This window comes from Ovis canadensis, chromosome 7 (assembly GCF_042477335.2).
Source record: "Ovis canadensis isolate MfBH-ARS-UI-01 breed Bighorn chromosome 7, ARS-UI_OviCan_v2, whole genome shotgun sequence".
Lineage (NCBI taxonomy): Eukaryota > Metazoa > Chordata > Mammalia > Artiodactyla > Bovidae > Ovis > Ovis canadensis.
This window is the reverse complement of record NC_091251.1, coordinates 91,871,116-92,015,294: the sequence shown is the minus strand read 5'-3', so window position 1 is coordinate 92,015,294 and position 144,179 is coordinate 91,871,116. Positions and strand designations below refer to the sequence as shown.

The 144,179-nt window shown below is 44.6% G+C and overlaps 3 protein-coding genes, 1 long non-coding RNA gene and 1 pseudogene across 14 annotated transcripts in view; 1 reads left to right on the top strand and 4 right to left on the bottom strand.

Annotated features, from left to right (window-relative positions):
* SMOC1 (SPARC related modular calcium binding 1) overlaps positions 1-31,151 on the bottom strand; it is a 145,145-nt gene extending 113,994 nt beyond the window's left edge. For 2 of the 4 annotated variants that reach the window (XM_069596894.1, XM_069596895.1), the window contains exon 1: positions 30,734-31,096. In XM_069596894.1, the coding sequence (XP_069452995.1) occupies positions 30,734-30,832 (99 nt within the window). In that variant the 5' untranslated portion in view covers positions 30,833-31,096. Of the gene's footprint in view, positions 1-30,733 lie in introns of all 4 variants that reach the window. The other 2 variants (XM_069596896.1, XM_069596897.1) reach the window with 2 other exon arrangements.
* Positions 31,152-89,049: 57,898 nt separating this feature from the next.
* Positions 89,050-112,719, bottom strand: LOC138443187 (uncharacterized). The gene is made up of 3 exons (XR_011258008.1): positions 111,789-112,719; positions 111,335-111,540; positions 89,050-91,242 (listed from the first exon to the last, which is right to left on the bottom strand). It is a non-coding gene; the product is annotated as an uncharacterized lncRNA (long non-coding RNA).
* SLC10A1 (solute carrier family 10 member 1) lies at positions 93,888-117,521 on the top strand. Its single transcript, XM_069595150.1, has 5 exons — positions 93,888-94,947; positions 107,017-107,227; positions 113,817-113,995; positions 115,071-115,267; positions 117,055-117,521. Exons 1-5 carry the CDS (start codon positions 94,592-94,594, stop codon positions 117,222-117,224), a joined length of 1,113 nt encoding a protein of 370 aa, XP_069451251.1. The 5' UTR covers positions 93,888-94,591; the 3' UTR covers positions 117,225-117,521.
* A 2,984-nt stretch (positions 117,522-120,505) lies between these two features.
* SRSF5 (serine and arginine rich splicing factor 5) lies at positions 120,506-125,757 on the bottom strand. 8 transcript variants are annotated; one of them, XM_069595151.1, is made up of 8 exons: positions 125,458-125,757; positions 124,433-124,574; positions 124,051-124,121; positions 123,820-123,918; positions 123,460-123,529; positions 122,171-122,244; positions 121,404-121,514; positions 120,506-121,313 (listed from the first exon to the last, which is right to left on the bottom strand). In XM_069595151.1, exons 2-8 carry the CDS (start codon positions 124,556-124,558, stop codon positions 121,046-121,048), a joined length of 819 nt encoding a protein of 272 aa, XP_069451252.1. In that variant the 5' UTR covers positions 124,559-124,574; positions 125,458-125,757; the 3' UTR covers positions 120,506-121,045. The 8 variants fall into 8 exon arrangements, with proteins under 8 accessions (XP_069451252.1, XP_069451256.1, XP_069451255.1 ...); XM_069595155.1 differs by having other exon boundaries at positions 120,506-121,310; XM_069595154.1 differs by having other exon boundaries at positions 125,462-125,720.
* Positions 125,758-131,283: 5,526 nt separating this feature from the next.
* Positions 131,284-131,790, bottom strand: LOC138444196 (glycine cleavage system H protein, mitochondrial pseudogene; annotated as a pseudogene).
* Positions 131,791-144,179: the final 12,389 nt, after the last annotated feature.

The following is a 144,179-nucleotide window of genomic DNA, read 5'->3' as shown; positions in this document are numbered from 1 at the left end:
CCAATAGTTTGAATATGGCAGAAATGGGCTGTGATGCACGAGCATCTGAATTACAGCTCCAAGTCCCAGTTCTGGCCACAGCTGCTGATCAATAACACGGGGGCTGCCTGCTCCTGGTGAAGGCCCCCTCCTTCTAGTCTGCACCTGCCTAAATTGCATACCGGTAAAATCTACAGCCAGGTAGGTGAGCAAGGACAGAGCTGGCCTGAGCACTGATTGTATCGAGGATCAGCACATTAGGGTTCATTCATTCACAAAGAGTCAATCACAGCAAAGCCCTAAAGAAACCAGTCACGGAAGGAGCTTCCCATGGCAGAATATAAGGGCTCTGGACCTCACTCTGATGAGATCCCTCAAACTAAATCCATTCCAGTCACAGCCTTGGCAGCCACTCAGGAGAGAGGAAGACTACCCACACCTCCCAGGAGATGGTGGGCATGGCAGGCGCCCACTCTGGCTTTAAGGTATGATGTGTGCCCCTTACCTCCAATGCAGAAGAGAGAGAGAGACAGTGTGTGTGTGTGTCTGTGTGTGGGTTATTTGTCAATAAATAACTGAGTCCAGATGCTAATGTTAACATATTAACATAATTAATATGTTAATTCTATATTGGCTAATCCTCCAAATTCATGCTGAATAATTGTAAAATAAAAACACAGTTTTTGAAAAACCTACCTCTGGCAGGTTTCCACTGATTTCCTTGAAGTCAGGAGAGGGAGTGAAGACAGGGTCCCTGCAGGTCTTAGGCCCATCCATCCCGACAGCATTGACAATGGTGGGTTGGGAGCATGAGGTCTGAAGTCGCCATAAGGGCTTGAACCCCAGTTTCACATTCACAAGCCAAGTGACCTTGGGTTTAGGTTAAGTTTAATATCCCAGTTTCCTCTATATATGTCCATCACAGGTCTGTGAGGATAGTGCATGAGCCTGGCATCTTCCAGGTCTCAGTAAATGTTAGTAGTAATACATGTTGTGATTGAAATAATAATCATTATAATTTTTAAAGTACAGGAGGCAAAGCATTCAGGGTATGTGTGGGGAACTTCCCTGCTGGCTGGAATACAAGCTGGACAAGGGACATGGAAGACTGGGAGACAGAGTCCACATTGGGTGGAAGGGGCTGGGAGGGCCTACCAGGGGCCTGGGTGTCATTCTTCAGCCTGTGGGAACACATGGGGGTTTCTGAACACCCACTCCAGGCCAGAATAGGGTTGCTTAGTCCAGCTCTTCCCATGGGCCTGACATGGCTGTACGAGGCAGTAACAGGGTTTCCCAATGGGAAGCCAGTCCCATGAGAAAAAAGATTCATTCTACTCACTTCTACAAAAATAACCCTAAGTCAGCACTGCTCCAAACCAAGTGTGTGGACCCCAAGAAGCAGCAGCAGGAAAGGAGGTGAGGCAAGGTTTTGTCTTTTAAAGAGGACTCTGCAAGTTGCCTGGAGAAGGAAATGGCAACCCACTCCAGTATTCTTGCCTGGAGAATCCCAGGGACGGAGGAGCCTGGTGGGCTGCTGTCTATGGGGTCGCACAGAGTCGGACACAACTGAAGCAACTTAGCATCAACAGCAGCAGCAGCTGAGGTTGCCTTCCCTTCTGATTTCTGTTGTGTTCATTCAACATCTGATGTTCATTAATTGAGCATCTACTATGTTCCCAGACTTCAGAATCGTCCCTAAGAGCCCTTTGGAAAAGACATCAAATTCATTGGCCTACTGCACTTTGCTCAGTAGATTTTGTTCATGTATAAACCAGAGAAAAAATATTTCCTGTTTCAAAAGAGAGGATGAAGAAAGAGAATAAGTCATAAGAATCTAACTGTGTTAAACTATCCTTTAAACAAGCTGATATGTTATAGTCCAACTGTTAACACACAGAAGACTGCAAACACACACACTATCTCATGTTCCCCCAAGGCTTTTGCACAACACTCATAACAGGGCTCTTCCCAGGTCATCACTGTGCAATACTTAAATGTTTCTTAAATGTGTCATTCACTGATCAAGAAAATGTAGGTCTCTGTTTTCTGTTTTAATTCAGGCTTACCTGTCTGTTCACGTGAAATTCTAAAAACAAGTCAAGGTCACCACATCAGCACACGTGCACTAGGCGGAATGCACAGGCACCTATACTCAGCAAGTATTCCCTTCAAAGAGTTTGGGTCAATTGCCCAAGAACCCATGAATGTGTAACTTATCACATCATAGTAACAGCCAGCTATTGGCAGTTGAGACACTATTATAAATCTGGAGACTTCTTCCCTGATGATGGGGGTGGGGGTTGTAGTGGGTGGGAGAACAAACAGCTGTTAAATGTCGCTAGTAACTCAACTTTGTAATACATATATTTTACTATCCTCCCTTCAAACTCCAGGTCAGTTTAACTCAAAGGTATTCTGCTACTGCAAAGTATATCCAGACTTTCTCAACACTTCACAAAAAGATAACAAAAACAACATAAAAATCCAACAAATTCAAACTGATTGAGTATCAGCGATATCTGTCCTACAGATCAAAGTTCTTTCCAGATTTTTGGAGGAAGAATGATCTTGCTTTTTAAAAGTCCGACAGCCACTTTCCTATGATAACGCAGTTGAACTAAGTCTGAGACATGAGACTTCATTCATTCCACCTGCTGCCAGCACATTCTGGATCTCAGGCCCCATTCTAGGCACTGGGTCACTGCCCTCATTGCGGCTTTGCCTCCAGTGGAAGGACACAGCTAGTAGACAAGTAAATGTATAATCCAACAGGTATGAATGTTGCTAGGGACGAAAACAAAGCCCAACAAAGGATATCAGTTCTTATCAACAGGGTGGTCAGGGAAGATTCTCTGAGAAGGTGACATGTGAGCAGACGGAAGTGAATGAGCTAGCCCGGCAGTTTTCCGGGAAGAGACCCTTCTGCACAGAGGGCATGGCAAGTGCAAAGGCCCTGAAGAGGAAGTGTACTTGGAGTACTCAGGGAGAAGCCAGGAGGCCAGAGCAGCTGGGCCAGTAGGGCAGTTCAGAGAGGCAGCAGACAGAGGATCCCACGGGGCCTTGGGGGCCGCTGTAAGATGGGAAGCTAGGCAGTGACAGAGCCGATCCTGGGCACAGAAGGCTCACTCTGCTGCTATGTTGACCGAACTGAAGACTGAAGGTATAAAGACATACTGAAACAAGGTTACCAAAAGTGTATTTCTTTTTAAATATATACACTTGACAAATGAAAACTTTTTCCCATACAAAAAACAATTTACTATAACTGCTATTTACCTCTTTAAATTCTGAAAATTATAACCTCATTTGAAAGCAATACCCAAAACATTTAAATAGAAGTGCAAGTTAAAACCATGGTGAAAGGCCACGTACCTATTAGAATGCTCAAAACAGATAAACACCATGACAATACCAGGTGCTGACAGGGACAGAGAGCACCTGGAAACGTCATACATCAATGACAGAAATACAAAATGGTACAGTTAGTCTGGAAAGAAGTTTGTTTCTCACAAAGTTAGAAACACTTACCCTATGATCCAGCAATCCTACCCCTAGAAGCGGAAACTCATGTTCACACAAAACACCTGTAAACAAATGTTTCTAGCAGCTTTATTCATAACAGCCTCAAACTGGAAACAACCCAAATATCCTTCAGGTAATGAGTGGATAAACAAACTGTGACATATACTCAGCAATAAACAAGAACAAACCATTGATCATGCAATAACATGGATGAATCTCAAAAGCACTGTAACATATGGGAGACACCAGACTCAAAAGACCACATCATCCCATTTATAGGATATTCTGGAATAGGCAGGACTATAGGGAGAGAAAACAGAGCAGCAGTTGTCAGAGCCTAAACCAGGCCAGGTCGATAAAAAGACCAACGTGAGAGAATCTGGCCGGAGCCGGGGAGGTGATAGCACCGCTCTGTACCTTTAGGGTGGTGGGGACACAACTCTGCGCAATTGCCAGAAGTCACAGAACTGCACACCAGGAAGCGTTTCATTTACTGTATGTAAATTAAAAGCCAAATTTTAAAAAAGTGCAAATGAAGGCCCTTCAGGAAAATAGACCTGGGCGACACGGCCATCCTGAGATGCCCCCCTTAGCCCCAGCCTCAGTGTCTGCCCCAATCTATTCTATCCCCAGCCCCCAGCCCCAGACACTGTCTGGACAAATCCCCAGAATCTAATATAGTGGTAGGCAGAGAGGATTCTCTGCCAAATCCTGGATACATTTTAACACCAGCCACTAGCTGGCACCCCTGAAATGCAGAACAATAGCCATATTGTATGTGGCTCCGTACAAGCCACTGCATAAACATCAGCAACAAGTTCCATGGCGACTCCCTGTTACTGGCCTTTGCAGCTGCCCAGCTCCCAGGACTTGAGGGTCTGCCCAGGGTAACACGGAGCCTGGATACTGTTCAACGTGTCAGTTAAATCTATAGCTCATAACAGTCTCAGTCCTTGAAAAACCCCTGGTAATAATACAGACAACGGACCCACTTCCACCGAAGTCCCCCAGTTTCAGGCTTCCTAACCGTTTTCCCTGATGACCTGCCAGAGGACACCGTACCCTAAAAATTTGCATGTCCAAGCTTAATTCGTGAGACTCAAGCCACGAAAAATCCATCAGCCTCAGGAGGGATTCTGACCAGGGGCAAACTCGGTTAGACACCTCCTCTGCATAAACACAATGTGTCTCTCTTGACCTTAGGCAGCTACTAAGCCTGGTTTATTAAAAACAGAGTATCCAAGACTTATTGCAAAAGGGGTACTTTTGTCGACAAAAAAAAAAAATGCTTCGAACATAAATCATTTAAGGCACCCTCCACATTAGCTGGCATGAAATAAACAGAGCTTGTCTTGTGGGCAGAAGGTGCCAGAGTCACTCTGCCAGCTTCAGGCCTCCTGCCTGGCCATCATAAACTCCACCCTACATGCTTGAACTACAGTAAAAACCTTCACAGGAAGGTTTCTTCCCAACTGTTTCTTTCCACCCACCTGTGCTTGGTAACCTAAAGCCTGCTCTCACGGGCTGTGAAGGCAGCATCGTGCATTGGAAAACACAAGGACTTGGTGATAGAGAGACTTGGGATTCACGTCCAGTCTCTTCCTAGGTGCCTGAGCACTCTTCTCAAACCTCAGCTTGCTCATTTACCAGTGGGGATAATAGGTGTCCCCCTCTGCAGGGCAGGCTTCCTCCCTGGTGGCTCAGACAGTAAAGAATCTGCTTGGCAATGCAGGAGATGCAGGTTCAATCCCTGAGTTGGGAAGATCCCTAGAGGAGGAAATGGCAACCCACTGAAGTATTTTTACCTAGGAAATCCCACAGACAGAGGAGACTGCGAGGCTACAGTCCATGGGGTCTCAAAGAGTCAGACACAACTGAGTGGCTGAGTGCACACGTGTACATATTGTTTTCCACCGCAGCTGCACCAATTTACCTTCCCACCAACAGTGCAGGAGGGTTCCCTTTTCTCCATATCCTCTCCAGCACTCATTATTTTTATAGACTTTTTAATGTTGACCATTCTGACTGACCTCATTGTAGTTTTGATTTGCATTTCTCTAATAATTAGCAAAGCATCACCTTGACTAATAATCACATGGGTTCCCTTCCTAGGGAGTGTTATACCAATAAGCCTCTGGTCTCTCACTCCCCTCGTCTGCACTCATGCCCAGGTGGAATTCTTTCTGGCCCAAGAATCAATGAAAAACAAGTTAAATGGCCAAGGTCCATCAGAACACAGATTTTTTTTTTTAAGTATTTAACTGTTCCTACTCCCTAGGGTGCTCTTGGAAAATGCCCTGACATTTTCTGGGAGCCTTTTACACAGCCTAACTTAAAACCCAAGATTATTTTCCAATAGAAAATAGCTCTTTGCAAAAATAAGAAACTGAACATTCATGAAAGATACAGTCACAATTCTGAATAACTTTTACATAAACCCTTGCCAGAAATCAGGCTACCCCAACCCAGTTACACTCTGAACTGAAAGCTGTCTCCCACCCCAGGCTAACTTTACACCATCTAGACGCTGCAGGGGGAACTTTGTAAGTCAGAATTCAATGTATCAGTCTATAAAATCAACATGAAGTCCATCAGAGACGTGTATTTGCTTAGAGAAGTTTCCAACAAATAGAGAAGGGCATAAGCTAATCTCTGCTATTGGATGGAGTTTATCACCTGTTCGGATCATAAGATCATATTCACATGTTAAATCACACAGCATATACAGTAAACATGTACTATGACTCAGAGATGCAGGAAACACCCCCACTTATGATGAAATGCTGGCTGGTACCATTATCAAGAGGTTGTTATTTAGCATCTGACGCAATATGGTCCTAGAAATATAGAGACTGAAGACAGATCTCTTGTCTTCTGAGTTCTTTTGACGTAGTTAGTAATGAGGTTCCTGCCCTCAAGGAGCCCACACTGTACTGGAGCAAAAAGAGAAATTACAGTGAACAAACCAACCCATCAGCATCAAGGACTTCGGCAGAGATGAGTATAAAATGCTGAGGGACAGGCAGAAAGAGGAGAAAGCGAGAGTGAAAGTCATTCAGTCGTCGCTGACTCTTTGCAACCCCGTGGACTATACAGTCCAGGGAACTGTCTAAGCCAGAATACTGGAGTGGGTAGACTTTCCCTTCTCCAGGGGATCTTCCCAACCTAGGGACTGAACACAGCTCTCCCTCATTGCAGCAGATTCTTTACCAGCTGAGCCACAAGGGAAGCCCAAGAATACTGGAGTGGGTAGCCTATCCCTTCTCCAGCGGACCCAGGAATCAAACCAGGGTCTCCTACATTGCAGGCGGATTCTTTACCAACTGAGCTATCAGGGAAGCCCACAGGAAGAGCAGTTGGATCTGGAGAGTTGAATTCTCCCAAATAAAATTCTGCCACAAATAAAGACACACATACAGACACCCCAACACCTCAGATCAACAGGAAAGGGGGGAAGGAAAGAGAATGAAAACATTCCCTGCCCTGTTTCAAGTCAGCACACCCCCCGTCCTAACTGTACCTGAGGAGGATACCACAATAGACCAAAGTTTGGTCCTTCCTCTTCCATCCTCCAGCACTCACAGGAAGGACGTCGCAGGGCACCGGAAGGCCAGCACACCACAAGCAGAACCCAAGGCACCACCAGAGCTAGAGAAGCAGCCAAAATATACATATTTTTCAAAGAAACAGGACGGAGGCCAGATGAGGCAGAGGGGCAGAAAGGCTGCAGAGGCCCAGGCCCTCTCAGTCTGGCTAGCAGACTCTTGGGGGTCTAGCAGTGTTCCTTCCTTTTCAGAACTTAAACACAGCCGGTCCTGTGGCCAGTCTGTCCCAGTTCCCACCATCCTCTGGGCAGCAGCCAGCATGAAGGTGCAACATGGTTTCCCATAAGGGGGCAAAATATCAGGAAAGGCAACAGCCAGGCCTTACCTTCTTCCAGTAGATATCTGTTCTATCCTACCGCTCAACGTTCACACTGGCAGTGAACAGACATTCAGGTTCAGTGGTGGTTCCATTTTTACTAATTGGATTTATACACACAAGAACCACATCTTCCTTTTACACGAGAAAAATGAATATCTTCATAACCCCACCACCCACAGGAAACTATTAACATTTTAATGTGTACTCTTTTTCTGTGTATATTTATCATTTACAAAATGGGAGTTCAGAATACAATATATAATGTTTGGACCTCCCTTTTCTCCACTTTAAATTCACTGTGAACATATTCATGTCAAAAACGCAGCACCATTTTTATGGAGTGTGCCATAGGTCTATGCCATATCTTACTCTCCTACTTTCTACTTAGGTTCATTCTTAATTCTTCTCTTCCAGTTCTGTCTTATCCAGCCTCATTTTTGCTGAGTGTGACTGAATTAGAGGCACATTGCCTTTACCAGCACATTCTGTGTCTGGTAAGGACCCAACTCCCACTTCATAGATGGCATCTTCTCACTATGTTCTCACAGCAGAGAGGGGCAAGAGAGCTCACTGGGTCTCTTTTATCAGGGCACTAATCCCATTCATGAGGGCTCCACCCTCATGACCTAATCACCTCCCAAAACACCCCCCACACACACAATACCATCACATTGAGGGGTTAGGAGTTCAACATACAAACAGACATGGGAACACAACCATTCAATCTGTAACCCTTTAAAGCTCAGCAACTTAAAGCAACGATTTTTCCATGCTCACAGATTCTGTGGGTCAGAAATTCAGAAATGCCACAGTGGGAATGGTTTTTCTCTGCTCCTTGAAAAACTCAAAGAGTTGTTGAGTGGTCTCCCCTCAGGTGTGTGTGCTAGAGAAATCAGCCCTTTTGAAGACAGTGGTGGTGGTGGTTTAATTGCTAAGTCATATCTGATTCTTGTGACCCCATGGATTGTAGCCCACCAAGCTCCTCTATCCATGGGATTTCCCAGGCAAGAATACTGGAGTGGGCTGTATTTCCTTCTCCAGGGGATCTTCCCAACCTAGGAGCCAAACCCACATCTCCTGCATTGAAGACAGTATCTTGAATAGAAGGCGGATTCTTGACCAACAGAGGCACCAGGGAAGGGCCTTTTGAGGACACTGGGACTTATCATTCAGGTAAGTTACACTAACATGAGCGAGAAATGGATTCCATCAACAAGTGAGTTCATGTACACACCCAACAAGTGAAGATCTATACGTAGATAGCTGATTTTACCACCTTGAAGGCAGAGGTGGGAAGAAGTTCCACAAAGGTCCATTTCTGGTCAAGCTTAGTTTATTACATAACTACATTGATCAGAACTATTGCAAATCAGTCTCATCTGCAATGATAGCAAATAACATCAAACTGACTTTGTATGAGCCGTTACCGATGTAAAACAAAACTTCAAGATTTAGCGGCTTAAAATAACAACTTTCGAGTCTGTGGGCTGACGGGGAGCTTCCTCTGATGGTTTCACTCATGCAGATGCTTTTAGCTGCTCATTAGGCTGGAAGGTCCATTAGGCTGTCAGGCCCTCCCTGACAAGGTGGGCAAGCCTGGTAGGTTGCAGTGCATGAGGTCACTAAGAGTCGGACACGACTGAGCAACTTCACTTTCACTTTTCACTTTCATGCACTGGAGAAGGAAATGGCAACCCACTCCAGTGTTCTTGCCTGGAGAATCCCAGGGACTGGGGAGCCTGGTGGACTGCCGTCTATGGGGTCGCACAGAGTCGGACACAACTGAAGGGACTTAGCAGCAACTTCAGTTCTCCTATGCATGGCCACTCATCCTCCAGTAGGTTAGGCTGACTTTCTTACTTGGTGGCTTCAGGGCAGAAGTCCCAGAGGGTGAAGGCAGAAGCTACAAGGCCCCATTGAGGCCTAGTCTCCAGACCTCACAAAGAGTTGCTCCCAACACATTCTACGAGTCAAAGCAAGTCACAGGCCAGCCCAGATTCAAGAGACAGGGACATAGACTCTACCTCCTGTGGAAGGAGCCACAAAGAAACTGTGGCCATGCTTTATCTATCACAGGAAGTTACTGACATATATAAATGGGAGAAAACAGGGGCTCATTAAGCATAGCTGTATTCAGATGCTCACAACATACTATCAGAAACCTGTCTCTTTCCTCTCTCTGCTTTGCTTTGCTCTGTGCTGGCTTTATTCTCCAGCAAACTGTTCACTCATAAGGACCAAGTGACCACCAACCACTCTAGGCCTATATCCTCACAGTGTTCCAGCCCAACCAGAACTTCCATCCCCCAACAGTTGTACCTAAGCCTTAGAATCAAATTCATGGGTCCAAGTTGGGTCTCATGACCATCCCTGACCTAAGAGAGAGCACATACTCATTGATCAAGTCCAGGTCACACCTGTAGCCCGCAACTAGGAGGAGGAATCAGTGCACTTTGATGACGGGCACTGAGAGTAAAAAGAAGACAGAGATTCTATCACCAGGGAAGAGAAAATAGATATTAGGCAGACCAAAACCACAGATGTTTATTACAATAGGCTTCTCAATAGGTCATAGGACAGAGTCCCCACAGAATGCAAGGAAAAGCTCTCTCCCAATACATCATGCTACTCTGCCAGCTGAAATGTCGCAGCTTCCCAGTGGGGTAGTATGTGCACCATTGAAGGATTTGTTGTGCATTTGAAAAACAAAGGCGTCAGACAAAGCTCTAGTGACATGCACTTGCACAATGCTTCCGTCTGGCAAAAGACATTCTTTCTCAGGTATTTGTCACATTGCTCCCAAAGATGGCTCTCCCCAGTGGGAAGCAGAATGCTTTGTCTTTTAACTCAGTGGTTTTTCCAGATCAGAGGCAAATACAATTTTCTCCTTACCTGCCAAGGACCCATCAAGGGGCAACTTGAATAAATGAATGAGAGAATGAATCAAGATGCCCTTCCCTAATCAAAGTTGCTCAGATCCAAAGCTCCCAGGTCCAGGAAGCAAAGATGGTCATAGAGAAACCCAACCAGTCCGTCTCTTTGGAACCTCTTGGAGTCTGCTATGCTAATCTACATTGGAGCTCTCATCTTTTCATCTTCATGGACATTCCCTGAGTATGGGATAAGGAGCTGGAAAAAGAAATCTTTGTTTTAAATTTTACCACATCTGAGAGTTGGACTGTGAAGAAAGCTGAGCACCGAAGAATTGATGCTTTTGAACTGTGGTGTTGGAGAAGACTCTTGAGAGTCCCTTGGACTGCAGGGAGATCCAACCAGTCCATCCTAAAGGAGATCAGTCCTGGGTGTTCTTCGGAAGGACTGATGCTGAAATTGAAACTCCAGTACTTTGGCCACCTCATGCGAAGAGTTGACTCATTGGAAAAGACTCTAATGCTGGGAGGGATTAGGGGCAGGAGGAGAAGGCGATGACAGAGGATGAGATGGCTGGATGGCATCACTGACTCGATGGACGTGAGTCTGAGTGAACTCCGGGAGTTGGCGATGGACAGGAAGGCCTGGCGTGCTGTGATTCATGGGGTCGCAAAGAGTCAGACACGACTGAACGACTGAACTGAACTGAACTGATAGCAGTTGCACATGGCCCTTACGACTTGCCTTCCACAGAATTGGACACCACCCTTTTAAAACTGCTACCCAGCTAAGATCCTCAGTTTCATGCCAGTACAGGAATGGCTCCCATCCCAAAACAAGATGTTCCTCTACCCTCAAACATGAATATAACACTTGGAAGAGCAGAGGCCAGAGACTTCAAGAAGCTCACTTCTTTCCAGGGAGCTTGTCTTAATATATGTAAGTGAAAATGAAAGTTGTGTCTGACTCTTTGCAACCCCATGTCCATGGAATTCTCCAGGCCAGAATACTGGAGTGGGTAGCCTTTCCCTTCTCCAAGGGATGTTTGCAACCCAAGAATCAAACCAAGGTCTCCTGCATTGCAGGCTGATTCTTAACCAACTGAGCTATCAGGGAAGCCCTAAATATATGTAAGTAATTATCAGCAAAAGCAAATGGAGGAATTCCCTGGTGGTCCAGTGGTTAAGAATCTGCCTTGCGATGCATGGAACATGAGTTCGATCCCTGGTTAGGGAACTAAGATCCCATATGCCTTGGAGCACATATGCCGTGTGGCACAAATACTGAGCCTGCGCACCACAACTAGAGAGTCCAGGCGCCACAGCAGAGGGTCCCGCATGACGCAACAAAGACCCCACGTGCTGAATTAAGACTCAGTGTAACGAAATGGAATTTGCATTTGTTTATGTTCTTTTGGCTTCCCTGGTGGCTCACTCAATAAAGAATCTGCCTGCCATGCGGGAGACCCAGGCTCAACCTCTGGGTTGGGAAGATCCCCTGGAGGAGGGCATGGCGACCCACTCCAGTATTGTTGCCTGGAGAATCCCCATGGACAGAGAAGCCTGGCAGGCTGCAGGCCATAGCGTTGCAAAGAGTCAGACACGACTGAGCAACTAAGCACAGCACACATGTTCTTTTAAGTCACAGGTTCCATAAGTCATGGGTTCCAGTCCCTGTCTGACAGATTTTATTCCTTTCTATAGTTTTAGCCTAAAGAAGCCTCAAGCTAGAGTAAGCATGAGAATCATCTGAGCCACTTTTCAGAAATACAGATTCCTGGACCTTGCAGCATCTGAGGTGAGCTACAGACTCTGCTTTAGGAAATATGGGTCTACAGGATGTAACAAGATTCCTGTCTGCTGGGTCTCAGCTCCTCAGAGCTGGCATGACTTAAGGGTCCACGAACCGGGCCAGACTTCTGTGATTTTATGGTCATGAGCCCAACCAACCTCGGTTAACACAGGGATGGGCAAGCAATCTACCCTGTGATGCACAGCTGACCTGCTCTAGCTCTGAGAAATACCTGATTAGCAGGTTTTCCACAGCTGACACAACACCCTTGGGTGCTGGGGATAGGCAAGAACATGTACCAGGGTCTCACAACAACTATCAGGGAGGAATCCCTTCATGCTTCCTGCACAGAGAGGGAAAAGCAGCCTTTTTGAAATAGCCGGAACATTTTGTTCATGCTATTAATAATGCCCACTCTCAAGAGAAACTGTTTTACCTGGGTCTAGCTTATTAGGGTTTTATCAGAGCTTAACTGACCTGGGGGAAGAGAAATACCCCCATCCCAGCCCCCTTCAGCCATCCGGTCCCACCTAAGGAAAGGAAAAGACTGAGAACATTTGGAAGGTTCCCCGTGCAGAGGCCCAAGTCTACTCAAAGACTGACCCTAATCACAGGCCTACAAAACACTTCCTGCCCCTACACCTTCCCACTACACCACTAAAGGTCTATTTATTTGCAGCCACTTTTACCCAGTATATCATGTCTGACTTTCAATTAAAAATTACAAGGCTTACTAAAATGAAAAAAAAAAAACCACATAATTTGAAGAATTAGAGCAACCACTGGAGTCAGACTCAGATATGGCAGAGACATACCAGGTCAAGAACTTTTAAAAAACTATGATTAGTATGCTAAAGGCTCCAATGGAAGAAGCAAACAACATGCAAGAATGGGTCATGTAAGGAGAGAGATGGAACTTCTAAGAAAGAATCCCAAAGAAATGCGAGAGATAAACACTGTAACAGAAGTGAAGAATGCTTTTGATGGGATTATTCGTGGACTGGACACAGCTGAGGAAAGAATCCCTGAGCCTGAGGATACAGCAACAGAAATTTTTCAAATAGAATATTGAAAAGCAAAGAAGAAAGACTAAAACAAAACAGAACATTATAACCAAGAATTATTGGACAACTACAAAAGGCATGTAACATGCATGTAATAGTAATATCAGAATGAGAAAAAAGAGAAATGGAATAGCAGAAATATTTCAAGAAATGATAACTGAGAATTTCCCCCCAAGTAAATGTCAGACAACAAACCCACGGGTCTAGGAAGCTCAGAGAACACCAGAAAAGATAAATTCCAAAAAACTACACCTAAACATTTTATATCCAAACCACAATCAAGATAAAGAAAGAAATGTTCTAAAAAGTCAGAGGAAACAAACACCTCATCTATAAGAAAGCTAAGATAACAATTACATTGGGGTTCTCCTCAGAAACCATCCAAATGAGAAGACAATGAAAAAAAGTGTTAAATTAAAAAAAAAAAAAAAAAACAACTCATCAACCTAGAAGTCTGTATCCTGCAAACTTGGAGAAAGTGAAGGAGAAATAAAGATTTTCTCAGACAAAAACTGAGGGAATTTGTTGCCTTATAAGAAATGTTAAAAGAAGATTTTCAGAATGAAGGAAAAGTATGTAAGTCAGGAACTTGGATCTACATAAAGAAAGGAACAGCATTAAAGAAGTAATAAAAACTGTCACATTTCTTATTCTTATTTGATCTAACGATAACAGTTTGCTCAAAACAATAATAGCACCAATGTATTCAATGACGATAGCATATGTATAACTGAAATGAGTGATACAAGGAACAGAAGGAAGGAATTTGGAGCATTTTGTTATTATAAGGTACTTGCCCCACCCAAGAAATAGTATAGAGTTATATGAAAGCGGACTTGAATTAGTCATAAATGTATATCGCAAATTTGGAGAAACCCACAAAAAAAGTTTTAAATAAAGTATAGTGGATATGCTAAGAAAGGAGGGAAAATTAAATCATGTAAAACACTCAATTAAAAACACAACACCAGAAAAAGAGTGGTAGACAAAAAAAAAATAGGAACAAAGAACATGAACAACAAATAGAAAACTGTCAAATATGGGAGGTATTAATTCAACAGCACCACTGGTCACTTTAAACGTCAGTGGTCTAAATGCACCAAATAAAAGTATTGGTGCTCAGTTGCTCAGCCGGGTCCAACTTTTTGCAACTCTTTGGACTGCAGCCCACCGGGGTCCTCTGTCCATAGGATTTTTCAGGCAAGAATACTGGAGTGGGTTGCCATTTCCTCCTCCAGGGGATCTTCCCGACCCAGGGATCAAATCTGAGTCTCCTGTGTCTCCTGCACGGCAGGTGGATTCTTTACTGCTGAGCCATCATGGAGGAAAAAAAAGTGGGTATGGCTGGCACAAGCCATCCTATCTGGAAATAGCCCTCCAGGAAGTCATGCTAACAGCAAGGATTTTTGTTTCTGAAATGCTCTAAAAGCAGCCTTGAGATCAGGTGCAGGCCCACCCACAGGCTCACTGGGACTGGCTTTCCAATTCCAGATAAGGGAATGCTCAGCATCCAGTGAGAGGAGGTGGCCGGGCAAAACCAGGCGCTGCTCCTCTGGCTCCACAGACTTTGCCTGGGGACCAGATCTGGACATGTACTGGGCAGTCACCAGCCTGACCCCTAGCTCAGAAATAAGGAGGACATGTCAGCAGGGCCTTCTGGTTACCTCTTACCAGCAACCTACCACGCCAGGAAAAGAGAAAATGAAACAAGACTTCAGGAAGGAGAGAGAGTACAGTCCCTCAGAGCAGACATAGCCACATGGCACACGGAGGAAGATCTCACCAAAGAGCATCTTTCCTCCTCCACCCATTTCCATGAGTGGCTTCTCCTGACCTATGGCGAAAGGAACGGGGGATGGGGATATTTGATTTATTGCACACAAAAACTAACTTTGTTTTAAACAAAGGAAATAGAACCACAGATGAGAGGCTCTTCCATATATATTGATGAGCTTTTTAGCTTTAATTCGAGAGGGGAAAACTATAGGAAAAAAAAAATACTGGGTTCTCATATGAATCATCTTTTCTTGTTACATCTGTTCTTTTTATAAGTAGGTAATGCCAAAGCCTTTGACTGTGTGGATCACAATAAACTGCGGAAAATTCTGAAAGAGATAAGAATACCAGACCACCTGACCTGCCTCTTGAGAAACCTATATGCAGGTCAGGAAGCAATAGTTAGAACTGGACATGGAACAACGGACTGGTTCCAAATAGGAAAAGGAGTCCATCAAGGCTGTATATTGTCACCCTGCTTATTTAACTTCTATGCAGAGTACATCATGAGAAATGCTGGGCTGGAAGAAGCACAAGCTGGAATCAAGATTGCCGGGAGAAATATCAATAACCTCAGATATGCAGATGACACCACCCTTATGGCAGAAAGTGAAGAGGAACTAAAAAGCCTCTTGATAAAAGTGAAAGAGGAGAGTGAAAAAGTTGGCTTAAAGCTCAACATTCAGAAAACGAAGATAATGGCATCTGGTCCCATCACTTCATGGCAAATAGATGAGGAAACAGTGGAAACAGTGTCAGACTTTATTTTTTTGAGCTCCAAAATCACTGCAGATGGTGACTGCAGCCATGAAATTAAAAGACGCTTACTCCTTGGAAGGAAAGTTATGACCAACTTGGATAGCATATTCAAAAGCAGAGACATTACTTTGCCAACAAAGGTCCATCTAGTCAAGGCTATGGTTTTTCCAGTGGTCATGCATGGATGTGAGAGTTGGACTGTGAAGAAGGCTGAGCGCCAAAGAATTGATGCTTTTGAACTGTGGTGTTGGAGAAGACTCTTGAGAGTCCCTTGGACTGCAAGGAGATCCAACCAGTCCATTCAGAAGGAGATCAGTCCTGGGTGTCCTTTGGAAGGACTGATGCTGAAGCTGAAACTGTAATACTTTGGCTACCTCACACGAAGAGTTGACTTATTGGAAAAGACCCTGATGCTGGGAGGGATTGGGGACAGGAGGAGAAGGAGATGACAGAGGATGAGATGGCTGGATGGCATCACCAGCTCGACAGACATGGGTTTGGGTGGACTCCGGGAGTTGGTGATGGACAGGGAGGCCTGGCATGCTGTGATTCATGGGGTCACAAAGAGTCAGACGCGACTGAGTGACTGAACTGAACTGAACTGAATATTTACTGAGCATCCTGCCATTACTTCATTTAAGCTCCACAATGACCCAACGAGATACATAATATCTTCAAATTACAGATGAGGAAGTTGAAGCTTTGAGGTTAGCTACTTTGCCAAAGGACACACAGCTAGAAAGCAGTAAAGCCAGGGCTTACTCTTAGGCCTCTTTAGACCCCAATCACTACACTACACTACCTTCTGGATGGGCAAAAAAGCTGGAATGGTAATATCTCAGGCTTCTGTTGCTCAGCAGTGAGATGGGGGATGTATTTCATTCTCAAGGTAAAGGCAGCTTTAATGAAAGAAAAGGTACAAACTGGGAATCCACAACAGATTTGGGCCCGGTCTTTTTCTAAGCCTCTCCCTTGATGGGAGAATAAAACACAATAACACACCATCAGGAGAGGGCACCTGGTCCTCAGGGCAAAGGAGAAGAGAGAAGGATGGAAATGATGCATCTTATCCTCTGGGCAGCTCCTGACTTCAGGCTACCTGGGGCCAGTGCAGCTGTGAACCTGCCCCAAGAGATAGGAAGCATCCACAGGAGGAGGGCCGTGGACACTTTCAGACACTCTTCAACAAACACAAAGGGTTTCCACTTCAACCCTCAAATTGAGTATTGATTTTAAAAGGTCTCCCAGGAAAACACTGTGCCAACCGAAAAACACGCCCTCTGTGCTCTGGCCCGTTTGCCATTTAACTTGGACTGATGTGCACCGACTGCATAGCTACCGACAAGCATGAAGAGTCTTACACCAGACCTACCCTTACTTCAAACTGCATCCGTCACTGGCTCCGTGTTCTATTTGCTTTGCTGCACATTTAACTGAAACCGTTAGAATTTGCAGAAACCAGAAATCCATGGCTTTTGGGGACTAAGAAACCAGAACCCTAGGAAATGGAAGGTATAATAACGAGGATGGTTGAAGACTCTGCATGTCCTGAGTTTGTGGCCACATGTTCCAACCACTTTATGCTGGTGAACTGGCCAAAGGCAACTCAGAAATATAATCCTCTCCTAAAATTCAGGCTATTTCCTCCCCTTGGCCAGACTTTTGACACTTTCTTAAGTTCTCCAGGATATCTTTGAATGGAAAAGTCAGGGACAGAGCAATAGAGATGGAGGTCTGGGTTCTGGCTCCAGCTCTGCCAAGGTTTAGCTGTGTGGACTCCAGACAGTCCACACAGCTAACTCACGGAGGAAACAAAGGCGCCTCTGATGTTCCTTCCATCTGTGGGCCCATGATGTCACGTTCTCTTCATGTTGGGGGCCCTCATGAAGATGGGGAATCATCTTCATGTGGCCTACTCTACTCTTAAAGTGTCCAAACTTTCCCTGCACTCCCTTTTTCCCATCAGCTCCTCACCTGGGAATGTCACCTTGGAGGTCATTTATTCTCCTGTGATGGTAAAGTAGTTGGTCACACAGCAACAGGAGATCGCCCTCTCTGGGCTCTGACCAGGAGTGTTCTCACACTTCCCACCCCACATACCACCCACCGCTCTGCTGGGCTACAAATACCCAGATGGATATTGTGCTTGTTGCCCCAACATCCTTTCCACCCTCCCACCTTACACAGCCATGTGGGCAGGAGGAAGGAGGAAAAATAACCTGACCCTCCGTGCCAGAAATGGGTATTCCCCCTCTCTCGCTGCACAGGGATGGTCTAAGGAATCCAGGCCTACATCACTCACAGCACGGCACTTTCCTGGCCAAAGGGATTGGTTAAAAGAGTGGGCATTTGATTCCATTTAGATCAATAATCTAAAAGCCAAAGTTATCTGAGAGTACCCAGGAAAGTGTGTCTGGAGGCCAATTCTCTCTTCCCTCCCCTGGAAAGTGTGATGTTTAGATATGAAGCGTGGAACCACTGCAGCAATCCTGCCACCAGGAAAAGCTAGGCTTTGGGTTAAAGGCACCACAAAAAGGCAGAGGGGAGAACATAAATGCACCGAATGTTTGATGACACCATCAAGCTGCTGAATCAAACCAGTCTTGAAATCTACTTTGTATCTGTACCTTCTATTACTTGAGCCCATGAATCCCCTTCATTGGATAAGCCAGTTCAAAACATGGTATCTGCTTCTTATAAGATAAATTCCCAACTGATATACACGATACCAAAGATCACACACCAAGCTGATCTACAGTCACACTTCAAAGGCCTAGGGATTAGCACCACAGAGTAAAACCAGCTCCCTTGTGCTCTTACCACTTCCACCAGACACCAAGGAAACTCCCTTCCTAGGCCACCAACCAAGAAATCAGGCAGAGTTTCTCTCACAGCGCTGGGGTCACATGCAGTCTCAGCCATCGGGAGGCCACCGCTGAGAAGGGAACACAGCCCCTTCCTCTGTAGCCCTCCATGCCAACTCAGAGACAAGAAAGATGGTCCTGCCACACGGAAGGTAGAAGTGCTTTTCAGTATCACTTGCTACTTGTTTAAAAATCAGTGGTGATGCCTATCAAATCAATGGGTCCCAAAATGACCACCACTGCAGTCACATCACTTGATGGTATGTGCCTCCTGACGGAAGCACACCCATGAAATATGCTTACTGGAAAACAACATCAGATCTGCATCTGAGCAAGCCTCTGGATCTATCATTTCCCAGGAAATATAAAAGATAGAGGAATATGTCACACAGCTCTATGGGAATATAATCCCAAAAAAGCTAGCATGAAAAACCCTGGAAAACCCTGTTTATTCAACAAATAAATTACAAAGTGAAAAGGAGATGGAGAGGAAACTAGCAGATTAAAAGAGGATTTAGAGAGAAGGCATGATGTGGACCTTAACTGGATCATGATCTGAGACATAATCAAGGAGATTTGAATGTTGATTGAATTCTGTTATATTAAGGGATTGTTGTTAATATTCTTTGGTTATGATGTGGTTTTGTGGTTAGGTGCCTTTTAATGAGTCTTTATCTTTAGAGATAGATGAAAATATTTATGGATAATAAGATATAATGTCTGAACTTGGTACAAAATAATATGATCAAAGGACTAGAGGAACAGGTGAAAAAATCAAGTTTGGCCAGGAGTTGTTCATTGGAATTCACTATACTGGTCTTTGCTTTTGTATATTTGGAAGTTTTCTTAATGAATGGAAAAGACCCAGAGATGAAGCAGAGTCTAAGCTCTTTGCCAAAGTCTTACCGTCATTCCCAAGAAAGCCTGCTTACTCAAAGTAACGCTTTCTATATAAACTTCCCCTAAGTAATAACCTTGACAGAATATTTCTGGTTGACATATCTTCTTTCTAAATGTTATTGGGGATTTCTGAAATACAGGACAAGTGCTCCTTCCATAGGGGCTGCTTAAGAAGTTCCACCAGGGAAGCCCATTTCCCACACAAATGCATGTCAAACATTAAATCAATGGATGACCCGTATACTGCATTTCTAAGAGCCTTTAGAAACTTATTCACCCTAATTTCTATAAACTTAGGAGGAAGAGACCTTTCTCATCCTGACAGCAAAGAGAGAAATCATAATGACAGATGGGTTACACAAAGGTGTAAAATTTAGAAGACTGAAACTAGTATTTTTTCATAATGAAAGGCATTTGCCAGACATGATAGCAAAACAGACTGATATTCTTAGTATTAAAAAAAAAAAAAACTCTTCCCAAGTCAGTCTGTGAGGTGAAGAAGAAAAAAATAAAAACTAACACTCCTATTTTAAAAACTAGCAAAAATACTTGAGAGATGACTCCTGGAAGAAAAGGAACTAATGTAGGATTGCCAGATACAATACTGGACACCCAGTTAAATTTGAATTTCAGACAAATAACAAAGAATTATTATAGCAATTTATTATATTTAGTATAATAAGTATACTAAAACATCTGTTGCTTATATAAATTTCAACTTATGCAATTTACATTATTTTACATTATATTATTCAAGTTTATGCAATTTACAATTTAGGCAACCTTATATTAGTATTTTTATTTGCCAATTCTGGTGACCCTAACCAATGGCCAATAAATTCGAGAAAATGATCAACCTCATCTCTAACTATCAAGGGACAGCAAGTACAACAAGAGCAGAGGGCCCACCAGGCAGGGATGGGAAAAGGCCACTGCACCTGTACCCACCTGGCCCACCTGGAGCTCAGGGGAGGAGGCATGGCCTCAGGGCCTCACAAGGGCAGGAGGGAAGTGGCCAGCACTCGGGTGCTCGATGGGGATCACAAGTGTGGTTGAACGACCCTGAGCATGGCCTTCAGGGGAAAGGAAAAACATGATCAGACTCTTGGAGCAGAGTACACTGTACAGAAACAGCACTTCTATGTCCTACTCTTAGAACTGTGCTGCGATCTATCCAAATGCCTTTTTATCTCTCAATGACAATGTTGCGATATAGTATGTAATACATGTAAAAAGGAATTTAAATATCCACGTACTCACCTTCCCCTTTAAAAACACGAAAGTCCCAACCAGTGTTTCTTTCTCTTCTGCCCTCGCACCCTAGGTAACCACCATAATCTGAGCTTCAGAGTTATCATTACCCTTAATTTTCATATATTTATTTGTTTACTGGCGATGATGCATGGTATGTGGGATCTTAGTTCCCAGACCAGGGATGGAACCCATGCCCCTGCAATGGAAGCACAAAGTCCTAACCACTGGACCACCAGGGAAGTCCACCATACATTTTTTTTTATGTATGTGCTGCTGCTGCTGCTGCTGCTAAGTCACTTCAGTTGTGTCCGACTCTGTGCGACCCCATAGACAGCAGCCTACCAGGCTCCCCCGTCCCTGGGATTCTCCAGGCAAGAACACTGGAGTGGGTTGCCATTTCCTTCTCCAATGCATGAAAGTGAAAAGTGAAAGTGAAGTCGCTCAGTCATGTCTGACTCTTAGCGACCCCATGGACTGCGGCCCACCAGGCTCCTCCATTCATGGGATTTTCCAGGCAAGAATACTGGAGTGGGGTGCCATTGCCTTCTCCGTTTTATGCATGTATGTACCCTTAAATCAAATACATGTAATTTTCACATGCTTTCAACCATCATATAAATAATAGCATCATGATGTATGCATTCTACAATTTGCCTTTCTTCACCGCATATTTTGATTATGAATTTGATCCATAATAATAAGTGATGCTTTATGTTAGTTTCAGCACTGTGTAATATTCCACTATTTGGATATATCAAAATTTCCATTTGTAGTTTCCTGTTGATGGACAGTTAGCTGGTTTACAATTTTTCCAACCAAAAATTGCTCCTGTGAACATCCTTAAATACATCTCTTAATACTGATTTCAGCCCATTTCTCTGGGGTATATGCCAGAGTGGAATTACAAGCTCAAAGGGTGTGTGCAGCTTCAACTATAATTCTACAAAGTGGTTATACTAATTTATATTCCCACCAGCAGCAATAAATATACTTTTTACAGTTATGTCCTGCTGAGGTTAATTGAAAACTCTCCTTTAAAGAAGACTGAGTTCAAAGCATGCAGAAATTGATTCAGAGGCTGATATTGATAGTTACCAACTTAAAAATCAACTCCACGTGAGCATAGGACTGACTGTGTCTGATGTAGAAGGGGGCTTATCTGGATTAAGACAGCTTCAGGTATTTCTTTGAATCATGCCTGTTTTAATCTACATTACTTTCATCTGAGACTAAAAACGCTCATTGTAAAAAAAAATTGTTTTAATAATTGCTAAGATACATCTCATAGAAATGGAATATCCCCATAATGACCACTATTAACAGCATAACATATACCCCACCTCATTTTTCTAAACGTGTCAACTTTTTTTTTTTCACAAAGGGGATTACATATTTTGGTTTACATTTTACTTCTTTCTACTGTGTAATATTTCTTTAAAAGTAAAGAGACAATCTACATTCATCAAAAATTCTGTTATTCAGTAATTATATACTAAGCACAGAATGAAGTCTATAAAGATAATTAAGCAATGCTGCCATTAAGAGACTTCCATTCTAAAAGGAAAGAAACTCACAGCTGTAGGTCACAGTAATGGCCCCCACTTATCAAGTATCCTCTGTAACCTAGGCACTGTATTAGACCTTCAGTGAGTGTGGTAGGCAGAATAATGCTCAGTTGCTAAATCATGTCCAACTCTTGAGAGTACCCAGACTGTAGCCCACCAGGCTCAGACTCTGTCCATGGGATTTCCTAGGCAAGAATACTGGAGAGGGTTGCCATTTCCTTCTCCAAAGCAGAATAATGCCCCATGTCCTAATCCTAATACTGCTATTAACTGCCATGCTATTCGTACTAATAACTAATACATGCTAATAACTGCCAAGTTATATGGCAAGGAGGAATTAAGGTTGCTAATCAGCCAACCTTAAAATAAGGAGAATGGTTTGGGCCCTCCTGGTGGGCCCAATGTCAGCAATCACAAGGGTCTTTAAGTGGGGAAGAGGGAAGCAGAGAGTCAGAACCAGACAGACGGCAGCATGAAAAAGACCTAACCTGACTTTGAAGGTAGAAAGGGGCTACAAGCCAAGGAATGCAGGCAGCTTCTAAAGCTAAGAAAATGGATTCTCCTCTAGAGCTTCCAGAAGGGAACTCAGCTCTGATGATTATTCAACCCACTGAGACCTGCGTCAGGCTTCAGACCCCCCAAAATTTGTATTGCTTAAGCCTCTGGGTTTGTATTATTTGTTATAACAGGAAAAGGTATAGGAGTAGGAACCAGAATAGGAGGCTAAGACTTCCCACTTCATCCTCTTGCCACCCTAAAACGTAGATGCTATGATTTCCACTAGACAAACTGGGGAACCAAGGACCCATGAGGTTACATGACCAGCCCAGGCTCACAGTGGCAGAGCCAGACTCAAACTTGGGTGTGTCTACCCCTGAAGGTTGTGCCCCATTGCCCTCCCTCTCCGGTCAGCCTAGAATACAGGGCAGATGGGGGCACACACTGCCCTGGGGGTAAGCAAAGCACAGGGGTCTGAGAGAACCCTCCTGGGCCAAGGCTGGGAGGACTGTGTGAAGGCTTTCAAATAATGGGTGGGATTTGGACAGAGATGAGGAGGGAAGGAGAGGTCAGGAAATACAGCTCAGCTCAGGGCAACCAAAGTCTGTATATCCTCACGTGGGGGCAGGGATATACGGTGAGAGGTAAGTTGGGGTACCTTGGAGAGGGATTAATGCCATCCAATAAATACAATAGCCACTAGCCACCTGTGGCTATTGATATTTACACTTAAATTCATTACGCTCAAGTTAAAAAGCCACTTCACCACAGTTTTATGCACCACATTTAACACTTCAATAGCAAAGAAACAAACAAACAACACAAAACTCCCTTCAATAGCCACGTGTCTAATACTGGACAGTACAGATATAGGACATATTCATCCCGGCCAAAAGGGCTACTGCACAGCAACACTGACAAAGGGAAGTCGTTGGAGTCCTCGTTTCTGGGCCCCTCGGGAGCACTGAACACCTGAAGGTGGGCTCAGGTATATAACACTGTCCACCTCACCATCTCACTTGTTACTACTGCTGTGTCCTCTCCCCTGGGGCTTTGCAGAATTTTTCGAGAGGCATAATTAATATGCCCCATATTTTGAACTCCCAGTGCTGTCTAATAGATGCTCTGTAGTCCTAAAAATGAACAATTCTGGAAAAGTAAGTCCAGTTTTTCTCCACTGCCAACACTTAAAAAAAAAAAAAAAATTTGGCCTTTATCTGCTAGAATCAGATCGATGCTGCAGTGAGAAATAGTTTTTTAATGGGAAGGGGCACAGTTGCTGACACTTATAGAGTATTTTTCAGGTTTCAAAACACCTGCCACATTGTCTCGCAGAACCTCACTCTGTCTCCATTCTCCCTGATGGTGGCGGGGTTTCTTCTGAGACGCCAGACTTTCTGAGTGGCTTTGTAGAGGCCACCCAGCTCCAGCTCCAGAAGGAAGAGGCTGAAATCAACCGAGGGGACGGCCAAAGTACACAGAGCTCCACACCTAACATGTCCGCCCAAGTTAAGATTAATTCGTGATCTAGCAATTGAGTTTAGAATGACATCAGGTGCAAAAGGAAATCCAACTAATTGTTCTACTGACCTATGTCACTTGGGGTCCTTATGAGGCTGTTGGGAGTGTTGGAGGAGGTCCAGTTCTCTTACCCCCTCAGGGACTCAGGGTTCGCGCACTGCACATTTGTACAACGCTAACCCTGTTTGGCAGCCTCACAAGCAGCTCTGATCGATTTCCCATCCGCAGCTCAACCCTTGTCCTCTCCCAAACTGCTTCACGGTGACAAATGCAGCAGGAGGGGGCCTCCACACTGACATCAACCCCCACCAGCAGCAGCGATGCCAAGAACTTGGCTGCTTAAACAATAGAACTCTATGTAGTCAGGAGAGAAAGGGTGCCCTGTACCTGCTAAGCGGGGGCCATGCTCCCCTCCCCAGCCTCTGCCATCGGGAGTGAAGGAAGAGGCCGGAATGAAGGCAGGGATCAGCCAGAAACATGCCTCCCCCACCACCACGGGCAAGTAAGGCTTCTGGCCCAAGCGTCAGCTAGTGAACCTTTCTGCTCCGCAGGGCTAGGGACTCAGATGTACAAGGTTGATCCCCCTGAGCGAGGAAGGTGCACGATGGCCCACAAAGGGTTCAGTTTTACAAACGAGCCCGTTGGCCAGGTGATGTAGATATTTATGCCAGAGCCTCATCTGGCTCAGGGTCTAACCAGACAAGAATTCAAACAAAAACCAATAATCACTCTCCAGCATGGTATTTCGGGTAGTTTCTAAGACACACATCTGGAAAGGGTGACAGGAGGGAGCAGAAGGAGACAAGAAAGGAGTCCCTACTCAGGGAATTTGTGTTCATCTGATCTCGGGTGCAAAGAACTGAATTAATCATAATCTTTGGCTGTGGTTTTCCAGTAGTCATGTACGGATGTGAGAGTTGGACTATAAAGAAAGCTGAGTGCTGAAGAATTGATGCTTTTGAACTGTGGTGTTGGAAAAGACTCTTGAGAGTCCCTTGGACTGCAAGGAGATCCAACCAGTCCATCCTACAGGAGATCAGTCCTGGGCGTTCATTGGAAGGACTGATGTTGAAGCTGAAACTCCAATAATTTGGCCACCTGATGTGAAGAGCTGACTCATTTGAAAAGACCTTGATGCTGGGAAAGATTGAGGGCAGGAGGAGAAGGGGACGACAGAGGATAAGATGGTTGGATGGCATCACCGACTCAATGGACATGAGTTTGGGTAAACTCCGGGAGTTGGTGATGGACAGGGAAGCCTGGCATGCTGCAGTCCATGGGGTCGCAAAGAGTCGGACACGACTGAGCGACTGAACTGGACTGAACCTGGTTCATGACACACTCAATATTGGCCTATGCAGGAGCCACACTTATTTTTTATACACCAGCTATTTTGATCTTTGCCAATGGACAAATAACTTCAGACTCACCTCATCTCCCTTCTCCTCTGAAAAGGTAAAGTATTGATACTAACTTACACTAATCCAATCTCAATCCAATCTCAGCCTCACCCTAACCTCCCCTGATCCTGTATACCTTGTTTTTCTTTTCATATAGTTTTCTTGCAGCTATATGTATTCCTTAAAGTTTTTTCTTTGATTTTAGCTGTTTATAAATTTATAAAAGATGTCACATTGCATCTTTCATTGTATTTCTTTTACTTAATATCGTATTACTCAGAGGCATCCATATTTTTGCATGTCACTGTTGATCATGTGTTTTGACTGACTATAATTCTCCACCCTCCAACTGATGGCTTATTTGGCTCTTTCCAGGTTTGCAGTAGTGTGAATTCAGTTGCATATGTCTCCTTCTGGACACGAGTTTTTCTTGGGCGTATACATCTAGAAATGGAATCACAGGCCATAAGAAATGTGAACATTTGGGACATTCGCTTATAGTCCAATGGTTAAGACTCCAAGCTTTCACTGCCAAGGGGTCGGGTTCAGTCCCTGGATGGGGAACTAAAATCCCTCAAGACAAGTGGGGTGGCCAAAAAAAATGTGTACCTTCAACTTTAGGACATAATATCAAAGTGTTTTCCATTTGCTTGGATTTCCTAGAGTTTCTAAGATGATTGCTTCCTCTTCCTGTCTTCCTCAATTGTGCCAGCTCCATCAGAAGGTTTAAATCAGATTCTTGGCCTAACACCAGAGTAGCCTCTCAGCTAAATCCACCACGTGGAAAAAAGGGGGGGAAAGGGCTCTTGTTCTGAACACAGATAATAAGAAGGGCATCTCTACAGACACAAGGCCCCACCCTCATCCAGACACTGAGACAGGTTAGTCAAAGAGAAGGGAGCTGTCTACAAGCTGCTTCACATTTGGCAAATGCAAGATTTTTTTTAAAGGGTTTATGTGGAGCCAAAGCTTGTTCCCCTATTCACGTTTTGTTTGCTCAGTCTCTCCACCCCCACACCTCCCATAACCACCCCACACACTTTAGGAACAAAAGCCTAAAATGGGAAAAAATAATAAATTGTTAAGTAACCAACTTCATTTAAATGAGAGCAGGGAGTCCAGCATGGATGTCACAGTACAGTCAAATTCATTTCAATAAATATTTACAGTACACTTTGCAGTGTGACCAGCACACTGACAAATAACATCTTTACTCTGCCCTCAAGAGGTTGTAAACTTGTTCATTTAACAAGACAAGATCATGGATGGAGTGCCAAAGGGGCAAGTTAATGCTAAGAGGATGAAGATGCTGGTCTGATCTCAAGATGCTCACTGTAAAATTAGCGAAAGTTAAGAACACAAGTGAATCAGATATTGAAGCTGTGCAAAGGTAGAGAGTGATCAATTCTAACCAACTTGGAGAGTGATGCTAGAGCTAGGTTTCAAAGGAGGAGTACTCGAGAGGAGAGAGGATAAAGAATACAGCTAAAAAAATTAAGAAATCAAATTTTTCTTCTATTTCTCAAACTTCTTAAAATCTATTCCCTGCCTCCAGTCCTGTACCAAGAAAGTGGAACCTGTGAATCACTGATAAACATGCATCATCTGGGGACTTGCCTGGTGGCCCAGTGCTTAAGACTCTGTGCTCCCAGTACAGGGAGCAAGGATTCAATCCTGATTGGGGAACGAAGATTCGGCATGCCACTCAGTGAGGCTGACATAAATAAATAAGTACAATGTTAAAGCATCCATCATCTGCATTTATTTGTTCATTCCACAGGTGCCAGACCCTGTGTGAGCTCTGGGGGATACACTGATGGACAAGCTGGGCACGAACCTGCCTTCAGCCAGCTCCCAGTCTGTAGAACAGATGGAGGTTTAGACAAAGACAGGCAGTGGCTTGGCGTGGCCATCAGACTCCATGGGCCTGAGAGATCCCCTCCCCCATTAACCCTCCCCAGAAACATTTTCAGTAAATTGTGCAGGATTAAACAAATGGCTGCCTCCTCCGTAATTAAAAAGCTCCTGACCAGCATCCCAGATAGCCATGTGGCCACTCAGCCGAGAGACCAAGAAATCAGGTGCTTCCTACATAATAGCCTCCAATCTGATACCTGATAGCTGCTGAGAGCCAGAGTCAAACAAATGTCAGGCATTTTATGAAGGCAGGAAGCAAATAAGGGGGCAAGGATTGGAGTCTAGGCCTCAAGGGAGCTCAATTAGTGAGCCAGATAAAGTTAAACCAAAAGGGCATGCTCTGGGTTTCCTAGAAAGCCAGCTGGAAAAGATGCCAATCCCTAAGCCTCTGTCACTCAAAAGATTAACAGAAGAGACCCAGGGATGCCCAAGGGAACACTGCAACAGCCAGATGTTTCTGCTCCTCTCATGACACTGCTGCCCACAACCAGGACCGCATTTCTGACGCCACCAAGAAGCCACAGAAGAGAACTGCAGGCTTCCGGAATAGGTTGAAACTCAAAGGCATCACCCTTTAGAGATGCAGACACCAAAAAATCTTGTTAATAGTGCTTTCTTATAGACAAACTCGCCTGATGCCCATTTAACAGGAATGGCATCGCTAGTCGGACGAACACTTCCTGCAGCTGCTTGGTGGTGTGAAAAGCACACAAGCTCACAACCTGCACAACCATATATACTGGGATGTGGCTCCCACCGCTATGCATGCACCATGTTGCAAGCAAGGCTTTTACCCTCCTGAGTCTCACTTTCAAAATGACGCTAAAAAGACCCACCTTCTTGCTCTTATAAATGTAAGTGATCATGGAAAGTGCCCGGCCCAAGAATTCATAAATGCGGGCTCTTACTGGGGTCTATAAATGCATCCAGCAGCTTTCCCTTGATACTTTCTAAATGTGTGTGTGTGTGTGTGTGTGCGGTGTGTGTGTCTGCATGAGAAAGAGAGAGACAGAGAAAGGGAGAAAAAGAGAGAAAAAAATCCAGCTGGAACCCACAGAAGCCTATTTACACTTCCTATTTGTGTTCTACCATTTCTATCAAATTAATAAACTAAAGAAGCCCAAGGGAAAACTAACCCATGTCTCTATTTTCCCTTGAAGTCCCTTGCTTACCCCTAAGAGCTGCTTCCTCCAGTTGCAGGAGGCAAGGAAGGAGAGCCATATGGCTTGAGACCCTAGACTCGCCCAGCAACAAACGAGCCCCCTACCATTTGTCTCCGGGCCTCTCATGTGGGCGGGCATCCAGCTTTCAGTCGGGTGCTCTGGTCTGCGTCTCTGTCTTGACTGTTCCTAATTATTGGAGGGAACGCCGTGGCTCTCCTGACCTCGGAGTTTAAAAGCTGCGAGTCCTAATATCAAACCAAGCAGCTTCATTTAAAAGGCATCCTCATCTGCATCCATAAAAGTCACTCCCGGAGCCCTAGCTTGCCCCAGCTTCGGGAATGCCTGCTGTCGAGGATTTATGACACGCCCTGGCTCTAATCGGCCACACTTTAACTGCTGCTGTTGCACATCTGGTCGTAAAAGCAAGGGCCGGCCCAACATGGGGACAAACACTTTTCTTTCCTAAGTGGCTGCAAATCTGATCTTACAGTGATAGCCAGGCTCAGATGTAATCAGCCAGCATCTGGGCAGTCATTAAGGCTCGTCAAGCTTTGCGAGGCTTTTCCCACACACACGACAGTTATAAAGACGATTCTCACGGAGCAAGCGCTAGGAAGAAAGAACCTGCGATCTGAACAGGTGGCAATGGGCTAGGCCAAACAATATCCAGGAAAGCACAAGCTGGTTAAGGAGCCAATCTTTTCACAAAGATACTAGCTACTTCCACATGGACTCTCCTGTTGCCTGGAGAAGGCAGGCAGTTGTCTGTCGAGATAGTTGTCAACAGACAACTGCCCTGACATAAAGTAATTCTTGGCCAGAGATCGTTGTTGTTTAGTCACTAAGCCATGTCTGACTCTTTTGTGACCCCATGGACTGTAGCCAGCCAGGCTCCTCTGTCCATGGGATTATCCTGGCAAGAATCCTGGAGTGGTTGCCATTTCCTTCTCCTGGGGATCTTCCCACCCCAGGGATAGAACTCATGCCTCCTGCCTGGCAGGCGGAGTCTTTACCACTGAACCACCTGGGAAGCCCCATCCTCTGGATCAGTTTGGTCAAATGAATCAGTGGGTGGTTTAAGAGTACACTTTTTAAGGTAGTGGAATCCTTCATTAGACTAACTGGGTTATACGAGAGCAAGAATCTAGCCCAGAAAGGAACACAATGCTGTCGGTTCCGGAGGTTTTACAATGCCTTGAACAGCCTGCCCTGTGCGCAGAATTGGCACGTTTCACATCGTTCAGGAACTCCAATCAGACCAAGGTTCAACAAGTAGTGCACCCTCCCAGGCGGAACGCAAGGAAAGAGCTCCTCGAACACTGCCAGCTCCTCTCCACCAGCTCTCCACAGCCCCCCATCTCTACCCCTCCTCTGCGGCTGTGCCCAGCAGGAGGGAGCATTAAAATTATCTGCTGTGGGCTTTACGAGCAGCGATCGCTTTTTAAAACAACAACAACACAAGGTCCTTGTGTGGCTCTCCGGTAACCTAAAACCCTGGAGGCAGAGCTGCTCTCCCCCGAACCGCCCCCCGCCCCTGCCGCCGCCGCCGCCTGCCAAGAACGCCAGCGCTCTAGGACCGCGCGCGGGGTGAGCCCACCGAGCAGCCCCGCTTGAGCGGAGAGCCAGGAGGCACCTCGGATGCAGGAGGCACCTCTAAGGGTTTTGGAGCAAAATGCCCCGAGAGGAGAGATGGGGAAAGAGAACTCACCAGTGACAGTAGGGGGAGAGGGGGAGGAGGGGGAAGGCAGAGTCGGTGCTGCAAGAAAGAAGGGGTGGGGCGGGGGGGAACAATGGGAGAAATTTTAATTTCAGCAACTTCGCCAAGAAGCCCACCGGCGACGGGGTAGTAGGTGAGCGGCGGGGGGGCACAGGTTCTGATACCTCCCTCTCCGGTCCCCAAGGGATGAAGGCCAGCGACCTGCGGTCTCCTTCCGCGGGTGGGCGCGCGGCTGGGGGCGCACTTACCCTGGGGCCGGTGGTGCGGTGGCCGCGAGCCGGGGACAGCTGCACTAACACCAGGAGCAAGTGGGGCGTGAGCAGGCGGGCGCAGCGCGCGGGCAGCATGGTGCCAGGCCGGTCCGGGCAGCGGGCTGCGGACAGGGGTGGCGGGCTTCACGGAGCGCACGGCCGCGCCGGCCTTCCTGCCTTCCTTCCCACCCCGGGGGACCCTGGCGACGGCGGGCGGCGGCAGCGCGGGATCGCGGAGGCTGCAGTCGGAGCGCGCGCTCATGAACCGCCCCGGGAGCGGAGCTGAGCGCGAGCGTGTGTGCTCTGCGCGCCGCGCTCTCCGCTCGGCTGGGCCGCGGCGGCAGCAGGTTGGATGCCAGAGCCCGGGCCATGGGAATTCCCGTTATAAACCCCCGGGAGGGGCGGGGCGGAGCCCGGCGGCCCTGGCTGACTGGCCGAGAGGCCCGTGGCAGCCGCCCCTCGGGCAGGTGAGAGCCAATGGGAGGGAGGAAAGAGGGGCGGCTCGCGACCGACCCCACCGAGGAGCGACACTTGGTGGCTCGGCCGAGTGGGCTCTAGGAGAGACCGGCATAACGAGGAGCTTTATCTTGGCCCTTCGGTCCAGAAAAGCGTCCGAGAGCTCCAGCAGCCTGAACGTCCCAGAATGCCCGCCCGTAAATGGTCACACCTTAAGCATGTTTAGGTTACAGTAAGTGAGTTGTCACGTCAGCCGGATGAAATAGGTAGGGAAAACACTCCTAGCCCCGTTTTCTCAGATGAGGGTACTAGGGCACAGGAGGGGCTGACAAATCTGCTTCCCGGCTGCACCAACACCGAGAATAACTGGGGAGTCGCCAGGTCACCTGCACGCGGAGTACAGGCTGCAACCAGCGTTAGGAGTGGGACTTGGGCGCGTTCGCTGCTTGCAGACAAGGTAACACATTAAGTCCTACAGCGGCGGCCCGGGAGCAGTGTCAGGGGGAGAGAGGAAGCTCCTGCTGGGCATCTCCTTGCTAGGGAGGGCCCCTGTGGGTATGAGATGATGCCAACCCACGGCCTGGTGGTGGATACAGGATTAGAACTCAGGGGTCCTGGCTCCCTGCCTGGAACTAGAAGGCCAACAGGCAGCTTCTCTGTGGCCCAGGAGCCCTGGCAGGAGAGGTCAGAGGGGACCTGGTCTCCTGACTGGGGGAAGAAAAGAGGAAAAAGCACTGATAGGAGGGGTAATCTGTGGATGAAGAGACCCCAGGGATGGGTCAGAGAAGTCAGGGAGACCTCTCCTGAGTGCCGGTAGGATGTTAGAAGGCTCTGCCCAGGACGATCCCCAGGAGTTCATCTTGGGAATGGTCACAGACACATCACACCAGCCCTTCAAAGGAGCGAAAAGGTCCACTGCATTCAACCTAAGAGAACCATGGTTTACCTTCTTAAGTGGAACACAACCCTTAGTGTTTATTTTCTTTGGTATGGACCACTCACTTGAAGGTGAGGGATTCTTTACTCCAACCAGGCTGGAAGCAGCGCCAGGGCTTAACTCCTCTCCCTGTGAGCTTAAGCGGTCCTGACAAAGGTTAACTCTGCTCCCTCACAGCTTCTCTCCTGGGTTGCATAAACAAGCTTCCCCACCCAATTCCTGCATTCAGTTTTGCTCACCCGGCTTGCCTGCCACCTAGCCTCTACCCAGCAGCCAGTCACCCTTCTAAAACGCAAACCTGAATCGTCACTCTCTGCTTAAAAGGCTTCAACTCTCCCCAGCGGCATCAGATCAAAAAGCCCTGACTGGATGTTAGAACAATTACAAAGTACTGATGGTTCTTCAAACAAAAATGAGAAACTGCTCTAAGAGAATTGTCTGTCTTCCTCTGCTGGGAAATAGCAGGAAACAGTTAATGTTCTCTGGAGCCCATCAGCATGGGTTCAAATCCTGGGTCTGCCACCTAGTGGTATAACCTTGCATAAGTCACTTTACTTATCTGGGGTGCTGCTTTCCCTTCTGTAAAATGGGAATAAAAATAGTGTCCACCTCAAGAGTAGTTGTCAGGATTGAAGGAGATGGAATATATAAGTCCCTTAGAATGACTGTGTTAGAAACATCACAACCTGGCATCTGAAGAGGGCAGTACAAATGCCTCATCTCATTTTACCCTCTGAATGATCCTGTGAAGTCGACAGAGAGATCCAGCTTTACAGGTAAGTAAACCAGATACCCCATGCACCTGGGACTTGCCTGGCCTCATTTGGCTGGCAAATGACAGCAAACATTCAAGTACAGGTTTTCAGAGTCTAATTCTGCCTCCATCATCTGATAACTGCGATGTCCAATCGCACAGAGTTTGACAGTTCCTGTGTGCTTCCTGGGAATTTTTTCAGTGGCCTGCAAGGGAGCTGAGATTCTGAGCTTCACTGAGTTTCAGTGAAAAGCATGGAAACAGCAAGGGTCAGCCTTTCCTGGAAACAGCCCTTGTGATCTGGCATCCTGGGAATTTGCCCAGCTGGACTTGTCTGCTTCTCCCATGCCTCATGAAGCACTTACATCAATTTCCCTGTGCCTGCCTGAGTGCTCCTCCATCAGGGGCTCCCCAGGATGAAAATGTCACCCTCAGGCTCAGCAGTGTGGTAGGTTTGTTCTGACTCTACCACCTTACCACATGCACCCATCAAGCTGGTCAACTTCTTTCTGTTGCTGGAATTATTGAGAAATCTCCTGGAGTAAGTAAGTATGCTTGAGATGGCCCCCTAGTATCTGGCAGCACAAAGTGCTGAGGGAAAAGACACTGCAATAGTCCTTTCCATCCGTAACACCACAGGCTGCTCTCCAGCCAGAAAGCTTGTTTCCAAGTGGTCGCTGGTCCAAAAGTCTACATTATTCTGGATTTCAACCATATAGCTTAGTTTAAAATATGAGCAACTGCTTTCCAGTTACTTTGCTCAGCAAAGTAATTTTGCTTTCCCTCCGGTTGGCATGGGAGGCCTTTCGTAACCATGGCTATCATTCAAACGATGCATTTTCTTCTCCCGACTCCTCCCAAGCCCAGAGAAGGTTAGAAATTCCAGAGAACTACTAGTCCCAAACATCGTCTCTCTGCCAGGCTCAATCGTCTGATCCAAGCAAAAAGTGAAATTGACAAGTTCCTTCTTTCCCTGGAGGCCAAGCTTACGGTCCAAAAATAAATCTAGCTCTCCTGGCATCTGGTCTGTCCAGTTTCAGCCTTGCTCCTTGTCCTGTGGGACTTCTGTTTGCAAGGGGATATTTCAGTGAGGAAAAATAATACTTTATACCCCATGTTGAGGTCTGAGAGCTTCAAATATTTATTAGCAACTAGGAACGCCCATTTCAAATATATGTTTCTGTATAGGCCAGGAGTCTTGTCTCATATTCAGAACAGACTCTTTCTGTTCATTTTCACAAGCACTTTGATGCATCTCCTTCTATGCCTAACACAATGCTCATTATAATAAAGGATCTTGGAATGCATACCCTGCCCTCTGAGAGGTTATAATCTAAGAAACGGCAGACAGAGACCTGGAGAATATATTTAAGAATAAAGACTGCAGTGTGTTTTGGGGACTCAGAGAGCAGAGACCTACTAAAAACCTAATGGCAGGGAAGGTTTCAGAAATGTAGGTCTTTAATGGTGCTTTGGAGAAAGGTGCTTCTGTAATATAAATACTCCTTGGTTTATACTTGCTTCACCACTACCAACAGAGAAAGGTGAGTGGTGTCTAAGGTTCAGGGCTCTTTTCAAATATACGACTGAGATCAGAAACCTGGAACATCAAGAATCCTGGGCTCTGTTTCTGGATTTGTGACAAACTTGCTGAAAAATCTAGCATTGGGCTGAGATAGTTATTATTATTTCCATTATGCAGGTGAGATTGATCCACAGAAGTTAATCTTACCAAGGTCAGCCCTTACACTTTAAATACACATGACAACTGATAACACACACAAAAGTAAATAGGTGAGGTGATAGATGTGTTAATTAACTCGATGGGCAGAATCCTTTCATAAAATGTATATATTACATTGTACACTTTAAATATCTTACAATTTTATTTGTCATTTATACCTTAATAAAACTGAAAAGTATATATACATGACAAAAATAATTTAGAATGACAAAAATGTAGATTATCTCTTTTGGACACAAACTCCCTTCAAGGTCTAGGGCAGCTCTCTCTAACCCAGGCTTCTTCTATTTGTCTCCTATTTGTCAGTTTGTCTATTTGTAACAAGCAACTTCTCCCTCATAATTCAAAATGTCTGCTCAATCTCCATACATCACATTTGTCTTCCAGCCCACAGGGAGGAAAAAGAGGGAAAGAAGAGCATGCCCCTCTCTTTAAAGATAACTCCCAGAAGCCACAGTCACCGTATCTCATCGGTTAAAACCTAGTGACCTGACCACACTTAGCCACAAATAAGGCTAAAAAAAATTGTGTTATTAATTCAAGGTGGCCACACGTGTCCAGTTGAAAATCAGAGTTTATGTTACCAAGGAAGGAGAAAACCCTGGGACAAAAATAGAAGTAGACGCCATCATCATTATCATATCTCGAGTTGCCAAACGAAAGAACCACGGACAACGCAGCGCAGTCCAGAGTGTTTAGCTGTGGCTTTCCTCTAGCTCTGCACATCTAGCTCCCTCATGCTCAAAACATTACTGGCCTTAGGGCCAGACACCCAGACTCTTGATGCCACAAAAATTTACTTCTGGTATTTCCCTCTCTTAGGCACCTTCAAGTGGGAGGATCTGAGAACATACTTGGATGAGGCTCAAGCCACACAGTGCCAGAGTGGCAAGAAAGAAGCCCCCTGATGAGACGAGCAGTCAATTAGGACCACTGGGAAGAATGCCATCTTTGTGAAAATATTCTGGGCGATCGCCTGTATTCTTGTTTCTGTTTCCTTCCCTCCTGCATCCACCTATAGGGAAATCTCTTTTCACCTGGTTACTTTTCTGTGACCTGGTTTCAAAATGACTAAGACAGCAATAACATGAAGACTTTAATACATACTCTCACATTTACTCTACAAGGTAGGTACCATCATTTCCCCTGTTTTACTAATGAAGAAGCAGAAACTTGGGAAGGTTATATAACTCAGCCAGAAACAAATAGCAGAATCAGAACTTGAGCCCAGTCCATCAAGAGCTGAACTTTTTGCTAAGCACTTTCACTGCTGCTGCTGCTAAGTCATTTCAGTCGTGTCCAACTCTGTGCGACCCCAAAAACAGCAGCCCATCAGGCTCCCCTGTCCCTGGGATTCTCCAGGCAAGAACACTGGAGTGGGTTGCCATTTCCTTCTCCAATGCATGAAAGTGAAAAGTGAAAGTGAAGTCGTTCAGTCGTGTCCGACTCTTAGTGACTTCATGGACTGCAACCTACCAGGCTCCTCCATCAGTGGGATTTTCCAGGCAAGAGTACTGGAGTGGGCTGCCATTGCCTTCTCCGAGCACTTTCAATGCATGATCTTATATCCTCAGACCGAGCATATGAGGTCAGTATTATTAGTCCCATTGTTCAGATGAAGAACTGAGGCTTAACCAACAAAGATTACCATACCAAGGCACACCAAAAGTTTTGGCATCCTCTGGTTCTAGAGGTTGTCATACTGAGTGAAATAAGTCAGAGAAAGACAAATATTTTATGGCATCACTTACATGCAGAATTGAAAAAGAAATGATACAAATGAGTTTATTAACAAAATAGAAACAGACTCACAGACTTAGAGAACAAACTTATTACAGTTACCAGAGGAGAAGGATGGGGACGGAGGGGAGGGATGGTTAGGGAGTCTGGGATTGAAGTATACACACTACTATATTTAAAACTGATAACCAACAAAGACCTACTTTATAGCACAGGGAACTCTGCTCAATATTACATAACAACCTAAATGGGGAAAGAATTTGAAAAGGAATAGATAAATGTGTATGTATAACTGAATCAACTATACATCGATATGAAGTAAAAGTTTTTTTTTTATAAAAAATAAAGCTTTCACATCATCTTTAATCTCTCAGTCCTAGGAGTCAGAGCACATGCTGTATTTGCACATGCTCTTTTGTGTATTACTGAAAGTTAACTCCTATTTCCATGTGTATGAATTCTCCCGACTTACTTGCTTTATCTTTCATTTGCCTGCTTTATTGGTCTGTATTGTTCACATGGGATCCCATTAGACAAGGAGCCTTTCCCATCTATAGGCTCACAATCACCATGCTTGGGCGCTCCAGAGAAAGCATTGTCAAGAGGATACCACTGAGACTGGGGTTGAAGACTCCATTGCAAATCATCACTGTTTGTTCTTGATTCATTGGCACAGAGACAGACCAATCAAATTTTATTGCATCCCCTACTATGTGTCAGGCACCGAACTAGGCACTGGTATACAGTGAGCACAAAGAAAGAAGGCAACTGACCTCAAGGACGTTATACTTTAGTGGGAAGACAGACACTAAACAACAAATTATCAGTAATTAACTCACTAGTTACAAGTGCCCAGGGTACCTGCAAAGATGTACAGGGTATTTGCTACTGCTGCTGCTAAGTCATTTCAGTCATGTCTGACTTGGTGCAACACCACAGATGGCAGGCCACCAGGCTCTGCCATCTCTGGGATTCTCCAGGGTATTTGAGGAGTTATTAAAAAGGGCACCTAACTCAATCTTGAGAGTCAACTTTTCTGAGAATGTGATGTTTAAGTTTAGATTTAAAGGATGTCTGGTTTAATCAGTACAAAGATTGGGGGAGGGGAGCATTCTGGGCATAGCAAACAGTATGTGCAAAGGCACTGAGGCAGGAGAAACATAGCAATAAATTTTCAATCAGCTGGATCACTCATCCTTTTAACTCTCAGTATCCCAGTAAAAATAGTTGTCATCAGTCACTATCTGGCTGGTGGATTCATTTTATATTTTTAAGTCATTTTACAAACAGTTTACAAAAGTAGGAATAAAGGAATAGTGTATAAGCTATTTATTCCATAAGCTATTTATTGCTATGTAACAACTTACTCTTTGAACAGTTTAAAGCAACAAAGACTATCTCATAGTTTCTATCGTCAGGTGATTAGGAGGGGCTCAGCTGGGCGGTTCTGGCTCAGGGTCTCTGAGGTCACAGTCAGGTCCAGGGTCATAGACGTGCAAGCTGTGCAGTCATGAAAAGTCCCACATTTAGCTTCAGTTCAGTTCAGTTCAGTCACTCAGTCGTGTCCGACTCTTTGCGACCCCATGAATCACAGCATGCCAGGCCTCCCTGTCCATCACCAACTCCCAGAGTTCACTCAGACTCACGTCCATCAAGTCCGTGATGCCATCCAGTCATCTCATCCTCGGTCATCCCCTTCTCCTCCTGCCCCCAATCCCTCCCAGCATCAGAGTCTTTTCCAATGAGTCAACTCTTCGCATGAGGTGGCCAAAGTTCTAGAGTTTCAGCTTTAGCACCATTCCTTCCAAGGAAATCCCAGGGCTGATCTCCTTCAGAATGGACTGGTTGGATCTCCTTGCAGTCCAAGGGACTCTCAGGAGTCTTCTCCAACACCACAGTTCAAAAGCATCAATTCCGCGGCGCTCAGCCTTCTTCACAGTCCAACTCTCACATCCATACATGACCACAGGAAAAACCATAGCCTTGACTAGACGGACCTTAGTCGGCAAAGTAATGTCTCTGCTTTTGAATATGCTATCTAGGTTGGTCATAACTTTTCTTCCAAAGAGTAAGCGTCTTTTAATTTCATGGCTGCAGTCACCATCTGCAGTGATTTTGGAGCCCAAAAAAATAAAGTCTGACACTGTTTCCACTGTTTCCCCATCTATTTCCCATGAAGTGATGGGACCGGATGCCATGATCTTCGTTTTCTGAATGTTGAGCTTTAGGCCAACTTTTTCACTCTCACATTTAGCTTAAGACTCTGCAATGGCTGAATTTAAATTTATAAAAATTTTTGAAAACAGAACCATCCATTTTCAGTTTACACTGGACCCCAGCAATTATGTAGCTCGTTCTCACTGCAGTTGACCTAGCAGCCAGGGTTACAGTCATCTAAGGCTGAAGGACCCACCTCCAAGTTCACTCCCATGGTTGTTAGTAGGCCTCATTTGTCATTGGTTGTTGGCAGGATATCTCCATTTTTCTCCACATGAGTCTTCACAAGATAGCTGGCTTCTCCTGAGAGCAAGTGATCAGTGAAAGAGCCCAGGATGGAAGCCACAGTCTTTGGCTAATAACCTTTTCCTGGGCTCCAAAATCACTGTGACTGCAACCATAAAATTAAAAGACACTTGCTCCTTGGAAGAAAAGCAATGACAAACCTAGATAGCATATTAAAAAGCAGAGATAATACTTTGCCTACAAACATCTGTATAGTCAAAGCTATGTTTTTTCCAGTAGTCATGTATGGATATGAGGGGTGGACAATAAATAAAGGCTGAGTGCCAAAGAACTGATAGTTTCAAACTGTAGTGCTGGAGAAGACTCTTGAGAGTCCCTTGGACAGCAAGATCAAACCAATCCTAAAGGAAATAAACCCTGAATATTCATTGGAAGGACTGATGCTGAAGCTGAAGCTTCACTACTTTGGCCACCTGATGTGAAGAGCCAATGCATTGGAAAAGATCGTGATGCTGGGCAAGATTGAAGGCAGGAGGAGAAGGGAATGACAGAGGACGAGATGGTTGGATGGTATCACCGACTCAACGGACACGAGTCTGAGCAAGCTCTGGAAGATGGTGAAGGACAGGGAAGCCTAGCATGCTACAGTCCACGGGGTTGCAAAAAGACGACTGAGAAACTGAACAGCAAATCTCAGGAGTGACACATCACTACTTCTGCCATATTCTATTGGCCACACAGACCAACCTGGTACAATGCGGAAGGGACTTTAAGGGTGCAAATGCCTGGAGGCGAGTGTCAGAGGGAGCCACCTTGAAGGCTAATGACCACAGATAGTGAAAAGCAACTCTGTCAGAACTATTAATAAGAATTTAAATATGATAAACCCAGGGCTTCCCTGGTGGTCTAGTGGGTAAGAATCCACCTGCCAATGCAAGGGACACGGGTTCGATCCCTGGTCCAGGAAGATCCCACATCCCTCGTCCGGGAAGATCCCACAAGCTCCCACATGGAAGCAAATAAGTCCAGACGCCACGACTACCAAGCCTGCTCTCTAAAGCCCGCGCTGCAACTGCTGGAGCCCATGAGCCCTAGCTCCTGCGCTCCACAACAAAAGAAGCCACTGCGAAGGAGGCCTACGCTCCCCAATGAAGAGTGGCTCCCCCCTGCTGCACTAGAGAAAGCCCACGCAGCAGCAAAGGACCCCGCGGAGACAAAACTACACTACTCAAATCAATAAATAAAATTTTTAAAAGACTACAAAAAATAAATATAATAAACCCAAATTTGGGGAGTGCCAATGGTCCAATGGTTAGCACTGTGCCCTTTCACTGCCAAAGGCTAGATTCAGTCCATGGTCTGGGAAGTAAAATGCCACATGATGCAAGGGACAGCCAAAAAATAAAAATTAAATTAAAATTAAAAATAAACCCCAAACCGTAACATACTTGACATAGACAACAAACTTTGAGGAAACCATCCACTGATCAAATGTCATGATCCTGGAACTTATTCACCTGGAATACTGATTCCAGAACTCAAATCTATTTCTAATTGGTATAGTTTATCAATCCTTATGGGTCTTCTGTTTACATTTGCACCATCAAGACAGAACTTTTGAAAGTTTGGTGGCTTATAATTTTGTTGAAGAGAGTATGGCCATCTTCTTCGCTCTGTAATTGCAAAACATTTCTACCTGTAGATTTATAAACATAATTAAAAATCTTCAATCCAGTTAATATTTTCATTTCTACGTCATCTATTTCCTCTTTTCGAGCACATCTGCCTTCAAAATTTGTCTGTCTACAAACCACTCCAAGTAAATTTTGGTGCACAAAAATCTAAAAGATTAATGAATATTACCATATGTCTTTTTTGCAAAATAGGAAAGTTCAGCTTCTTGTCATAAAATATTGTGTAATTAAGTCTTTCTTGTTGAGCAATAACTGGATGAAAATATCACATTTCCTTTTTGTCCTTAAAAGTTTGAGAAAAACCATCTAGATTTTTGAGTTTGAGAAAATTCAATTGAATTTGAGAAAAAACATCTAGGATATCATCTAAAGAGTCATAGGCTAAGATTTCTCTTACATAATCAATTTCACTATCATCATTTGCTTATATTCTAGAATGCTACTCCCTCTTTGTATTTGTCTTCTGATTTATGTAATAATTTGAAACTTCTTCCTCTATCAATTTTTTTCTTGTTGCCTATATAAGTAGAAAATGAAAAATTCAGAATATCCAACTGTATCCAATGAAAGCTAAACATAGACCACAAAGATGGTGTCCCCCGTTTTCTTTTATGTCTTCTTGGAAAATGACATAACACTTCAGGTAGTGAATTAAGAACCCTGAAGGATGATGAAATTTGGATGGTTTATGACATTATTCCATCATTCTTCTAGATAATTCTGTGGTTCTTCAGTTTTCGTACTATTTTTTAGTCTTTTTCAGCATAGTTGGGAATAATTGGTGAGTAATGGTAAAATAATTCCTAGGATGACAAAATAACACAATGTTTCAAGACATAAGAAAAAATAAGATCATTAAGATCTCATAAAGTATCTTACATTTACAAAACAATACACCCATACCCATATCATAACTGTGAGGTTGAATGAGTTTTATTCTATCTTTAAAAAATAAGTCAATTTATTTTGTGCCTTGGAAGATACCTTAAAAAGAATAAAAGTCGAGAAATATCTTTAAATATTTGTTTATTTTTGGCTGTTAGGTTGCAGCACATGGGCCCTCCAGCTCGAGGCGCTAAAGGGCTCAGTAGTTACAGCACGCATGCTTAGTTGCTCTGTGGCATATGAGATCTTAGTTCCCTGACCAGGGATCAAAGCCCTATCCCCTGCATTGGAAGGCAGATTCTTAACCACTGGACCACCAGAAAAGTCCCTCAAGAAATATCTTTATAAGAAAGCTATTTACAAGAAATGCTTTTTAAAAGATACAAGTGCTTTAAACAAAATCAACAAAATTAGGTCCAATGGAGCCTGGATGGTATTAACACAAGTAACCTAGCAGATCTGGGAGAAGTGGCACCAGGGAGAGGACCTGTAGCAGACACTATTCATGCCCCATCCACAACCCCCAGATTTCTGCCCGAGGGTTTCCTCTGGCTATGGGTGCTAGCTCATTCTTTGCAGAGAGCAGCTGGAAGCTTCTGGAAAACAATACCCCTACCTCCCGACCAAGTGAAACTCTCAACCAATTCGGAACCAGGATTAGTGAGTAAATTTCCCAACTTCCTCACCCCCCAGCAAGACAATTCTGAGGTGTGTTCCATAGCCTCTCAGTGGGCCCCCAACAGGATTAAGCCCCAGTTGCTTTCTCATTAATGAATCATTAGTTGGCATTCTTCCTTTCCCTATTGTACTCCCCCACTCCCTTACTGTGCTTCCTTGGATCACCTCCAAATAAACTATGTGCACTGAAATTCCTTGTTTTAGAATCTGCCATTGAGGGGAGGACAAAAAAAAAGAATATGCTGTCGGGAGACTCTAAACCAAGACACAAGTTGAAGCCACATCACGATAAAGCAGCGGCAGCTCCGAACATCAATCATAGGGGCTCTTCTTATTCTACCTGGAAGCCTCACTCACAACAGGGCAGAGTGAGCAGATGCAATCAAGCCAAACAGAGAGGAGACTAGCTAATGATGGTAGAGCACAGTTTAGGAGAAAGAATGCTTTTAGAGGTCATTAGAATAAGGAGCTGTCTAAAATCATCAGAAATGCTTTCTCCATTTAACAAAACTTTGGAATGGGTTCCCAGGGTGGCAGATGGACAGTCTGATCTCATTTAAGAAACTGCCTGAGGCACTGGAACCATCCTGAGTGTGGAGATGGAGGACTTGGATTCCAATCCAGGCCTCTCTGAATTCAATTGCAGTCTCTACTGAAGAGGGACCACAAACTCTTCATAAAGTTGCTGAGAGTAATAAATAAAACCATGCATTGTAGAAGAATGGTCTGTGTTTTTAATTTTCTTTAGCAAGGTATTTAATAATCTGCCAGCTAGCTTGGGGTGCAGGCAGGGACAGACACCCATCTCAAAACAGATAGCCTTGTTCCAGAAAAGTCACTCCAGTCCCTTTGAAAGTGAAAGTAAAGTGAAAGTGTTAGTCGCTCAGTCGTGTCTGACTCTTTGTGACCCCGTGGACTGTAGACTGCCAGGCTCCTCTGTCCATGGAATTCTCCAGGCAAGACTACTGGAGTGGGTTGCCATGCCTTTCTCCAGGGGATCTTCCTGACCCAGGGATGGAACCTGCGTCTACTGCATTGCAGGCAGATTCTTTACCATCTGAACCACCAGGGAAGTCATGTAAATGAGGGGTCAGTAGGCTTTGGCGTCCTGGGGAAAAAAGAGCACAGCAAGCTCCTTTTTTGTGCTATAAACAGTTTTGCTCCTTTAGAGGAATCTGGCCACTGGAGAGGCAGAGGGACCCTGGTTCTACATCTGAGCAGTGGCATGGCTGGGGCCTTCCTAACTCACTACCTTCCTGGAGATGCTCCCACCCTGGGAGGGCTGTGTAAGAAAATTAGGACATGTGTAGAGCTGGGCCCCGGGGCTCAGGTTTCAGAGGAGGCCTGTGGATCCCATGCGGCTAGGGTGGGGAGAAGCCACCAGCCCATCTGAGCATCTGCACCAGCGGCAAGATCAGGACGCAATTCAGGGACTTGCCTCGTGGCCCAGTGGCTAAGACCCCGTGCTTCCAGTGCAGGGGGCCCAGGTTTGATCCCTAGTCAGGGAACTAGATCCCACATGCCTCAACTAAGAGTTCACATGCTGCAACTAAAGATCCCACATGTTGCAACTAAGACCTGGCAAAGCCAAATAAGTAAGTACATAAATATAAAAACTTTTTTAAAAAGCAGACTGTTCATCCTCCAGCCTCACCTAGATTATCTTCTCTCTTCTTCCGCAAGTCAGTTGACCTCTTCCTTCCACTGAGGTTAACTGCGATGATGTAGCTAGAGTGACAAAACTGTCCAACCACAAGAAGAAATAAGCATCAACCTAGTGGGTTTTTCCACTTTACATGTATGTGCATTTTTTTCCTTATTATCCATTTTTGGCTGCACTGGCTCTTTGTTGTTGCACTCGGACTTCTCATTGCCACGGCTTCTCTTGTTACAGAGCATGGGCCCTAGGGCTCGTGGGCTTCAGCAGTTTCAGTTCACAGGCTCTAGAGAGTGGGCTCAGCAGTTGTGGCACATGGGCTTAGTTGCCGCACAGCATGTGGAATCTTCCTGGACCAGGGATCAAACCCATGTCCCCTGCCTTGGTAGGTGGATTCTTAACCATTGAGTCCCATATATGCATTTTAATGGCTTCTATTTATTATTTGCCATATACCAAGCACTTTACAAATATCTTATTTCATCTTCATGCAACCTTACTACCCCTGATATAATTCCCACATTTCAGAAGACGGAACTGAAACTCAGAGGCTGAGACACTTTCCTGCTACAGCCTCAGTAGAACTGCTTTCCAACCTGACCACCTCTGACCCCAAAGCCTGTGTTCATCACCACTAGCCTGTGTTGGAAGAACTGGACAGCCAGGTGGAGCTTTTCCTACAAGGCAGTCTAAAGGCTGGGCTGGTACCAGAGACAGGAACCTTGTGATCTCCATGGGACCTGGGTCCAAAGCTAATGGTGCAATCAGGGGCGGTGGCCTCTGCACAAAGTGGCACTCAGAAAGGGTCTGGAGAGCTACCACAGCCTCCTCTATCATGAACTGCCTGGAATTACACCAGGCCTTGCACCCAGCCATGGAGGCAGCCTGCCCTTCGGCCAGGAACACTCCCTGACTGTCCACAAGGTCACCGCAATCGGCCTCAGTCTTCCGAATTTCATCCTCCCAGGAGCCCACCACATCCTGTGGTCCTGCGTCTCTGCTGCTGCAGAATGCCTCTCAGGTGGGCACATCTCTCTGATATTTTATTTTGGTAGACCACAAATATCTCGAGGTTAGGGTCCACACTTCCATTTTCTGGCTTCTCCACCCTTCCGCCTAAGGTCAAAATCCATGCTCACTCACACCATTAAATAGATCATTTAAATGGTCAGATAACATTGAGGTAAAGGGCTATGGGTCAGCCAACTTGAAAAAATTATTTGAAAATTAACTGGGATGAAATGTAGATTAAGGAGAAATTATTTGCTATTACTGTTTTCCCATATGAGAGGTGTATTTTCATTAAGAACCTATAAAAACTCCTTGGACATAGTTAATTCCTAGTCTTGTGCCTTTACCAGATGTCTTGCACAATTAGACATCTGTGCAAAGACAGAAAAACTTGTATTTGACGGCACATATTAGAGGCAGGAAATATAACAGTTAAGAGTCCCAATTTGAGAGTTAGACAAACCTTGGTTCAAATTCCATCTCTGTGACTTGCTGGCTGACCACGGAGAAGTCATTCCACCTGTCTGAGTTTCAGATTCCTCATTTGTGAAATTGTAATTAAAAGTGCCTTCCTTGTTCACAGCCATTAGGATGGCCATTATTCTAAAAAAAATAAAAATACATTAAAAACAGAAAATAAGCATCGGCAAAAAATGTGGAGAAATCATCGCTGCTAGAAAGGCACAAGGATGCAAATGTACTGTTTACACAGTGGTGTAAAACAGGATGGCGGTTCCTTAAAAAGCTAAACACAGAATTACCATATGACCCAGCCATTGCCCTTCTGGGCATATACCCCAAAAAATTGAAAGCAAGGACTTGAACACATATTTGTACACCTATGTTCAGAGTAGCCTTATTCACAGTAGTCAGAAGATGTGAGCAGCCCACGGCCCATCAACAGATGAATGGAAAAACAAAATGTGGTACGTACATACAATGGAAGATTATTCTACTCTAAAAAGGTGAGATTCTGACACAAGCTACAACACAGGCAAATCTTGCAGACATTGTACTAAGTGAAATGAGCTGGACACAAAAGGACACATACCAGATGACTCCACTCACATGAGGTACCGAGACTGGTCAAATTCATGGACGGAAAATGGAACCACTGTTGCCAGGGACTGGAGGAAGGGAAAAAACGGGGAATTATTGTTAAATGAGTGCAGAGTTTCAGTTTGAGGAGATGAAAACGTTTTGGAGATGAGTAATGGTAATGGGTGTACAACAAAATGAATATACTTAAATGCAACTGAACTGTAGGCCTAAAAATGGTCAAAGGGGCAAATTTTATATATAAAGCAATATTATACAGTCATAGAAAAGAATGAAATCTTGGGACTTCCCTGGTGGTCCAGTGGTTAAGAATCTGCCTGCCAATGCAAGAGACACAGGTTCAATCCCTGGTCCAGAGATTGGACCAGGGCAATGGTCCACATGCCACAGGGCAACTAAACCCCGAGACTGTGCTCGAGGGCCCACGAGCCATAACTACTGAGCTCCCATGCTGCAACTACTGAAGCCTACTCTCCCTGGAGCCCCGTGCTCCACAACAAGAGAAGCCACCGCAATGAGAGGCCCAAGTGCAGCAACGAAGACCCAGAGCAGTCAAAAATAAATAAATAAAGGATTTAAAAAAAAAAAAGAAGAATGAAATCTTGATATATGGGGACAACCTGGAAGGACTTTGAGGGCTTTATGCTAAGTGAAATAAGTCAGGCAGAAAAAAGACAAAATATCATATGATTTCACTTATATGCAGAATCTAAAAGAAAACAATAACAACAACAAAGCCAAGCTTATAGATACAGAGAATACGCTGGTGGTTGCCAAGAATGTGGGGTTGGGAATGAGTACCTGGGTCCTGGGCTATGCTATACTTAGTCGCTCAGTCATGTCTGACTCTTGCTACTCCATGGACTGTAGCCCACCAGGCTCCTCTGTCCATGGATTCTCCAGGCAAGAATAATGGAGTGTGTTGCCATGCCCTCCTCCAGGGCACCTTCCCAACCCAGGGATCAGACCCAGGTATCCCACACTGCAGGCAGATTCTTTACTGTCTGAGCCACCAGGGAAGCGCAAGAATACTGGAGTGGGTAGCCTATCCCTTCTCCGGGGGATCTTCCTGACCCAGGAATCGAACTGGGGTCTCCTGCATTGCAGGTGGACTCTTCACCAGCTGAACTACCAGGGAAGCCCAGAGTAAATGGGTCAGTGGAGTCAAAAGATTAAAAACCTCCAGATATAAAAAAATTAATGTTATGAGGATATAATGTACAGCATGGTGACTATAGTTAATATTCATGTATTATATATTGTTAATATAATATGTTAATGTACTGTATATTCAAAAGTTACTAAGAGAGTTAAAAGTTCTCATAAGAAAAATGTTAATTAGACTTGCAGTGTGATCATTTCATAATATATACAAATATCAAATCAATATGCTGTGCACCTGAAACCATTATAATACTGTAGATCAATTATATCTTGATTTCTTTTAAAAGGTAAATTTTATGATATATATGAGTGCTAAGTTGACTCAGTTGTGTCCCACTCTTTGAGACTCCATGGACTGCAGCCCGCCAGACTCCTCTGTCCCTGGGATTCTCCCAGCAAGAATATTGGAGTGGGTTGCCATGCCCTCCTCCAGGGGAGGAGGAAAGTATATATATATATATGTATGTATGTATGTATGTATTTTTTGTTCCCCACGCAAACGCCTTCCTTCAGTTTTACTGTGAGGCTAAATGAGTTAATGTTGGTAAACCAGTTGACAGTGCCTGGTGCATAGTACAGGATTACTAAATTACAGCTATCACCATTATTGGCTTTAGTCCTCAAACCAGCGGCTGAATCTTGACCAACCCAACAAGTAGGACTGAAAAAGGAGGAGGTGAATGAGGGAATTGCAACCCGACACAAAGGTAGAAAGACAAGAGGGTCCTGCCCCAGGGGGACCTAAGTCCCCAAAGGACCAGGGGATGAAAGGAAGAGGTCTTAGAAAAGACCAGGAGAAAGAAAGCTTTTCAGGGCTTCATGCAAAAGAAGACCAGAGCAGGGTTCCCAGAAAACTATAGGCTGCCCTGTTAAATGGACATCAGACAAAATACAAATAATTTTTTATAAGTTATGTTCCAAATACTGTACAACCCTATTTTATTGCAAGGGACATCCTAATACTAAAAATGTATTCATTTACCTGACATTCAAATTCAGCTGGGCTTCCTGTGTTTTTAGTTGTTAAATCTAGCCACCCTAGGCCAGCGGTACCACTCATCCGTCACTACTTTGCACTGTCAGTTTACCGTGATTATAGACCCTAGAATATCCTGGTATCTAAAAATCTGGACAGCCCAGCGGGTGCCAGAGCAGAGAATGGAACAGGATTCTTCACTTTACAAATATACTCTTTCACAGCTGAGGTCCTATAAATAGCAAACTCTTAACAGTCTTATCACAGAAACTCATTTTTAAAACTTAAATGTAACAGCCCCACTTTTGAAGCAGCCCACCTGTCAAAACTGAAGGCAACTGCCAGGCACAGTCCCCAAAGCTGTGGTTCTCCTGGTTTCGGAGATCAGGAGAGGGGATAACACCGTACCAGGGGCCACTGCAGAAGAGGGGCCCCCACGATAAAGGCTAAAGCGCCACCCTGGGCCCCAGGGTCTGGCCTCTTCCCCGAAGGCCCAGCTTGGATCAGCCCCAGCACCTCCTGCCCAGGCTGCTGCAACCACTTGCAGAAAGGGCTGTCGAAGATCCTCTGACATTTCAGCAGAGACGTAAAAACGGGCTCTCTATGTCCAACCAAACGCAATTCCCCAACCTCAGCCCTAAACTGATTAAAAGCTGGAGGCCATTCGTTTTGTTTTGAGAAGTGCCAGGGTTTTAAGCCGGCGGTCCCCCTCTTCCCTCCTCACTAGTTCCAGCTGCAGGGGCCCTTCAGTGTGAAAGACCACACACCAGCAGGCTCGGCGGTGTGGAGGCCTGGCGGAGATTAAACCCCAGGCGGCCGCGAGGGGCGGGGTGGGGGGGCGCCCCCACCCCCACCTCCAAGAAGGCGAGCGGAGCCTGGAGCCGGGAGTTCAAGAAGAGCCCACCCGGCCAACCCGGATCGCGCTCATCCCAGCCACGCCCCTGCTCCATCCCCGCACCGCCCCGCCCATCAGACCCAGGAGGGCGCAGGCCGGGAAGGTGACCAGATGTCACTTTTTTTTAATTTACCAAATTTATTTATCATGCAACAAGCTTACTTTGGAAGGAAATCCGGGATCGGAGGCGGAACCGAAAGGAGGCAAGTCTGTTTTCATCCGGCTCTACCAGCTCACCAGACAGACCTGGGACCACTGCCCGGCTTGGTCCTGCCTGCTCTCCAACCAGGGAGGCTGCGAACCAAGACTAGAAGTTCTTTCCTTGGTCCTGCGCAGGACAATCCGTGTCTTCTCACTGGGTCCTTGTCTGTCTCACCCAGCAGGATGCTACAAGCTCAGGGCTGGAGCCGGACAAGCTAGCAGGAGACCAGGCATCAGGTATAGCCTGGACACAGTTTTTTAGTCGCCTGGAAAAAGTATGGAAGGGACACTGATGAGGGAAGGGAGAGCTGCCTTTCCCACGTGAGGGAACCTTCCCTGTTTCCTGTGATGCTATCCCAGGATCAGAAGGGACGTTTTTGAGTGCTTGGGGTTCCTGAGTTACTCTTGTTGCACCAAATTCTGAAGCACATGGAAGTTCCACGTATGGACTCAGGCATTGGTATCTTAGTCCTTTCTCCTTTGCATTTGGGACCCAGTGTCCTCGCTGGTAATGCCAATACCCTGTCTGCCAAGCACTCTACCTGGAAAATGGGGTGGTCAGAAAATAAACAGGAAATAAAAAGAATGCAGAAAGTGGACTTCCCTCGTGGTCCAGTGGTTAAGAGTCCACCTGCCAATGCAGGAGACACGGGTTTGATCCCTCTTTCTGGAAGATTCCACATGCCTCAGAGCAATGAAGCTGGAGTGCCACAATTACTGGAGCCTGCGCCTCCTAGAGCCCTTCTTGGGAAACTAGAGAGTAGTCCCCACTCATGGCAACTAGAGAAAGCCCACACAGGATAACAAAGACCCAGCACAGCCAAAGATAAATAAATTATATTAAAAAAAAAAAGAGGGCAGAAGGTACTTGAGGGAGGAGGATAGAGTTTCCAATGCTCCCCAGAGCAGAAGCCAGCATAGACCCAGTGTCACACAAGCATGTGTGTCCTGGAGAAGATGGACGAGGGGACCTCCCATTCCCACAGGATGACTTTTGCTGCTTCCTACTCCCCTCCTCCATACATTCCCTCCCATGACATAATGAAAAATTCATGTTAAAAGCTTCCCATGTGATCTGATTTTTCAACACTTTAATTGGATTAATAGAAGCAGGGAGTGTAGTCAAGCCCAGGGCCCTTCCACCCCGGGGTCCCCCTCCCCATACCTCCCCCTCCGTCTCCACCTTGCTCCTTCTCCTGCTTAGCTCTTTCTCCCTAGACACACTCTTCTGACTTCCTCCACAATTTGCTCCCATCCAGACCTCCCTTTCTTCCTTTCCTTCCAGCTCACTCCCAGCAGCCTCTTCCTCTCAGCACCCAGCACCTTTTTGAGAGCTCAGATTTTCTCTTTCTTCCCTAAAGGAGGGAAGAGAGCAGTCCCATCACTCAAAACCTTGATGAATGGACTATATCCAAATACTTGGTGAATGGAATGCAGCTAAAGAAATTTGATTTTATTGCATTCTAAAATATACGCTATCCACCAAGAGTTCCAGGAAAACAGCACTCAAAGTTTTTAATAGATGCAAATTAAATATAATTGGTATATTGGTTATGAGTGCGCAAGGGTTACTGTTAAAGGTCCTGATTCTTGAGGTGACAGACATTCTCTGGACACAATCTGGGCAGTGGTACCACCACCTCATGTTTTATAGATAAAGCTGGACTACAGAGAGGGAAAAACACCCTACAGTGTTTCCCATGATTGCATAGTTGTTCAGGTGCTAAATCCTTAGCAACAACAACAACAATCCAAACAGCTAAAATGTTCTACACAGGCACTCACCTGAGTCCCAGTACCTGCATGGTGCCAAGACTACTCACTTTGAACACATGGCTTGACTTCTTTCCCCTCAATTACCTCATCTATACAACCAGAAGGGCAGTCTGGACAGGTGAGATTCAAACTCTTTTATTGTATACCTCTACCAGTAAAAACATTTTGAGCATTCATTCTCACTGCACGTATGTCTGAAGTGAAGTGAAGTCGCTCAGTCGTGTCCAACTCTTTGTGACCCCATGGACTGTAGCCTACCAGGCTCCATCCATGGGATTTTCCAGGCAAGAATACTGGAGTGGGTTGCCATTTCCTTCTCCAGAGGATCTTCCCAACCCAGGGATCGAACCCGGTCTCCCGCATTGCAGGCAGACGCTTTACTGTCATGCTGTATTATTTGTGCTGATATGTTCTGAATGCAACATATAGAAATTATTTTAAGGATAAAATAAACATGAAATCAGAGGGGGTTTTTTGTTTTATTAACCATGATGGCTTCAATTTATCACTCACTAATATTTCAAGGCCAAATATTTACTTAGGATAAGACTCTTCATGGAGTGTTGCCGTAAATCCATTTTTCCAGTAGACTTAAGATAATTTCCATTTGTTTTTGTCGCTGATTTCTTGCCAGACCATTGTTTTTAACCTCATAATGTGGTTGAAAGGGGGAATTTATAAGAAAAACTAGAGAAGTCTCAACTCAGCCATTGTCATTGTTTGCCTTTGCTTGCAAAACAATGTTGGATTAATAATATTATCTTTAAAATAGGTTTTTGTTTTTTTTTTTTGCAGGAATCTTCTATGGCTGCCTGTCTACTTTGTGAGGGTAGATATTAGTTCAAGCTAAATGATACACTTTGTACATGATTGTTAACAGGCGCAAGTATACTATAATATATCCCAGTATGCTGGAAATACAGAATAGGGTGAGGGCACCCCCTCCTAATGCACAGATTTCCTCTCACACAGTCGGCATGGCACACAGCATCTGATGGATGGACCGATGGAGGGAATAAGAGCCACTCTGTGAGTAAACATTAATGAGGACTTGTGTTTCTTGTTTTTAGGAAGACTGCAAATAGAAGTTCTATTCTTCTCCTCCGGCTGTCCAGAGGACAGTGTGGGGGCCCCCCCTTTGTCAACCACTGCAATTCTCTTATCAATACAGTTCTTTGACTCTCTGGTGTCTCCATAGACAGAGTCTTTCTCTGCTCTGCACTCCACTTGCTGCCGGTGAGCACACCCTGCTCGAGAGCTCAGCCCAGGTAATGCCATGCCCTGGGGTCTGCACACCTTGAAGGGCCGTGCTGTCTCGTGTGGGTAGCACTGAGTGCCCATTGGCCCCTGACCCCAGCCTCATGGGGTGGGCCATAACACGGGGGTTTTGCTCAGGGGAGTGATTCTTCACTTTTGCCCCCACTCTCCATGCCCAGTAGTTCTCTATTTATCCCCTTTCCCTCCCCTTTTGTTCTCCCTGGGAACCCTTAGTCAACCCCACCTCTCCTGCCAGGAGAAATAAGGAGAGCTCCTTTGGATGTATAAAGTGTTCACACAGGTGGAACTACATTCCACTTCTAGGGAACCCAGGTCTTTTGCTCTGGGTCACAAAGCTACTACATGGCAAAGCTAGTACTTGATGTTGAGGTCTAGATAATTCCAAAACCCATGCTATTTCCAAGTCTCCAAAAGCAGGGAGTGACTACTGTTTGTATATGGAGTGTGTGTTTCCCTGTGTGCATGTAAAAAGACGTATCTCGCCACACAGTGCAGCTGAACACAGGGTGAATGGCTAAATAAGGGACTGAGTAGGGAGATGCTGCCACATCCCACAAAAGCCACTCAGTCCAAATGCGGACTGACAGGCTGAGTGCCCGGAACAGGCCATCTCCTCGGCCCACACCTGAGACCAGCGCTTGGTGGTCGGTAAGGAATGAGGGTGTGTCCACTCATCACCTCCCAAGGACACTGAAAAATAGCCCAGATTTGTCTGCTTCTGACTCATCCATTTGGCTTCTTTGAAGGGATGGCATTTACCCTGGCTTTGCACAGAAATGTGTTCTGGTTTGAAGAGGAATCAGATTTATTGTCAAGGTGATAATGACCCAAATACCACTCAGGACCTTCTGCCCCATCCGTCCAAACTTGAGGGAACAAACGCAGTGTGGAATTTGGGGTCCTTCTGCATCTTCATAACTGTGTGACTGGCAACCAAGTGCAAGTTTTAAAAGTAAGTGAGGAGAGACATAGAGGCAACAACACAGGGCTTGGCTCACCCCTCCTTACGTGTGATTAGTGGGGGGAAAGTATTTTGCAATAGAAGTCTGCACTCTCATCACTCACCCCCATGGTACTGCCAAGCCTTAGACCAGCCCCAGTCCCAATTAGGAAGGGTTTCAGCATCAGGATAATGATGATGGCTGAGACCACGATGACAGTGGTGCACCATTTGTTGTACATGTTGAAAATACTTTTCCAATGTTATGTCGATTCACCCCATAGTCCTATGGGGCTACTATAACCATCTTCAGAAAAGGAAACTGAGGCTCAGAGGTGCTGGGTGATTGCCTCAAGTTTGCATTACTCTTGAGGGGTGGAGCCAAGATTTGAAATCAGATCCATCTGGCTCCAAAGGCCGTAATCTTACCTCTGCTCTAGGAGCCCCCAAATTGGAAACCAAAGAGAGACTCACCAACTTCTTACAATGGGTTTCTCTTGAAATAATTTGATCCAACAAATATTTAGGGCCAGGTACTCAATCTTCACTGAGTGCCAAAGAATTGATGCTTTTGAACTGTGGTGCTGGAGAAGACTCTTGAGAGTCCCTTGGACTGCAAGGAGATCAAACCAGTCAATCCTAAAGGAAATCAACCCTGAATATTCATTGGAAAGACTGATGCTGCAGCTGAAACTCCAATACTTAGGCCACCTGATGTGAAGAGCCGACTCACTGGAAAAGACCCTGATGCTGGAAAAGATTGAGGGCAAGAGGAAAAGGGGGCGACAGAGGATGAGGTGGTTGGATGGCATCACCGACTCGATGGACATGGGTTTGGGTGAACTCCGGGAGTTGGTGATGGACAGGGAGGCCTGGGGTGCTGCGGTTCATGGGGTCACAAAGAGTCGGACACGACTGAGCAACTGAACTGAACCGATACAGCATGAACAAAACAGACAAATTCCTATTCTCATAAAACTTAGTATGTAATAAGAGAACACTGATAACAAACAAAACAATTAATATGTAATATGACAGAGGTGGTAAGCACCACAAGGAAGAACAAAGCAGGTAAGGGAGCTAGAGAGTGATGGTGGTGGGGGTGGGGAGTGCTGTTTTGGGTAGGGTGCTGGAAGAAGACCTCTCCAAATGGGTGACATTTGGGAAAAGGCCTGAAGGACTGAGGGCCTGAGCCCTGCAGAGATCTGGGGGAAGAGCATTCCAGACACAGGGAACAGCAAATACAAAGAACTAGTGGCGAGAGCAAGCCTGGAGACCAGGTTGGCCTACCTTTCAGGTTCTTAAGCCTGCTTTCCATTTTGCTAATATGTAGGACCATGTCATTATCCTTATTTTGCAATGAGGCCATCAGAGGCCTCAGTTCAGAAGGTTCTTCCCCTGGCTGGCTTCACAGAGAGAGGAAAAGGAAGTCATTTTTGTTGTGTTTACTTACCTGTGCTTATTTGTCCTTAGAATGGCTTGAAAAGTAGAGGTTTTAAAGTTATAGTCTGCTGGCTCCAAAGCCTATGCCCTTTCCATCGTACCATTTGAAAGTAAACCAAGTGATTTCAGATTGATGTAATTCCTTCCTTCTTAAGAGCCCAGAGCACCAGGAAACCGGACTTCAGGTCTTCATCCATCCATCCAGTGTGAGCTGAGAGCCTCCTGTGTGCTGGGCTCCTGCTGGCCATTGTAGGGATACGGCGCTGAACTTGACAGACACAGCTCCTCCTTCCAAGGATGGTTCCCATCACTCAGCAGGGCCACTGCCAAGACACACCCCGCCAGGGTGTCATGTGGACTCTCACCCACCCTCTAGCGCCAGGCCAGAACCCCAGGGGAATGCCTCCCATTCTAGTTCTGGCAGAAGGAGAATGAGTCCCAATTTTCTGATACTCAGCAGAATTTGAACTGCCAGCTGGAGCTCAGTACCCTCCCCTCCTTGCCCTCCACTTCATTGTGTGAAGTCCTCCCTGATAAGAGAGAGCTGGTTTTCCAACCAAATTTTCCTGCCCTTGCCCACAGACTGAGGTACAGTGAACGAGGTAACAAAGATTCTGTCTCTTTCCAAGGAATGGAATTTGAGAAACTCCATCGGGTGGGCCAAGCCATAAGGAGCATCCAAGATGGGTATGGGGATTCAGACAAAGGTCTAGCCAGTTCTCATTTGATCCAAACAGTATGCCTGACAAAAAGTCCACCACATCCCCTGCCTCCAAAGGGAATTCAGCCCCATAGAGTGTTACCAGGAACCCATTGCTCAGTTCTCCCAGAGCAAGGTGTAACTTCTAAACCCAGTGGATCAACAAACGGATCCAGGGACAGCCGACAAAGGAGACAGGAGTGTGCCTGGAGACTGGCAAAGCCTATTCAACACAGGCTGGGCAGCCCACTGCTTCCCTCCATCCAGAAAAACTCAGTGCCCGCCAGGGTGGTTGGAGATCAGACCCGGAGGAAGGGCAGAGGGGAAGAGTGTTAAATTGCAGCTGAAACCCACCTCCCCCAACCTCAAGGCCTGCTCCTTTAGTGTCAACAAATATGCAACCAATTAATGTAATTGCAGAGTTATTTACGGTGCCCAGCAAAGTGCAGCTGGATCCTAACAGACAAGGGTAGAAGCAGAGAAAAAAAGCTCTTTCTCGGGTTTGGCTGTGCGATTGTGTTGGTTGAGTTTTTTCTTTTTTTCCCCCTCTTCTTTCAGATGTTTCAATCAACTTGTGGTATCCATGTGTCTGGTGGTCACGGCCCCTTCCAGTCAGTATGCAGGTGTTCCTGCCTGGGGGGCAGAGCGGGGGAGGGAAAGGAGGGGGAAGCCAGAGGGAAAAGCTAAAGGTCTTCGGATTTCCAACTGTGGCCTGACAGAGAAGACTTTTTCAAGGTTCCCCGCTCCAACTGCACCCTGGTCTTAATCCTCTCCCACTGACCCTTTCCATAACAACCACCACCCAAAATTGCATCAAGAGCCTTTTTTTTTTTTTTTTTCATAGCTCTGTTATGGGATTGTCTGGAATGACAGCTGTGTGGCCATTCAGCTCCCCACACAAGACAGGTTTTAATTAGAGTTATTGAGGGGGTTGAATTGGCACAATTAGGCCCCACATTAATGGGGTCTCCATGTGTTCTTTTGAACAGTTTGGCCTTATTTTTTGTCCCAGGGAAGGAGGGGGTTGCAACTAATGAAGTTGGATAGTGCAGATAATCTCAGCAAAACAGCACCAGTGTGAACCACCCAGGGAAGGGGGAACATGCAGAGAAAAGCAGCAGTTCCATATGGTGGAGGCACACAGATACATATCTTCCTGTCTTCCTTCTGGTAACATGGTCCTCTAGGATTTCCCTGGCGGTCCAGCGGTTAAGACTTCACGTTTCTGCTGCAGAGGGTGCGGGTTTGATCCCTGGTCAGGGAACTAAGATCTCACATGTCTCATGGGCCGCCAAAAAAATAAAACAAAACAAACGGTCCTTTTAGAAGGAAGTTGTGGCCACCAAATATGTATCATTGGCTAAGAAGGGAAACCGAAAAAGTGTATGTCTTGGACCAAACTAAACTAAGGCTATGTGTGTGTGGGGTGTATACACACTCAGCCTCATCTGTTACCCATGGTTTCTGCCATATCTATGGATTCCACCAACTGCAGTTCAAAAGAGAAAAAAAATAAAATTTAATTACAGAAAGTTCCAAAAAGCAAAACTTGAATTTGCTTCACTGGCAACTATTTACATAGCATTTACATTGTATTAGGTATTGTAGGTCTTCCCTTTAAATTTAAAGTATAAGGGAAGACCTGAATAGTTCATATGCAAATAGTATACCATTTTATATAGGGGACTTGAGCATCAGTGGATTTGGGTATGGGGGAAGGTCCTGGAACCAATCCGGAGGGACAGCTATACACGTTTTTGTGCTTAACCCAAATGCTTACGGGTATATTAGAGAAAGAGCAAGACACAAACTTCAGTTATCAAAAGTCCTAACCTTTTGTTATCTGAGATGTAGATTGCTCTTTACTATCCCAGTCTCCCATTTCCTTTCTTTCCAGAGGTCTGTTCCTCTCTTTAATTCCTTGGAGTCCTTATCCTCTATGCTCTCTTAACGGGGCACCATTAGAAAAGATAAGCTCCATCTCCAAGTCTCTGAGGCCCCCATCCCCATCCACTGCAGCTCGCAAGGGTACTGGGGACAAGAGGAAAGCCTGGTAGGCCCTGGTGTCTCTGACTTCCTCAGGGACATGTCACTCCTTCCAGAGGGCCTTCTGTAAATGGCATTTCCCATAAAAAGTCAACACAGCCATTTGGATAGTAGGAGGGTCAGCACTGGAAAAACAAATATGAGATTGCCCAGTTATCAATCAACTTTAAGTGAGAAAGAGGCAGCTGGACGGACACAGGCCTCAGTTCAGTGGGGCCCTAGAGCCTGCGGTTGGCTTTTGAGTGACCCGAGCAGCTCTGGGGACTGGGGAGTGGAACCACTGAGGAAGCTAAAGCAGCAGCAGGCCCACAGCAGGACGAGGAGGTGGAAGAAAGGTCACACGCAAGTTGCAGCTAAAAATGCTGTGAGCACTTATGAAAGTCAGGCTCAAGCCCCTTCCCATCATCGTGGGCCCACAGGGCAGCTGACTGCCTGCAACAAGGTCCCCTTATTCCACAGTGAGGCTCAGTCTCTCTTAAGGGTGACGTCACCTTCCTTCATACTGCCTTCACTGGCTGCGATCCCCAAAACTTCAGCCCTTCCAGTGGAGAAGGCTACATTTTCTGTTTGGCAGAGTGAATGGAGGCAGGAGGTTGGCTCACCCTTTGCAGGACCGTCTTGGCAGAGAGAAATGGGGAGAGCAGCTGAAGGGTTTGAGGGCCACCCCAGACAGACAGACAGACACCCAATTCAAAATGCCCCCCAGTGCTCAGCATAGCTTTGGGTTCTGGTGTCCAGACAGTCTGACCTTGTCTTTTTCAGCCGACTCTCCTACCACACCCTCGACAAACCACAGGGCTGATCTTTATGAAAAGAATTCCACATTGCTGTTCCAATTGGTTTCCCCAAAAGATGAAATACTGAGCCCAGTGCAAACCAGCATACCAGGACATGCAGCATGCCGGGCTTGTTTGAAAACACTGCCTCTCAGCAGAGGGTGAATTTGCCCCCCACAAGAGATATTTGGCAATATCTAGAGACATTTTGGTCGCCATGACCAAAAAGGGGTGTTATCACTCATCTGCAAGGCTCTGGACAGTCCTCAGCAAAGAATTATTGAGGCTAGAATGTCAATAGCTCCCAGGTTAAGAAACTTAAGTCAACAGCCCTGGGTTCAGATTCCAGCTTGGCCATTTCCTAATGGCAATTTTAGCAAGTCAATAACCTCTCGGTTCTCACATCTGTAAACCCAGGACAGTAAATACCTCACTCCTAGATAAAGCATTGTACTCATTCTTTCCTTTTTTTTTCTTTTTTATAAAGAATGTTCTGAGCTATCTTTATTAGAATCGCTAAAAGAATGTAGCATTTGGTAATCTCTACTGAAGTCTTCCCGCCCTGAAACTGTCTACACTGGCAACTGTCACCAGCCCCCTTCCCGAGATGTATTGATATTTCTCCCACAGAAACTAGAAGGCATGGCGCCCCAGCCCTGGGGTAGACACCCTCTGGACACCTGATCTTCCGATCAAAGCAACACTGGGAATAGGATTCTGCTGGGCGCGCGTTTCCCCGCGCAGCCTGTGGCCAGCTGCACTGTGGTCCCCCGGCTGCGCCCCCAGAGACTGACCCCCGGGGGAGGGGTGGGGGAGGGCGGCCTCATTTCCGGTGGAAGTGGACTTGAGTTCGGCCTTTTCTTTTGAACCTACAGCGACCAAACGTCAATTAGCCGAGACCTGAAAAATGAGCGCGCTCTGGGCTCTCCGCAGGGAGGGCAGGGCGCCCCGGGCCGGGCCTGGGGTTGCTGCCCCGTTCCCCCTATTGTGCCGCCAACAAGAGCGTTTTATTGAAAAGAGCTGAGTGCGTCTAATGCAGTTATCCGTGTCCACCCCGTCGGGCCGTGGGCTGGGGGCAAGGCGCGCAGCTGCCGCCGCCTCACACGCTCGCAACAAAGGAGCGCGCCGTGAAGAATGTGCTCTCCTTTGAACGGTTCATCTGGTTTCCATTTTTTGAAAGGTTCCCCCATCTTCGCTTGCAGTCAGCCCCCTCCCATCGTCTCCCCACCTGCCTCCTCCTCGCCTGTACTCCAGCCGTGCCCCGTGGAGGGGGGCGCCCCACGCGATCCCCCTATCCAGAGAGTGGGAGTTCTGGGCTGACCTCCTCCGGGCAGGGTCCTGGGGCAAAGGAGCCTGCCGGCCTCTGCCGCTTTCCCAGGCCTGGACCTCAGTTTCCCCACCTTTAAAATGCCATGGTTGGATACCACCTGGATGCCTTTCAACGCCAATGGTCTCTGAGTTAAGGAACTGATTTGTAAAATATGTGGCAAGTATGTAAGAGTATAGTTTAAAAAAAATTTTTTTTAATTGCTATTAGTTTCACAGCCTGGAGAGAACTGCTATCAACATTCCAGAGTCTTTTCTTCAGGCCTTTTTGTATGTGTAATAAGTCATTTATAAATTTATCATTGTTTAATGAGGTATGTCATAGAAAGTTTTTATCTCCTGCTTTTACTTTATCTGGGGCATCTTCCTATGTTAATAGTCTTGGAAAATATTTTTAAATGGCTGCAAAAATACACCATCGAGGCCTTGTACCATAGTTGAGTTAATGGGTTCCTCTATTGTTGACCATTTAAATTGTTTTCCTGTTTGGTTGGGATTTGTCTTTTGGTTTCTTTTCCGCAGCTCCCACCCCCACTGTTATAAATTACAACGCAATTTTCTTTTAATAGAATCTTCAAGTGGCTCCTAAGTTGATAGCGGGAACTAAATCCCATGCCCCTGCTATAAATCAAGGCATAAGAACACACTTCCACCTCTTCTGAGGGCTGGCGTGAAGGGAAAAGGTCATCACTGGCCTCTCCTCCCCTCCTTGACACCTCCAGGCACCTGCAAGTTGGAAATTCACTTGTGAAATCATGCCTCCGGCAAGCTCTATAAACTGCAGAGTTCTCAACTACACAATAAAGATACAAACCTAGCGACTCCGGGCTAGTGGGGCTGGGAGGGGAAGGTGGGCGGTGGGCCTTCCCAGAGCTTTACCCTGCTGCTCACAGACCAGAGCGTGCAGCTGGCACACAGCTGCCAGGCCGTCGCATTTACTAAGTGTGTAACTTTGGGCAGGTTTCCTAATTCTTTTGTGCCTCAGTTTCTCCACCAATAAAATTGAGTTTTGATCATTAAATGAAGTAATACCCCCAAAATACATAATACCTCACATTTGGGACGTCCCTGGTGGTTCAGGGGCTGAGACTCCATGCTCCCAATGCAGGGGGCCCCAGTTCAGTCCCTGGTCGGGGCTCTAGATCCCACATGCTGCAACTAAGACCCAGCATAGCCAAATAAATAAAATATATTTTAATAATACCTCACTTCTGTGAGAATGGCTGCTATCAAAAGGGCAAATGGTAACACATGCCGGCGAGGATGTGGAGAAAAGGGAACGCTTGTGCACTCTTGGTGGGAATGTAAATTGGTGCAGCTGCTATGGAGAACAGTGTGCAGAGTCCTCAAAACATTAAAAAACAGAATTAACCTATGACTCAGCCTTCCCACTTTAGGGAATATACCCAAAGGAAGGAAAAAACAGGATAATGAGGATAAATAATATATGTTCTCCCGTGTTTATTGCAGCACCATTTACAATAGCCAAGACATGGAAACAGCCTGGATCAGCAGTCCCCAATCTTTTTGGCCCCAGGGACCGGTTTCATAGAAGACAATTTTTCCATGGACTGGGGCAGGAGGGATGGTTTCAGGATAATTCAAATGCATTACATTTTTTGTGCTCTTTATTTCTATTATTATTACATCAACTCCACCTGAGATCATCAGGCCTTAGAATCCAGGAGGTGGGGACCCCTGGGCTATACTCTGGAATGTTAGTCAGCCATGAGAAAGAATGAAATCTTGTCATTTTCAACATGAGTGGCCCTTGAGGGCGTTATGTTACTCAAAATAAGTCAGGCTGAGCAAGACAAATACGATATGATTCACACTTATTTCTGGAATCTAAAAGCAAACAGGGACTTCCTGGTGGTCCAGTGGTTAAGAAACTGCCATCTTCCAATGCAGGGGATGTGGGTTCGATCTCTGGTCGGGGAACTGAGATCCCATATGCTGTGATTAAGACCCGACTCAGCCACATAAATAAATTTTAAAATAAAATTTAAAAATAAAAACAAACTCATAGATACAGAGAAGAGATTGGTGGTTGCCAGAAGCAGAGAGTGGGGAAAGTGGGTGGAAGGAATCAAAAGATAATAACTCCAGTTATAAGATAAATAATATTCTGGGGATGTGATGCACAGCATATGACTATACTTAACAATGCTGTGTTGTATATTTGAAAGTTCCTAAGAGAGTACATATTAAAAGTTCTCATCACAAGAAAAAAAAAAGTAACTGTGAGGTGATGGGTGTTAGCTAAACTTCTTGCAGTGCTCATTTTAAAATATATACAATTATCAAATCATTATGTGGTATAGCTTGGACTAGTACAATATTATGTCAATTATATCACAATAAAACTGGAAGATAAAAGTGCTTAAAACAATGTCTGGCACATACTAAGTGCTCAATAAATTTAGCTTTCATTATTGTGTATGTGGGGCTTCCCAGGTGGCTCAGTGGTTAAGAATATGCCCGCCAGTGTTGGAGATGAAAGAGACAAAGAGACACAGGTTCGATCCCTGGGTCAGGAAGATCCCCTGGAGGAGGGCGTGGCAACCCACTCCAATATTCTTGCCTGGAAAATTCCATGCACAGAGGAGCCTAGCAAGCTACAGTCCCTGAGGTCGAAAAGAGTCGATCACAGCTGATCACTGCTCATGGACTCCACACACATGTAAGCCAGGCATAGAATTTACATTTAAGACTTCCCTGGTGGCTCAGACGGTAAAGCATCTGTCTACAATGCGGGAGACCCGGGTTTGATCCCTGGGTTGGGAAGATCCCCTAGAGAAGGAAATGTCAATCCACTCCAGGACTATTGCCTAGAAAATCCCATGAACAGAGAGCCTGGTAGGCTACAGTCCATGGGGTCGCAAAGAGTCGGACACGACTGAGCGACTTCACTTCATTGTGTATGTACCTGCCCTGTTTATGATAGGAAAAGTCAGCTTTCCCAAGGAACCAGTTTCCTCTTTTGTCCACAAGGATGTGTTTTAGTTGCTTAGTCATGTCTGATTCATGTCAACCCCATGGACTGTAGCCTGCCAGGTTCCTCTGTCTATGAGATTTCCCAGGCAAGAATACTGGAGTGGGTAGCCATTCCCTTCTCCAAGGGATCTTCCCAACCCAGGGATTGAACCCATGTCTCTTGCATTAGCAGGCAGATTCTTTACTACTGAGCCACCTGGGAAGCCCCCCACCAAGGACTAGCACCTTGCAAACCCTATCAATCAGGCTCCTGCCTTCAGCCTCCAGGCCCAGCTCCACCTGGAGGATCCCAAGTCCTTAGAAAACTGGACAGTGAGGGGATGCAGAGCTCCAGCCCAGAGCACAGGCCTCAGAGAAGTTCTCACAGAGCAGCCTCACCCCATCCTCACCTCCAGCCTCTGCATCTGGGATTTGGGCTGCGCTCTGGCTCAGAAAAGGGGATAGGTTGGGAATGAGGAGGCTGATTTGCCATGACCTTGAATCTCCTCTCTTGCCTTCACAGGACTTGCTGTTTGCTTGTCCAGATAAGAGTATCATCGATAGCAGCCACTGTTGACTGGGTGCCCACTAGATATTGGACCATTTAATCCACAAAGAAACCCTCTAAAGTGTTATAAGGGCATCTATGAATTAACAACCCTTTGCACGATGGAGTGTGGAAACTGAACTCAGAATTATCAAGCAACTGGCCAAAAATGGCAGGGAAGTGAGATCTGAACCCATGAGAGTCTGACAAAGTCCATCTCCAGGACACCACATGGCTCAAGCTATGGGTCAGGTTGAAGTTGCAAAGTCACCTTTCCTGGAGTTCCTGCCCTGAGGAGCCTAAACACAGGAGGGCATTTGAGCAGGGGCACCAGGATGCCCATTTAACTTTGAATTTTAGATAAACAACAAATAACTTTTTAAGTATAAGCATACACTCGTGTCTTGATGAGGGTGAAAGAGGAGAGTGAAAAAGCTGCCTTAAAATTCAATGTTCAGAAAACTAAGATCATGGCATCCTGTCCCATCATTTCATGGCAAATAGATGGGGAGAAAGTGGAAACAGTGCCAGATTTTTATTTTCTTGGGCTCCAAAATCACTGTGGAGCGAGTGACTGCTGCCACGAAATTGAAAGACGCTTCCTCCTTGGAAGAAAAGCTATGACAAACCTAGAGAGCATATTAAAAAGCAAAGACATCATTTTGCTGACAAAAGTCAATATAGTCAAAGCTGTGGTTTTTCTAGTAGTCATGTATGGATGTGAGAGAACATAAAAAAGTCTGATTGCTGAAGAATTGATGCTTTCAAACTATGGTGCTGGAGAAGACTCTTGAGAGTCCCTTGGACAGCAAGAAGATCAAACTAGTCAATCCTAAAGGAAATCAATCCTGGATACTCATTGGAAGGACTGATGCTGAAGCTGAAGCTCCAATCCTTTGGCCACCTGATTTGAAGAGCCAACTCATTGGAAAAGACCCTGATGCTGAGAAAGATTGAAGGCAGGAGGAGAAAGGGACAACAGAGGATGAGATGGCTGGATGGCATTACCAACTCAATGGACATGCGTTTGAGCAAACTCTGGGAAATGGTGATGGACAGGGAGGCCTGGCATGCTGCAGTCCATGGGGTCACAGAGTCGAACATGACTTAGCGACTGAACAACAACTACAATATTTGGGACATACATATACTAAAAATTCCTCAATACTCATCTGAAATTCACAGTTGGTTGCATGTCCTGTGTTTTATCTGGGAGCCTAGTTTGGGGGGCCTCATTCACTTTCTGCAGCAGCCAGTTCAGCAGATGAGGGGCTCAGCAGATGAGGGGCACAGGATTGGACACAACGTGGCGTCACTTAATCCCCTCTCATCTCTGTGCCCTTTTACTAACTCAGAGGCTGGTTACATGACTTGTCTGTCCCCCACCCCCCCCACCATCACCCACCCCCGTCTCCCAAGCCTCCGGCTGTTTCCACAGGGCTCAGCAAAGTGCTCGCCGCAGCCCAAGAGAGGATTGGTTCTTTCCAGGGTAAAATGGTCAGTCAGCTGCATTGACATAAGAGAAATATTGGCAACATGTGAAGTGTTCAACAAGTATTGCAACCTACATACTCCCTGAAGAGCTGTTAAGAATCCTGTGGTTACAAATGATAGAAACCCTCACTTAAACTGACTTAGACTAAAAAGGAATTGATAGCTTGTGTCACTGAAAAGCCAAGGTGACCACAACGATGGTAGCCAACTGATGGACAACCACCTCCCACCCGCCAGTACTCAAAGTTGGAACAGTCTGAGCAACAAAATCAATAAAGTAGCATTGGATTATATCCCAAAGTATAAAATAAATATGCAGGAGTCCATACTTACATAAATAAATGATTGAATACATAAATGAGAAGAAAAATCTCCCATGCAGAAGAATTCCAAATAATTTATGTAGAACACTCCATCCTTAAAGGGAAGCAACATAAATCCCTGCTCCTTAAGCATGGGCTGCACGTACTGAATTCTTTCCAAAAAGAACAGTATGGAAAGGACAATAAGAAATAACTTGACAGGGCTTCCCTGGTGGCTCAGTTGTAAGGAATCCGCCTGCCAGTGCAGGAGACGTGGGTTCGATCCCTGATCGGGAAAGATCCCACATGCCTCGGAGCAACTAAGCCCGTGCATCACAGCTATTCAGCTTGTGCTCTAGAGCCTGGAAGCCACAACTACCGAGGCCCTCACAGCCTGGAGCCTGTGTTCCGCAATAAGAGAGCTACTGCAATGAGAAGCCATCACACCACAACTAGAGAGTAGCCCCTGCGCTCCGCAGCTAGAGAAAGCCAGAGCAGCAATGAAGACCCAGCCCAGCCAGAAGTAAATAATTAAGAAAGAAAAAGACAGCATCCAGCAACCATTGTCAAGTGAGGCATTCTTAAGATTTTTGAAAGAATATTTAAATAATAAACATAACCATTCCTTGAATAAATAAATAACTTGGCAGTGGAGAAACCTGAAGACCCCACCTCAGTTAGGTGATCAAGGTCAACATCAACCGTGATGTCCTGTTGACCAGGTGACTGGCACCCTTGATATGATGTGATGAGAACCACACTTCACTTCTGTGGTCTTCCTCCCAAAACATACAACGCCAACCTAATCACAACAAAAACATCAGACGAATACCTATTAAGGGACATTTCATAGGATATCTGACCAGTATTTATCAAAAGTGTCAATGTCACCCAAAACAAGGAAAGTCTGAGAAACTGTCACAGCCAAGAAGAAGTCTGCATAGAATGTGGTGTCCAGGGTGGGCCCCTGAAATAGAAAAGGGCATTGGCGAAGACTAAGAATGCATGAATAAAATATAGACCTTGTTTAATAATAACATACCAGGAACTTCCCTGGTGGTCCAGTGGCTAAGACTCCAAGCTCTCAGTGCAGGGGGCCCAGGTTCAGTCCCTCATCAGGGAACTGGATCCCACATGCCACAACTAAACATCCCATGTGCCGCAAAATAAGACCCAGCACAGGCGGATAAATAAATAAATATTTTAAAATAATAATGCTCCAAAATCACTGCAGATGGTGACTGCAGCCATGAAATTAAAAGACGCTTACTCCTTGGAAGAAAAGTTATGACCAACCTAGATAGCATATTCAAAAAGCAGAGACATTACTTTGCTAGCAAAGGTCCATCTAGTCAAGGCTATGGTTTTTCCCGTGGTCATGTATGGATGTGAGAGTTAGACTGTGAAGAAAGCTGAGCACCGAAGAACTGATGCTTTTGAACTGTGGTGTTGGAGAAGACTCTTGAGAGTCCCTTGGGCTGCAAGGAGATCCAACCAGTCCATCCTGAAGGAGATCAGCCCTGGGATTTCTTGGAAGGAATGGTGCTAAAGCTGAAACTCCAGCACTTTGGCCACCTCATGTGAAGAGTTGACTCATTGGAAAAGACTCTGATGCTTGGAGGGATTGGGGGCAGGAGAAGAAGGGAACAACAGAGGATGAGATGGCTGGATGGCATCACGGACTCGATGGACGTGAGTCTGAGTGAACTCCGGGAGTTGGTGATGGACAGGGAGGCCTAGTGTGCTGAGATTCATGGGGTCGCAAAGAGTCGGACACGACTGAGCGACTGAACTGAACGGAACTGAATAATGCACCAATACCAGTTCATTCATTGAGATACATGTGCCACAATAATGTAAGTTGTAAATAATAGGAGCAATGGGGTATAGGGTCTATGGGAATTCTCTATACTATTTTCACAATGTTTCTGTAAATCTAAAACTGTTTTAAATAAAAAGGTTATATTAAAAAAAATCTAGAGGCTTCAGGCATTGCTGGACTTGGAACTCAAAAATCTTCTTCATCTTTTGATTCAGCCTTCCTCCTTGTTGGCCTCAGGCTCCCCGCTGCTAGGAATATGACAGCACCACCTCCAGGCTATGTGCTCTCAGGTCCCAGCTCATCAGAAAGGACCAGCTGCTTTTTCCACGGAATTCCAACCAGTCTCAGCATCTGGTTGAGCTTCATTGCTGGGCCCGGAGGAATGAGGAGCCCTGACTGACTTACACTTGTCCCCAGGCTTCAGCTCTGAGTCAGGGGCTGGTTGTTGGGGAGAGATGGACACAGCAAAACAGGGGCTGTTGGCTAAAGCAGGTGAATGGATGCTTGGTAGTCAAAATGCATCAATGTCCAATGTTCCCTTTCAACATTTTTGGTGCTAGAATGTCCCTACATGAAATAATGATGGTTCTTTCTTTAATATTCCCACTTCCCCAGTAGTCTGTATCTATCAGTTTCATTTTTAAATCTAATTCAAGAAATCCCAACATGGAAGAACCACCATTCAAATCTGGCCCACAGGGCTAAATCATCTTTGATGAGAATATGAATGATGACTTCCTTGTAGGACTCCATCTTGAGGGCCCCAAAAGCTGATGCACAGTTTGTATAGGGACCAATGAAGCAGAAAAGCCAGAGGGCTCCCCAAGAAGAGCATTTCTTGGGCTGAAGCAGGAAAAGTTGAGAAACTCCCAGGATCACAATATTTACTGATACTTAGGATGAGCCAGACACATTCCTCAGCAAGTAGATGCATGAACACCTGTGGTCCTCATGGTAGTGCCATGCAGTAAGTATTGTGTGCTGTGCTTAGTCACCCAGTTGTGTCCAACTCTTTGGCACCCCATGGACTGCAGCCCACCAGGCTCCTCTGTCCATGGAGAGTCTCCAAGCAAGAATACTGAAGTGGGTTGCCATGCCCTCCTGCAAGGGATCTTCCCAACCCAGGGACCAAACCGAGGTCTCCTGCATTGTAAGCGGATTCTTTGCCGTCTAAGCCACCAGCGAAGCCTGCAGCAGGTATGACTATCCTCGTTTTATAGATGGAGAAACTAAGGCAGAGAGTGCTTAAGTATTGCCCAAAATCACACAGCTGGCAAGTGACAGAGCTGAGATCTGATTTCAGGCTCTGACTCCATAACCACTGTACCAAAAACCATTATTTAGAAATTCAAATAGGAAAATGATGCAAAAATACAGATAGTACTCAATATCTAGCTTATCACTCCCAGTGTTTTAGATCTGGGTTACCATTGACCTTCCCTGCAGTTGGAAAGTCACTTCACTTCAAGTGCCAGGACCTTGCAAGGAAAAAACTATATAATTCATCTCGCTGAAAAAGGAAATAAAAACAAACAGGTGGCGGAGGGAGAACAGTGTACCTGAAAAATCACAAGTTCAAGATCTCAAATGCAATTCACATCTGTGTGCTGTTTTCACTTCAGTTATACATGAGATATTTTAGGGCCAACTTGATTTCTTTTCCTCTTCTGAGCCTGTTATCAATTTGTATCAGCAATTCACTCTGCTCTGGATCCCTAGCTCCAGACTGGCACCCCAGAAAGGTGTTCAGAATGAGGCTGGCATTCCTCAGCAGGAACACTTCCTGCTGGTGACTCAGCCTGGTCCCTCAAGCGAAAGGAGATGCGGGGACCTGGCATGCTGACCCTCTTCCAGGAAATACCCTTGGCACTCTTTTTTGGCTCTCAGATCATGGTTACCAACCTTAAGTCCATAGTAATAATCAGAAAGAAAGTCACCCCAAACCCAATTCATTATTTTGTACTATGAACCTGCCCCTTAATCTGTACTCCCTGCCAGTCATTCAAACCAGAATCCTGGGCTGTCGCACCCCATAGCCAGCCAGCCCTAAATTCTTTTTCAGTTTCTTTTCCCTTATCGGTTATTACAAAATGTTGAGTATAATTCCCTGTGCTATACAGTAGGTCCTTGTTGGTTATCTATGTAATAGTGTGTGTATTTTAATCCCAAACTCCTAATTTATCCCTCCCCCATCTTTTCCCCTTAAGCAACCATAAATCTGTTTCTATGTCTCTGGGTATGTTTCATTTTTCTAAATAAGTTCATTTATCTCATTTGGGAGGAGAGGGTGTTCCACATATAAGACATATGATATTTGTCTTTCTCTGTCTGACTTCACTCAGTATGACAATCTCTAGGTCTTCCATGTTGCTGCAAATGGCATTACTTCACTCTTTTCGATGGCTGAGTAATATTTCATCACACATATGTATCACATTTTCTTCATCCATTTATCTGTCAATGGACATTTAGGTTGCTTCCGTGTCTTGGCTATTGTTAATAATGCTGCAATGAACACTGGGATGCATGCATCTTCTCAAATTAGTTTTCTCCAGATAGGCACTCTTGTGGGGGTTGCAGAAGCTTCCTGTAGAACTGGGCCTGCAGTTACTTCACAAAATAATTGTTGCAACTCCTTCAAACCCATCTACTTCCAAGTCATTCCTCCATCCTCAGCCATCACGGTGGCCAGTGGCATCAGAAACCCGATGACTTCTACCGAAATGGCAGAAGGCAATACCAGAAGGCAATGGATCTCCACTGCCTACTGGATAAAGGCTGAAGAACTCTTAGGATTCCTGAGGGTCCAGCTCAGTTCTAAGAATTGTGGGAGAGGCAAGAGGAATGGGGGGCATTGCCTTTGTCTCCAGAAAGTCACAACAGAATTGAGAAGACAAGAGACACATGGGAAGCTAGACGTGAAGCAGACCTGGTGGGTCACGTAAGTACAGTGTTTAGCAGAGGGCCTGGCACAAAGATATACTCACTAAGTAGAATCCATAATAGTAATAAATAAATAGCATGATTAGTATTACAGGACATAATAAGTCAAAATCTTGGGGTGCTTGCTCTAAGTAGAGCAGGGAGATTTCAGGAGCCGGGTGTGACCTGGCAGGGAACCCTGTACACTCTGGGAACTTACATTTTTTTACATGTCAGGCAGAGACAGCTTTGGAAATGAGCTTTGGAATCCAAAGATGAAAGATGTTTGAATATCAAGGCTTTCCTGTACTTGTTTCTCAGTAACTCCCCAGTTCCACACCACCACCACACTCTCCCACCCAGATCAGCTGGGCCCGTTCATGCTGGCTGAGAAAGGCCCAGCCACTCCAGGGTCCGAGACACCTCCAGGGTCTGAGATCCTGGGACCTCAAGACTTCAGGGAGCCCTCTCCAGCCTCTCAGGCTCGACATAAAGCAGACCCCAGTCCTGCCCCCGTGCTGCCCAGGCTCTGATGCCCTTAGCTGTTCTTCAAGACTTGGCCTTGCTTTCCAGAGAGTTGGTTGCTTGGCTGGGGGCAGGCCAGAAGTAGGCAGGCGCACACACCCACCCACCCCTACGCCCACCCAACCCCACCCCGGCCGGGTCTCCCGAGGCGTCTGCCCTCCCTGTCCCTTCCCCCGCCCCGCCCCTTCTGCTCTCAGCCCCTTGCTCCGTGCCAAACTCCAGCACTCTCAACGGTCCCCAACTGCTGCCACTAATCCGGTTTGGGGGAGCAGGTCAGCAGTGAGGGAGCCTCAGCTCGTGTGAAAACAGCCCCGCCGGACCCAGCAGCTCACACCTGCACTCTCCATTCATCCCCACTGTTTACACATTGTCATCCGCAATTAATGCTTTCCCAGGAACCGCAGCGGGCTGATTGCCCCACCGCCACACAGGGACCCCATTCTGAGCCCTTGTGTCTGTTAAATTGAGCATGGGGCCCTGTGATTAAATTAGGGTTTGTGGATCTGCCATTCTGGCCCCTCCCCCCTTCCCTTCCCTCCTCTTCTTCATCCCTCTCTCCCCCGCCCTCCCGTCTCCCTCCCTCCCTCCCCTTCCGCTTTCCTTTCCCATTCATCACAGAGCCTCTTGGCAGCTTGGTGGGGGGGAGGTGGGCAAGGAGCAAATGGTCCTGCCCCTGGGTAGGAGGAAGAGTGGTCTTCCTTCATAAAGCAAGGACAGGAGAGGAGACATGGCCCCTGGATGAGGACACAGTGGGGAGAGGACACAAGGCTGGAACAGGAAGCGGAAAGAAGAGAAAGGTGTGGAAAGCGAAAGTGAAAGTCGCTCAGTCCAGTCCGACTCTACGCGACCCTGTATAGGTCTGTATGGTCCGTGGAATTCTCCAGGCCAGAATACTGGAGTGGGTAGCCTTTCCCTTCTCCAGGGGATCTTCCCAACCAGGAATCGAATTGAGGTCTCCTGCACTGCAGGCGGATTCTTTACCAACTGGGATATGAGGGAAGTGGTGTGGAGCCTATGCTAAATCAGTGATTTAATTCTTAGAACCAACATGGCAGAGTGGTTAAGAGTTCAGGCTCCAAGGTAAAGCAGGCTGAGTTTGGGTTGTATCCCTGGCTTCTGTCACTTCCTACCTTTGGAATCTTATTCAGATTGAATCAGTCTTATTTTCTCTGAGCTGGACAGAGGAGTCAGAAACAAGAAGACAGAGGCTGTCTGTGCACTTGCTACAATGGGAAGAGAAGGGCATGATACTTCTGGGCTCTTCCTCCCCAAACCCATGAAGTGAAGTGAAAGTTGCTCAGTCATGTCTGACTCTTTGCTACCCCATGGACTATACAGTCCATGGAATTCTCCAGGCCAGAATACTGGAGTGGGTAGCCTTTCCTTTCTCCAAGGGATCTTCCCAACCCAGGGATTAAACCCAAGGTCTCCCGCATTGCAGGCGGATTCTTTACCAGCTGAGCCACAAGGGAAGCACTCCCCAAACCTATAAACCCAATCTAATCATGAGAAAAACATCAGACAAATCTCAGCTGGGGGACATTCTATAAAATATCTGGCCAGTCCTCCTCAAAAACAAGGAAAGCGCCATGGCCAAGGGAGGCACAGGGAGGCATGGTGGTGTCCTAGAAGGGGTTCTGAGACAGGAGAAGATGTTAGTAAAAAGTGAGGAAATCTGAATAAAATATGGACTTCAGTTAATAATAAAGTATTAATATTGGTCCATTTATTACAGTGAAGGTACTGTACTAAAGGAAGATGTTAATAAAAGGAAAAACCCAGAGGCAGAGTATATGGGATCTTTCTGTACTGCCTTTGTAATATTCTTATAAATCTAAAGCTGTCAGAAAATTTAAAGGTTATTATTAAAATGTAGGGGTAAGAGTGGATTCAGAGAAAATGGTGGCAAGGGCACAGCTTTTTAATCCCCTATAGCTCCACCAAACACAGATGAAGTCATCAGGATAGCAAAATCAGAGGCCTCGGACAACAGTATTAGGTAACAGGGCACCCCCAATCTACTAAGTATCCCCAAACCCCCAAAATTCATCAAAAAACACAGCAAGTTAATCTGAGAAGAAAACCCAGAAGGTGCTGAAAATAGCATCCAAGTGGAACAGGACTGGACAATAGGAGCAAAGGATAAAAAATGTGAAGCAGAGGAAATGAACGTCAGAAAATGCCACACCATATTTTTTATCTCTGCAAAAACAACAGGAGTTCTAGAACCAAGAGTCTAAAAAACTCTTAACTCTTTTCTCCAAAAATACTCAATTCACCTTTTTAAAATAAAAAAAGCAGTAATAGAAAAGAGAAAAGGATTGTTTGGGAATTCCTTGATGGTCCAGTGCTTAATGTCACTGCCAAGGGCTCGGGTTCAATCTTTGGTTGGGGAACTAAGATCCCATAAACTGTAGAGTGCAGCCAAAGAAAGAAAGAAAAGAACTGACATCCAAGCAAAAAGACTGATCACTTACAAGGGAAAAAAAATGAGGTTGTCCTCGGTCTCTCTGACAGCAATGCTTTTTGACAAAATACAATCAATTACTCAAGAAAAGGAAAGTGTGAGCTGCAGGTTTTATATCCAGCCAAATTGACCTTCAAGTATAAAGGCCACAAGTAAAACTTGATAAGATGTGAGAACTCTGGAACATCTTTCCATGATCTTTTCCTAAGGAATCCATTAGAAAATTAGTTTCAGAAAACAAACAAACAAACAAAAAAATGACTGGAAAGATACCTGCATAAGCACTGGTGGTAGACATTAAATACATATTTACCTGTAAAATTAAGACTGAATTATGGTTGTGAGACAGGATAGCATGTAGTGCTTACATTTCTGATAATGTAAATAAAATGCAACTATCATAATAAAGTGGATAAGAATGGAGGGTGTGGATGAAAAGTAGAATAAGCATGCTGATTGCCTTATAAGTATTTTTTGGAAATATGACAGTACTACTTTAAATACTGGTGTAAAAGGAGGAGGCAGGAAAAAGATGTCACTACCTGATTTTAACATTGTTTAGTATAATGGCACCAAAAGACAATGGGCCACCTTCAAAGAAGAGAGGGTACTTTGGGTATTATATAAAGGTATGAATATAAAGATGACCATTAGAACAAAACTTAAAACCTTCCCAAATACCAAAAGATGTATCAAGAGAGAAAGAACATAAAAGTCCACGTAGTGAGAGATACACAGTAAGAAGTATGAGAGATAAGAGATATGTGCCATGTCATAATAATATGACAGAAATGAGCCAAACATATTGACGGCACCACTTTCCTTTTAACTCACCTATTAAAGAGAAAAGATTTGGGGGACTTCCCTGGTGGTCCAGTGGCTAAGAGTCTGCGCGCCCAATACTGTAGGCCATCCGATCCCAGGTCAGGGAGCTAGATCCCAACTAAGAGTTCACATGCCCCAACTAAAAGATCCCATGTAACACGACTAAGACCTGGCACAGCCAAATAAATAAATGTTTTTCCAAAAAAGGAAAAGATTCTTAGGCTGGCCAGCAAAACAAAACAAAGACCTACGCAATGTACAAGGGACACACTCAAAAGACAAAGAAATTCAGATAGCATAATAATTTTTAAATGGACAAAGGTATGCTCAGTTCAGTTCAGTTCAGTCGTTCAGTCATGTCCGACTCTTTGCTACCCCATGAATCACAGCACGCCAGGCCTTCCTGTCCATCACCAACTCCCGGAGTTCACTCAGATTCACGTCCATTGAATCAGTGATGCCATCCAGCCATCTCATCCTCTGTCGTCCCCTTCTCCTCCTGCCCCCAGTCCCTCCCAGCATCAGAGTCTTTTCCAATGAGTCAACTCTTCGCATCAGGTGGCCAAAGTACTGGATTTTCAGCTCTAGCATCATTCCTTCCAAAGAAATCCCAGGGCTGATCTCCTTCAGAATGGACTGGTTGGATCTCCTTGCAGTCCAAGGGACTCCCAAGAGTCTTCTCCAACACCACAGTTCAAAAGCATCAATTCTTCAGCGCTCAGCCTTCTTCATAGTCCAACTCTCACATCCATACATGACCACAGGAAAAACCATAGCCTTGACTAGATGGACCTTAGTCGGCAAAGTAATGTCTCTGCTTTTGAATATGCTATCTAGGTTGGTCATAGCTTTTCTTCCAAAAAGTATGCTGGGAATATGTAAATATAAGAATCAACAAGAGGAGTGACATTAAAAGAGACCAGGAAGAGCATTTTATAATGATAAAGCCTGTAATTCACCATGAAGATATAAAATTATTAATATACAGCAACCGTGTTCATAAAGAAGCAGCTATAGCAATTGCAAGAAAAAATATAAAGAAACATTGGTAAAAGTTCATGGCATTTTTATGAACCAGCCTCCGATCGCATATAGTATCATTTCCACCATACTCCGATGGCTGTGGTAGTTACAAAGGCCGCTGCACAGAATTCTTCTGTTGACTTATGTGTAGGTAGAGCTCTAGATACAACACGTGAAGATGAGGCAACAGGTATAACTGAGACCTCATGACCTGAGTCCTGGGTTCCAGTCCTCACCCTTGTGGATCATTTTGCTTCTGTGGCAGCTCTCTGTTGCTTGATTCCACTTGAAACTTTTCACTCTGTTTTCTATGACCAGAAGTTTTGCTGTCGTTATTTATTTCCACAGTACAGTGACATCACTGGCAACTCTCTGAATGCTTAACTTAATTAGCACACTCTATCTATCAGAAACTTTAAGTTAAATTATTAATAAAGAAAAGACACAACTGAAAAAGAGAGCAAGTGAGGGGGCAGGAGAGAGAAGGAAGGATGTGTGAGACCAGCAGGTGGAGGAGCCGTCGGCACGCACTCTGAGGCTGCTCCAGGAGGAGGATGACAGGGAAAACTGAACCAGCCTGTCCAAGCATAATCGAGAGTGTCTTCCAGGATCAGTCTCCTGCCCAGATTCAGGCCCCCAGTACCACTGGAACATCAGCATCAGATACTGTCTTGGTCCATCTGGGCTACGACTAGAAGCTTATAAGCAACAGAAATGTATTTCTCACAGTTCTGGAGGCTGGATGTCTGAGATCATGGTTGAGTTCTGCTGGCTTGCAGACTGCTATCTTCTTGTTGCATCTTCACACAGAGGAAGGCAGAGACAGGAAGCATCTCTCTCATGACTCTTAAAGGGCACTAATCCCCATTTATGAGGCTCCATCCTCATGACTGCACCTAATTCTAACCACTTCCTAATACCATCACTTTTGGGGGTAGGGTTTCAGCACAGGAATTTGGGAGCAACATGGACATTCAGTCTGTAACAGATACCAAACCCCAAGGCAGGGGCTCAGAGCATGCAGGGTTTCCACACACTCACTAAAGGTCACACATCTCCTGGCACTACGGGGATCCACTGGGAGCTGACTCTTCACATGTGAGCCGACTTCACCACATACCTCATTTCTGCTACATGTAACTAACTCAGTCCCACAATCCCAGTTGTGGCTACATGTGAAGAGAGCAACATAAGATGAAGGTGGAGGCCAATGGAGTTGGGCTTCTAGTCCTCCCAACAGAAACTCAATAAAATACATTGTCTTAATATCTTCAGCCTAGCACAGGAAGTGGCACCCAGATCAACACACACACACACACACACACACACACACACCCCAACACTGGCTCAGTGATGAATGGAAAATGGAATAGAAAACAGACTCACAATGACAGTAAAACCACTGGAAAGCTTTTCCTGTTTTATTTGCATCATTATAAACTTTCTAAAGAATGAGAAATTTAAGAATAAATTTCAGCTTATACAAATAATATGAGACACCATGCAAATATCCCTGAGTCTTGACAATCACAGATGAACAGGCTTCCCAGGCGTTTGCCCTCACTCCCAGCCCTCAACTTCCACCAAACCCCCAGGGTTTCTTGACCAGCCTGGCAGCACGTGGCTTGGCTCCAGCTGGGCGGAAGCACCAATTATCCTTGGCAGCAAGACCTAGGCTTGTGACTGACCAAAGGAAGTCTGAGGGCCATTCCAGTGTGAATCTCTTGAACTGTTTATTTTCAAGCAGGCTTAGAATGGGTGTAGAGATGTGTCTAAGACTTGGAGAAACCTTAGACCCATTTCATTTTCCGACACAGCTCATCCTAAAACATGTGTCCTGTCCCAGGCTTTCCTTGGAGACTCCCAGGAATTTGAGGCAGTAGTCATAAGAGGAGACGAAGCAGGTCAGCAGGGCCCCAGCTTTATCTTGGGAGTGGGGAGGGCCAGCTGCAAGGAGGGAAGACTGGAATCCCAGTGAGATTCTGTAATGAAAAAAAAAATTTCCGCATCTGCGGGGCTTCCCACAATTTAGAAGACAAGAAGATCCACAGCCTAGCTCATCACAACACCATCACGACCACCTCCATCAGGTGGCACTGCCACATGGCCTGATGACTTCCATGGGAGGGTTTCATAACCCCAGTTCCTGATAATCAATTAAAAAATAATAATATGGTTTTTGGAAAATAACAGCTTAATGGGCAAGGGGGTTGATTTCAGGATGATTAAATGTTTTGGAACTAAACAGAAGCAAGGGTTGCATAACACTGTAAATGTGCTAACTGTTACTGAATTGCTCACTTTAAAATGGCTAATTTTATGTTATGTGAATTTCACCTCAAATTTAAACATAAGATGGTTTAATACAGTGGTTGAATAGAAAATTAACACCCAAGAATCAGTTACCTTGACATAGAACAGAAATGCCCAGTTAGAAAAGGAAACTGGAAAGTTCATTTTAAAGCAGTGACAGAAACCATGAAGTACCTGGGATTCAACTGAACAGGAAAGATGTGAGGTCTATGCATTTTAAATTATCACACTTAATTTAAGGGTAAGGCAGAAATAACTTGAATCTGTATGGGAAAATCAGCCAAAATACTAGATAGGAATTCTGACTATTACGTACGGTAATTCTACCCACAGTATTCTCTAAGTTAAATGCAATTTTAATCAAAATCTCAAATTTCTTTCTGGAACTTGACAAATTTATTATATAATTCAGTTAAATATATAGAAAGTAGTATAATCTGCAATTTACCCATAATCCTAACAGCACAGATTACTTCTTTTGACAGTTTTACTGGATTGCCTTATATGTGTATATTTTTGGAAAAGATATACAGCACAGTTGCAGATATTTTAGGCTCTTTAGTCAGAGTTGATCCCAGCTCTGCAGTTTAAGATTGTACGGATGAACTTACCTATGTTACCTAAACTTCTAAGGCCTCAACTATCTCTTTTGCAAAATAGATAGGATATACACTCCTTGTAGATATGAGCATTATGTGTGATTATCATGTCTGAGTGCTTAGCCTAATTCAGGCATAATGGGTCCCAGCATTCAGTAAATGGTTATTATTACCATTATACCAATACACGATAGCATATATGTGATTTTATTACACACTGTGAGCTAGAATTTTTTAATTTAATAATGTATTATGGACATCTTTGCAAGTCAAAACATGTATTTCTTTATTAGTCAGCACCTTAACCTGCCACCTACACATGCTATGTGCCCAGAATATATTTGTTACATGAGTGAAAGAAGAAACGAATCTTAGCTCGTCTTTTTAAGTTTGCTGCTGGTTGTAACGGTTGTGTTGGGTTCCAGCATATGGATGTACTATGAATGAATAATCAGTCCTCTCCTGACAGACGTGTATTATTTATAATGTTCAAAAAACTGAAAACAGCTCATAGATATAGAGAACAGTCTGCTGCTTGCCAGAGCTGAGGAGGTTGGAGGTGGGAAAAATTGGTGGAAGGGGTCAAAGGGTAGAAGGTTGTGGGGATGTAATATACAGCATGGTGATCATAGTAATAACCCTGTATTGCATGTTTGAAACTTGTTGATAAAAGCAATCTTAAAAGCTCTCATCACAAGAAAAAAAAATTCTATATATATGGTGACAGATGTTAGCTAGACTTATTGTGGTGAACTTTTCACAATATATATAAATATCGTGTTTTATGCCTGAAACTATAATGTCTCTCAATTATACCACAATAAAAAAAATTAACTGGGAAAAACATTATAATGATCCATTAATGAGGATTATGGGTAGACTTTTGCTTTGAGTGATTCTAAATGTGTTAAAACAGTCCCACCCCATACTGGTTGTGATCAAGTATATCCAGAGGTCATCTCAATGTGATTCCCTCAAGTAAAAATGGTAAAGATAGCTCCATTTGTGGGGGATGAGGTTGGGGGGTGCCATTATCTCTCTTCTGCAAAGCTGACTGTACCCCCTCCAGAAGGCTGCTGCGGGTGAGGACCCCCCGGCTGGTGACAGAGCCTGGCTGAGCCCCACCTCTCAGTGTGTCTTTAGTTCCTTGACTCCTTTCTGCTTTTCCAGAAGAAAAAAAAAAATGCTGTTTCTTGGTGAGAAATGACCACCAAGTGAGAAACACAGTGACAATTTCTCTAGAAAAAATGTGGATTTCAGGAGAAAACCTGGAGCCCTAAGAGGCTTTTTCTGTTGGCAAATATGGTGACTCTGAGGTCTTCACATGGATGGGTCAAAACTGTGTGAGCTACGACCACACCAGCAGTCAGGGTCTGGAGAGGCCACCCGCATACCTGCGGGCTGAGTCAAGATTCCAGGGAGGCCTGCCGATGGTCTGCCATCCTTTCCTTCCCACCTCCACCACCATCCTTCATAGGGGGAGCCCTGCGTGCGTGTTTGCGTCCAAAACGCATAGTTCGCATGTTTAGCATGCCTCCCTCCCCACTCAGCAGACACACTGAGCCACCCCTCCGGAGCAGACGCTCCAACAGCCAGGAGAACTGGCAGTGAGTCCTCGCAGGCCCTGGAAAACAGAACGTGGTCCAGTGGGTGGGGTTGTTCCAGGTGGGCACGTCTCCTCAGTTCCACGGACTCCTTGGCCTGTGGGGAGAGCAGCAGCTGGAAGGCAGCTGGAGCAGGACTTCAAATAGCCAGCACCTCGCAGAGCCCTGTCTCTCTGATCTAAGGCGGCACCCAGAAGCCCAGGCAAAGCTTCCAATACATCAGTGGTTCTCAACTGGTCATGGTTTTGCCTCCCAGAGGTCATCTGGCAATGTCGGCAGACTTTTGGTTGGCACAAGTCAGGAGATGTTGCTGGCATCTCGTGGGCAGAGGCCAGCGATGCTGTTAAACATCCTGCCGTAACCAGGATAACACCTGCACCTCCCCCTCTCCCCACTGCCCACCCCGCCAACAGAGAAGTATCCAGCCCGAAGTGTTAACAGTGATGACACCGAAAAACCTTGTAAGATATGCATGAGTGTGGAGGAGCTTCAGACCTGACTCTGCCACTGACTTGTTATGGGGCCAGTTTTCTAAGTCTCCCTGGGCCTCAGTTTTCTCGTTTGTATCATGAGGTTAATGGTAAATATTTCACGGCACGGTTGTGAAAAATGAAAGGGATTTGATACATAAAATGCCTCACACTACATAGGTCTTCAATAAAGGTCACAGGTGCTCCTAAAGGAAGCCAGTTTTTAATTCTTAAAGGTCTTTTTATGAATTAATTAGAAGTGTTGGAGTTTGGAAGAGAACATTTAAACCATGAAAGCAAGAGGAGTTTACATTTCACAACTACTGTATAAAAGATGAAGAGGAAATATGAATGTATAGAAAAATAGTCTTAAATTAGGCTAATCAACAAAAAAAAAGTTGTTTATACACAGTACTGTAAGACACAGTGAATTGTGTAAAGCTTAGTTATACTCCTAACAGGTTTTTCCCCTTTTCCACTGCGAATTTTCTAAATCAAAACGCCATCCCAGGAATTCCCTAGAGGTCCAATGGTTAGGACTCAGCACTCTCATTGCTGAGGGCCGGGATTTGATCCCTTGTCAGGAAACTAAGATCCCACAAGCATCACCTGTTTGCTTCGAAGATCCCCAAGACAACATAAGCCCAGAAGCAAAAAGCAGGGGTTAACCTTCTATAATCAGAAATTTTCTTGATATAAAGGAAATCAAGGCTCTTCCTGAAATGGAGCTTTCCCTGGGCAGAAATTAGGGGCCACGTGGAGACATGGCTCAGAACCAGTGACACCTGAGTGGATGAGCTTCATGAGGGCTCGGGGAGTTTCCAACGTGTCTCAAGAAACTGGTAGCCAATAACTGTAGGAATGTCACACATTAAAGCTATGACTTTAAAAATGCCTCTCGAGATTATCTTATGAAGTGAATTCAGAAACAGAAAGACAAACACCATATAATATCACTTGTGTGAGGAATCTACAATAAGACGCAAATGAACATATCAGCAAAACAGAGACAGACTCCCAGATGTAGAGAACAGATTGCGGTTGCCCAGGGGGAGAATGGGTGAGGGATGGATGAACTGAGAGCTTGGGATTGGTTGGCAGATGCAAATTAGTATATACAGAATGGTCCGCCAGTATAGTGCGGGGAACTGTAGTCAGTATTCTGTGATAAACCATAATGGAAAACAATATTAAAAATGAGTATATATATATTTTTATATGGGCTTCCCTGATAGCTCAGTTGGTAAAGAATCCACCTGCAATGCAGAAGACCTGGTTCAATTCCTGGGTTGGGAAGATCTCCTGAAGAAGGAATAGGCTGCCCACTCCAGTATCCTTGGGTTTCCCTTGTAGTTCAGCTCGTTAAGAATCCACCCGCAATGCGGGAGACCTGGGTTTGATTCCTGGATTGGGAAGATCGCCTGGAGAAGGGAAAGGCTACCCACTCCAGTATTCTGGCCTGGAGAATTCCATGGACTCTGTAGTCCATGGGGTCACAAAGAGTCGGACACGACTGAGCGACTTTCACTTTTGTTTGGGCTTCCCTTGTGGCTCAGATGGTAAAGAATCTGCCTGCAGTGTGGGAGACCTAGGTTCAACCCCTGGGTTGGGAAGACTGGCTGGAGGATAGCATAGCCATCCACTCCAGTATTCTTACCTGGAGAATCCCATGGACACAGGAGGCTGGCAGGCTACAGTCCATGGGGTCACAGGAATCAGACAAAACTGAAGGGACTTAGCACACACACACACACACACACACACACACACATATAACAATTCTCCTGACAAGAATACTGGAGTGGGTTGCCATTCCCTTCTCCAGGGGATCTTCCCTACCCAGAGATTGGTCCAGGGTCTCCTGCATTGCAGGCTGATTCTTTACTGTCTGAGCCACCAGGGAAGCCCAATATATATAAGAATATGTGTTATATATATTCTCATACATACATAAAATATATATATATTCATATATATATATATGGCTTTCCAGGTGGCACAGTGGTAAAGAATCCACCTAACAATGAAGGAGATGCAAGAGGCATGGGTTTGATCCCTGGGTCAGGAAGATCCTCTGGAGTAGGAAATGGCAACCCACTCCCGTTATTCTTGTCTGGAAAATTCCATGGACAGAGGAGCTTGGCAGGCTAAGGTCCATGGGGGTCACAAAGAGTCAAACACGACTGAGCATGCATGCACACACGTATATAACTGAATCACTTAGCTGTACAGCAGGAACTAACACAGCTTGTAAATCAACTGTACATCAATTAAAAATTTTCCAAAAAAATTTCCAAAACAGATCCCGCAAGTCATGCGGCATGGCCAAAACCAAAAGCAAACAAAAAACAAACAAACATGCCATTCCTACCCTTTTCGTGGCCTTTCCACACACCCCTGTTTACTTTCTGGTCCCCAAGCCCCAGCTGGCCTGGGTGTAGGGCAATCCCACCAGAGGTGACTTGCTGCCATCTGGTGGTAGAATTGGCAAGGGCAGCTAAAATTTTGTATTCATTTTTATTTTTTCTGGTAAAAATAACAGAAGGAGATCTAGCACGCACAAAGCATTTTTTTCTAAATTCAGATATGATTGGCATGTAACATTCTGGAAGTTTAACACGCGCATGTTGAGTTGATACATTTATACATTGCAATATGATCGCCACTGCAGCAAACGTTTATCTCACAGTGCTCTAGGAGCTGCGGGGAATGTAAAGATGGACCAACATGCCCACCCTCCTCCCAGCATCAGATGGAGGCATTTGGGCTCCTGGCAGCTGATGATAACTTGCCACCCCTTCAACCTGTTTTAACATATGTTTAGTTGGAGTACGGATTCTCTATTTAATAGAAACAGAAATTATATCATTCCTTGTGCTCACATAAGAACTCATATAAAGTTCTAATCATTCACACTTAACCAAAGAAAGAGATCATTTACAAGCACACAGATATAAAAGAAAATCCAAAAGTGCTTGAAAATTTTCCTTCTGACTTTGTAAACAACATATTTCCAACTTTCTTGTATTTCTTCTCTCTTCTGCTTTCTTTTGCAATTTGCCTAGTTGGGCAACATTCTGAGAGGCAAATTTAAAGATTTAAAGTGGAGGTAATAAATGACCCCATTGGATAACACTATGTCATGATTATTTGATTTCAGAATTTTAGCTGATTTCAAATGGCAGTCAGAGCTGGCAGTGCACCCTAGCATTGCACTGAAGAGGTTGCATTGCCGGGACACAAAATTACCTACTAGATCCAGTTTGGAGCTACAAAGGACTTTTTTTTTTAAGGACTTTCTTATTCCTAATTTAGAGCACAAAATCAATGAAAACAGGACCAGCTTACTTTTTCCCTGATTCAAACAGAGTGTCATATGGAAACCTGAGTAAACAGGCATGAGATTTCCATTCATTCCAATGATTCTTCAAATGTTCATATTTATTACAAAATATTCTCTATGTCCAAATAGTGCATATATATAATGAATAATAAAATACAGACTTCAGAGTGGATCCCCCAGACCAAGAAATAAAACCTGACAATGACTTCTAAGGCCCTGTATGCTGTATCTCTATGCCCCAGCCCCCACCATGGCAAGGGGAATCCAATATAATAATGTTTTTGCATCTTGTGTGGGCCAGAGTGCCTGATTGAAAACCACAGGGAAAAACAACTTTAATGGTCTTAAACAAAAGGAGGGATGTTAAAAGAAAAACGGGTTTTCACAGAATTCATAGGAGGTTGGAAGGTCAGATCAGACTAGAAATAGACAAGAAGCAGTAGGGTTTAGGGCTGGCCTGCCACCCTCAAAAAGGGTACAGGGCCCCTCTGCATCCTTTCTTCACAGTTTCTTTTCTAAACCTGGATCCTGCGTCCATAGCAGGTAGGGGGCTGGCTAGATCTCAATGGTTCCTTCAGGCCCCACCCAGGAAAGATCACAGGTCCTCTTTGCTCGCAGAGCCCCCAGATTTATTCAGGTGACCATCCCCAGGCTGGAGTCATGACCCTGAGTGGGATGCGGGGACAGAGTGCAACACCTTTCCAATGGGCTTCATTTCTCTCTGGCTTCCTCTCTGATTCTCTTTCCTCCCACTCCCGAATCCTCTGAGACTGTTGTTCAGACCTTGGTCTTGAAAGCGATCAAGACTCCTCTCTGTTTTAAGTTTTTAATAAAAAACCTGCATATTCCCCTGCTTCTTTCTCTCTGCATTTCTGAAATCCTCCTCTGAAGGCCAGAGAACTCACCAGACATTCAGCGGAGGGACCTCAGGATGAAGGTTCATGTGGGTTTAGGGACGGGAAAGGTTAATATTCACCGTTATCATCCTGCCACTTATTAAAAGTTATTTCTTTTCAAAGATATTTACCATGCTTCAGTAATAAACACAAAAGACAGATGCTAAAATGATCCATCATGTGATCATGAAGAGAGAAGAACAGCACCACAGTGTGTTACAAATTCACCTCTTGCTGCGCAAGCTATGACTCCCCTGTAAGGTCAATGTCCACGTGCAAAAGGGAAGGCCCTAAGCCTGGGAGCCTCGAATCCAGACCTGCACCATGAGCCGCCTGGGACCCTTGCGATTTCTCACAAGTGCACCTTCCCATGAGGCTGCAGCCTGCCGACCAAGACACGTCTTGACCCGTGCGCGCAAATGCCCAGAGCCAGCAGAGACACACATCCTCCTGTGTTGGAGGTCCCCACAGGTTACTGCTCAGTCAAGCTCACCTGTATGTTTGTTTACTGCAGCTTTTACATGGTTTTTCCCTACTTCTTTAATTAAATTCTAACTCTCATTTTTGGAATCCTAAAAGCACCTTCAGCTCCTCCAAGAACCCAGTTGGAAACCACCAGGCTGAAATATTAACCATGCTCGCTGCTGGTGGTGAGACTTTGTTTTCTTCTTTGTGCTTATCTTCCCTTTCTGCCTACTCTACCTGTTTCCCTTGTGTAATTCTGTTTAAGCTGAACAGAAATCAATGTTAAAAAGGACTGCTGACCCTCTGGGTTTACAACTCTCTGTCCCCAGGGACTTTAGTCTGCTATGCCCTTTGCTCTCTCCTGACCATGGAATATTTGCTTACACATGGGTAAGAAGTTGCTGCAGGAGGGGAAGCTAAACTCTGCTCCACCAGCCTCAGCATTTTCCAGGCTGAGTGGAGTAGGAACCACAGTGAGCATGGCAGTAATCACAGCCCAGGAGATACTGGGAGAACCATTGAAGAACTTCTTCACTAATAGTGAAGAACTGTCTTCCGCATCCCCCAGTTCAAGTTCATAAATGTCAGGTCAATCCTGGTCTGTCAAAGGCCTAATGCCCTCCACCCACCACTGCCTTCGCTCCAGGGAATCCTCCAGGCCTCTGAGTTCACAGAGGTGGGCCAGGTTCTTGATAATCAGTATCACTGATCACCTGAAAGTTGGCTGTGGCCCCAGCAACTGAAGCCCCCAAATCAGACAATTACTGATGTGTTTTGTGGACTAGAAAAAGTCCAGACATACTCCAGGAGTGGTATCATTATGTCTAGCCATAGAAAGCACAAGGATCAGATAGTTGTTCTTTCCACACCCCGCATGGACCTTTCAGCACTTTTCATATTTACTTTGTAGGAGATCAATCCTCTGAGAGTGTTTGAAAGACCATGTTTGCTGTCTTGTATACGTATTTCCCAACCACGTGTTACAACAGAGAGGATGCCATTTTGCTTTAACTACAAGAGACTTGCAACTAACAGGCAGTGCTTAGGATGGAAAAAACCCCTTCTAACGTATCCCCTCCTTCAACCAGGGTAACCCTAGAACCTCTGTTTGGATAGTTATTTTGATACTTTGGCTACCTGATGTGAAGAGCTGACTCATTGGAAAAGACTCTGATGCTGGGAAAGATTGAGGACAAGAGAATAAGGGGGTGACAGAGGATGAGATGGTTGGATGGCACCATCGACTCAATGGACATGAGTTTGAGTAAACTCTGGGAGATAGTGAAAGACAGGGAAGCTTGGCGTGCTGCAGTTGATGGGGTCACGAAGAGTCAGACACGACTTAGCGCCTGAATAACAAAAATTGAGTCTCATGAAAAAGGGTCATCTTTGCCTGAATCTCATCCACCCCACCTCCAGCAGTGACAGGCACTTCAAGGTACTTCATCCTTTTTTAGAGTTACAGGTTAAAGGTTTTTCCTATGTGAAATTGAAACCAAGCCCAGAAGAACCAGTTTCCCTTACTGCATTCATACTTACTCTCTCCATCCCAGACTTTATTCCCTGGCTTTTCTTGTCTGACCACAATCCCTTTCTTGTCTCTTCTGACCTCAGTCCTTTGGTAGCTGGACACTAAGCAAGCAGTCAGATGACTGAGATTGGTGTGGTTGATAGCATCGTTAATGTGCTAAAATTACTATTATAGAGATCACCATTAACTTACAGACTCAGGTGGTTTCTCCAGGACAAGATGAGCTCACAGACCACCACCTCCCCTCCACGCCAAGCCATGGACTACCTTCCCAGAGAATTGTAAACGAAAAACTTCCTAAACCACAATCAGGAAAAAATCAAAGAAATGTCGCAAAACAATGACGAATCTCGGTTTCTTTGTTATTCCTCTTTAAATCATTCCTAACTCAAAGACAAAACTGGAAGGGGTCTGACACTTATCTCCCACTCATTGCTTGAGGCCCCGCAAACAAAAAGCCTTCCTTTGCGGCAACACCTGCTGTCAGACTTTGGCTTTCTGAGCCTCAAGCTCACTCTGTTGCAGAATCAGAAACAGATTCACCTCTCAACTCTTCAATTCCTAAACCAAAATGTTCTGAAATCTGAAAGTTTTTTTCTTTTTTTCTGTAGTTCCTTTGACAGCAAACCCTGTGATGAACTGGTATGAGGCTATCTGTAGTCCTTATTTATCCCATCATAATGACTTACAGCAGAAATATCAGTGTGTTTGATTATGGTACTGCCCCAAGCCCCAAATTCATATATATTATATATCATCCCAAATACCAATTGGGATGATATATAATATATGTTTATGATACTTTTGAACTGTGGTGTTGGAGAAGACTCTTGAGAGTCCCATGGACTGCAAGGATATCCAACCAGTCCATCCTAAAGGGAACTCCAATACATTGGCCACCTGATGCAGAGAGCTGGCTCATTTGAAAAGACCCTGATGCTGAGAAAAATTGAGGCCAGGAGGAGAAGGGGACGACAGAGGATGAGATGCTTGGATGGCATCACTGACACAATGGACATGGGTTTGGGTGGACTCCAGGAGTTGGTGATGGACAGAGCGGCCTGGCGTGCTGCAGTTCATGGAGTCGCAAAGAGTCAGACATGACTGAACGGCTGAACTGAACTGATATGTACCATATCACCTTTTCAAACTTTGGAAAATTACAGAGGGTTTTGGATAAGGAATTGTGGTCTACTACATCCAATTTATTTTTTCTACTATTCAAGGTCATTGATTGAAAAGAGGTGAATTGAAGTCTCCCACTATTTGTTTGCTTGTCTATTTTTTCCGTATCTCCTGTAATTTTAGCTTTATGAATATTGTTCCTTGTTTCTTGGTAGACAGGCATTCATAACTGTTATATCCTCATTGTGAATTGCATTTTTGAATGTTACAAAGTGCCTTTCTTCATCGTCACCTGATGTGATATTGAGATTACGACTCGTGCTTTCTTTTCTTTGCATTTGCCTCATGCATCATTATACATGTATTTTCAGCCTTCTGGGAAACACTTTATCTTAGATGAGTCATTTGCTTGACAACAGCATAAGGTCAGTTTTGCTGAGAAATATAATCTGAATTTCTTTTTCTTTAAATAGGTGAGTTAAGCCTATTTAGACATTTATTGTGATAGAACATTTATTGTGATAGAACATTGTGATACACATTTATTGTGATAGAACCTTAGTTCTGGTTCTATCACACTAATACCATATTATACTTTTCAATTTTATAGGTTTTCATAATCTCTTACCATGTAGCCTGTGGACTTGTTGAAAGCTTTTAGAAGTTACTTTTATAATAAAAACTTTAATACCTCCAGCTTTCTGTTATCTGTTTTCAAATATCTATTACTTCCTTGCTGTGAACAATGGCAGAAAAAGTCAGCATATTTCCTCTTCTTTTCTTTTGTCTCCTCTCTTGGCCAGTTTTAGTCAGTAATATACTTCTCAGAATTTACCTTTGTATTTAAAAGTGCTTATTTTATCACCTGGTATGTCAGCTTTGATGAATATTTTTTGACTCCCAGTTATTAAAGGTATAGCAATCAGTAAACTTATTCTGCTTCTCACTTACTCTCTCACTTCCTCTGCAAATATCCATTAGAGACGTTGTTTATATATTCTCAGGACATATCATTTTTACATACTTTCAATCACCCTAATGTGTAGAATTACTTTAGCTTTCACACTCATTCGCTCAGTTGTGTCTGACTCTGTGTGACCCTGTGGACCGTAGCCTGGCAGGCTCCTCTGTCTAGGGGATTCTCCAGGCAAGAATACTGGAGCGGGTTCACAATACATGTATTCAAAACTTGCTGTCAATCTTTTTTCCCATAATTTCCTCAATTATCTCTTAGTTGGCTAACATTCATTCTCTGGTTATTTCCTTAAGAAAGGTTCATAGAATTGATATTCTCTGAATTCTTCCATGTTTGAGACCCTCTCGTCACATGGTTCGAGACCATGTCTTCACAGCTGAAGGGAAATTTGGCTGTTGAGAAAGCCCCTGGGTAACACTTTCCCTTGGTCATTTTCCTTGATGGATCATCCTTGTAATCTAACTTTACCAGGATAGTATCTCTAAGTTAACTCTTCTGGGATAACCTCCCATGATACAGGGTATAAATTAAAGTCTTCTGTATTTCAAAAACATACGTTCCTCTGTGAAATGTTCCACTGTTTTGGTTTTCTTCTAAAGAGACTCCAATTATATATGTATTAAATTTTCCTTTTCCTATATTCTATTTCTATCATGTTCTCTCTACCCTCTCCTTACATCTTTATTTCCTCTCTATTTTGTTTGCCATTCTTATTTCTTTCCTCTATGCCCCTTTATTTATTTATTACTGTGTCAGCTCTCTCTCTGTTGTGGCATGCAGGAGTTTTCTGTGAGTTTTCCCCTCCATTTTTCTTATGATCATTGAATGATTTCCAAGAAAAGAAAGGAAAATTCTAATTTCTCCTGCCACTTTCATAGCATAAATCACCAGCATATTTTTTTAATGGCTACATTCATTTAAATGCACCATAACCAGTCACCTATTAATAGACATTAAGGTTGTCTGCAACAGGCTTTCCTGGTGGCTCAGTGATAAATAATCTGCCTGTCAATGCAGGAGACACGGGTTTGATCCCTGAGTCAGGAAGTTTCTCTGGACAAGGAAATAGCAAACCATTCCCAGTATTCCTGCCTGGGAAATCCCATGGACAGAGGAGCTTGGAGGGCTACAGTCCATGGGGTCACAAAACAGTCAGACACAACTTCACGACGAAACAACTGCAACAAGATTGTTCCTAACATTTCACTGCTACCAACAGTGCTGCAGTGAAAATCCTTGTATGTATAACCTCACACTCAAATATTTCTGTAGGATCGTTTTCTCTAAGTAGAATTTGGGAGTTAAGGGCAATAGCTGATTGAAGACTTTCTATGACATTTCAGAATATGGGAAAACAATTCATTTTGCTAGAGCTGAAGCTGCAGTGCCCTTTAATTAAATTCCCTCGACTACTACTATCCTTATTAAAGCATTTGGATGTTGTGTCACTTGGCATATCCAGTCCATGAAAAAAACCAGTCCAGTCCAATTTGGGAAGAAACATGTAATTACAAGGACTTTTCCAGTCAAAGGTTCCAGGTCTTAAAAGCAGGGTGAGTAGAAGGTAGGATGGGGCAGAAGAAGGAACACAACGAAACAACTCAGCATCACGGCCAGGGGCACAGAGCCAGGCTGGGTGTCCATACCCAGGCTCTCAGACATGCGTGTGAATATCAGTTCCACCAATCAACAGCAGTGCAAACTGGGCAGATTGCTTACCCTCTCTGAACCTTACTTTCCTAATCTGTAAAATAATAGTAATAGTACCTACTTCGTGAGGCTTTTGTGAGGACTGAGTAAGAAATGTAACTGAAACCACCGTGTCTGTCACATAGCATGTGCTTAATAGCTGCCAGTTATTATTAATGTAACACAAAATACACCTGCCTGCCTTCCAAATTTCATGGCATTAGAGTAGGTGCAGAGGAGATATGGAGAAAAGGATGAAGACTGTCAGCTTCCTAGAAGAGATTTTTCCATTCTTTGCAAAGGAACAAACCAAATGGATAAGGGAAGAGTCAGGAAGGAAGCGAGATGAGAGCAAGAAGATGTGTTTTCAAAAGGAAAAGATTCACAGTTGGAGGTAGAACTTTGGTTTTCTGAAAAGGGGAAAGGACAAAGAGTCGACAGAAATTAAATGGCTTAGTATCCAGTTTCAGTTCAGTTCAGTCGCTCAGTCGTGTCCGATTCTTTGTGACCCCATGAACTGCAGCACTCCAGGCCTCCCTGTCCATCACCAACTCCCAGAGGCTACCCAAACCCATGTCCATTGAGTTGGTGATGCCATCCAAACATCTCATCCTCTGTCATCCCCTTCTCCTCCTGCCCCCAATCTTTCCCAGAATCAGGGTCTTTTCCAATAAGTCAGCTCTTCGCATCAGGTGGCCAGAGTACTGGAGTTTCAGCTTCAACATCAGCCCTTCCAGTGAACACCCAGGACTGATCTCCTTTAGGATGGACTGGTTGGATCACAGTCCAAGAGACTCTCAAGAGTCTTCTCCAACACCACAGTTCAAAAGCATCAATTCTTTGGTACTCAGCTTTCTTTATAGTCCAACTCTCACATCCATACATGACTATTGGAAAAACCATAGCCTTGACTAGATGGACCTTTGTTGGCAAAGTAATGTCTCTGGTTTTTAATATGCTGTCTAGGTTGGTCATAACTTTCCTTCCAAGGAGTAAGCGTCTTTTAATTTCATGGCTGCAATCACCATCTGGTGATTTTGGAACCCAAAAAATAAAGTCTGACACTGTTTCCACTGTTTCCCCATCTATTTCCCATGAAGTGATGGGACCAGATGCCATTATCTTCGTTTTCTGAATGTTGAGCTTTAAGCCAACTTTTTCACTCTCCTCTTTCACTTTCATCAAGAGGCTTTTTAGTGCCTCTTCACTTTCTGCCTTAAGGGTGGTGTCATCTGCATATCTGAGGTGATTGATATTTCTCCCGGCAATCTTGATTCCAGCTTGTGCTTCTTCCAGCCCAGCATTTCTCATGATGTACTCTGCACAGAAGTTAAATAAGCAGGGTGACAATATACAGCCTTGATGTACTCCTTTTCCTATTTGGAACCAGCCTGTTGTTCCATGTCCAGTTCTAACTGTTGCTTCCTGACCTGCATACATGTTTCTCGAGAGGCAGGTCAGGTGGTCTGGTATTCTTATCTCTTTCAGAATTTCCCACAGTTTATTGTGATCCACACAGTCAAAGGCTTTGGCATAGTCAATAAAGCAGAAATAGATGTTTTTCTGGAACTCTCTTGCTTTTTCGATGATCCAGCAGATGTTCGCAATTTGATCTCTGGTTCCTCTGTCTTTTCTAAAACCAGCTTGAACATCTGGAAGTTCACAGTTCACGTATTGCTGAAGCCTAGCTTGGAGAATTTTGAGCATTACTTTACTAGCATGTGAGATGAGTGCAATTGTGTGGTAGTTTGAGCATTCTTTGGCATTGCCTTTCTTTGGGATTGGAATGAAAACTGACCCTTTCCAGTCCTGTGGCCACTGCTGAGTTTTCCAAATTTGCTGGCATATTGAGTGCAGCACTTTCACAGCATCATCTTTCAGGATTTGAAATAGCTCAACTGGAATTCCATCACCTCCAGTAACTTTGTTCGTAGTGATGCTTTCTAAGGCCCACTTGACTTCACATTCCAGGATGGGGAATTCACATTTTTACCTACAGGAAATGTATTGAAAAGTTACATTATTAAAGGGTTTTTAAATATATATGCATGTATTTTTCCAAGGGTGAAAGATTTCCACTGGGCTTGAAATACTATCTTTATCTATAACTTTAACCAATCTGGGGTTTCTATCCAAATAAACGACAATAATACAGTTTGAGGTAGTTATTTGACTTTCATTTATACTTTTCATCTCATATATTTTGGGGTGCTCTTTTACTACCTTAATTCTTTTTTCTTTAGGATGCTCTTTTGAAGCAATATTTTAAATTCTTTTCATTTCTTAATGTGAAAAACTATATACATTTTAAAATCAGTGTCAACTGTCCAATGTATATGCTCAGTAGCTCAGTCATGTCCAACTGTTTGTGACCCCCTGGGCACTAGCCCGCCAGGCTCCTCTGTTCATGGAATTTTACCAGCAGGAATACTAGAATGGGTTGCCATTTCCTCCTCCAGGGGATCCTCCCAACCCAGGGACTGAAACTGTGTCTCTTACACCTCTTGATGAAGAATCTCCAGATTCTTCACCACTGCACCACCTGAGAAGCCCCAACTGTCCAATAAAAATGAAAAAAGAACAAAGAGAAGGCAAAGCATTCAGAGACAGGTGTTTAAAAGAGACTCTTTCTAAAGTCTAAGAAACGTCTGTGCCATTTTCTTTCGTACAATTCCACACTCAGACCAAGAGCAGAAAGGTGATGACAAAGGCACGCATCACAGTCACTCTTTCGACCACCATCTGGTGAACACTGGCCACTGGGCCAGGCTCAGTGAAGATCCCCAACCTGGCACTACTGGATTCTAACCACCAAGTAATACAAAGCAAAAAACAGGCAATACTAAGGTGAAACAAGATAACAGTCTTAAGCCAGAACAAAACAAGTAGCATCTTGACTCACAAAATCAAATTCCTATATGTTCCTAAAAGCCGATCTCGTCTCATATTCCTGCTGGTTTCCAGTAGGGTCCCTCACTGAAAACTCTTCTGGGAAGTAAATGAGGTTCTTGAAACTCCTGCTGAAGCCAGGAGGATCACTACATGTGCCTCCCCTCTAAAGAGCTCCCAGAAGATGAACTCTTAATAAGACAAAGGCAATGGTGGCAGGCAAAGCTGCCTGAGGCCAGACCAGGAATACTAGTAAAACCAAAGCATTCCGCAGGATATCAAGGGCATCTGAAGTCCGAAAACCTTCACTGCACTAAAACTCCTTGGAAATATTTCTTCATGCTTGAAACCTGGGAATGCTCTCTGCTAGCTCTGCCATCACACCGTTCATCTGATGCACCGTGGAGTCCATGGTGCCCAGAAATGGACCACAAGGAGGGACTTGGCTCTAAAGCACAACAGCTCCTCAAATTGCCTGGCTGAGCCTACATCCACCAAGGCCGCCGCCGCCTCAGCAGCCCCTGCCGCCATGCTGTCAACCAGACAGCATGAAACCCTTCTAACAGATACTGATTGATTACTCCTCACCTCCCTGGGCATAAGGCAGATGTGTAAACACCTGTGGTAGCACAGGGTGTCCGAGTGTGTGGCGTCCCTAGCATTATGCAGTGCACAGCCTGGACTCTGCCCTTGATTACTCTTTGCTTTGCATTGTGAATCGTCATGTGGACGGCAAGTCTCCTGAGGGCAGGAACGTGGATTATATAGTTTTTAATGCTCCCACAGTGCCTAGTACTCAGTTGATGATCAGTAATTCTCCCCTAGCATTCCATTAGGGGTCTCTTCTGACCAGCTTTAGAGAACGAAAGCAGCCTTTTTTGGGCCTACGCCGACTCTCCAGGCACATTCAGTCCACACCCCACCCACCCAATGAGCATCTAAACATTCCCACTTGTCCTGTCCCTTTCCTTGAGGCCAGACCAACTCAAGCACCAGGAAATCATTAGTGTCAGAGACTCTCAGAGGGAAAAGGACTTCAATTTCATGTCACTGAGGTCACAGTGTGTAGCTCTGTGACCTGCAAAACTCCAGAGAGCAGCCTTCTTGAGCGCACAATGTGCAGATCCTATCCCTCAACCCTTATCTATGCAGGATTCAGGAGGCCCTGGGGCCATTAGTGGAGAGCTGGAATTTTTGGGTGGTTCCTCACATCAAGACAAAATCTATCTCCACCTTCCCTACAGAGTGGTTCACATTCTGGTCCCTGTCCTATCCTCTGGAGCCTCACACTGAACTCCTTATCTTGTGTTTCAGCAAAGATGAAGACATGAGATCCCATATAGGCCCCTTGGATTCCAGCCCAAGCTAGAGGCAATTCTTTTGATGCTGCTCCTTGTCCCTCGCTGAAGATGCTTGACTTTCCAAGGCTGCGATGGGAGGAGAGAGACCAGCAGGTGTGCCTGCCTCTGTCCACTGCCACCACCATGCAGAACCTGGCTCCCGGATAGGTGCAGAGCAAAAGTAGAGCAGTCAGGAAATCAGGAAAAACCTGCATTCCTGCTTCCTTCTAGGCAAGTCTCCCAAGCAGCAGGGCTCCTCCGGCTGTTGACTGCAACACATCTCCCCAGCCAGGGTTCCCTCAGAGCAGCCCTTTGGGCAAAGTGCCCCCAGGCTTCCTTCCAGCCCCTGGGTCATCCCATCAGGCTCCTCCCTGGTGGTAAGCCTGCTTGGGGGCATGTTCCTCCCCCAGAACTTGTGTGGCCAGGTTTGGGGTTAAGACAAGAGTTTCCCAGCCTGAGTGGGAAGGACACAGGCACTTCTCCTCTTTCAGGAGAAGGGTCATGGACACATCTAGAAGCCAGTAATTCGCCTGTCCTCTGTCCCACAACCTCCTTTCCAAGAAGGAAAGGTAAAATTCAACTCTTGTTACTTCCTTGGGTCTGGACAAGGGGAGGCACCTTCCCCTGAATGAGAAACTGTGGCCTCTGGGACGGAGCAGAGAAAGAGGGGCTGGACCCAGATAGGTCCTCAGGACACAGTGCCTGTGGGCGTGCTCGGAGGTGGGAGTGGGGGAGCGGTGGGGGGATGTGGAGAAGAAATATAAGGCCTCTTGTTCCAGAAGCAGCCAGGAGGTGAGAAGAGGTGTGAGTGGCATCCGGGAAGGCAGAAGAGGCTGAGGAATTCAGGAGGGGCAAGAACAGCCCTACAGAAAAGGCTCTGGGCACACTCTCTCTCTTTTGCGGCCAAAGCCAGAGAAAGAACAGCCAGTTGCATAATCCTTCTATTTGCTCAGATCTACATTTTGCCCTGAAGCTCCCTGCCCTGGGAAGTGATTGAGGAAGGCACCCAGCAAGGACTGGGCAGGGCAGGGAGTTGGCAGGGCAGGGAGTCAGTAGACCAACCAGGGGTGCACGGGGTCTTCAGCCTTTCTTCCACCGCTGCCTTCCAGGAGGATGGAGGCCTTCAATGAGTCTTCCCCGTTCAACTTCTCCCTCCCGCACAACTTCGGCAAGCGGCCCACCGACCGGGCGCTGAGCATCATTCTGGTGATCATGCTATTAACCATCATGCTCTCGCTGGGCTGCACCATGGAGTTCAGCAAGATCAAGGCGCACTTCTGGAGGCCCAAGGGGCTGGCCGTCGCCCTGGTGGCGCAGTTTGGCATCATGCCCCTCACTGCCTTTGGACTGGGCAAGTTCTTCCAGCTGAACAACGTCGAGGCCCTAGCCATCCTGATCTGCGGCTGCTCGCCGGGGGGGAACCTCTCCAACATCTTCACCTTGGCCATAAAGGGGGACATGAACCTGAGGTAGGAATGGGGGTGAGGAGGGAGCAACTTGGGGGGAGATTGCAGTCAAGGCGAAGAGCTGGGAGGGGAGTGAATGGGGGCTGGGAGGCTGCTAGGGCAGGGGGTGTCAGCCATTTATGGTCAAAAGCTAACACTGGGCTGGGGGCAGGGGCTGGGGTATATCTTGGCTTAGGCTCCAAGCCAATGGGGCTCAGCTGGTCCAGGGACATCCTGGAGAGATCCCGCCCCTACTCCCAGGGTTGTCGCAAATGGGGCGCAAGGACGGTCTTGAAGGAATACTGTACTGATTTAAAGCAAAGGGACCTCTGATGAACTTTCACCCATCAGCCAGGGTGGGCAGAATTCTGCTTCAAGGCCAGAGATATGAAAGGGAGTGCAGATTAGTCCCAAAGATCTCCAAGGAGATCAAGGCGGCTCAGAACCTCCAGTTCCTGCAGAGCAGGAAGGAATTGCCAAAGATCCCCCCAACTAACTGTCTGTGCAAGTGGGCTGTCCTCTCCGAACCTCCCCTCTCCACCCACCAGAGGCAAGAACCCTTCAACGCAAAGACACAGCCAGGTAGATCCTGGAGTCCCCCAGCACCAGGTCAGGGTCCCATGTCAGGACAAGCCTCACCTCAGCCAAACTGGGAGGAGGCAACAGCAGCATCCCCACACCCAAATCATTACAGCACAAGTCAGTAAGGGCAGAATCCTGCAGGGGGTGGCGGAATATCTGTCCTTCCAAAGAGGTGGGACTCGTCTGGAATGCTTCCCAGGGCAAGGCCACGTCAGACCAGCTCCAGCTCCAGCAGCAGCTTCTGCTGGCTGAAGAAAACTCACCAGCACAAGAGCTCTGGTTCTTACTTAACTGCCCATCTCAAGCCTGTCTCCTATGGTTCAGTCCTCAGTGGAGAGGCTGTTCCATGCCAGGCAGGGCAGTAAATCCAAGACAGCCCATCTGCTTGTGCCTGCCCCTACCCTGCCCCTGACTGAACTGCACTAAGGAAACCAGCCAAGTAGGGAATCCTCTTCCTGGTGATGCCAAGTGATGCTGGAGCTGATTCTCAAATGAAAAAATGATAGTGATCATGCGGAGTTACCTGGACCTGCTGCCTGAGAAGCTCTGGACTCTCCACCCATATAATTCAACCCTCACTGAGGTGTTTGATGGAGAGAGAGCCTGGCTTGTACAGTCTCTCATGGGAACATGTCCAGTATTCAGCCACCTCACTGTGAGGAAGTTCTTCTCCTTATCTGATCCAGGTCCTTCCTGCAGCAAAACAAGCCCCTGACCTGATCTAGACCAGGCCCAATGCGGCCTCTGTGTCCCATACAGAGAAACCTGAACCATATCTTAATTCTGATGTAGAAGGGTTGCAAGCTTGCCTGGTGGCTTAGCTGGTAAAGAATCCACCTGCAATGCGGGAGACCTGGGTTCGATCCCTAGGTTGGGAAGATCTCCTGGAGGAGAGCATGGCAACCCACTCCAGTATTCTTGCCTGAAGAATCCCCATGGACAGAGGAGCCTGGCAGAGTACTCAGGGCCTTATGGCTCGGTATCAGCAGAGCTGCATGGGGAGGTGGGAGGCAGTGTAAAGCATAGTAGGGGAGTCTCTAAGTGTGAGTGACCAGATGTCCTAATCTCTTGAGCCAATGGGTGCCAATCAGGTCCCTTTGGCAATGCCTGCTTTCCAGAGGCTCTAGGCCTCCACCAGTGGCGCCTCCAGTGACTCATGCTCTCTTGCTCAGGCTCCTGGTCTGGGCACCTGGGTGACAGCTGTCACTTCCACCTAGGCCCCTCAAGAGATAATACTTTGCAGGACAGCTACCTTCTGCCATAAAGCCCCTTCCCACAGACCAACCTCCCATACACATGAAACCAGGCCTTTGACCCCATTCACCCTCCACCATCACAAGCTGCCAGAAACTTCAAATTCCAGATTGAGTTCACCTGGGACAACTTGTTACAGGTATTATAGTAACAATAATGATGCTGATAATAAAAGACAGCCTGACAACGGGCCAAAGACTCTACATGGGATCCTGATACTGCTTCCATGAGGAGGTGCTATAAGGAGCTCCATTCTAGAGACGAGGAAACTGAGCCTTAGAGAGGTTAATACATTTATCTGAGGTCTGGGGACTCCAAAGCCTGTGCTTTCACTCAAATATCTTCAATGCCTGGTGTGGCCAGAGTGACCGCCAGCCTCTGAGGCGTGGGCCTCCCTGCACAGGGCATATGCCATCCATCTCTGCCGTGGATGTTGTGGGATTAGGAACTCATAGCTGGCATAGCTTCCTGCTTTTCAGGAGAAGACAGAATCTCCCTTTGAAGGTGAAATCTCCAAATTTTTAATTGTTGGCAATGATTTCAAATTTTTTAAAACACTGTGCAAGCCAAACTGTACATGTCAGAGGCCCAGATGCCGCCCAGATGCCACCCAGAGGCTACGGGTTTGAGGCCTGTGTACAATACCATGCTATTCCCATCTGGACTAGAAAGGAATGTTGAGACCAATTCCACTTTACACGTGAGGAAGCTGAAGTCCAGAGACTTGCTAGAGGCTTCCTGAGAATCTGTGGGCAAGCTGTGTCTGGAGCCAGTCCCAGGGTCTCTCTTGCCAGTCATTCTGCTTCAGGGTTGGAGTGAGGCTGAGGGAGACCCTCATGGGTGGAAGGGGGAGAAGGCATATTCCAGAAGGCTGGGCGCCCCCCCGCACCGGGTGGACCTTCAAGGCAGTCAGGCACAGCAGCTCTTTCCTCCAGGATGCCGAGTCATGCTTCAAAAAAGACAGTGGACCCACAGGCAAGAGAAATTTCCCTCCCTGTGGGACAGAGGAGAGAGGGCCAGGGAGAACTGAGCCCCTTTGACGACCACCTATGCCACTCCTCAGTTTCACCTGCTCCACCCTGACCCCTCATCCAGCCTACAGCACAGCCAATGGCTGTGGAGAGAACCCAAGGATTCTCCCAGCTCTCCCCACCACGAAAGACTAGGCAGGAGGAGACAGAAGCTACTCAGGTTCCCCGAAGTCTCCCACTTCACCAGAGGCTGACCGGTTCCCTCACAGCTCCCTCAGCTTCTGCTGCCAATGCCTTTGTTAACAGGAGCTTAAAACCTGTCCCTCAAGCAGGGTATATACAGTTGCCCCAAAGCAGGCTGTGTGGAGTGCTCTGAGAATTTAAGCAGGAAGGTTTTAAAAAAAAAAAGTCCTCATTCCCCCTGGTCCCTGGACCCCTAAACAAGGTCCATAGCAGACTCTGGGTCCTGTAGAGAGAAACCTGGACCATATCTTAATTCTGTTGCAGAAGGGTTGCCAGCTTCCCTGGCAGCTTAGCTGGTAAAGAATCCGCCTGCAACCCAGATTCACAATGTTACCACACGACAGGTTCGTTTCAGAGCTACAACAGGACTGTCCTTCCAACACTGCCCTTCAGGATAACAGGATCACAACCGTTACAGATACCATAAATTGAGGCCAAGAGCCCAGCCCTTGCACATGTGGAGGAGGTATCAGGAGGTCTGGGAGCACGGCTCCCACACACACACCCCAGTACACAAGGCACACCAAGTCCCAGAGCAAATTCCAAAGCTCCTGACATGCCAAGCCAAAGTAAGCATGACCCCTGTTCAAGGTCATCAAAACAAGCCCACAAGTTTCGTGTGTGGCCTTTCTCCCAGGCAGAGATCAATAGCTAGCACTATAGCCCACCGATTGCCCTTCCCAATCTCATTCCCCTCTCCCTACGCTCACGGGAGCACCTCCCAGGATTTGACTTTCAGCACTTCCACAAACCCTTTTATATTTTATATTACTATATATGTATATATCCATCAGCAAGATACACTCCTGCATTTGTATGTTTTTAAACTTTACATGAACTGTACCATACTACCCATATCATTTGACAGCTTGCTTTCTTTGAGATGATAGGTTTAAAAATAAAAGAGTGATTTTGTGCATTTGAACTGCAGTATAGTTTGTACCAGGCTTCCCTGGTAGCTCAGTCAGTTAAGAATCTGCCTGGAGTGCAGGAGACCCGGGTTCGATCCGCGGTCAGGAACATCCCCTGGAGAAGGAAATGGCAACCCACTCCAGTATTCTTGCCTGGAAAATTCTATGGACAGAGGAGCCTGGCAGGCCACAGCCCGCGGGGTTTCAAGAGTCGGACATGGCTTAGCGTCTAAACCGCAACGACCATAGTTTGCTTGCATTGTCCTGTCGTCAGACATTCGTGTGGATTTCCTGTTTAAGCAAGTCTTCTGCCTGCTGCCCCTATGCTCATTGTGAGAGCATACACAAGCGCAGGACTGCTGGGTCTTGAGGGTCGCACATCTTCATCTAACATCTATCCAGAGTAGTTGTTCTTCTCACTTCCCAGGGCAGTGTATGAAGGTCCCTGTTTCTCCGTGTCGTCATCTGTATTCGGAATTGTCAGATTTTTCAATTTTTCTATTTGGTCAAAGTGAAATGTCATGGTGGTTTTAAATTTAATTCATCATAGGCTTCCCTGGTAGCTCAGCTGGTAAAGAATTCACCTACAATGCGGGAGACCCGGGTTAGATTCCTGAGTCAGGAAGATTCCCTGGGGAAGGGAAAGGCTACCCACTCCAGTATCTGGCCTGGAGAATTCCATGGAAGTCCATGGAGTCGCAGAATCGGACACAACTGAGCAACTTTCACTTTCACAGGAGGTCTAGCACCTATTCAAATCTCTTTGGCCATTCGGGTGTCCTTTCTGAAAATAATGCCCTTTGCCTATTTTTCTATGGGATGGGCTTCCTTCTTATTAATTGGTAGTCATTTGTTGTTTTTACATATTTCAAGTCTACTTCCAGTTTGGGGCTTATCCTTACGTTTTGATAATGATATAAAACAGTGCGTATTATAATTTAACCAACTGTATTAATATTTTCCCTTGACATTTTATATTTGGGGGATTATCTAAGAAACACTTAACTGCCTTCAAGGTCATATATACAGTCACCTGTTTGAGAAGTTTTAAAGCTTTGCATCTCACATGAAGATCTTTAATTTATTAATATGTATTCTGTGATCTAATTGTATCTTTTCCATGTGAATAGAAAAAATTCCTAGGATCAGTGAATTTTTTTCCAGCAACTTGTAACACCACCTCTTGTTGATCAGATGCTCAAATAAGCATGGGTTTATGTCTGAGATCTCTCTTCTATTCTATGTGGCTATTCTTGCATCCGTATCACATTTTCTTAATTAGAACTCCATGATAAATCTTGATAATTGAAAGGAGTTGCCCTACCTTGTTATTCTTGGAAATTATGTTAATTATTTTTGACCCTTTACTCATTCATTTGAATTCTGAGACTAACTCTCAAGTCGACAAGTTATTTCTGAAAGTTTGGTTAAGTTTGCATTAAATTTACAAATCAATACTGAATCTTCCCATCCACAAAACTGGTACAGGTTTCCTTTTATTCAATCATTTCATATTAGGAAGTTCTTCCATATAATTAAAAATTCATTTACTAATAACTGTTCATAGTATAATTTTTAATTGATTTTTTATTGCTAATGTATTCAGAATTCCATGGATTCTATCTACTAGTTATAATAGAAATTCACTTGAATTTCCTCTGTGGACAGTTCTATCATCGGCATATTTTAGTTTCTTCCTTTCCCATCTGTATAGTTTTCCTATCTCTCGTTTTGCAATGCTAGCAAAGACGTACAGACTGTAATTTACAGCAGGTGATGTGATGAGAACAGGCACCCTTCCTTTATTCCTCTAATTTTTCACCATTAGGTTTTCTATTTCCTGTAGGTTTTTTGACAGATAACCCTTTTCAGGTTAAGGGAATCCATTCTGTTGCTAGTGTGCTGATTTTTGCCATGCATGAACACTGGATTTTGTTGAATGACACTTTCCTACATCTATGATACCATTTTTTTCTTTAATCCAATACTGCAGTGATACATATCAGTAAACTGCCTAATATTAAACCATTTTTATATGCTGGGATAAACCCATTTTGTTCACTGTACTATTTTATAAAGGCATGGCTAGATTCACTAGGTAACATTTTATTTGTGACTTTTGCTTCTGTGTTCATAAATGAGAATGGTCCCTAATTTTTCTTTCTCGTAATGTGACTTTTTTACCTTTGGTTCTAAAATCATATTAATCATATATAATTTGGGGCATGTTTCCCCTTTCTTTACTCTGTATAAGACTGAGATGATTTATACTTTGAATGTTTAGCAGAACTCTACTGTAAAATTATATACATTAATGTGAGGTTTGGATAATAGGTTTCAAAGTGTTTATTAAATGTCTTTAGTGAGTCTAAATTGATTCAGGTTTTCAACTTCATTTTGTTTTTGTAGATTATATTTCCCAGGAAATTGTCCATTCAGTCTGAATACAAAAATGAAAATATAAGACTAGCCTTGATTTCTTCTATGGTCCTCTAAAATCTCTACTGTATCAGAAATTATATTTCTTTTTGCATTCATACTAACATCAATTTGTGCCCATTCTCCTCTTTCTTGGCTAGTCTTGCCGCAAGTATTTATATTATCGGACTTTGTAAAGAACTTGCTCTTGGTGTAATTGATCCTCAATTAAATTATATTGCTTATTCTCTCATCTCTAATATTTTCTCTTACTTCCATTAGGTTTAGTTTCTCTTTCCAACTCTTGAGTAAAAAGCTTAGCTCATTAATTATATAAATTATTAATTTTACATAATTATATTAATTACCTTTCTTCTTTTCCTTCATAAACATTTCAAGCTATAAATTTTCCTAAGGATGAATATATTTGTCCTCTAGATTTTTAATTTTTTTAAGATACAATTCACACACCATAAAATTCACCTTTTTAAAGTGTACAAGTCAGTAGTTTATAGTATACTCACAATGTACAACTATCACCACTAATTCCAGGATATTTTAATCATCCCCCAAAGAAACTTAAACACATTAGCAGTCACTCCCCATTCTCTCTCTCCAGCCCCCAGCAACCACAGATCTATTTTCTGTCCCTATAGATTTCATGCAAATGGAATCATATAATACCTAGCCTTTTGTTTTCGATTCCTTCTCTTGCCATGTTTTCAAGATTCATCTATGTGATAGTTGATATATAGTGGTACTTCATTGCTTTTTATGGCTGAAGAATATTCAATTACATGAATATACCACAATTTGCTTATCCATCAATATTTTATTTTCCACTTTTCAGCTATAACTAATGTTGCTATGAACACTTGTATGTACTTGTGTAAACATATGCTTTCCTTATGGGTATATACCAAGAAGCAGTAGATAACTCTGTTTAATTTTTTTAGAGCTGTCAAAACTTTTCCAGAGCAGTTATATTATTTTAACATGCCCATCAAAAACATAAGAGGATTCCAGTTTCTCCACATTCTCACTGAGACTTATCCATCATTTTTATTGTTTAGCTCTACTAGGGGATGTGAAGTGGTATCTCATTACCACTTTATCATTTCATTATCCATTTTAATTTGTATTTCTTTTATAACTAATGGTGTTGAGCATCTTTTCATGTGCTTGTTGTCCAACTGTGTATCTTTGGAGAAATGCCTATTCAAGTCCTTTGCCCATTTTAAAATTGAGTTATTTGGAGTTTTTTAGCTGTTGAATTATAAGAGTTCTTTATATATTCTGGACACTGGACACTTACATGATTTGCAAATATTTTCTCCCATTATGTGGGAGACTTATTTTGAGTATCCTTTGAAACAGTTTTACCACTTTATCATTTCATTATCCATTTTAATTTGTATTTCTTTTATAACTAACGGTGTTGAGCATCTTTTCATGTGCTTGTTGTCCAACTGTGTATCTTTGGAGAAATGCCTATTCAAGTCCTTTGCCCATTTTAAAATTGAGTTATTTGGAGTTTTTTAGCTGTTGAATTATAAGAGTTCTTTATATATTCTGGACACTGGACACTTACATGATTTGCAAATATTTTCTCCCATTATGTGGGAGACTTATTTTGAGTATCCTTTGAAACAGTTTTTTAAGTTTTGAAGTCAAAGTTTTTCCTTTGGTTTCCTGTGATTTAGGTATCACATCTAAGAAATCATTATCTAATCCAAAGTCAGTTCAGTTGCTCAGTCATGTCAAACTCTTTGCGACCCCATGGATTGCAGCACATCAGCCTTTCCTGTCCATCACCAACTCCCAGAGCTTGCTCAAACTCATGTCCGAGTTGGTGATGCCATCCAACCATCTCATCCTGTCATCTCCCCATATTTTAAAATACTATATTCTTCTATTCCTTTTTTCCATTATGATTTCATTTTCAACCCATAAGAGAATTAGATGTTCTATTTTTCCAATAGTCCTTTTGGAGTATTGATGTATTAAAACCTAAACACCAGATTACCAAGACTAACACCCTACCACCTACTCCACATGCTGCAGCTTCAGCACAAGCCTACCTACTAATTGCTCAACATTGTTTCTAGTGCCTGGAAACCTCCCTCAGTTTCTTACAAGCTGGAGTATGTGCTTAAGTGTTTTAGGTGTTCATGAGTATGTTGTGGGGAGGTTCCCATTATTCAGCCCACAGTATCTTTTGAGGGTCTCTCCTCAGCTTCTGACTCCTTGTGATACATCCACCAATTATGTTCTTGATGGCTATACGCCAGACCCTTTGGACTAGGATGTAGTTGATGGTCATTTGAGTCATATTTGATCTCTATAAAAACAATGAATGTGTCGATAGTGAATAGGGCTATGGAGAGGAGGAACACACACTTCATGCAGCTTTCCTGGGGTCCTATCAACCCCTCATCCCCAACCTTCTCACTAGAATGGAAGCCAAAACATATATTGTGAAGTAAATGTCTACAAATCCAAGAATGTTCCCTAGCAGCTTCCTCTCTCCATTGGTCTTCCTGAAGGGCCTCTTCTTACAGTGTTCTGAGATTAACAAGGATGAGATTCCAAATGCAGAGAGCAATAGGACAGTTAGGATACAAATGAGAACTGGGAAGATACATTATTATTCAAGATCTGAAACTCACACTCAATTTATCTTAAATAATGTTAAAGATAAGCCAAAACATAAAGGACATGAGATTATCAATGCTGGGTGTGTGTACGTGTGCATGCTGCTTCAGACCAGAATGTAGCCTGCCAGGCTCCATGGGAATGTCCAGGCAAGAATACTGGAGTGGGCTGCCATGCCCTCCTCCAGGGGATCTTCCCAACCTAGGGCTCAAACCCACATCTCTTACATCTCCGTTTTTGGCAGGCAGGTTCTTTACCACTAGCACCACCTAAGAAGTCCTCAAGTGCTGGGGACTAGAATATTATTCAAGATATAAAACAGGTCTGATGACCAGATTATCTAGTCACTTAACAGTGGGTAACTATTGCTGCCTTCTCTAATATTCCACTATTGTGCTCCTTCAATTAACTTTTTCTTTTTTTTTACACAGTCCTCTTAATCATATGTGCTTCCCTTGTGGCTCAGCTGGTAAAGAATCCACCTGCAATGCAGGAGACCTGGGTTCAATCCCTGGGTTGGGAAGATCCCCTGGAGAAGGGAAAGGCTATCCACTCCAGTATTCTGGCCTGGAGAATTCCATGGACTATGGGTTGTAAAGAGTCAGATAAGACTGAGTGACTTTCACACTTAATCATAACCTCTGTTTACTGCTTTTTCTTTGCATGTTTTTTGGTTTTTGCCTGAAATCCCTCCCATGCCACCCACTCTCAAAGACCAAGTGCTCTGTAATTGTGTATGCATTCAAACTCCCTGAGAGAAAATGTTCTTGATGTGCTTGATCTTTGTTATTTTAGTCACAGAACCACTATGTCCAGCCATGCCGTAGGCTCTAAAGGCAGGCACTTAGCCACTGTAGGTCAGGTGTTATTCTACGATCCAATGGGCTACAGTCAGTGATGGGATCGCACAGCTTTTTTCAAAACGGGCTGTGCATATGTACAAGTATAGAGAGCAAAGAGTTCTATTATGGAGGAGATCAAAATGGCTCCTTTCACAGTGAAGTGTACAGGGACGTGGGTTCAAATCCTGCCTCAGCCTTCCCACCTTTGTGATCCTAGGCAAGTCACAACCCTTCAAGTCCCCAGCTTCCTCCTCATCAGTAAAAAGGAGATCGTATGCTTACCTCCTCCAACTACTGGGAAGAGGAAACAAAGCAACGTATGTAAGATTCTTCACGCCATGCCTGGCACATAGCAGGCACACCACAAATAGTACAGGCATGCCCTGGGGATACTGCAAGTCCATTTCCCAACCACTACCATAAAGCAGGATATCACAATATTGTAAGTCATGTGGATTTTTCAGTTTCCTGGTGCATATACATGTTATGTTTAAACTATACTGTAACTTATTAAAGGTGCAATAGCATTGTGTCTAAAAAAATATACATACCTTAATTTTAAAATACTTTATTGCTAAAAAATGCTAACCATCATCTGAGCCTTCAGCAAGCTGTAATGTTTCTGCCAGTAGAGGGTGTTGCCTCAATGTTGACAGCTACTGACTGATCAGGATGGTGGCTCCTGAAGGTGAGGGTGACTGTGGCAATTTCTTAAAATAAGACAGTGAAGTTTGCCCCATCGATTGACTCTTCCCTTCTCTTTCTTCACAAATGATTTCGCTGTTTGATGGCATTTTATGCACAGTAGGACTTCTATCAAAATTGAAGTCAATCATTTCAAACCCTGCCACTGCTTTATCAACTAAGTTTACATAAAATTCTAAATGCTCTGTTGTCATTCCAACAATCTTCACTGCATCTTCACAAGTTGTAGATTCCACCCCAAGAAACCACTTTCTTTGCTCATCTGTAAGAAGCAACTCCTTATCCATTCAAGTTTCACCATGAGTTGCAGCAATTCAGTCACATTTTCAGGCTCCACTTCTAGTTCTCTTGCTATTTTCACCAGTCACATCTGTAGTTGCTTCCTCCACTAGTCTTGAATTGCTCAAAGTCATCCACGAGGGTTGCAATTAGCTTCTTTTAAACTCCTGTAACATTGATATTTTGACCTCTTTCAGGAATCATGAATGGCCATCTAGAATAGTGAATCCTTTCCTGAAGATTTTCTGTTAACTTTGCACAGATCCGTCAGAGGAGTTACTATCTATGGGAGCTGTAGATTCATCTTTTGTTTCACCTGCACTGAAAATCTGTTTAGCATGGCCATCTTCACTGATGATCTTAGGAAGACCTTCTGGATAACTTGCAGCTTCTACATGAGAACTTGCTGCTTCACCCTGCACTTGCATATATGCATATGTCAAGAAACATGCATGTTTCTTCTGCAGATTCCTCCTCTCTCTCAGCCTTCCTAGAACTGAAGAGAGTTCAGGCCTTGATCTGGATCAAGCTTTGGCTTAAGGGACTGTTGTGGCTGGTTTGATTGTCTCTTTAGATTACTACAACTTTCTCCATAAGGCTGTTTTGCTTTCTTCTCATTTGTGAGTTCACTAGGGTAGCACTTATAATTTTCTTCAAGAACTTTTCCCTTGTACTTACAACTTGGCTGTTAGGTTCAAGAGGCCTGGCCTTCAGCCTGCCTGGGATTTCCACAGAATTTCCTAAGAGTAAACATTTCTACCTTTTAACTTAACAACATAAGAGACATCTGACTCTACCTTTCACGTGAACACTTAAGAGACGAGTGTAGGGTTCGTAATCGGCCTAATTTCAGTATTGTGTCTCAAGGAACAAGGAGGCTCGAGGAGAGAGAAAAGGGGGAGCAGTCAAAACACACACAATATTTATATCCTTGAAGTTCGACATCTTACATGAGCATGACTCGCAGTGCCCCTAAACAATTACAATAGTAATATCAAAAATCACTGTAACAAATACAATGAAAAAGCGTGAAATACTGCGAGACTTACTAAAACATGACGAGACACTAAATGAGCAAATGCTCTTGGAAAAACAGCACCAACAGACTTGCTTGATGCAGGATTGCCATGAACGCTCATTTTGTAAAACCACAACTGTGAACTGCAATGAAATGAGGTAGGCCTGAATTAATGAGCACGCTCTCTCTCTGCATTTTTCCTGTCTCCCTCTCAGCATCGTGATGACCACCTGCTCCACCTTCTTTGCCCTGGGCATGATGCCCCTCCTCCTGTACCTTTACTCCAGGGGCATCTACGACGGGTCCCTGAAGGACAAGGTGCCCTACGGCGGCATCGTGATATCACTGTTCCTGATTCTCATCCCTTGCACCATAGGCATCATCCTCAAATCCAAACGGCCAAAATACGTACCCTATGTCACCAAGGTAAGAAGCTGGGGGTCTGGGCAGGGAGTGAGAACCCCACCATCATAGCAGTGAATGGCTTGAACCAAGTCATTTGGGCTTTTTCTGTGTCAGTTTTCTTTCCTTGCTTAAAAAAAAAAGTCTGCTATTGATACAACCTACTTCATCAGATGGTAATGCACATCAGTATTTCTGAAGCGTTAGCAGGAAAAAAAGGAAAACACTGCACACAATCTACAATCATTTTGATAATTAAGCTTTTATCATGTGCCTACTAGATGTTAAGTTTTATGCTACTCTCTAAGGATTCACTGTTCTCAAAGAGTTTACTCGCAGAAAATCAGTACACGTGAGAAACAAGACCCAGCAGTGTATAGTCAGGCATTGGCAGAATGCATGAAGGTAAGGTCAGTAAGGGCCAGGTAGTCAAGAAAGGTTTCTCTGGAGGATGGAAGGAGGGGTGGTCCTGAGCCAAACCATGAAGAAAGGGTCAGATTTGGGTAAGCCTAAGGAAACGCCTGAATAGAGGAGTTCAGAGGGAGACCAAAGGCAGACATGGCTGACTAGATGAGAAGGTGGAAGGGAAGAGACCAGAGAGCTGGTAGGCACACTCCTAGCACTTTGGGAATGGGATGGGAGGAAAGTGGAGAGTTGGTCCCAAAGGGTGTGGGGGAATGCTATGAGGGCATCATGCCACTGTCTTGCCTTTGGAAAAAACAGACCCTTAAGAGTTCCCTCTGCCAACTCTTATGACCTTGGAGCTCAGTCCCCATCAGTCTCTCCTCTGGTTCACTGCTCATCCCTGGGATACAAGTGCCAACCTTGTCCTCAGTATAAACTCTGCTTCCTGAAGGCCTGTTTTTTGTTCCTGCCCCTGGGTCTACGCCTTTGAGCCGGTCTACAGGGTACACTACTTGGAAGCGCAAAGCTTGGCAGCAGCTTTAGGCCTGGAACAGAGGTTTGGTCGGGTTTCCAGGGTCTTTCAATTTTCACAGTACCATCGTCAAAGGTAGATTTTTGCACTTGCCCTGGTGCAGTCCTAACACCACGGCCAGTTCCCCTCCCGACCTGTTGGAAGATGTGAAGTCTCCTGCCAAATGGCTGATCACCCCACTCTGCTCTGGACGGCATCTTCTGCTTTCACCCTTGCTTCTCAGTAATCTCCTTTTATTCATCATATCCTCTATCCCCATAGCCTCCTCCTCACTCTCATTTCTAGAATGACACCACATTAATTCTTCCCAATCAACGTCGGTTCTGGTTTACATCTCTCCTTTTTTTAGTAAGTAGTCACTGGACTGTACTTCCTGTTTCAGCCAACATGTCTTTCCTCCCCTTCCTAGCCATGTCCCAGGAGACACCCATTGCCCCCACCTACCTTCCACGCGCACCCAGCCCCCAGGGCTGTTCTCCAGTGACCACCCTCATGGATCACTGTCTACTCCTCGGTCTCCCATCCACTCACATTTTGATGACCACCTGCTCCACTTCCTTCACCAAATCCAACAGACTTGACTCAACTCTTCCTTTAGCAGTTTTTGATATGGCTGACCACTGCCTCCACCTCAGAAATCTTTCTCCTCAGCTTCAGTGACAGGGCACCTGCTTTCCTACCACCTCTCTGGCATTTCTTTTCAAACTCCCTTTTGAGTTCCTCTGGCAAAGGTTACTTCTCTGCATTCAGCCCAAGGTTTCTGCTTTTCTTACCTAAGCCCGGGACCTTCCCACCATGAGATCTGGCCCAACTCAACAGCTATCTACAAGCTAATGACCACCAGAACAGTATCTTCAGCTCTCACGTCTCTCCTGACTCCAGCATCCATGTATTAACTACCAAATCTTTCTACTGAATATGTCTCAGGCATTTAAAACTCAGTATGTTTTAAATTTAAACCATTTCCTCAAAACTTGCTCTTCCCTCCTCCCTGTGTGATCACCTCACTGAAGCATTTAATGTGCCCAACTGCCTGAGCCAGAAACCAGAAAGCCATTCTCCGCGTCCTCCCTCCCTCCCCACCCACACTGATCACCGATTGCCAGTTCTGCCGTCTCTTGCTTGAGCCCATGTCTCTCCATCCCTGCATCCACTGTCTTCACTCAGGCCACTCTCCTCACTCACTGAGCTACTCAGTCTTCTAACCTGGTTCCCTTACCTAATTTTAACCTGAGTGTGGAAAGAACAAACTATCATGTCACTCGACTCTTAAAGCCCCTCATTGGTTCCTTATTCTACCCCAGGAGTGATGAGGCTCCTCAGTCCTTTCTTGATTTGGTCTCAACCAACCTCTCCAGGGTCAGCTCTTTTCTTTGCACATGCCCTTCCCTCTGCCTGGAATACTCCTCTCTCCAAAATCCCACCTCCTTCACCACCACCTTTCACTGGACACGTCCTTCAAGTCTCAACACAATTAGCACCTCCTCTAGGAAGCTGTTCTTAACCCACAAGCTTGGACAGAATGTGTGTCCTATTTGCTCCCTTATCACCCAACATCCTTGTAGCACTGATCGTACTGTATTAAAAATACCACTCATTTTTATTCCCCACCCACCTGCAAGAAGCAAGATCTCAAGGCTGTGTGTTAACACTGAATTCTCAACACTCACATCTAATGCCTGAGAATAAACAAAGGAATAAAGAACAAATCCTGTCTCTCCTACACATTAGTAGAAAAACAGAAAACCAGAAACATGAACCTATCATCTCACTTACTAAAGAGCTTGTGGAATGTAGGAACAAAAGAAAATACATATCACAGAAGATAAAAATATGAAATGACCCCTGATATCACTTAAAGCAACTCTGCCCTCCTCCACTTTATAGGTGAAACCAGAGACTAGAATCCCAAAAGCAACTGATATAAGAACATGTCTCCTGATCTAAGTATTCTTCTGAGAATAACAAATACTGTAAGACATCACTTATATGTGGAATCTAAAATATAACATGAATGAACTTAACTGTGAAACAGAAACAGACTCACAGACATAGAGAACAGACTTGTTGCCAAGAGGGAGAGGGGCAGTAGAGAAGGGATGGAATGGCGGTTTGGGGTTAGTAAACTGATATATACATAATGGATGGACAAGGGCCTACTGCATAGCACAGTGAACTATATTCAATATCCTGTGATGAAATGTAAAAGAATGCGAAATATGAGTCACTTTGCTGTACAGCAGAAATTAACACAACACTGTAAATCAAGTACACTTCAATTTTTTTTTTAAAGTGTTCTGAGGGTGGAAAAAAGAATCTCAGATCTTAAAGCTAGAGAGGGCTTCAAGATGAAGTAGTCTCCTGCCTTATTCCCATTTTATATACAGAATAACTGAGGCCCAGGGAGTGTCTCTCATTCCTGTTTTGTTATACATTCATGACTCAATTCTACAGCAAATGACCCCAGAGAACATTAAAAGGGCTGAGATACGCCTGGACTGGAAAGACAGGAGCCAGTAACAAAGAACCACATAAAAATCACATCAACTGCTCAACCAGTTGCATTCCCTAGTGAGAGGTCACGTTTAAACACACCAAGATACAATTTTAAGGATGCTCTATTTGGGCTTCCCTGGTAGCTCAGATGGTAAAGCATCTGCCTGCAATGTGGGAGACCTGGGTCTGGAATCCCCCTGGAGAAGGAATTGGCAACCCACTCCAGTATTCTTGCCTGGAAGATTCCATGAACAGAGGAGACTGGCAGGCTACAGGGGGTCACAAAGAGTCAGACACAACTGAGCAACTAACACTTTCACCATGTGGAAAGGTGATTCAAGTAATACTGTAACTCACCCATGCAGGAGTTCATTCAAGCCCATGAGGTTACAAAGTCGGTGAGCCTGAGCATGACACAGGCCAGGTGTCACTCTTCACATAAGCCTCACTATTCTCACTACAATAAAGATCCCACCCTGACACTGATTCAACCACGCTACCTACGCTTTCCCCACACCTGCTGCTACTGATCAATGACCTGACTTTCCTTTGTCTCAGTTTATGCCACCTTGTGACTTCTGCAGCCTGCAGGCCTCCGTGTCCAAATTTTCACACTTGTCTCTGCTCTTGCCTCCCCCTCTCTGTAACTCTACAAACTCCCTAAATGAGAGGACTGACTTCCTCACTGGGTCACTCACCTACCAGGTCACCTACATGGGAAGAGTTAGGCCAGGTTATCTCCTGGATCACTGGCAAGCTGAGCTGGCTGCCCATCAATGGACGCACACTCATCACAGCTTCAGTCAGCACTGACAGGGCAATGCAGGTGACAGAAAACATGGTGCCCTATGAAACGATGATGACTGCGGCCTCTCTTCTCAGCAAGAGGTCATGGGCAGGAGATCTGAGAGCGACAAGAAGCCGGGATGTTAAGCTCCACTCCCTTCCCTACAAGCTACAACGCAGTCAGTCGTTCTAAGATGCTAGGTGCTGTGCTGTCAACCTCATTCAAAAAGCTGAATGACTCACCAGTTTACACACCCTGAGGAGGGCTAAGCCAGTTTTCACACCAGGGTCACATCCATGTCTATGCTCACCGCCACTCTAAAGGCCCCAAGAATGGGAGAATGAGAATGAGGGCTTAATACTCACGCAGAGAAAGAGGGCTTCCAGATTCACAGACAATCCTTGTAGCCCAATACCTCCTACATTCTTCCTTACACTCTTCAGAACAAAATCTGGACATCAGGTAGGGGACAAACCCAAGAGGCAAAAGTCCAAAAGGAGAAATTAATTCAAAACCCAAAGGTGAACTAAGCAGTTAATCAGTTAATTTTTGTTCAGTCACTCAGTTGTGTTCGACTTCTTGCAACCCCATGGACTGCAGCACTCCAGGCTTCCCTGTCAGTTACATCAGTTAATAGTCTCTTGATAAAACTTAAACCACGCTGTTACTAGCGAGATTCCTTCCTATCCTGGGACAGGACCACCAACAGTACAGGTGTTGTTTTATATGATTATCAGTTGCAACACGGTTTAGAAACACAGGCTGAACTGCGCAGTTGCAATTAGAGCAATATAAATAAACCTTAAACTGTCACTAGGACAACACTGAATGTAATTAATGCCACTGAATTATACTCAAAAATGGGTAAAATGGCAACTTTTGTGTTCTACATATTTCACCACATTTTTTTTTTAAATCGCATTAAAGTGAAAGCGAAGTCACTCAGTCGTGTCCAACTCTTTGCAACCCCATGGACTGTAGCCTACGAGGCACCTCCGCCCATGGGATATTCCAGGCAAGAGTACTGGGGTGGGGTGCCATTTCCTTCTCCAGGGGATCTTCCCGACCCAGAGATCGAACCTGGGTCCTCCCCCATTGTAGGCAGACGCTTTACCATCTGAGCCTTAGGAAATAACCAAACACAGGTGTGAAATGAGCTGGAAATGGAACCATAACCATTACAGAACACAGTAAGTTCAAGCAAAGTTTGCAGCACACACTTTTACTGAGAAGACGAGGCTTCTCTGATGGCTCGGTGGTAAAGAATCCGCCTGTCAGCACAGGAGATGAGGGTTCAATCCCTGGGTCAGGAAGATCGCCTGGAGAAGGAAATGGCAACCCACTCCAGTATTCTTGCCTGGGAAATCCCATGGACAGAGGAGGCTGGTGGTTACAGTCCATGGGGTTGCAAAGAGTCGGACACAAGTTAGTGACTAAACACCTCAACTCAGAAGATGAGAGCTTAAGTTTATGCAAGTATTTCATCAGTTTAGATGTCACTCTCTAAAATGCAGACATATAACACACTTTGAAACCCTGAATCCTTGTTAGTAGAGAAAATTCTTAACATTCTAATTTCATGATAAATTGCCTACTGAAAATTCTAAGTGGTGTGTTAAGATCCAACTATAAAATCATAATTTTAAAATAAAAACATACCATTGTTCCTGATGACAGCTGCTTTCACAGCTCTTATATGGGGTAGGGTGGACCTGCACTGTTTCTAAAGATGCCATTATTACCTGAGCTATTTGAAACTCCTTTTAGGAACTTTCCTATCATCCCAATTTGCAAGTCACTCAAGAAAAGCACTCATCCCTATACATCATTTAGATCTAAAACCACATTATCTGACTTCATTACCTGCTTTAACCAGCGTTGCTTCAAATGACTTTTGGCAACTTCCAGAAATCAGATTCATCCTAAAATAGATGAAGTCCCTACCCATAAAAGAGGTATTTAAGACAAGTATGACAGGTTCTAAGAACAGCTTCTACTCAGTTCCAAAATATCCAGAGCATCCGAAGTATTGTTGGGATGTGTAAAGAGAACTTTTGTTTACAATATCCACTTTGCCAGAGGGCTGAATAGTCTCATCCTTCAGAGTCACAGCACTTCACTGAAAACCCGCTACTCAGAGATGTCTATCAGAAACTATGTCTGGCTGAGCTTTCAGTAACATGGTAATCAGATCTATGACCTCCAGGAAGCTGCCCAGCTAAAGATAAGAAATCCAAGATGATGATAAAGGTCTTGCGTATTCCCGTCCACTTCAAATACGTTTATTAAAATGTTTTCCACCTTCCATATCCACCAGTGTTCCCCTAGCCCTCTGTGCTCCTCCGTATCCCCACAGCCTTCTAACTGCCTTTTCTTCTCGTCCTTCTTTGCAGGGAGGGATCATCCTCCTGCTTTTGTGCAGTGTGGCTGTTGTAGTGCTCTCCGCCCTCAACGTGGGCAAGAGCATCTTGTTTGTCATGACACCACACTTGCTGGCCACCTCCTCCCTGATGCCTTTCATCGGCTTCCTGCTAGGCTACCTTCTCTCTGCTCTTTTTTGCCTCAATGGACGGTAGGTATTATTGTTTTAGGTCCCACTGTCCCACACCTCTCAGGATAAAGATAAGATCCACAACCTGGGGAAGATAATTTTTAAGCAATATATTCAAATGCAAAAACGGAACAAGGAAATTTGGACTGAGGAACAGTGAGGAGTAAAGGTACTGGATGAATAACACAAAGAAACAAAATCCAAAGGTATCTAATCATGCAAAGAGGAACAGTTCATGGCAAAGTGCTCCCTAGCAGAGCCTAGATGCCACCACCTGCCCAACTCCCTGGTAGTAAAGGGCAGCGGAGTAGCTCCATGTCTTCATGACAAGCCTAGATGAGGAAACGGATCCCTTCCCCTTTGCCTCCTTTTCTGTCTAGGTTTTAGTTGTAACATACCACCTTGGGGCGGCAACTTTATAATAAATGTGCAGAGACAGTGCTCACAATTTTTTAGCAAAGAACTATTTTAATCACTAACTGCAATTCAGTAAATAAAATGTTGTATTAAACATAACAGTACAAAATAAATAAATAAATAAATGTAACAGTATATTCTTTAGCCCATAAGTGTAAAGCAAGAGAATGTGTTCTAAAGGCTGATCATGGAACCAAACTTTCAGTTGTGTTTTGAAGACATCCAAGCCAGAGATTGGACCACAGGACAAGGTTCCCAGACATTTAGACAATTTTTTACTTTACGCTGAAATCCTGATTGTCCTATATGTAACCAACATGTGCCAATGAATGATACTGGCTCATATCTTTTCTCCCCGGAAGCAGACATTTTCTCCAAAATTCATTTTGGTAATTCCACAAGTGACAAATTGTAGATTTCTAAGCTAATCAAAAATTCCCTGATTAAAAACTCCCCAACATGGACCTACTAGTCACCATCTTCCACAAGGCTGGATTAGTGACCTAAGAGAGGCGTCGATTTGACTTTTCTCAAAACCCTGTGCACATGGCTCAGTTCCATCTTTCTGTGTTGGACTGTCAGTCTGTCTTATAAAGTACTTGGGAGAAAGATGAACAAGTGAAGTTGCACCCTTACGTCCCTTCTCTGAAGGTATTTGGTTATTTTTTAATCAACACAGATCCAAACGCACTGTCAGCATGGAGACTGGATGCCAAAATATTCAACTCTGCTCCACCATCCTCAATGTGACCTTCCCCCCTGAAGTCATCGGACCACTTTTCTTCTTTCCTCTCCTCTATATGATTTTCCAGGTTGGAGAAGGGCTTCTCCTTGTTGCCATCTTTAGGTGCTATGAGAAATGCAAGCATTCCAGCGGTAAGTACTGAATCATTCCCCTTTGAGCTCTACTCTCACCTGGGACATGATTTAGCCAGCAACTGTCTCTGGCAAGGACCTTTCAGGAGGGGCTGTAACCCATAAAGTCATTAGGAACCACACAGCACCAATGTGCAGGAAGGAATTCCAAAGAATCAAACTACTGATAATAAGTGCATCTCATTTTCACTGGGACTTTGCCTCATGGTGGGATTTGGGCTGCTTTAACTGGGGAAGACCATGCAGGATTTAGGATTAATCAGACAGAACTGTCTTAAGCATTACATGGTTATGGCATCAGTAAGATTCTGTGTTAAGTGTAGGTTCTCAAGCCATGAAACCAGGTCAGAGCCCCCACCACTGGCATTGCTTTATGAGGGAAAACATGAAAGCAATGTAGTCTAATAAAACAAAATCAAAAAATGAGGATTCCAACTCTGGTTACACACTAACAAAAAGTCAACTATTAATCTGGATTTAATCATTACTACTGGATTCACATTAATCTAGATTTAATCTAATTACTACTGGATTCACAAATTCCTAGCCTACAGCATCTTTTTTAAGATGCTCAAGAGTATTCATTCTCTTCAAGATACAAACTTCAAGAAAGCGCACTGACTCCTTTCCTCAAAGCAAACATCAAATATTCGTCTTTCTTCAGTATCTTTTTTCAAACCCAGAAAACTCAATCTCATTTGGCAACATATTTCAATATTTTATAACTCTAAACATTAGTAGTATATTCATCTTAACCACTCATTCTTAACCGACTCAACTTCCCATGAACTTGAGGATGTCTTGAAGACCTCCTCAAGACCCAGAGACTGATTCACACCCTAGAAGATACAACTTACCCTGGTAGAATTTATCTTACAGTAACAAATGAAGACTTACAGTAACTTAAAAGATGTAATCTTGGTTATCAAGCAGTCAAAAAGGAACCAATAAATAACTGATCATTACTTATGAACCATTTTTATACTCAGCTCTGCTTGAAAACTACAGAGCTATGGGTAAGTATACAGTCTGATACTTCTCCAAAAGCAACTCAAGCTATTTGTTACCATTCAAGATTTCCACCCTCAATTCCAGACCCCCAGGCTTGCGGTTTTAGTACCAGAAAGGGCTGAAATGCCAAAAGGCCATTTTCTACAGCCTCTGGTTCTAGACATCAATATATGTAGGAAGATCCTTGTGAGAAAACTAAGTGAAAATTACTCATCTCACATACTGTCTGGGCCCAAGTGGTGTTCAAGTTTAAGAATCTGTCAGTTTTTGTGCTTTGGACTCTTATACCCTTCTAGAAAGATGGGAAAACGGAAGAGTGAACCCTAAGCATATCTCCTTGCTACCACCATGTATGCAGAAGTAAACCCAACACCACAGCAGGCGTATGGAAACCCTCTGGGAAGACTTCCCACTTACAGCGCTGTGCTCCCTGCCCCTACTGGCTCCCTGAATGCAAGTCAAGCACTGCTTACATGAACTCAACTCCCCAACTGTACCGCTGTACTAAGATGATAGAGATGGAGTGAAGCAGAGTCAGTGTTCTCTAGACCTTAGCGCTCTTTATTAGACCTTTTGTTTCTAGTATTATCATTAGAGTTGTTGAGGGGAAACCTAATTTTTCCTCAGTTTGACTAAGTCATGGGGAGAGAGGTGGACAAGAGATAAGAGAAAAAAATACAGCATACCCTAAGGGTAAGTTGATATTATCCCCCAGACAGAAGTTTTTTAATCACTCTTTTGTTCGTCCTAACCCATGACCCTTTTCAACTTTACAGATAACACAAAAATGACCTACAAAGTTGATGCAACTGAAGAAACCCTCCCAACAGCTCTGGGAAATGGCACTTACAAAGGGGAGGAGTGTAATGTTGGGTTTACTTCAGCCTTCCCCAAAGAGCTGGATTCTGGTCAGAAGGCAATTGAGCAACTCAACGTGGCAAACTGAAGAGAGCAGAAAGAGGAACCACCTGTGGTGTTCTTAGGCTTTCTCCAGCATTTCCAGCATAAACTATCAGAATCATTAAGGCTTGCATGGAGAACAAAGTGGGAGTCCACCCCACAAGGCTAACCTGTCCTCAGCTCAGGACTTGATACCTGTTTTTAAAAATGAAAGACTTATTCAAGGATAGCCCTACAAAGGCAGGCACCAAAACTGCCTTTGCATCCCCAGAACAGTGCCTAATAGGCATAAAAAAGCAATTTCTGAGTTGGTTAATAAATGGGCTTTCACCCTAAAATCAAATATCCAAATTCCATTCCCAGTTTTGTGACCCAAAAGGGAAATAAGATGCTCAGAGTAGTGTAGGATTAGTAGAGACTTCAGAAGTCATTTCTAACCTTAAGATTTAGAAAAATCTAGATCCCATTCTTTCCCTTTCGACATCACTGGCAACAAAGCTACTGAGAACATGACACCAACTGGCTAAGACAAACTCACAACCATACTGAAATGAAAGGACATTCTGGAGAACACAATTCTGGAAGAGAGCTTTAAAACAAAAAAGCAAGAAGTATAAATACCAAGAGAATAATTTCTCTAATCTAATAATCTACCCCATCAGTTCATTAGGTATCAGTAGTTTTCACGTCATGTTCAAATTTAAAATTGACAGTAAAGTATTGCCAAAATTAGTGATTGCTAACTTCTGAGTAACTGAAATTCTTAAATTTCTAATTTTTCCCAATGAAATTTACACATTTTCCATACTGCTCATAGGCAAACACATACATACACATAGACACATTAAGTCAAAGATTAACAAATAAAAACACTTGAAAACACCTGACTATACCTAAGTTCCTTGTGAATTTCATATCCCTTAATTAAGTACAAATGGAAACCTAGGCAAGTAAATATCTTGGCATTCATTTGGCAATGTCCACAACTATCACTACTCCCAACAGAACACCAACTTGGGTCATTAACCACCTCTTAAAAACACTAATTTGTTTTTAAAAAAAAAAATTGTAAAGTTATCTGCCACCTATCAACCCTACATTTTACCTATGTTTACTTATCTGTTCAAATTGTTTTCTCTCATATCTGGCTGACATCATCTAGGAGACCTGGTTAGGAAGAACAGTTAAGTTCAGCTTTTTGAGTAAAGTATGGCTGAACTTGAGATATATTACACTCAAATTTCCCTTAGAGGACCAAGCTGAACCCTGAATAGCCAATCTCCATGTTGCTGAAAATTCGAGTATAATTTAGTCAGCTCTCTGTATCTGAGATTCCACATCAACTGATTCAACCAACCATGGACCATGTAATACAGCAACAGGTATTTATTCAAAGTCTGTATATAAGCAGACCCACGCAGATCAAACCTGCATTGTTCATGGACCCACTATATATAGAAAAATAATTACAGGGAGTCCCCTGGTGGTCCAGTGATTAGTAGGACTTCACGCTTCCACTGCAGGGGGCAGGGGTTCAATCCCTGTCAGAGAACAAAGATCCTTATGCCTCACCACACAGCAGAAAAAAGTTACATCACACCACACAAAACCTGCAGTTGGACACAATTGAGCAACTAACTGTAAAACCTGGTCCTAAAACTTTGCTTAGGATTACAGCCACACTCATTTCTGATGTTCTGTATCTGGGAATTCAGGCCAACTTATCACTTCAAAATTAACTTGGTCATCTCTGCCATTGTTTAAAGACAGCGCTTTATCCTGTTAAGAGTGGTAAGCCACTGATACTATGTATTTAATGACAGAGGTGAAGTCACTGGTAAAACATCAAAGTACATACAGCATGCCCTTCTGAGTTACTGTATCTAAACAGCCTAAGGGGGAAAATAATCACACCTCTCCATTTGACATCAGCAACTTCTGGCTGAACTGTACACCCTTCAGATACACTATAAAGAAAAAAAACCTAGGTTTCCCACAGAGGTAACCACAAAATGCCCCACATTCAAGTGAATCAACAAGTACACCACACAAACTCTCCCAAGCATTGTGATCAGCTTCACAATTTCATGGCCTAAGTTCTGTAGTCTTGAACACAGGAAAGCTTTCCTACCAAGAACTCTCAAATGCACTGCCTGCTGATGCAGATTCCCACTGTCAAATGCCTGTTCCTAGTGCTGCCAATTCTGCCTTCCTCAAAATCCCTGAAAGGCTGGGGCAGGTAAGTGTAGTTTTGGGGTTCTGGAACTAGACTTCCAAGGTTCTAATGCCAGTCTACCATTTACTTGTTGTTCCAGGCCCTGGCTCTCCTCTTAGAAAATTTTATATTAAAAAATAAAATTACACATACATATATATAAATACTTCTATACAAATACTACATGTAATAGTTAAGTGGTTTAGGATTCAGTGACATTACATCCGCAAGGAACTTAACAGAGCTACTACATGTTACTCATTTTAACAAGTATTTATCTTGACTAGCATTCAATCAAACTTGTCTGAGATATTCCTAGAAGAAACAACGAAACTAATTTCCTAGATATAGGACTCTAACATTTAATAGAGGTGGATGTAGAACCTTAAGCAGTTTCACTACCAACTGTTTTCCCTTCAACAGACTGTCACGCCCATTTCTCAGGACTATTAATAAAATGTATGTGAAAGCCTCTTCAAGCATTTACATGCAGTTATTTTTAAGTTTTATGGAATGATCTCGGACCATCAAAATCGTTTTACAACCTTTAAGTTAGGCATGAAGCATTAACTTTTACAATCTGCTTCCCAAACTGTCCCTCTCTTGGCTATGGAAAAACCTAAGTAACCTGATGCCAAAATCAGGTAGGGTCACACACAAGGGAAACCGTCATAAAAAACTAAGTCATCATTTGCTTTTAATACTTCACACTCCATCAATCTTTTGACTAGCCTGGAAACGTCAAAGGTACTAATTAAAAAAAAAAAAAAAGCTCACCATACCTCACTAAGGTGGCTTCTCAGGTGGCTTTAGTGGTAAAGAATCCACATGACAATGTAGAAGACATAAGAGATGTGTGGGCTGGATTCTTGGGTCAAGAAGATTCCCCTGAAGGAGGGAGTGGCAACCCACTCTAGTATTCTTGACTGGAAAATCCCATGGAGAGAGGAGACTGGCAGGCTACAGTCCGTGGAATCTCAAAGAGTTGGACATGTCTAGGACACACACACCTACCTCACTGCTACAGCATTCCTGATGACGGATTTTAAATGCATCAAAAGTGCATGGGGAAGAAGTAGGTAGCCATACTTCCTTCAGACAAACACACAAAAGCAGTTTTATAACCTTTTATTATCAATAACAAACAGCTGTCTTAACGTCTTTGCCAGACAGCTGTTAAAGGGTGGGTGGGTGGACACCCTTAACCCTAACAAGGAAAACTCATATTAAGCCTTTATGTACAAGCAAATTAAGAGCTCTTTTAAGTGTCCAAAGCTGTTAATTAGTTTAATTGAGGTATTAAACTAATTTTGCATTAACTATCTGAATAACCAGGAACTAAAACGTTCAAAATTTTTCTAGTACAAAAAAATTAAATTTGGTTTAGTAATAAAAGAGCTCTGTCAATATACACAAACTATATACTTCAGACATTCACAAAAATGTGAGCAGAAGGCTTATCAAAAGACATTTAATACAATTGGTTTGCAACAACCCCTGGTGGTCCACATCTACAAAGATATCCAGCCCAACCCACCCCCCTCCAAATCCCACCCCACAGAAAAGCACATACTTACCAGAATTTTTAGCAAGTATGGTTTGGGAATTTTTTTTTTTTTTAAAAAAGGCCCCTAGGGCAAGTTATTTACAGTTTAATTGCCACTGTCAACTGATCTGGACCTTGACCGGGACCGGGACCGGGACCTCTGGCGATCCACAGATGCTGGAGACTTAGATCTACTTGAAGAACCACGTTTCTGGCTCTTCTCAGGCACAGGAGACCTACTAACAGAACGAGACTTGCTCCGGCTCCGACTCCGGCTCCTGGACCGGCTGTAAGACTTGCGACTCCGGGAACGAGATCGGCTACGAGACCTCGAGGAACTCCTAGTACGGGAACGAGACCTGCTTCGTGACCTACTAGAAAGGAAAGAAAAAAATAAATTAACTAACTAGCAGACCCCCACAAATCCCTTAAATAAAACTATGACTTAAAAATATTAGAGATACCTGTGCCTTTTGCTGCCTTCAATTAATTTGATTTTTCTCCCATTTATTTCTTTTCCAGAAAGTTTTTCAATAGCATTCTTTAAGTCACCATAAGAGGCAAACTCAACTACCCTACAAAGGAAAAATACACTATTTGTAAAGTTACATACTTCTTATCATCTCACAAACCGTTATCAGTCTAGCTTAATTACTTTTTAACGTTCATTTTACTATCGCTATTATTGAACAGGAAACTTCAACCTCCCAACGGTGGACATCTTAAGCCACATAATTCAATAGGAGTGAGGAGCTTTCCTGTCCACTACAGGAAGATCAATAACATCTCTGACCTCTACTTTAGCCACCTGATACGACGAGCTGACTCACTAGGAAAGACCCTGAAGCTGGCAAAGACTGGAGGCAAGAGGAGAAGATGATAAGAGGATGAGATGGTTGGATGGCATCACGGACTCAATGGACATGAGTATGAGCAAACTGCGGAAGACATCGAAGGGAAGGGAAGTCTGACGTGCTGCAGTTCTTAAGGTTGCAGAGTCAGACATGACTTAGCGACTGAACAACATGACCTCTACCCACAAGATGCAAGCAGTAACCTCAATTCTGACAACCAAAATGTCTCCAGACACTGCCACATGTACCCTGAAAAGCAAATTCAACCCTGATTGAGAACTGCTACATTGCAGGATGTCCAAATTTTGAGAACGCTAACTTCACAGTACAACTTTCAGAACATTTTAAAAGGCTCTCATATGCCAATACATACTCACCCCTCATTTAATTTAGGTCGATGTGCATCCGCAAAGGTTACTTCCCCAGCTTGTCTCATGAAATCTTTGAGATCCTTAACACAAGATGATCGAGTTAAGCAGAGAAAAGGAAACGTGACACACAAACAACCACAATGTATAAAAACAAGACTACTGAAAGAGAAGATGTTAGATAAAGTACAAACATGGTATTTACCACACTTGTAGTCTATCAGAATTTTAAAATAATATATGTCAGGGCACGAAATAAGCAAATAGCATATTGCTTTTAAGCAAAATGCCAGAGGAAGTTTAGATTTTAACATTAAAGTAGTATTAGTCTATACTGAGCTCAATACAAAAAGAAAAAAACAAAACAAAACAAACAAAAAAAAACAAAAAGAAACAATACATATTTTTAAAGTAAAGACTAAAGTAGAAATTTTATATTTAAAAACAGAACATTTACAAGACACCAGTTATTTTGTGCCCCATATGTCATTAAAAAAGTTTACTTTACCTTTATTATTATTTCCCTAGGCTAGTCAAGCAGCAAACCATTTATCGGTCGGAGAAACCTTCATGACATATGCCCGACTGGCTCTTCGCCACCCACTTGAAGGATACTACCCAATCGATGGAAGCCTTTAATCGCACAGCCCTCCCTATTAGCAGACTATTGGCGGATGCAGACAGGTTCTACTCTTGTGTAGTTACCAAGGACCACTTTACTGCGATCAGGATTCCAACGACCACCTAATTTCGAATCTTTCAACTCTTTTCGACCAGGACCTCTTATTCGGAAGCGTTACAGAAGACAGCTCTCAACTTAGGGATCAGATCACGTTATCAGCGCTCTGGGATCGCTGCAACCTGGCACTTCAAGAAGTGCACCGATTACGTCTAGACCGGCAAACACAGATCTAGAGGTGGCCAATTGATCACTGTAGGAGCTGACTGGCAAAGTCAACCAGGCCCAACCAAGAGTGACCAAGACAACGATTAGGATAACCCACAGGCACTCCTCGTCATAAGGCCAACGACACAGATAGGCTGGCAAATAAAGGGTTTAATATTTGGTTAAAATTGATTTTTAAAAACAAGAAAATATATCCTCAAAACATTTACATTTGATCACTAGCATTAAAATTTGAAATATCCCCCAATTACATTTAATTAAAAATTTAAAATTACAATTAAAAGTCCATTAAATATAAACTACTTTTAATAAAACATTAATAAAAACATTAACTACCCACTAATATTTAAAAAACCACATCAAAATATCTCAAAACTGTGTTTCAACAAACCTGCCAGCTGACTCTTGAAGATAAATTCTCAACTATAAGCCGATTTTCTGTTCTTACAGGTGGAGCATTTCTGAGGAAGAAAATGAGTACTCACAATGGAAGAAATGCAGCAACGTGCACCTATTGTGTTCAGTTGTGGGCAAGTTCAAGCAATCAGGTATGACAAGTCATTCAAATGACTTCCACCAACAGTTTCTGCATTATTTTATGACTCACGCTTATTAGAAACAGCAGACTAACACATGAATGACAAAATTGATTATGCATATACAGCAAAATCACTTTTGCTAACAACTTTAGAACATTAAGACTCCTCCAGTAATGTTTGTGCAAAGCAGCCATCCACCATTCATCACATACCGTCTATCATTTCGGGGTCTGCGACTACTAAAACGGTCTGAGTAGCGTCCTCTACCTCTTCCACCTCGAGATCGAGCCCTAGCATGTTCAATTGTAACCCTACAGGAAAGGAAGAAAAATCTTCATTATCCACTTTAAGCTACATAAGAGATCTATTTACAAAAACACCTAGCCCAATACCTAGCTTATCTTTAGACTGCTAAGTCATAAAACTAAAAATAAAATTATCACCTTTCACTGCAGAGTTCTTTTCCATCAAGTTCATATACAGCATCATCCGCATCCCTGGGATCTTCAAATTCCTAAAACACAAATATATATAATGCTTAACACTGCTTTAAAAGTCTATTCTACAACACATTAAAAACACTAAATACCTGTGAAAGAGTATGTTAATGACAACAGCATATAAATTAAGCCCAATCAAAAAGGGACCGGAAATGATTTCTCCAGCCAGGAGTGAAATTCTTTTCTCCTTTTAAGAAAATTCACTACTTTTAAGAATGCCTATTTCCCAAACATACTCTATTGGGACTCAAAAAACTCAAAAGCACTGCTTATAACAATCTTTACCCACTAACAATAGAAAATTCAATCAGTTCTAAACACTTACCACAAAACCAAAGCCTCTTTTCAGATCAATATCTCTTATTCGTCCATACCCCTTGAAGAATCTTTCCACGTCTTTCTCCCTGGCCGCCGGATTTAGCCTCCCGATGAATACTCGACAGCCACTCATGTCCGGCTAGTACTTTCTGTCAGGAAATAAATTCAATTGAGATAATACCAGTGAATGTCAGAGGAATGCCTGGTCAAGGGACCAAAAACATAAACAGCATAAAATAAAATGTTTACCCGGTGATGTTATAAACAAGATTGCCAAGAGTGCCTCTTATTAGGCCGGGTCCCTTGCAGACAAAATTAAAACTCGGCTCCCAACACGATCGTTCCCTGGGCCCAGACCGCAGCAACCGCAACGCCCACTGCCGCCTCTGGAACTGCGCAGCCGCACACTGTCCCCGGCTCTTCTGGCCCCCTCCCATCTGCCGCAGTTAGGAAAGGCCGAGAAGTGCGGGCGGAGCCGACCCCGCCCTCCGCAAGGCCAGCCCAATGGCGACTGGCTGCAAGCGCGTCCCGGGAGCGTCACAGCGGGTGGAAGCCGGAATCTCGCGACGCCACTGCCGCGCCTGCGCAGACGGCGGCGGGTGGCCGCGGAGCAGCCACAAAATGGCGGCCTCGGAGCCGGCGGTGGGGAGAACCGCGCGTGCCAAACCCCCCGTTCCCTCCCGCTCTCCCGACCCCACCGCTCCGGATCACTGTACCCACCCTGGGACAGCCCCGACCACACCCCGAGCAAAGGTCTCGGCCCACTACTCCCGGGGTTCAGACAGTGAAATAAAAAGGCAGGGAGGGGCGCACGACCCCTCTGTAAAAACGACCCTGCCCAGGACCGCCCTTCCACCTTCAGGTCCCCTCACACAATACCCAAAGGGAGACGTGCCCCAGCGCCCACCTCGAATAAACTGCGCTCATTGGACGCCGTCCTCCGCACAGAGAGCAGCCCTGACCACTCGCGATCTGAGCGGCCATGAAGAAGCCTCGATCCGAGAAGCCTTTCCCTCAAAGTGAGCCACTCACCTACCGGACAGGATCTTTGGCAGCTGAGACCCAGAGAGGTCCGTAGTCTGCGATAGAGCCGGCCGCCTCCCCGCAGACCAGGACTCAACTCGTCTACGTCTCTCCACAACTGACGCACTTAGCTGCTCTGGCGTCCCACAAAATGGAGGGCGCGTCCCTGCGTCACTTCCGGGACCGCCCTTGACAACATCCCTTGGGTCGGGGGACAGAGGTGCCACAGGGCGGGGCCTCTTTACGGTGCTGGCCCAAGGGACCCTGAGTCCAGGTGGGCGGGGCTGAGGGGCGGGACATTGTATGGGCGTGGCCGTCAGGGGCTGGGAGGCCTTGGCTCACAACGTTCGCACCTCCGAGGCAATGACGTTCGGGTCATCATCCAGCTCCGTCGTGTCCGACTCTTTGCGACCCCATGAATCGCAACACGCCAGGCCTCGCTGTCCATCACCAGCTCCCAGAGTTCACTCAGACTCACGTCCATCGAGTCAGTGATGCCATCCAGCCATCTCATCCTCGGTGGTCCCCTTCTCCTCCTGCCCCCATCTCTCCCAGCATCAGGGTCTTTAACAATGAGTCAACTCTTCGCATGAGGTGGCCAAAGTACTGGAGTTTCAGCTTTAGCATCATTTCTTCCAAAGAAATCCCAGGGCTGATCTCCTTCAGAATGGACTGGTTGGATCTCCTTGCAGTCCAAGGGACTCTCAAGAGTCTTCTCCAACACCACAGTTCAAAAGCATCAATTCTTCGGCACTCAGCCTTCTTCACAGTCCAACTCTCACATCCATACATGACCACAGGAAAAACCATAGCCTTGACTAGATGGACCTTTGTTGGCAAAGTAATGTCTCTGCTTTTGAATATGGTATCTAGGTTGGTCATAGCTTTTCTTCCAAGGAGTAAGCGTCTTTTAATTTCATGGCTGCAGTCACCATCTGCAGTGATTTTGGAGCCCAAAAAAATAGTCTGACATTGTTTCTACTGTTTCCCCATCTATTTCCCATGAAGTGATGGGACCGGATGCCATGATCTTCGTTTTCTGAATGTTGAGCTTTAAGCCAACTTTTTCACTCTCCACTTTCACTTTCATCAACAGGCTTTTTAGTTCCTCTTCACTTTGGGCTTCCCTGGTGGCTCAGAGGTTAAAGCGTCTGCCTGCAATGCAGGAGACCTGGATTTGATCCCTGGGTTGGGAAGATCCCCAGGAGAAGGAAATGGCAACCCACTCCAGTATTCTTGCCTGGAGAATTCCATGGACACAGGAGCCTGGTGGGCTACAGTCCAAGGGGTCGCAAAGAGTCCGGCGCGACTAAGCGACTTCACTTTAACTTTCACTTTCTGCAATAAGGGTGGTGTCATCTGCATATCTGAGGTTATTGATATTTCTCCTGGCAATCTTGATTCCAGCTTGTGGTTCATCATTACCCCGCCCATAAAACTACCCTAAGGCAAATGGTCACCTTTTTTATCTGAAGTTTTTTTTTAATACCCGAAAGAGTACTGGGTGAAAGAAACTGGGGCTTGGCAAAAAATGTCTGACCATCTCTGACCCCTTGCTCCTTAGCTTCCTGCATAATATTTTTTATAAAAGAAATCAGTCTTTCAACTGCAATTATTCTCTGCATTCTGTGTTAAATATGGAAGCAACATCTTGTGTTTTCACTCACTAAACATTATTTTTGCTGCAATAAGAGTAATCTGGAAAATATTTTCTGGGGTGAAAAACAAAAATAATGGTGCTATCCACCATTTAAAAAGTTGCTGCTCACCCCCAGAAGTGGTGTGATTTTCTTCAGGATTAATTTTTTAATAAAGTATCTTGATTTATTTAACGTTAAACAGTTTCTGACTTCTACAAAGGTAATTGGTCTTGAGTAGAAGATCATGGCATCTGGTCTCATCACTTCATGGGAAATAGATGAGGAAACAGTGGAAACAATGTCAGACTTTATTTTTTGGGGGCTCCAAAATCACTGCAGATGGTGACTGCAGCCATGAAATTAAAAGACGCTTACTCCTTGGAAGAAAAGCTATGACCAACCTAGATAGCATATTCAAAAGCAGAGACATTACTTTGCCAACAAAGGTCCATCTAGTCAAGGCTATGGTTTTCCTGTGGTCATGTATGGATGTGAGAGTTGGACTGTGAAGAAAGCTGAGTGCTGAAGAATTGATGCTTTTAAACTGTGGTGTTGGAGAAGACTCTTGAGAGTCCCTTGGACTGCAAGGAGATCCAACCAGTCCATTCTGAAGGAGATCAGCCCTGGGATTTCTTTGGAAGGAATGATGTTGAAGCTGAAACTCCAGTACTTTGGCCACCTCATGCGAAGAGTTGACTCATTGTTAAAGACCCTGATGCTGGGAGGGATTGGGGGCAGGAGGAGAAGGGGACAACCAAGGATGAGATGGCTGGATGGCATCACTGACTCGATGGCATGAGTCTGAATGAACTCTGGGAGTTGGTGATGGACAGGGAGGCCTGGCGTGCTGTGATTCATGGGGTCGCAAAGAGTCAGACACGACTGAGCGACTGAACTGAACTGACTGAACTGAGTGCCTAGTGACTTAATCTGCTGTATTTTAAACCACTTGTCTTCTGCAGTGAGTTTTTTCTGTGAAAATTGTTGAATAAGTTTCCCTACTAGATTTTCTGACCAGCTTCTCCAATTAAAAAAAGTCATATTTCATGAGAATTACTCTCCCTTCTATGTGATCCAGCAGTAGTCTGTGTACACCCCAATAATTCCTTCATCACTGACATAAAAAAGATATGTGTTATTCATGTTTTGTTTTCCAGAAATGCCTAGCATAGAAAAGACTCAATATTTGTAGAACTGGGTTTACAGTAACATTTTTTTCTCAAGTGTTCCTGTTCCTATAGTAATGTTTCAACAAAATGACTTGGCAATTTTCCTTTTCCTAAGAAATCCTTTTCCTAAGATAGCCGAGTAGCAAATCTATAGTAAAGGAAAAAAGATGCAGAGAAATAAGATTAAAATAAAGTCTATCAAAGTCATCTCTTTGGGAGACTTTCAGCATAACTGGAATGTTTCCTTCATTACCTCCCTGATTTTATCTAACTGGCAATTAAAAAAAAAAAAACCCACCTCAACCTGTGTCACTTGTTAAAGCTACCCCATCTCACCTCTCCTAAGCCAATATATTTAGCTTCAGCGCAAGTAGTTTCTTGCTGTTTGGTTTTTTGGCCACACCTTGAAGCATACTGGATCTCGGTTGTGAAATGTCATTTCTGCATCCAAGGATCAAACCCATGTCCCCTGTAGTGAAAGCTTGGAGTCTTAATCACTGGACCAACAGCGGAGGTCCAAGAGCAGGTAGTTTTTACACTCTGAGATGCCACTTTCTCAAGCTCTCATTCACCTACAGCCAGACCTCCACCCTACCTTTCCACTGAACTGCTTTCAATGTTCATCATCAATCCAGCTACAAAATCCAGCAGCCTCTTTACAATTTTCAGCCTCTTTAATGAAAGCTGCCATTCATTCTCCCTTACTGGGCACCACACATAGTGCTTGGGGCTTTGGATTGATCAGCCAATTCAGCCTTCATACAACTCTCTGATGTCAGTTCATATCCTTTTTTTTTTTTTTAATGTGTTGAAACCAAAGCTCAAAATTACACAGCTGGAAATGGTAGGACCTTGATTCAGCCCCAGGCACCTTTTCTAAGTCTGTGGATCTAAGGGATTTTCTTTCTAAAGTTAAATGACACACTCAAAGGGAAATTCAAAAACCTATAGCATTTTTTTTTAAATCAGGAGAGCAAATTTCACATCATGGACAAGTAACTTCAGCTATATTTTTGTCTCTGTGTTACAAAGGTGTGAGCTAGAAGGTGTAAATGGATTCAGCATCAACTCTTACTATCAAGGACCAAGTCATCTGGTCTGTGTTACAGGTGACATCCACAGGGGAAGCAGTTGAGTCCATCAGCGAAATGTGCAGAGCTGGAATCAGATGAGTGTTGGAATTTCAGGCCCAACACTTAGTATGGGAAGCTCCAGAGAATAAAATAGGGCCTGGCATACCACAGGTCCTCCAGCCATATTTGTAGAGGAGAGAATGTGTGACTTTCAGCATGGTGCTGGGCCTTTCTAAACCTCAGTTTTCATGTGTGAGAAATAGGTCAATAATAGTAGTTAATTCATAAGATGATCATGAGGATTAGGTGAGATAACGCATGTAAGGCATTTAATCCAGTGCCTGGTGCACTCCTCACCTTTCAGCTCTAATGAGTGATCCAGGCAGCCCTCTCAAGTCAGAAGGGACAACAATCACAGGGGAGTTTAAACAGCTGAAACAAGGGAACCCAGCAAGATAGAAGCTTAGGTCCTTTTTCATGACCCCAAATCCTTTGCAGGTAAAATATAAAAGATGAACCTCCCAAAGTCAAACAGTCCATAGCATGTATAAAAGAGAGAAAGAACCAGATAAGGGCCATTTCTTCCCAAGAGCTGCCTCCCAGTGTTGGTTGTCCTCTACACCTACTCCACCCAACAAGCTGTCAGGAACTGGGGACTGGCCAAATAGTGAGCTCTTTACATCTCTGATATCCAGAGGGAAGCCACCTCATAATGGTAGCACTGTGATCCTATAGACATGGTACCTGTATAGTAGAGGGCTGGATACCACAGCTTTCTTTCCAGCATGTGAGGACATAGCAAGAAATCCCATTAGCAAGCCAGGAGGAGGGCTCTCACCAGAACCTGACCACTGCTGGGACCAATCTCTGGAACTGTGAGAAAATAAATATTTGTTGTTTAACCACTCAGGAAAAAAATTTAAAAAGGAAGCCTCAGAATACCAATTCTCCAAATACTGATTCCTAATGAACCATTGTGGTGGGGCGCACTTGTTACTGACTAAGGTTCTTGGCCTTCTTAATCAATAGAAATTGATAGAAATTCAGGCCATGCTTTGTTGGGGCCCCTGCTGCAGCAGGAGGGCGCAAGAATGAACATGTTCCCTTGCTCACTTGCTGAGTGGGGTGAGCTTGTTCCTTATGGGGTGAGAGTAGAGGCAGGTCTAGGAGTCCCACCAAAGGGGCGGCTTAGGTGGTTGGCCCACCCCTTCGGTGGTGTTGAGTGCAGGGGGCACGTGGAAGTACTGTGCTCTTGCTCCCAACATCCTGTTTTTTGCTCCAGGCTCTTCAGAAGTGGCAGTTGGTCTTTTTGTTCTTCTTGTATTTTGTTTTCCATAATTTGCCCCAACTGCCCACGCACGCAATTGCTTTTAGTCCCTTATAGTTTCTTTGTATTTTGTTGCTGGAAGAGATGTGTGTCCACGTGCAAGCACTGCAGCAGAGCCCCAGGTTAAAGGACCCAGGCTGGGAGAGACTCCATCCCCCAGAGCAGTCCCAGTCCTGGCAATGATTCCTCCCCTGGTACAATAACTAGAGTCAAGTCACACAGGACCAATCCAGTGAAGAACGCTTGACATTGGTCTGTGTGATAAATCAAAGAACCCTGAAGTAGGTCGTTTAGTTCGAAAGAAATGGCTTACTCTCAGATAAAGAGTTGTGGAAGGAAATGGGAAGCTTCTTCCTGATCTTTTGTAATTAGTTTTACCAGAGATAACTTCAGGAATTCTGACTATTATAACTGGAGCCTAGCCTGAAAATCACAGGATGCTGTGGAAAAGATGCACAGTGTTTATCTGAAGTCATTAGAAAGTTAAGCGGTATTTTCTTCAGGAAACATTGTTACAAGTAGTTTCTTTTGCTAAACGTTGCTTTTTAAATATCTATCCACCACTAATTTAAGACAACTATGCTAGATTAAGTTGTTTCAGAGTAGTTCATTTAGGGGTTCCATTTTCACTCCTCAATAGGTTTTATGTATTTCTCATGCTTCTTCACTCATCAGTTCATCTAGCTCTGAAGGGTTACTGAATGTCATCTTGATCAGCCAACCATCTTCATAACAAGACTTGTTGACAAGTCCTGGATTTTCTGCTAGAGCTTTATTAATTTCAGTTACTTCTGACGGAAGAGAATAGAGTTCACTAGCAGCTTTCACACTTTCCAAAGCACCAAACTGCTCTTGTTTGTTCAACTTTGTCCCAACTTCAAGCAGACTACAGTAGACAACATCTCCCAAAGCTTCCTGTGCAAAATGGCTGATTCCCACTGTTCCGACACCTTTTTCTGTTGTTACCCATTCGTGTTTTTCTGTGAATTTCTGCACCGACAGCAGAGTAGGGCCGGTGCACAGCGCCTGGACGGCATCCGCCCGCAGTCCGCAGGGCTGCGGCGAGCAGGGCACGAGATGGCACGCAGGCTGCCGACCACGGCCCGCACGCTCCGTACCGCCCGCAGCGCCATGATCGCACCGGAGGTTAGAGTTTCGATACATGAATTTGAGAGGAACGCAGACATTCAGTCCATAGCAAAATATGCTAATACAGACCTTCATTAAACAGGATCCACTTACTCCTTGGAAGAAAAGTTATGACCAACCTAGATAGCGTATTCAAAAGCAGAGACATTACTTTGCCAACAAAGGTCCATCTAGTCAAGGCTGTGGTTTTCCCAGTGGTCATGTATGGATGTGAGAGTTGGGCTGTGAAGAAAGCTGAGTGCCGAAGAATTGATGCTTTTGAACTGTGGTGTTGGAGAAGACTCTTGAGAGTCCCTTGGACTGCAAGGAGATCCAACCAGTCCATTCTGAAGGAGATCAACCCTGGGATTTCTTTGGAAGGACCGATGCTAAAGCTGAAACTCCAGTACTTTGGCCACCTCATGCGACGAGTTGACTCATTGGGAAAGACTCTGATGCTGGGAGGGATTGGGGGCAGGAGGAGAAGGGGACGACCGAGGATGAGATGGCTGGATGACATCACGGACTCGATGGACGTGAGTCTGAGTGAACTCAAGGAGTTGGTGATGGACAGGGAGGCCTGGCGTGCTGTGATTCATGGGGTCGCAAAGAGTCGGACACGACTGAGCAACTGAACTGAACTGAACACTACAAATGGGGACCCTCACCAGAAAAGGGGGTGAGGCAACTCCACTCAAACTGTAGCTTAACTGTGGGGGAGAGGTGGTTCCCCAAAGGAAAAGCAAGAGTTCATTTTACCCAACAGAAAGGATAAATGGATGCTGTGTAGCCAGCTCCCAAGATGGCCCCTGGGCCTCACGTCTTGATGTTCACACACACTCTCCTACATATACCAGGTTTGGTCTATATGACCAATAGAATATGGCCAAAGTGAAAATGCTGGAAATTCAGTTCTAAAATATTATGGGGTTTCTTATATTTCTTTAATTTTATACCTGTATGAGATGATGAATATTCACTAAACTATGATAATCATTTTATGATGCATGTAAGTCAAATTGTTATGGTGCACACCTTAAATTTATTCAGTGCTATATGTGAATTATACCTCAATAAAACTGGAAGGAAAAAGGCAAAAAATCATTAATTAGAAATAAAAACACAGGCTTCCCTGGTAGCTCAGTGGTAAAGAATCCACTTGCCAGTGCAAGAGACACAGGTTCAATCCCTGGTCATGGAAGATCCCACATGCCACAGAACAACTAAACCCGTGAGCCACGACTGTTGAGCCTGTGCTCTAAAGCCAGGGAACCACAACTACTGTGTCCACACCCCCAACTACTGAAGCCCACCCACCCTAGAGCCCATGCTCCAAAACAAGAGACACCACCACAGTGAGAAGCCTGAACACCATAACCAGAGAAAGCCCCCTCAGCAAAGAAGACTCAGCGCAGTGAGAAAAACTGAATTTAAAAAATATTTTAAAAAAATAAATAAAAGCACAACAAAGATTTACTAGGTAACACAGGGAGCAATATTCAATATCTTGTAGTAACCTATACGTAATAGAAAATAATCTGAATATATATATATATATATATATATATAACTGAATCACTTTGCTGTATACCTGAAACTAACACAGTATTGTAAATCAACTATATTTCAATTTAAAAAAAGAAACAGACTTAATTTTTAGATTTTATTTTATCTAATACATAATATAATATATATATATTTGGGGGGCTGTGGTGGTCTTCGCTGCTGCACTCAGGCTTTCTCTAATTGTGCTGAGCAGGGCCCACTCTACCTCATGGTGCAGCGGCTTCTCTGGTTTCAGAGCACAGCTCTAGAGTGTAGGCTCAGTAGCTGTGGCTCCACAGCGTTAGGATCTTCCTGGACCTAGGATTGAACCCTGTCGCCTGCATTGGCAGGTGGATTCTTCACCACTGGACCACCAGTGAAGTCCCTAATTATGTCTTTCTCTAATTATGTTGTTTAAAAGACTGTGACTTCCATCTAGAATGCTCTCTCTCTCTCTCTCTCTCTCTCTCTCTCTCTCTCTCTCTCTCTCTCACACACACACACACACACACACACACACACACACCACTTCCTTTGGGGGAAGGCAGTTGCCAAATTGTGACCCTCAGACAACCTATTGGGAGGGTGACTGAAGCCCCCAACCAACAGCCGTAAGGGAAGGGAGGCCTCCCAACAACCACATGGGTGAGCCTGGAAGCAGCTCCTTCAGCCCTAATCTAGCTATGAGATGACTGCAGCCCTAGCTGACAGCTTGACTGCAGCCTTGGAAATGACCCTCAGAACTACCCAGCCAAGCTTCTCCCAGATTCCTAATCCTCAGAAACTATGGGAGATAATATATATTTGTGTTCTCAAATACTAAGTTTTGGGTAGTTGGTCACATAGCAGTAGATAACACAGATGGTGAGGCAAAATCAGCAGTTGTGCATTAAGTCAATTATGGGATTGATGGGGCAATAGTAGAGGAAAGGGACAAATTATAACAACTTGGGGACTGATTTAATGTGGGGGGTAGGGGCGATAAGGATCAAATTTCACTTCCAGGCTATAGTGTGGGCACAGGAGAGGATACAGGATGAAGGGGTAAAGCCTATGTGCTTGCTCGGGTTAGTTGCCTTGGAACATCCTGGGAGGAGAGTCCATGAGCAGCAGGATCCATAGGTCTGAAGTATAGGAGACAGATACAGGAGAGAGCAGTTTCTAAGATCACATTAAAAGGAATCCTCGTGTATGTGACCAGGAAAATAAAAATAGCCACCCAGGTTTTTGATGAGGCAAAGACATGAAGGGAGTATTTTGTGAACAGATTTAAGAATGTGTTCATCTTGGAAGGATCTTTCCCATGACCAGTGGAGAAAAGGCATCAGCCCAGAAAATCCCAAGCACGAGCACCATGAGGACAAGGATTTGGGGAGACTAGCTGACCAGAGGCCGACAATCTGGGCTGGGGCCAAGGGCATAGGAATAGGACTATTGATTAATTGACTGTTCAGTGGCTGAGTCGTGTCCAGCTCATGGACTTCAGCACTCCAGGCTTCCCTGATCTCCCCAGGTTTGCTCAGATCCATGTGCATTGAGTCAGTGATGCTATCTAACCATCTCATGCTCTGCCACCCTCTTCTCCTTTTGCCTTCAATCTTTCCCGGCACCAGGGTCTTTTCCAATGAGTTGGCTCTTTGCAGCGGGTGGCCAAAGCATTGGGGTAGCACTACTTCACCTTCAAATTCGGGCGGGACCCTGGCCCACCTGGTGCATTTCCATGTGTCACCACGGCTCAGACACTCTGGACCCGTCCGTCAAAAACACATTCTTGTTTAATTGCATTTAACGTATAATTATTTGTAAATACCTGGTCCTTCTGGTTGTTATCGTAAGGCATGTTAAGTGTATTTTCAGCGTTTCACTGAATAAGTCATTTGCTCACCTTGACATGGCCTGGAGCCTGGGCTGTAGTCCCCACTGGCTCAAAGGCATCTCTCCTGTCTCTAAACTCCTGTGGCACTTCATCTTTGTAGGTGTCCTCTAGCAGCTGCCAAACAGGCTGCCTTAGAGTATCATTATTTGTGGGAAATTATAAGCTCTTTGTGGAGAAGGCAATGGCATCCCACTCCAGTACTCTTGCCTGGAAGATCCCAGAGACGGGGGAGCCTGGTGAGCTGCTGTCTATGGGGCTGCACAGAGTCGGACACGACTGAAGTGACTTAGCAGCAGCAGCAGCAGCAGCAGCATAAGCTCTTTGATATTAGAGACCCTGTTCTATAAACCTTTGCAGCCCACTCAGTGAGACGCACAATTCCCTGCGTGCAGTCAATTGAAAGAACCAGCTTGCATAAGACGTCACTTGCACTGGCTGACCAGTGCCCACTCCTTGTTCTTGGGGAGCAGCACGTCCTGACCTCAGAGTACATTCTCTCAGCAGCTGTACTGCTCAGCCTGGAGCTCCCCGCAGGTATCGCTAATGCACTCATCACCATCACCACAGAAATTTAGAGTTTTGAGCTGAAACACCCCACGCTGAGGCATCTTCACGGCAGCCTGCCAGAAAGAAGTCGGCTTCCCAGTCCATGGCTGACGTTCCCAGAGCTGCCCTGATGCCAGCACCTCTTGAAACTGATTTGAACCTCCTGAATTTCAGGAGATACCCCAACACCTTCCAGACAGTTCTTCTTTGTATTTCAGCTAGCTCAAGTTGGCTTCTGTAACTTGAGCACAAAGTAGCTTAACAAGCAACATTATTGAGTGCAAGCCCCAAATACAGGCTCATCCCTACAGATTCAGCAGTGTCTCATGAAATCCCAGGAAGAGAATGTGCCCACATAAGAAGAGTCTGGAAACAGGAAGTGGGAACTGTCAAGAACTCGGAAAGTCTCCCTTTCTCCTATCTGGTTTTTGTTTCATTTCTTCCCCTCTTGCAGCCTGGCTTTCCCAATCTCTTGATTCATACGGCAGAAGAAGTCCCCACCCACCATGTCACCCAGTTTTTATATCTCCTCCACCCACAAGCAGAACCCAGCATGGAGGTGAAATCTCTTTGTCCCAATTCCAAGTTTCCTGGAGAGGAAAATTTGATTAGCCCATTTTGGATGAGGTGAGCCCACCTCATAAAAGAGTCTGTAAGATAGGATGACACCCCAAATGTTGAACTAGCAAGCAGTTCAACTTCAAAATGGCCCAGTGTGCCCTGGATTTAACTCACAACCATCCACCACCCTTCTACCAGAGCAGGCCAAACCGGCTTATCTATCTTCCTGCACCAGGCTCTGTTTGGGCAAAGGTATGTGAAACCATCTCATCTGCCTGAGTCATGCCTGTTTTCCTCGCTATGTCTAACTAGAAAGATAACCTAATAATTACCTACTACACTGGGTAGCATTCAGGAATAACTAGGGGCCTACTATGTGCCAAATGTTGTGCCAGGGGTTTCATAGACTTATCTCCTTCGACCTTCACCTTAACCTTAAGATGCATATTGCTGGACCTATTGTGTAGGAGAGGAGCTATGTCCCAAGAGGTCTATTTCCCAAGTTTGACAACTTGGGAATCACAGTGCAGGATTCAAACCCCTAGTTGGTCTAACCTCTTTTCACGGCCAACATCACCTTCAGTATGGATCAGAGGGGTAGGTAGACTGCACTCAGGTGCCTCAGCAAGCAGAAGTTGACATTGAAATTGAGTTCAGATGGAAGGGCTCAGGCACTGGGAGACTTGCTTCCTTTCTGAGTCCAACACTGACTCCCCCAAGCCCTAACTCAGCACACTGCCCCTCTGATCCCACCTTCCTCGGGAAAACGGAGCCAGTAAGGAGCAGAGTTAACATGATTGAACAACAGGGTCAAAGACCTGTCCAGTGATTTCTCTTTAGGAGCATTGCCTGTCCCAGGAAGACTTCAAAGGCCAGGTGCAGGGCAACTGTCGATCATAATACCAGCTCACATTTATGGAGTGCTCACTGCTCCTGACACTGTGCTCAGAACACCCTGTGCATTCAGTCACTGAAACTTTGTAACAAAACAAGTTTCTGGCAGAGAAGACCAAGGCTCAGAGAAAGTAACCTCCAAAAGTCGCACAACAAGTAAATATTTGAACTCAAGTTGTTTATCTTGGAGAGCTCAAACATTTACTACTGTGACAAAGCAATAAATACTGGATATGTGCTGAAGAAAAATTTAAGGACATACCCAGAGAAGTTAAAGGAAAGAATTTGTCACAGAAAGGGGGAGGATGAGGCCGAGGAGCCATTTTCCCATGGAGGGGAAGCCAGCTGAACTGAGAGGCAGCTCTGGGTGCGAGGGTCCCCAGAATACTCCCGGGAGCAACTTCCACCTTCTCACCAGTGGGTCGAGGTTATCTTTACATCATTCTCATCTGCAGCAGCTATGGCAGCTGGCTTGTATGTGAACACCTGGGGCAGGTGAACCCCTAGGGGATGCACCCAGACTTCCCAAGGGATATCTGGGCACTAACTTCCATTTTAAGAGATTCATCTGCTGTTTGGCATACTTGTCGTGGTCAATGTGGGCTGCTCTAACAGAATACCACAGACTGAGTGGCTTGTAAACAAATATCTATTTCTCACTGTTCTGGAGGCTGGGAAGTCCAAGATCAAGATGCCAGGAGACTGGGTGTCTGCTGAGGGCCCACTTCCTGGTTCATGGACGGTCGTCTTCCCATCATGTCTTCACAATGGTGAATGGGCAAGGAAGCCCACTGGGGTCCCTTTTATGAGGGTGCTGATCCCATTACCTAATTATCTCTCCAAAACCCCAGTTCCAAATACCATCTGTTTGGGGGCTAGAATCTTGACATATGAATATGGGGGGGGGGGACACAAACATTAGTCTGTGACAATCCTCTGCTGTGATGTGAACTCTCTCCCAAGTAGATCTGATTGTGAACTCTCCTGTTGGTCCAAGCATCCCCTTTCCAAAGTCCCCTCGCCCCTTAGACAAATCTTCAGGATGAGTGAGAGGGTAACTTTTGTTCAGTGGGAGAGGAGTGCCTCCAAAGCACCAAACTATTAGTCACTCAGTCATGTTTACTCTTAGCAACTCCATGGACTGTAGCCTGCCAGGCTCCTCTGTCCATGGAATTCTCCAGGTAAGAATACTGGCGTGAATAGCCATTGCTTTCTCCAGGAGATCTTCCAGACCCAGGGATGGAACCCAGGTCTCCTGCATCACAGGCAGATTTTTTTTACTGTCTGAGCCAGGCACCAAACAAAGAGATCACTAGAAACACTATTGGTTAGGTATGGAAAACTCAGCAGTAGTCACAGGACTGGAGAAGATCAGTTTTCATTCCAATTCCAAAGACAGGCAGCGCCAAAGAATGTTCAAACTACCACACAACTGTACTCATTTCACATGCTAGCAAAGTAATGACCAAAATTTTCCAAGCTAGGCCTCAACAGTACACCAATCAAAAAATTTCAGATGTTCAAGCTGTATTTATAAAAGGCAGAGGAACCAGAAATCAAATTGCCAACATTCATTGAATCATCGAAGAAACAAGAGAATTTCAGAAAAACATCTACTTCTGCCATATTTATTGACTATGCCAAAGCCTTTGACTGTGTGGACCACAACAAACTGTGGAAAATTCTGAACGAGATGGGCATACCAGACCACTTTACTTCCCTCCTGAGAAATCTGTATGCAGGTCAAGAAGCAATAGTTAACTGGACATAGAACAGTGGACTGGTTCCAAATTGGGAAAGGAGTACATCAAGGCTGTATATTGTCACCCTCCTTATTTAACTTCTATGCAGAGTACATCATGAGAAAGGCTGGGCTGGATGAAACACAAGCAAGAATCAAGATTGCTTGGAGAAGTATCAATAACCTCAGATATGCAGATGACACCACCCTTAAGGCAGAAAGTAAAGAGGAACTGAAGAGCCTCTTGATGAAAGTGAAAGAGGAGAGTGAAAATGCTAGCTTAAAACTCAACATTCAGAAAACGAAGATCATGGCATCCAGTCCCATTATTTCATGGCAAATAGAAGGGGAAACAGTGGAAACAGTAAGAGACTTTATTTTCTTGGGCTCCAAAATCACTGCAGATGGTGACTGCAGCCATGAAATTAAAAGATGCTTGCTCCTTGGAAGAAAAGTTATGCCAAACCTAGACAGCACATTAAAAAGCAGAGGCGTTACTTTGCCGACAAAGGTCCATCTAGTCAGAGCTATGGTTTTATGTTTTTTCCAGTGGTCATGTATGGATGTGAGAGTTGGACTATAAAGAAAGCTGAGCACTGAAGAATTGATGCTTTTGAACTGTGGTGTTGGAGAAGACGCTTGAGAGTCTCTCGGACTGCAAAGAGATCAAACCAGTCAATCCTAAAGGAAATCAGTCCTGAATATTCACTGGAAGGACTGATGCTGAAGCTGCAATACTTTGGCCACCTAGTGCAAAGAACTGACTCATTGGAAAAGACCCTGATGCTGGGAAAGATTGAAGGCAGGAGGAGAAGGGACAATAGAGGAGGCGATGGTTGGATGGCATCGCCAACTCGATGGACATGAGTTTGAGCAAGCTCTGGGAGTTGGATTGACATGGAGGCCTGGTCTAGAGGTTTTCCCTACTTTCTTCAATTTAAGCCTGAATTTGGCAATAAGGAATTCATGATTTGAGCCACAGTCAGCTCCCAGTCTTGTTTTTGCTGACTATATAGAGCTTCTCCATCTTTGGCTGCAAAGAATATAATCAATCTGATTTTGGTGTTGACTATCTGGTGATGACCATGTGTACAGTCTTCTCTTGTGCTGTTGGAAGAGGGTGTTTGCTATGACAAGTGCATTCTCTTGGCAAAACTCAGTTAGCCTTTGATCTGCTTCATTCTGTACTCCAAGGCCAAAATTGCCTGTTACTCTGGGTATCTCTTGACTTCCTACTTTTGCATTCCAGTGCCCTATAATGAAAAGGACATCTTTTTAGGGTGTTAGTTCTAGAAGGTCTTGTAAGTCTTCATAGAACTGTTCAACTTCAGCTGCTTCAGCATTACTGGTTGGGGCCTAGACTTGGATTACTGTGGTATGAAGAATCTAAGCTACTCCATTTAGTTAACAGAAAAACTCCATTTTGTAAGGTTCCGGGAAAAGAGCCTTAGGAAATCCCTTGACCTCACCCCACCACCCAGGAGCCAGTTGGACCCCAGACCAGAATCTCCTGACTTAACGTTCAGGAACTTGTGGTCTACCTAGGTAACAGGCACCAATCAAAAACCAACACACAACCCTTCAAAAGAAACTGACCAATCAGACATCCCCCTACCTAGAAATTCTTTTTTTCATGAACACTCCCTATATAAGCAATGTAATCCAAAACCCGGGGCTCGTCCCTATAGCCGCTGCGTCGGTAACAGTGGGAGCCCCAGCTTGAGCTTGGTAATAAAGACTCTCTTGCTTTTGCATCAGATATCGGCTCCCTGGTGGTCATTGGGAGATTTCACGACTTGGGCATAACAGATACTGAATGGTTTGCCTTGGAAATGAACAGAGGTCATTCTGTCGTTTATGAGACTGCATCCAAGTGCTGCATTTCGGACTCTTTTGTTGACTATGATGGCTACTCCATTTCTTCTAAGGGATTCTTGCCCACAGTAGTAGATATAATGGTCATCTGAGTTAAATTCACCCATTCCAGTCCATTTTAGTTTGCTGATTCCTAAATGTCGATGTTCACTCTTGCCATCTCCTGTTTGACCACTTCCAATTTGCCTTGATTCATGGACCTAACATTGCAGGTTCCTATGCAATATTGGTCTTTAAAACATTAGAGTTTACTCTTCCATCACCAGTCACATCCACAACTGGGTATTGTTTTTGCTTTGGCTCTGTCTCTTCATTCTTTCTGGAGTTATTTCTCCACTCTTCCCTAGTAGCATATTGGGCACATACCAACCTGGGGAGTTCATCTTTCAGTGTGCTGTCTTTTTGCCTTTCCATACTGTTCGTGGGTTTCTCAATGCAAGAATACTGAAGTGGCTTGCCATTGCCTTCTCCAGTGGACCATGTTTTGTCCACCATGACCCGTCCGTCTTGGGTGGCCCTACACAGCATGGCTCATAGCTTCACTGAGTTAGACAAGGCTATGGTCCATGTGATCAGTTTGATTAGTTTTGTGTGATTGTGATTTTCATTCTATCTTCCCTCTGATGGAGAAGGATAAGAGGCTTATGGAAGCTTCCTGATGGGAGAGACTGACTGAAGGGGAAACTGGGTCTTGCTCTGATGGGCGGGACCATGCTCAGTAAATCTTTAATCCAATTTTTTGTCGATGGGTGGGGTTGTGTTCCCTCCCTGTTGTTTGACCTGGGGCCAAACTATGGTGGGGGTAGTGAAGATGATGGTGACCTCCTTCAACAGGTCCCATGCACGCACTGCTACACTCATAACCCCCAACCCTGCAGCCTGCCACCGCCGGCCCGCACCACTGCCCGAGACTCCTGGACACTCCCAGGCAAGTCTGGCTCAGTCTCTTGTGGGGGTCACTGCTCCTTTCTCCTGGGTTCTTGTGCGCACAAGTTTCTGTTTCTGCCCTCCAAGAGCTGTTTCCCAGTCCTGTGTAAGTCCTGGTGGCTCTGTAGTGGGGTTAATGGCGACCTCCTCTGAGAGGGCTTATGCCATACCCAGGTCTGCTGCACCCAGAGCCCCTGTCCCTGTGGCAGGCCGCTGCTGACCTGTGCCACACAGGAGACTCTCAAACACCGTCCTGGCTCAGTCTCTTTGGGGTCCCTAGGTCCTGGTGCACACAAAGTTTGTTTGAGCCCTCTGAGTGTCTCTGGCGGCTATAGGGTCTGATTCTAAATGCGATTTCACCCCTCCTACCATCTTGCTGGGGCCTCTGCTTGGATCCAACATTCTCCTGTCGACGGTTGTTCAGCAAAGAGTTGTAATTTTGGAGTTTTCACAGGAGAAGAGAAGTACATATCCTTCCACTCTGCCATCTTGTGAATCCAGGACAAGTAGATTCCAGGGATTAGATCTGACAGACAGAGTGTCTGAAGAACTATGGACGGAGGTTCGTGACCTTATACAGGAGGCAGTGATTGAGACCATCCCCAAGAAAAAGAAAGGAAAAAGGCAAAATGGTTATCTGAGGAGGCCTTGCCAATAGCTGAGAAAAGAAGGGATGCTAAAGGCAAAGGAGAAAAGGAAAGATACCCATTTGAATGCACAGTTCAAAAGAACAGCAAGGAAGATGATAAAGCCTTCCTCAGTAATCAGTGCAAAGAAATAGAGGAAAACAATAGAATGGGAAAGGCTAGAGATCTCTTCAAGAAAATTAGAGATACCAAGGGAACATTTCATGCAAAGATGGGCACGATAAAGGACAGAAATTGTATGGACCTAAAAGAAGAAGGAGATATTAAGAAGAAGTGCCAAGAATACACAGAAGAACTGTACAAAAAAGATCTTTATGACCCAGATAACCATGATGGTGTGATCATTCACCTAAAGCCAGATATCCTGCAATGGAAATCAAGTGGGCCTTAGGAAGCATCACTATGAACAAAACTAGTGGAGGTGATGGAATTCCAGCTGAGCTTTTTCAAATCTTAAAAGATGATGCTGTGAAAGTGCTGCACTCAATATGCCAGCAAATTTGGAAAACTCACAAGACTGGAAAATATCAGTTTTCATTCTAATCCCAAAGAAGGGCAATGCCAAAGTATGTTTAAGCTACCACACAATTGCACTCATCTCACATGCCAGCAAAGTAATGCTCAAAATTCTCCAGGCTAGGATTCAACAGTACATGAACCATGAACTTTCAGATGTTCAAGCTGGATTTAGAAAAGGCAAAGGAACCAGAGATCAAATTGCCAACATCCACTGGATCATAGGAAAGGCAAGAGAGTTCCAAAAAAACATCTATTTCTGCTTTATTGGCTATGCCAAATCTTTTGACTGTGTGGATCACAATAAACTGTGGAAAATTCTGAAAGAGATGGGAATATCAGACCACCTGACCTGCCTCTTGAGAAATCTGTATGCAGGTCGGGAAGCAACAGTTAGAACTGGACATGGAACAACAGACTAGTTTCAAATAGGAAAAGGAGTACGTCAAGGCTGTATATTGTCACCCTGCTTATTTAACTTCTATGCAGAGTACATCAAGAGAAACGCTGAGCTGGATGAAGCACAAGCTGGAATCAAGATTGCCAGGAGAAATATTAATAACCTCATATATATAGATGACACCACCCTTATGGCAGAAAGTGCAGATGAACTGAAGAGCCTCTTGATGAAAGTGAAAGAGGAGAGTTGAAAGACGTGGCTTAAAATGCAACATTCAGAAAACTAAGATCATTGCATCTGCTCCCATCACTTCATGGCAAATAGATAGGGAAACAATGGAAACAATGACAGACTTTATTTTGGGGGGCTCCAAAATCACTGCAGATGGTGACTGCAGCCATGAAATTAAAAGATGCTTACTCCTTGGAAGAAAAGCTATGACCAACCTAGATAGCATATTCAAAACCAGAGACATTACTTTGCCAACTAAGGTCCATCTAGTCAAGGCTATGGTTTTTCCTGTAGTCATGTATGGATGTGAGAGTTGGACTGTGAAGAAGGCTGAGCACCAAAGAATTGATGCTTTTAAACTGTGGTGTTGGAGAAGACTCTTGAGAGTCCCTTGGACTGCAAGGAGATCCAACCAGTCCATTCTGAAGGAGATCAGCCCTGGGATTTCTTTGGAAGGGAAGATGTTGAAGCTGAAACTCCAGTACTTTGGCCACCTGATGCGAAGAGCTGACTCATTGGAAAAGACTCTGATGCTGGGAGAGATTGGGGGCAGGAGGAGAAGGGGACGACAGAGGATGAGATGGCTGGATGGCATCACTGACTCGATGGACGTGAGTCTGAGTGAACTCCAGGAG

Excerpts from the sequence above, each read along its gene's own strand:
- SLC10A1 (XM_069595150.1), top strand. The coding sequence starts at position 94,592 with ATGGAGGCCTTCAATGAGTCTTCCCCGTTCAACTTCTCCCTCCCGCAC. Across the intron at positions 107,228-113,816 it reads ACGTACCCTATGTCACCAAG|GGAGGGATCATCCTCCTGCT; the intron begins GTAAGAAGCTGG and ends CCTTCTTTGCAG. Across the intron at positions 113,996-115,070 it reads CTTTTTTGCCTCAATGGACG|ATCCAAACGCACTGTCAGCA; the intron begins GTAGGTATTATT and ends TAATCAACACAG.
- SRSF5 (XM_069595151.1), bottom strand. The coding sequence starts at position 124,558 with ATGAGTGGCTGTCGAGTATTCATCGGGAGGCTAAATCCGGCGGCCAGG. Across the intron at positions 124,122-124,432 it reads AAAGAGGCTTTGGTTTTGTG|GAATTTGAAGATCCCAGGGA; the intron begins GTAAGTGTTTAG and ends TTTGTGTTTTAG. Across the intron at positions 121,314-121,403 it reads GAAGGCAGCAAAAGGCACAG|TAGGTCACGAAGCAGGTCTC; the intron begins GTATCTCTAATA and ends TTTCCTTTCTAG.